The sequence below is a fragment of the Glycine soja genome, chromosome 18 (assembly GCF_004193775.1).
Source record: "Glycine soja cultivar W05 chromosome 18, ASM419377v2, whole genome shotgun sequence".
Taxonomy (NCBI): domain Eukaryota; kingdom Viridiplantae; phylum Streptophyta; class Magnoliopsida; order Fabales; family Fabaceae; genus Glycine; species Glycine soja.
In genome coordinates, this window is record NC_041019.1 from 38,320,898 (window position 1) to 38,462,121 (window position 141,224).

Consider the following 141,224-nt stretch of genomic DNA (forward strand, 5'->3'; position numbering starts at 1 on the left):
AACAAATATAAATTAAAAGTAAGATTTCTAATACAATAGTTATAGAAGAAAAAACATGAAACATATATAAAAGGCTTAATTTTTTTCTTACCTAGAATATAGGTCAATTTCAAAAAACTACCTCATTTATTTTTTCTCCCCAAATATCTAAAAAAAAATTATGTTTCATTTTAATACCCATCGTCAAACGACATACGTTAAGTGATAATGTAACCAACGGAGTTATCATGTTATCACCTTATTCCTTTTCTCCAACCACACCACCACCACCACCAACTACTCCGTAGCACCACCCTGTCGTCCAACCCCTTCTTCCTCTCATGGGTAACCACCACAACATGATGAGGCATGTGCTTATGTGATTAGTGATTAGACAGCATGATGTGATAATTTGTCTGTCATGTCACCACTTAAGTTTGATGGAGGAAGAAGATTCATTATTATTAAAAGCTTTAAATAATAGTAAATTTTTGTTCCTAACCAAGTACAAAAAAATTAATATATATATTATTTTAAAGCATATAATATTATAAATATTTTTAACTATTTTTGTAAAATATATACTTCATTGTACCTTATTTAAAAAAAAAATTAAGCATAGTCAAATATTATTTAATTTACTATTCATGTAAAAATTATTATTTAAAATAGTATCAAAATTATATAATTAGGGTTAATATAATTAAATGACTTTGGATGAACTTAGATGAAAATTATATTTCACAAATAAGTTAACTTAGAGTTCAAATTTATTTATTTATTTATTTTACATAAAATTTAATCTTAAAACTCATCCATATATATATAAAAGTTTTTTATTAATCTTGTTTAATATGACTTAATAGTATTTTAATTCATGTAATCATTAAATCTTATTATTATTTATTGTGTAACTTCAATATGATATTAAAATAATCTAAAATATAATTATTCTTTTTATCATGAACATAAAGGTTTTTTAAAAAACATAATTTAAAATTAAGAAATATATATGATTAACTTTATCATACGATAAATTTTATAACATAAAAGTGAAGCCAATAATATTTCTTATTTAATTAATACATTTATAGTTTTTTTTTAAAAAAATAGTTTATAAAAAAATTTAATATAAAAATTCTTATATTTATTTGAACTATCGGTCTTCTTTCATTCATTTACATTTATCTAATTAATTCTAATTCAAATAATTAACATTGAATATAACTATTAATAATTTTATTTTTAAATTTATATATATATATATATATAAATCTAGCTTTTATACTTTTTTCTTATTTTCATATTATATTATATTATTTCATAACTTTAAAGTCATGAATTTAATTTTTATTTTTTCAGAAATATATTTTAAAATAACTAATTACATAAATAAATAAATTTGTTCATAAATAGTAACATTAAATTAATATAAATTTTACATTTATTTTATTTAATAATTTTTCCTTTATGTCAATTCAATATGTGAAATTAAATATTACAAAATAATTTAAATTAATATTAATGTGAAAATTTATTGATTTTATTAAGATATATCAATGGCACAAAATTAGTATAGTGACATAAAATGTAGAATGTTCTTTTTCCTCTAAATCAAACTAATTTTGCTGATGTGACAACATGATATTGAGAAACTCTCCTCCCTTCAAATCACTAATCTTATTGACATGATATTAAAAACTTGCTTTTATATATTATAAATAGATTATTTGTATTAGTAAGGAGCTACTTTAGCTATATATGCACAAAAAGATAGCAACTGAGCTAGAGGCATTTTGATTCAAACTTGCAGGCTGCATGATTTGAAAAAGAAAAACAAATTCAAAAGGAAAAATGAATATATTCACAGGAGCCAACCAGACACACTATTTTAAGATGCATCTTCATCAAACCAGCTTTCATGATCCTTTTTTATCTTTTAAATATCAACAGCTTGTTTAGGCCGCTTTCAGCAATGCAAGGGAGGAGACAGGATTGAAAATGGTAATAAAAGCACCAAAAGGATTTTTTAAAAATTACAGGCAAAGCTTGATCAAGTCCAAAGTATAAACAATTAAACAATTAAACAATTAAAACATAAGCCTACTAATGTGTTACATAAGTAGTTATAAAAAGGGTACAGTGATACAAGACCAAAATGTCATCCTTTTGACTCTAAGGCTAAAAGTATCTTCTTTCTTGGTCCCTGAAATCAACAAAGCAAAATCAAAATCGAATTGGTAAATGCAGAAGGTACTAATAATTACTGTATCAAAACAAGAGCAGGATTGACTGAAGATAACTAATTAGGGATTATGAGAGTGAGGAATCCGCACTCCTTGCTGATACGTACCATTGGTATACCCATGGCCTTGAGATCCTCATCAGTCATATGATTGAGAGCAGTCATATCAACCTGAGCAAATAGCTTTCAGTCATAAATATTAAAACTCTTTAGGGTGCAATTAAAATTCAGTTATAGTATTGAATTTTGGTCTAACTCTAAGGGGTTAAATAGAGGTATGACATACTTCTTCAGCCTGAAAACTTAAGAGATACTTTTCGAGACCCAATGACTGCAAAAAATCATCCAGTGAAGCGTCAGCCTGTCAAACAAGAACCAGAATTTATACTGAATTAGTTTTCCTCAAAAAAAGAAAAAGTATTGCATAGCAAGGAAATTTGGAAGACAAAAACAACAGTACATTTCACAGAACTTATTTTGCATATATGAAAGTGGGACAGTTTCATCTATTTAAAGAGAAGATGTATAATCAAAATAGAGATTAAAAAAAAAAAGACTAGGAAAAGTTTAAAGGATTAAATACATTGAAAGAGACTTATATCCAGGATTATTACAATCCTGGTTTCCTCCATTGTTTTTATCTCATTCTCATTAATCAACCAGCTTGTTTGGATCACATACAAAATGCGGCGTCAAATTTCACTCAGTATCAAATACTCCGTATCATAATAGCAAATATTGAGCCAACTGACTTCTAGGAATCTGATCCCACAAGACTAGTGGAACATGTTCTAAGAGCAGTTTTATGGTAACTATAAATGGTGAGGACAAACTCCCACTTGGGTAACAGAGGACTCCCTTTGTCTAACTACATACCTAGGAGAAAGATGGATGGACAGTTTTTCCATATACCACCTTAGAAGATTATCAAGCGAGAGGTCATTTACGTGAGAACAACATCTATATGAATCATGATAGTAAACCTGTATATAAATACTAGCTGCAGATATATATAACCATCACTGGGTCACTACCTGCAGCAAACAGTTTAACAGTTGGCCTTTGAGATGGTAAAGTGCACATTTGCATCATTTGCACTTCATAACCAAAGCACTCTTGCATAAGGCATGTTAGATGTAAAACCATTCCTAGGCATACCTAACAAGTTAAGCTTCCAGGGTAGTTAGTCTTCGACAATTTCCAAAACTTAAGTCTTCATTCTATTTATTTATAGTCTATTTATTGAGTATTCATCTTATTTAGGACATATAGGTCAATCAATCATGATTCATAATTAAATGATGGATTACTGCTTAGGCCATTGTAGTCGAGTAATGTTCATCCTACTTCACACTAATAAACAGTAGTAAAATCTACAACAGCCAAAACAGCAACCCAATATTTAATTATATTTAACAACCTTTGTTCTGCATTTCATCCTTATGCTTAAGATTTGAATTTCTAACGCTTCTTCACAAATTCATCCTATTAAGAATTTAAGTTAACTACGTATAACCCCCCCAAAAAAAATTGTGCGCTTATCAGTTTGCAATATTACAAAAATTTTCAACCTTACATAAATTCTATGATACAATCATTTCCTTCCCATTTATCTTTACAGCTTGCTTTTGTTTTTTATGATAAGCATAAAGCAACAGAATTTTGCAAATGATCAGTATAAAATAATAGTAGGCTTAAATATGTTTTTGGTCCATTTAAGTTAGCGCTTTTTCATGTTCGGTCCCAGTATGTTCATTTTTTCTAATTTAGTCCTTGTAAGTTTACACGTTTTCAATTCTGGTCCCTATAAGATATTTTGTTCATTTTTAGTCCCTATAAGTTTGTGTTTTTCCAATTCCGATCCTTGTAAGATATTTTGCTCATTTTTAGTCCCTATAAGTTTGTATTTTTCCAATTCTGATCCCTGTAAGCACGAACTTATGGGAACTATAAATGAAAAAATTATAATTTTACAGGGACCAAAATTGGAAAGCACCAACTTACATGGACTAAAATTAAAAAAATACAGGGACCAAAAATTAAAAAGAACTAACTTCCAGTGACCAAAAACATATTTAAGCCATAAGAGTATTACTAACATCAAACATGTAAGAGTAAGACTAAATTCTAGTCCCTACTAACTAACTTCAAGTATGATGCAACTTTTCTGTTTGAAAAAGGTAAATTCAGCATACAAGACTCAGGCAGAGAATCCCATATCCATTTTTGCTACTGTTACGCTAGACAAAGCAAGAAAGTGGCTAACATAATATCAGTCTGGTGAAATTACATGAACAGCTCTTATGACCACAAATACAGTTCTTGGTCCTCACCCTCTCAAAACACCTCAAAGATTCAAGTCAATGCAATGCTGAATGTGGAGGAAAACATGGCAACAGAACATGACAAACACTACAATCGACATCCCTGCTAAACAATTCTAGAAAATCATGATCAGTCAATAATAAAAAATATGTCAACTATAATACCTTCCGGGACAACTTTTTAGGAGTTGGGTTAGCTGATCTGTTGATATGTACTGCAGGAGTCTCAACATGAATACTTTTACTGCTAGGTTTAGCGGCCACTTTAGGCTTTGGCGGGTCATAGTTTTTAGGTTGTTGAGTCATTGTCCCTGATAGCCTTTCACGGAGATCCCGCTCACCATGAACAGAACTTTTTCCAGTTTGACCTCCAGGATGAAGACCTTTCCTTTGAAGCTTCAGACGAAGATCTTGAGCAGTGACCTTGCGATCTTCACAAGTCATTAACACACAGTCAAAACCCATAAAATGAACTATCGGCATCCAACAAGAGCAGCAACTTATACTTGCATATGAGAATAACTTAATCAATCCATACTAGAGAGCTGGGGTTCATCATCCTCATAGAGATCATGTTTCCACTTGTCATCTTCCCTCTGCCTGAAAAAATAATGATTTGGAATACATCACCATGCTCTTAGTTTACATAAGCATTTAATTTTACATGAACTTGCAACATAGGAGGTTCACAATGGTAAGCAATCAAGTAGAGCATAGTAAATACAATTAAAACAGAAATAACCCATCCAATGAATGAGCATTGCTACAACAAGGTTTTTCTCCTGATCAAGATTGCCAGGTTGGGGGGCTAAGCAGGGTTCAACATGATTGTAGCATCCCAAAGATTCTACATACTGAAACGTAATCCAAGAACAATCCATGAAGAAACATATTTGCTAATCGAGCAAGATCACTCCACCCTTTTCACCTCATGAAATCAAACAATGTAATGAGTAAGGTCGCAATTTTGACAGACACTCATTGCAGTGTACCAGTAAAGAAAACCCAAAAATTACAACCTCCCCCCCAACCCTGGCTCCCTCCAGCATACTATAAACAATTTAATTTACAGTTTCATGGTACAAACTATCTACACACACCATCACCAAAACTCCCCGTACAAAGTATACAATCACATGGCACAACAAGTAACCGCTAAATGGACAATTCCAATCAAATATCCTCACTGGTTAAATAGTCAAAGGCTCCAAGCCACTCAGACAATGTGAATCCAATAATCCTCTGATTGAACTACTGAAATCAATCCTCAATATCAGCCACTACATCATCATAAATTCCCACCCGAGCCAGGTATTTACCCACAATTTCACCTATCAAGGCATCCTCCCAGGTCCAGGCCAAGGCAATTCCACAATTGCTCAATTGTACACTAGAATATCACAGACAAACAAATCCACCAAACACCATCATTAACCTAACTCATGAACCCTTATCACCACAATTGCCAACTACCACTAGGCAGGGCTATTCAAAAAGATAAACAGAAACCTCACAACAATCACAGCAAGATCAAGAGACCACTAGCACAAAAGCTACCACACACCATCTGAAAAATCAAGAATGAAACTCAACACACCACCAAATCCACCAATATTAAGCACACCAACAATCCACAATTCATATTTTTTTTCCAGTGAAAATAATTCACATGCAGTAACATAATAATACAAAAACCTCTTTCTGGTGATTTTGTGTTGGCAAGTAGAATCAGTGAGAAAATTCCCATCAAGATGTTCCTTCACTGTTCTCCAAGTTCCACCCTCCAATCGATCAGCATACATTCTTTGTGTGAATTCGAAATGAAAACCTAAACACAAACACTTATTTGGTTGCAGAGGAGAGGAGATTGGAGGTGCAGGAACCCAAATTGTAAAAACAGTTGCAGAGAATCAAAACCCTAACTCAGTTCGATCGAATTGAGTATCAAGTTTGATGGGAAGAGAATCAGTGGATGCGGTTTCTGGGAGATCGTAAATACCACCCCAAAAAGAAAACAAATAAATGGAGAGAAATAGAGAGAAGAAATTTGGCATCGGGAATTGGGAAGTGTGAAAATATATCAGGTCTCCATGCTGCCACAGTCAGAAGAAAAGAGAGTGAGTGGTGTTGTTCGTCACAGGAACCAATCAGGTCGTGTTTGATTTGGATGCGTTTATACCGAATGTTGAATTTAGGTGATGTTGGGGAATAAACAATTATTCATTCTCAATTAACTTATTTTTCTGAAGATGAAATTATTAAGAATAGAATTTTTTTAAGAAATTATAAAGACTTGAATCCACTTTTGGTCCCCGTAGTTTAGCGATCATGCAATTTTGGTCTCCCAAAATTTTGCATTGCACATTTGGTTCCCATGTCTTTAAAATTAGGAATTTGGTCTACCATTAAATCTACCATCCAATTTTTAACAAAAATGGCTAACGTGACTCTGACATGGTGATGCGGAAGACAACGTAGCAGATGACACATGTGCCGGCGGCGTGTGGCACTAGCTCTCCAATATTGCACAACGGTGATGCTTTGGAGTTTAGACAATGGTGATTCTTTAGGTTTTTTTGGGACCAAAATTACACAAATGTAGTACTTTAAAGCTAAAATGGCACATTTAACTTTGCCTAAATTTTTTATTTTTGCTTATTTTGATTTTATTTTCTTTATCTTATTAAATTTTTTAAATTGTCAAATTTAAACGGATCCCCCCAAAACTATCCTAGGAAGATCAACAGACCACTAGCATAAAAGGCTAAATGCTAGCCCACACCACACCATCTGAAAATCAAGAATGTGACTAAACACAACACCAAATCCACCAATATTAAGCACACCCACAACAAAAAATTCATAATTTTTTTTCACAGTGAAAACAATTGACATGCAATAATAATAACACTAACAACGATAATAATACAAGAACCTCTTTCCGGTGATTCTGTGTTGGCGAGTAGAACCAGTGCTAAAATTCCCATCAAGGCGTTCCTTCACTGATCTCCGAGTTCCACCATCCACCCGATCAGCATACATCCTTTGCGTTAGTCCCAAATGAAACCAAAACCCAAATCAAAACCTAAACACGAACACTTATTCGATTGCAGAGGAGAGAGGATTGAAGGTGCGGGAACCTAAATTGTGCGAAAGGTTGAAGAGAATCAAAACCCTAACTCCGTTTGATCGAATTGAGTATCGAATCTGATGGGAAGAGAATCAGTAGGTAGGGTTTCTGGAAGATTGCAAATTCTACCCGAAAAGGAAAACGAAAAGAAATGAAGAGAAATAGAGAGAGGAAATTTAGCGTTGTGAGAGAGTTGGGAAATGTGAGAGTTTATCAGGTCTGCATGTGGTCGCAGTTATAAGAAAAGAGTGAGTGGCGGTGTTGTCACAGGAACCAACTAGGTCGCGTTAGGAAATGCTGCGGAATAAACGATTATTCATCCTCAATTAACTTAATTTTCTGAAAATGAAATTATTAAGAATAGAATTTTTTTTAAAAAAACCTTCAAAGTCATTAAGGTCCCTTTGATACAATAAGCATGCTGTAATCTATTATTTAGTTCATAGTTTCACAATTATATATTTTTGTTTGTGTCGTCACCATCATTGTAAATCTACTTTTAGTTCATAGTTTCACAATTATATATTTTTTGGTTTTTTTTTAAAATAAAATATTGTATATTTAATTCTTATGTTTTTTAAATTGAGCACTTTTTTTCATCAATACTAAATTAAGCAATATGATCTATGTTAAGTTATTGGACAAATTGCCCTAAAAGGGTTACTTTTTTAAACTTATTCCTAAAATGAGACTATTTTTAAACATATTTCAGCATGGGTCTGTTTTCTACGTAAAATGCATGTAGGGAAGAAGGAAACCGTCAGCCCCATTGGCGAGTTTGGGCTGGCATCGACACGTGGCACGGAGTGCAGTGGTCTCGCCACTCGTATTGGCAATTTGACCATGCAGGGGAGTAGCTAGTTTGACTGGCAATTTCCACAGCTAGGGCATCGACTTTTTTAGCTTTTGGCAGCGCTTTTTTAGGGTTCAGAGGCAGCTTTTTCAGCCCGGGTTTAGAGACAACTTTTTCAAACGGGATATAGCCAGTGTGACTAGCAAGATGACAAAGATATAGCCAGTGCTACTGGCGAGATCACTGATATAGCTAGTGGTGCTGGCGAGATCAATATGCTTTAAAATTACTTCAGTTTTTAAAATTGTTTGCTCTCCGTTTTTGAAAATTGCTCAACCTTTCCTTCTTCAAATTTAAAGTTTCTCAGCCTTAAAGGTTTGAAGTTTGCAATCAAATGTGTGTGGATGAAATTTACTTTTTGAAGTAATTTTTTTAGGCTGGAATAAAGTTTGAATGTGAAGTTTTTATTATAATTTGTTTTAATTAAATTAGTTTTGTATTTGATGTTTTTTTAGTGTTAAAAATTTGTGAGGGTTGAAGTAAAAGTCTCTTAAAGAAAAAAAAATTGTGTCATCATATTTTTTTGAAGAAAATATTTAGAGTCGGGAAATTATTTTGAATATGAAGTTTTCTAGTAATTTTTTAATTACATTAGGTTGGTGTTGATGTTCTGATAGTGTGTTAAAAATTTATGAGCGTTGTACTTTCAAGTGTGTTTAAAATCAAAAAATTTTGTGGCATCATATTTATTTGAAGTAAGTATTTTGAGTGTTGAAATTTTTTTTAATATGAAGCTGTAGTATTTTTTTAATTAGATTAGGTTGGTGTTCATGGTTTGTTCGTGTGTGTTAAAAATTTATGAGCCTTCAACTTCAACCGTGTTTAAAATCAAAATTTTATTTGGCATCATATTTATTTGAAGTAAGTATTTTGAGTGCGGAAAAAAATTTCAATATGAAGTGTGTAGTATTTTTTTAATTAGATTAGCTTGATGTTGATGTTTTGTTCGTGTGCCTTTATAATAATAACTTGGTTGATGTTTTGTAATGTAATTAAAATGTCTACTTTGAAAGCGTTCCTTTATTCTGCCTTTTTAAATTTTTACTTTTTACTTTTAAGTTTCTAGCATCATATTTAATTAATGACCTTTATTTATTTTTAAATTATTATTGTTAAGATTAATTACTACCTTTTGCTTCATTCATGGTTTATTTTGCCTTTAAAATTACTACCTTGAAATCGTTCAACTTTTTTAAGTCTCTGTCATTATATTTAGTTGAAGTTAATACTTTTTTTTTTAGAATAAAGTTTTAATGTGAAGTTCCAGTAAAAAGGCTTTTTGTGATTATATTTTTTTTATTTTGAATTTATTATTATTATGATTAATTATTTTAAAATATTGTTTTTGTAGGTACATCATGAATTCGATTATAATAGTGTTGTATTTCAATGGAAGGATATATGAAGAGAATGATGGTGTAATATTTGAAGGTAGTAAAAAAACGATTCAGATTAAACATGGAATTAGTTTCAATGCTTTGAAAAAAAATTAGAGATAAAGTAAAGTTAGGAAATAATAAAATTATTTCTGCTATCACTTGTAGATTTTTAGTGTCTGGAAAATATGTTGTCTTGCAAATTTGTGATAACAAAGATGTTGAAACCATGCTCGAAAGTTTTCAACAACAAGATCAAATGTCAGTTATGGAATTGTACATAAAAAAGGATGTGGCTGGTGGTTCTATGTTTCATTCTACAAATTCTCTTACATCATGTGGAAATAATTTATCTAATAATAAGGCGCAACCGCCAAGAAATGTGAGCAATTTACATGGTGATGAAGATGATGATGATGATGATTATTATTATCTTGTGTCTAACTCATACGTTGAAGAGTCTTTAGACGAAGATGATAGTGTTGATAGTATATCTGATATAGACGATGAAGTCACCGACATGATTCAACTAGTAAGAATTGTTCACCCAGCAGAAGGTATAATTTATTAAATAAAAAAATAGGTGAATACATTTATCATTTGATGACAATTGTATTTAATGCTAAATAAGTATGATTTGAAATTTTTTTGAACTATTAGGTGTAGAAGGAATTCAAAATCCATTTTGGAATGATGCTTTGCATTATAATAATATCAACTGGAGTCATCCTGATGAGGAGGACATTTGCAGTTTGGAGATGCCATCTAGTTTTAATGTTGGATAAGAATTATATGTTGGCATGGATTTTGACAGTAAAGATGTGGTCAAAAATACACTCAAACAATATGTTATGAAGGTGCATCAAAGTTTCAAAGTTGTTGAAAGCCAATCGAACAAGTATGTCAGTTGTTGCTTGAATAAAAGTGTAGAGTGTTCTTGCCCTTTCTATATGAGGGTAATTTTATCTAAAAAAACTGATTCATGGAAAGTCACACAATGGGGTGGACCACACACATGTCTCAATATGACCATGACACAAGATCACGAGAAGCTTGATTCAGATTTAATTGTCACTTGTGTAGTAGGTACGTATTTTATGTTCATATTATGCTACTTTTGCGGTAATTGTCATTTAAATTTTTTATTTTATTGACAGGCATGATCAGAGAAGATCCATCAATAAAAGTTTCTTTGATTCAAGAGAGGATTAACAGTGAATTTGCCTACAAGGTGTCGTACAAAAAAGCTTGGTTGGCGAAACAAAACGTCATTGCAATTGAATATGACGATTAGGAAGAGTCATATGCGAAACTTTCATCGTGGCTAACACACATGCAAAATCATTCTCCTGGATCATATTTTCAAATACTACATGACGATTTTATTATTGGGAATACGGTTTGTCGCGAACACTGTCAGTTTCATAAAGTGTTTTGGACTTTTGGTTAATGTAAAGAGGCTTTCAAGTATTGTAAGCCAATCATACAAGTTGACGACACACATTTGTACGGAAAATACTGTGGGACCCTCTTAATGGCCACATCACAAGATAGAAATGGTGGTGTCCTTCCTCTAGCATTCGTCGTGGTCGAAGGTGAGACGTTAACAACGTGGTCATAGTTTTTGGCACACTTGCGTGAACACGTCACAGATAAAAATGGTGTTTGTCTCATATCTGATCGTCACACGAGTATAAAGTCTGTTGTGGCTAACGAAGCACTTGGTTGACAACCTCCCTACGGTTATCATGTTTACTACGTCCGACACATAACAAGCAATTTCAATTGCAAATTCAATAATGCCAAACTAAAAGAAATGTTGAAGAAATTGGGTAAGATTTCATTTATCATGGTCACGTTAATTTAAGTTTCATATATACTTAAAATTGTTGTTGCTAACTAATTTCATGTAGGCTACACTCCTTGCAAGCATATTTTTTTATCAAAATTTAGAAAAATTCCGTCAACTTAGTCCAGCCATAGCAACATGGATTGATCGCATTTCAAAGGAAAAATTGACCATGGCTTATGATAGAGAAGGACGTCGATATGGCCACATGACAACCAACCTCTCAAAATGTATAAATAAGGTTTTGAAGGATTGTCGCAACATACCGATAACAGCGTTGGTCAAATCAACATATAGTAGGTGTCGAAAGTACTTTGTTGATCGTGGCTACCAAGCCCAAAGACAGTTAAATGAAGGACAAGTATATTGTTCTAAGCTTGTTAAAGAACTTAGAAAAAATCAAGAACAAGCTTGTTCGCACATTGTTCGCGTGTATGATATCCACTCGACAAGGTTTGAAGTAGAGGAGACCTTCAATCCTATAACGCAATGTGGCGGACAAAAGTGAGCAGTTAACTTGAATGACCATTATTGTCAATGCAGAAAATATTTTGCGCTTCACTATCCATGTTCACACATTATTGCAATTTATGGTTACGTGAGCATGAACTACTACCAATATATAGATGTTGTTTACACAAATGAGCACATCTTAAAAGCTTACTCCGCACAATGGTGACCTCTTGGGAATGAAGCGACAATTCCTCCTTCTGATGACGCATGGGCACTTATCCCTGATCCAACTACAATTCGTGCGAAAAGTCGGCCAAAATCAACAAGGATAAGGAATGACATGGATTGGCTCGAACCATCTGAGCACCGACAAAAATGTAGTAGATGTGGAGTAAAAGGGCACAATAGGCGTCGATGTCCAATGCAATCTAACTGTGGGAGTTGTTCATTTAATTGATTTATGTATGTTAGACGAGTGACTTGTATTGGTTTAAGTTCTCTTGAATGTATTTAGTCTGTGGTCTTCAATGAAATTGTTAGTTAGTAACATTACTTATTTTGGTTTGTGTAGTTTAGTTTTTTTTTAACATTAGTTATTTTGGAATGTAGCAGTCTCTTAATGGCTTGCGACATATTGGCTTGTTTGATTTTTTTACGTCTGCATAAGATGGACCTTAAAACTGGTTTGCAACAACCTATAGCTTTGATTGATGAGGCAGGGTGTTGTTTTTCCCCTGAAATCTATGCTGCTTCTGATGAAGAACCTTATAATTTGAGCAAACAGGTAGGTGGAAAAAGTTCAGACTGATGCATTTAATGAAATAAAATCACATTTAGAAGTTGAAATAAATGGAGTAGATCAATCCAGGTTGAGTGAGTGGGGAGTCCAATGGACTATCTGGATCAAAGTGCACATATGACATTGGTGTTCATCGTTAGTTAGTAACATTAGTTATTTTCGTTTGTCTACTTTAGTTTTCTTTTTAACTTTATTTATTATTATAGTTTGATGCGCGACATAAACTGTATTCATTAGTAAGCCTTAATAAACTGCATACGATATATTAAGTGTCAAATTCAAATGAGAAACATACAACAACAAATTTAAACAGAGACATGAAAATCATTCATTATGATGTCCGTGATGACGTGAGGATGTGCCACATGGTCGATCCCATCTTCGCCCTTGACGATCAGGATTTCTTCTGCCTCGATGTCTCTCCACTTCTACTTGGTCAACCTCAGCAGAAACTTGGTGATGCAAATCAACACCTAATAAGTCACCCATATCAGGTATTGCTCTGGGTACATTCCATTGCGTGCCTAATGGGGCGTTAGGTGTTGCAATTGGGGCATCGTGTTGCTATGAAGGGGTCATAGTCGACCATGAAAAATGAGGATGTGTTTCCAAAAACCACCAAACGAATGTTCGCTTGGAGAAGTATCAGTGTGATGACCTTTGAAAGGATACTGATACATCTGTGAATGATACTGAGAAAATGTTGGTGGCGTGTAATACATTCTACGATCATGCTCCACCATTTGTTGGGAATATTCTTTCGCTTCAACAGCCTCCCTTCGTCTGCCTATGCCCTGAGTTTCAACACTTGACTGAAGAATGTGAAACTCTTGTGTTGGAAATTGACGCTCTGATGCTGGACCATGTGACACAGGCTCAGTGATTCTCTCTTGCTCTTCGGATAAAATCATTATCTTCTCTACATAAGGCACGAGATCATCAACTGTCCATGTGTTCCTCCCTTGTGGTGACACCATATACTGTAATGTCTCCGCAACTTCAACCTACAATTATTAGGGTGAGGAAATTAATGCCGATGCTTTAAAAAATAATTTGGACTTAAATATTCAAAAACAAATAAATACCAATGTAGTTGTGTTTGCATTGTTTGGGTCAACAAACATCTTCGTTTTTCGCCTATACCAGACCATGTAGTCGGAGTTAAAACTCAATAGGCCCTTTTGTCGAGGATAAACGTCGACCCTAAACTCAGCTCGATTGTTCCATTGACTGATCATTGGGGCGAACAATTGTCCCCAATTTTCATCTTGTTTGCCTTTCAGCGTTATGTCATGGATATTCAGGGGTTGCGAAGGACACCCGGGAATAGGTTGTTGCATTCCAAATTGTCGCAAAACTCTATCGGGTTGGTGCCACTCAACAACATGGAAACAAATGAGTGGCACCACCGCGTACCACGCAACACTTCCAACCAAACAAATTGGAGGCAACGTTGACATAATAGTTGTTGTGTAAGGCTCTCACAGAAACTGCATACAACAACACAGTTGTTAATTTTCACTGAAACATGACATATTATTTATTATTTAACCAATACATTACGATCTTCTTACCTCATGTCGTTTCATGATATCCAATTTGCGACGAAAAACTATCAGATCATCATTGCCAATATGTTGATTTCCACGCCCGAGCCACCTACAAAAAAAATATGAAATCATCATTGCCGACACGTTACATTATTAATTATTTTCAAATGAAATTTAATTTTTTTAAACGACTAACCTGTGTCCGAGTGATTTATTTTCTATTACGGGAGGAGTCCTCTTTGGAGCCAAAGTCGTGCATCGTTTCCATGTCCACATTTGTATTAAGATGCACATACCTCCGATTGATTTAGTTTTGTAATCGGTGGCGCTGCACATATCTCTATATAAATAAGCAAGCATGACAGGTCCCCATGCATACGTGCTACACTGTCCCAAGTCACGTAAAAATTGCAGGTACCTTAGGAAAACTTTGCTACTGCCTTTACCAATAAATAGGACACCTCCTATGAATCTAAGGATCCATGCACGGGTAAACCTTTCTAGTTGTTGTACGTTACCGTCATGGTTATTTAATTGTGGAAAATGATGAGCCAACCAACTTAATTTAACCACACTGCCTTGAAATTCACCTTCCTGTGGTCTGACTCCTAACAATTTTTCACATAAATCAACCCAAACAAGATTTGTTGGACCAATTAATGGTGCCCATCAACACGGAGACCTAATAAAACAGAGACATCTTGAAGAGTAGTCGTACACTCTCCGCATCTCATGTGAAACGTATGTGTTTTGGGCCTCCATCTTTCAATCAAGGCAGTAATTAACGCCGCATTTATGTTTAGGTATCCCATCTTCATTATCTAGTAAAAAACCAGATTGTCGAAGTAGAAGAATAATTTCCTCTGGTATTTCTTCTTAACCTTAATACGTGGGGACAACTCGTCTGATGTGTAACTTTTTGTCTTTTTCCCCATTCCAAACATGTTCTAAAACATGCTTAACTTGCATCCATAAAACATCACCATCAATTGGACCAGACTTAATTTGTATATTTGATGAACATGACGAGGAAGATGTCATTGATACTGCAAAATAAAATATAATACAATAAATTGACAATTAAATTTATACATTAAAAAAATTAAGTACACTTACAAAAAATTAATTAAATATACATACCAAATGATTAAAATTTGAATAAATAACAGAATACATATATTTGAATAACAAAATATATGATACAAATAATAAAATTTAAATATACTCTCCAAATAAATTAAAATACATGCAAAACTTAAAATACTCTACAAATAACAAAATTTAAATTTAAAATACATAGATAAATTTAAATAAATGACCAAATTTTTTTTCAATTAAGAAAATTTAAATTAAATAACACATATTATACAAATAAATTAAAATAAATCGAAATATTACTATGGAAACAAAAATTTAAACAATATATATATATATATATATATATAATTAATAGCGTATCATATATTTTCAATAAAAAATGAAAATAAGTAAACTAAATAATATTAACATTCTAACTAAACCTAACATACCATATATATAACACAAATAATACTATACAAACTTAACCTAAAAAATCTAAACCAAATAATAATAACATACCAACTAAAATTAACGTAACATATATATAACACAAATAATAACATACAAATTTAAAAAATCTCAACAAAATCATATTAACAAATCAACTAAAACTAATGTACCATATAGCACAAATAATAAAATACCAACTAAAATTATAATATATACATATAACACAAATAATATTAATATTTGAAGGTACTACTTAAAATTTAAAAATACCACCTAAGCTAAACAAACGTAGCATATACATATAAAAAAAAATAATGCCATACTAATTTACAAAATCTAAACAAAATAATATTATCAAATCAACTAAAACTAACCTAGCATATGTATATAACACAACTAATAGCATACAACTTAAAAACCTAACCTAAATAATATTAATATATCAACTAAAATTAACTTAACATATATATATATATATATATATATATATATATATATATATATATATATATATATAACACAAAAAATATTTAAAGTTACCAGTTAAGAGACACTTACCAAGAAGAGAAAGCACGTAGTAGGAAGAGGAAGGAAACAATGTACTGCAACTTGAGGGTAGAAAACCTAACCTAAATAATATTAATATATCAACTAAAATTAACTTAACATATATATATATATAACACAAAAAATATTTAAAGTTACCAATTAAGAAACACTTACCAAGAAGAGAAAGCACGTAGTAGGAAGAGTAGGAAGCAATGTACTACAAAGAGGGACCAACAACAAGGGAGGGAGGAACGAAGAGGGAGCAGCTGGAGTGATGCAGCTTTTATAATGGAACAATTTTTTTTAAAAGCAACTCGCCAGTTGGAATGGCGAGTCTTCTCTGCAACGCACCAGTCGCAATGGCGACTTCCTGCACCTGCAGCTCTGCAACCCTGCAAACCTCCCCCCTAGCCTGTGCTTGGAACTTGCCAGTCAAACTGACTACTCCCCCTTGCATGGCCAAATCGCCAATGGGGCTAGTGACACCAGTGGAACTCACCAGTGGCAGTGGCGTATTCGCCACGTGTCACAACCATAGCAAACTCGTCAATGGGGTTGACAGTTTGCATGTGTTTACATGCATTTTATGTAGGAAAACAGACCCATCATGGAATTAGTTTCAAAACTGTCCTATTTGGGAAATAACTTTGTAAAAGTGTCCCCTTTAGGGTAATTTGCCTAAGTTATTGCACAATTTTTAACAAAAATGATTAACATGACACTCACATGGTAATGCGGTGGATGACTTGAGTCACGTGACAAATAACGCATGCACTGGTATATGACAGTGTCATATCAAAATTATACCCTTATACTATAGAAATAGAAATTAAAATCAAACAATTATATAAGGAGTAAAATTACATACTTAATTTTATCTTAGTTTTTATATTTGTTTATTTTTTATTTTATTCATGTTTTTAAATTTTTAAATTAAAATTTAAAATAATTTTCATAAATAAATAATGAAAAATATAAACACAAAGAAGAAAAACAAAACAAAAACAAATGAAAAATATTAAAAAATTATTCAAAAATATATAAAAAAACATAAATAGATTATCCATGAACCACTAAATAAAAAAATCCTCATACATGTATTGTATTTGTGCCTTTGTATTTTTTATATTTTCTTCTTTTAGCTTTTTTTTAATATTTTTTCTTTTTTCTTTTTGTTTGCTCCCTTTTTCTGCATTTTTCGTTATTTATATTTTAAAACTATTTTAAAATTTGAAGTTTTTAATTTTATAATTATAAAAATGAATAAAAAATTAATAAAATAAAACAAAATAGAAAAACCAAGACAAAGGGAAGTGTGCAATTTTAATCATAAAATATCACGATTATGCAATTCTGATCCTAAAACATCATGATTGTGCATTTTTTATCCCCTATGTCTCATAAGCACATGTGTCATTTGTCATGTCATCTAATCAACGTTACCTCTTTATTAACATGTCATTTCAACATTTTTTATATTAAAAAATACCTTATTTTAATAATAAAATAACATTTCTCAATTTAAAAACCATTGAAATCAAATATGCAATAAAAATTTTGGAAGACTAAAATAACATAATCACAAAACTATAGAAACTAAAAATAAAATTTAAGCCAAATATAAAATGTATTCAATTACTATAATTATTTATTTATAGTTTTTCACCATTTAAGGTTTGTTTTTTTATAAAAATAAAAAAAAATATTTTATTTATTGATAAATTAATATTTTCTTAAATTTTTTATCATTGAAATCTTTATTCTCTTCTATCAAATATAAATAATATATACTTTTTCATATATCACTTTTTTCCACTTTCTCCATTCTTTTTGGTAGAGAGAGGAAAATAAAAACCAAAAGGACTAGCCAAGACTAGCTAGATCACGTAGGAAAGTATCTAAAACAAAAGAGGGGGAATAGCATATTGATTCCTTGGTTTGCATGCAAGCTCCCAAATTCACAAACCTAACTGCCACTAAATTAGAGTTGTCATGAATAAGAGAAAGGGTCACCTCTCAAGGACATTGAATAATAAGCCCCTTGATTTCATAAACAATAATACCCCCGGTGTAAGTGCATGGTAACTTTCCAATTCATAGTGTTATTGACCATATCAAACACTTCCTTCCAATCTTCCTAACAAATGATGTACTTATAGCCCAACGACCAAGCATGAAGAAATGCCATCTTTCAATTCCAAAAATTTTGCAAGCAGAAGATTTCCATAGCCATAAAAATTAGAAAATCCAAAGAGCCACGTATAACACCTCCCCAACTCATAGCATTATGAGATAACTAAGATCCATCCATATTCACCCATAGTTTTAAAACTGGTACCAACTTGGCCTGTCTGACCAATTCAATTGTAACATGGTGTTTTATTAATTGATTGTTCTAGCAATTTAATTAAATTTAAGTTAAGTGGTTGAATTAATTAATTAATTGATGAGTTAGTAATGTTGAGTATGTGTTTTATGTGTATTAGTGAGTTTTTAGAGTGTTTGGGCCTAGAACGATTAGCTTTTGAATTATGATAGAGGGGTAAGTGTGCTTAGTAGAAGCTAAGGTGTACATAGAGAGAAATAGAAGAGTAAAAAATCTCTCAAAACCTTCATTTTTTAGAAACTTTTCTCAAAAGAAACCTTTCATTCCATTCACTTCTTCTTCTCCAAGAACCCACTATTGGAGAAACCTTTAGCTTTGTTGCTATGCAAAAAGGGAGCTTTTTTCTCCTCTCTTTAGTGTTTGTTGGTTGTCCCTAGGTGAGTTAATCTCCCCCTCTTTCTCTCTTTAAGTTCATTTTTATTTTTCTCCGTGGACACTCTTCAAAACTTCATAAAAGTGTTTATTTTCAAGGTTTTAATGTGTTTTTTGTTGGTTTTAGGGTTTGAGGAGGTGTGGATGATGTAGAACTATTGTAGGAGTGAGAGAAAGGTTTCATCTTGGACCCAAAGTCTCCTTTATTCCTTTTATTCATCTCAAGGCTAACTCATTGAGTTTGATAGGTAATGGAAGCTTAAACCATCTTTAATCCTATGTTTTATGCGTGTTGAATTGTTGTTTTTGGTTCCTTAAATGTGTTTTAATTCAAAGTTCATGTTTGGAAATGAAAATAGGAATCAAGAAATTTTCAATAACTCATGCACTCCTATAATCAACTAATTGAGTTACACTTTTCTGATTACGTTTGCGTGTAAGTTTAACGTCTTTTGTAATTTTATTTATAGAAAATGTTACAAGCTATTATTGACAGATTAGATTAGACCAAATATATTTAACTCTTTAAGAAAAGAGAATATTTTTAGTGTAATCTGAACACGTGTTAAATTAGAATAAAGAAGAAATAGAAGCCAATGTGATATATATAAGCAAACTTAACTTCATTCTATAAAATAGAACCAAACTTATTTTAAAATAGAAGCAAACAAGTAAATAAATAAAATAGACTTACCTTCATTCTCTTCACATTGTCCTGTGCTGGCTCAGCCAAGTGGCAATCATCACTATGAAGCGCCAAAGCATGACCAATGAAGTCTATAGTGTTATCATCAAGACTGTATTTTCTGTCACAGATCAATAAAAAAAGAATGACAATCACACTATGCATTAAAGTGTGAGTAGCATTTAATTTTACAAAGTAAGAAGCAAGACTCCATTCAAAACTTGTATCTATTTGATTTGTTTGATAAAACCTTTCATTTATCTTTGATGGCAATATGAGAGTTTTTTTAATTTTGGTTTGGTCTTGTTCTCTTGGTCTCTGTCAGTATGTGATGGTTTAGAGTCTTGATGGGCTAGAGCCTAGGGTATGACACTACAAGTCACAGCTATAGACATTGTTGGCAAGAACAAGTATGGAATGTTGTTCAAGAGATCAAAATAAATATCATGTTGTGCTTGGAATAGTAAAATTTGAAAAGAACAAAAAAAATTACCATAAAAGAAAGCAAATTTCCAATTTCTTCCATTTCATTTGAAAAATAGAAAATAAAGAATATATTAAGGGACATAAACGTCTTTAGAAAATATTAACTTCTTTACTTTTTTTTTATAAAATTAAATAACTTAAAGAAAAAAATATTTTGACTCGTCAAAGCGCTCTCTTACTTTCTTAAATCAGCCAAAGTGTGAAAAAATTGAACATGCAAGAAGTACACCATTATTAATTAGTACATTTACACATACCATATCCATCCCCCGCCAGACTGAAGAAACCGTGAATCAATTTTAATACTAAGCATTAAATTAAGTGAGCTTTCAAATGCTTGCAACCCTCTTTTCAGCATTACCGTCAGTGTCCCTATTTATTTCTTTTTGTATTTTACTCATTTACTCTTACTTATCATTTTCTTATTTTCAAAGTTCAAATTAATTCATCTACTAAAAAAACACGTAGAGAGAAAAAATAAATAAACCTTGATTAAAATCTAATTTTTCAATGCTCAAGAACCATAATTATCAATCAATTTCTAATCCAAGATAAAAGAGAAAGCTAATTTATAGATATATCAATCTAAGAAGCTAATTAAAAAGGAATAGTATTATGATGAATCTAAGAAATAGAGATTGAGCAGACATTGAGGTCTCTCTTTCATTCCAAGAAGCTAATTAAAAAGGAATAGTATTATGATCACAATTCAGAATGGACTATTCCATTTGCCAACAAAACATGAACAAAATAAGATTACTCCACAACAACTTAAATAGCTAAAATTTTAAAAATGTATTAAAGAGATTAGGACCACAATCTGCATGTGGGATGTGTTCCCCACAAACAACTCCTACTCTATCCCCAACTACTCTCAAGTCTCTAAAAAATAATTCAAACTATTTGCAAAGTTGCAATTATTACCATGAATGTGTACAAAATACCACCACTCGTATTCTTAGACTATGGATGCAGGAGTTACCACAGCCCAATTATTCCATCAACTTGAAAGTAAAAAATAAAGAAAAATATTGATAAAGTAACTGAACTTTTTCCACATACCGGCCAGATTTAACTCGATCCCTATCCTGCAGCTCTGCTTCAAGAAAGCGATAACCACGCATGAACTTTTCACTCTGATAAGAATCCCACATTCCTAAAAGAGGCAACAACAAAATTACTTATACACTGTTACTCTCATATTATGTACTATTAGCACTGAAGTGAAATATGGATAAATACCGGTGCGGAAAAGAAATGGTGACAATCCCATCTTTTTCATATGTATCATCATCACGGAAATGAAGGCCAACTAAAAGACTGTAATCCATAATTCCCTCAGCCTCCAAGAACTCACAATCCCACTCAATTTGTCTGCACATAATAACAAGAGAAGATTAAAATAAACAAATATGCTTGCATTTCATTGCTAAGTAGCAGCCATGAAAGTGTTAAAAGTTAAATAAGACACACTAAACAACATACTTGATGAAATCCTGGAACCAATTATTTTGTAGACGAAACACAAAGTTGAGATCCAGGTCCTTGAGGGTGGTAGTTTCATCAATCTCCTTGGTCTTATATGTTGTCTGGCCATGTGAAGATCCCTTCAAGTCAAATCGTCTACGGATTTGATATTCAGAGCAGAAAAGATTGCCCATCACAATAAAGTGCGTCTGGATTTCAATAACAACAAATTATCAGGTACTGAGGAACATAGGACAATTGCTTAAAACAGCAGATAACATATGTTTGAAGATATACCTTTTGGCCTCCAATTGGATTGACAGAGTGTACTCCATAAAATTTTGTCACAACAGAATTCTCATATTTCGAAACATGTTGGTAATAGCTTCTGTTGTTTTTTGTTAATAACAGCAGGCAGAAATAGCATAAAAATCTTATCTACTATAGTTTGTTAGACAGTTTCAACAGTCACATCTTAACACTCCTCCTTGACTTTGAAACTGCAAACTCCAAGCTTTTGTCTCAAGTATTCAAATTTGGCTTTTGGAAGTGCCTTGGTCAGAATGTCAGCACCTTGATTCTCTGTACAGTAACTTCACTTCTCCTTCCCTTTGAACTTCTCTTAGAAGAAAAAGCTTTATCTTGAAATGCTTAGTTTTGCCATGAAACACCGGATCATTAGCAATTGAGATTGCAACCTGGTTGTCCACAAAAATCTGTGCGCTTTCTTCTTGTTTCATATGCAAATTTGTCATAATTTTCCTGATCCAAAGAGCTTGATTCACTGCAGCAACAACAGCTACATACTCTGTTTTTGCAATTGATTGAGCTACAACTTCTTGCTTTTTAGAACACCAAGAAAAGACTCCAAAACCAAAGGAAAAACAGTAACCAGAGGTGCTTCTCATGTCATCAATACAACCTGCCTAGTCACTATCAGAATACCCATGGAGCTTAAAATTATGAGAATGAGAGTACATTATACCATAGTCTAAAGTGCCTTTAACATATCTAATAACTCGTTTGGCAGCTTGAAGATGAACTTCACTAGCACAATGCATGAACCTTGAAAGTATATTTACTGCAAACAAAATGTCAGGTCTGGTTGCAGTAAGATATATTAAGCAACCAATCAAGCTTCTGTAATGCATTTCGTCAACTTTATCAGCTCCATCATCCTTGCTAAATTTCTCCTTTTGGTTCATTGGAGATGTAGTGCTTTTGCAGTCCTCCATATGAAACTTCTTGAGTATTTCCCTTACGTACTTCTTTTGGTGTATGAGGATTCCATCATGATCTTGTTTCACCTCCATTCCCAAAAAGAAACTCATCAAGCCAAGATCTGTCATTTCAAATGCTTTAAGCATTTCAGCTTTAAACTCCTTTATGAGTTTCTCATCACTTCCTGTCACAAGTAAATCATCAACATAGAAAGCAATAATGATTAAATTTGCATCTACCAATTTCTCATATAATGCAGCCTCACTCGGACTTTTGACAAATCCAAGATCTTGAAGATGATCATCTATCCTGTTGTACCAGGTCCTAGGAGCCTGTTTAAGACCATATAATGCCTTTTTCAACTTGTAAACTTTCTGCTCCTCTCCTTTGATTTGAAACCCCTCAGGTTGTTCTACATAAATCTCCTCCTGCAAGTAACCATTTAGAAAGGCAGATTTTACATCTAAATGATAAACTTTCCACCTTTTATGTGCAATTAAGGCAAGTAGCATTCTAATTGTATCAAGGCGTGCAACTAGAGCAAAGGTTTCTAAAAAATCCACTCCAAACATTTGAGCATAGCCTTTCACCACCAACCTGGCCTTGTATTTATTTATAGAACCATCTGGATTAAGTTTGGTTATATAAACCCATTTTACCCTTATAGGTTGTTTGTGTTGAGGTCTGTCCACTAGCTCTCACGTGTCATTTTTTTCGATCATTTTCAACTCTTCCTTCATAGCATTTATCCACTTGTCATCCTTTTTAGCTTCTTCAAATTCTGCAGGTTCTAGGACAACTACATTACTCTTTTGATGAATCTTAGATAAAGATCTTGTACCTCTGACAGGAATGTCATCTACATCATCATCAAGGAACTGTGGGATTTCAGGCAGCTGCTTCCTTATTGGTTCATCCCAACTCCATTGTTGATCTTCCATAAATTTGACATCTCTACTCACCAGAATTTTCCCATTTTGAGGTTGGAAAATTCTGTAAGCTTTGGAGGTGTTGTTGTATCCAATGAAACTCCGGGTTCTGCCTTCTTATCAAGTTTGTCCCTTTTAACCTGTGGAACATAAGAGAAACAAACACAACCAAAGATTTTTAGATTTTGTAAATCTGGTTTGTAACCAAACCAACCTTCAAATGGAGTTTTTTTGTGCAAAACTCTTGTAGGTAGTCTATTCAGCAAAAATATTGCAATGTTTAAAACCTCCGCCCATAGCTCCTTTGGCAACTCCTTTTCATGCAGCATACACCTTGTCATCTCCATGATACTTCTATTTTTTCTCTCACTCACACCATTTTGTTGTGGGGTGTAAGGTACGGTGAGTTGGTGCTCAATGCCAGCTTCTTCACAAAATTTATCAAAAACATCATTTTTGTATTCCTTCCCGTTGTCAGACCTTATTGTTTGTAACCTGCAATCACTTTGTTTCTCCACCAATGCTTTAAATTTCCAGAAAATATTAGCAACCTCAGTCTTGGATTTAAAGAAATAAATCCAACAAAATCTAGTATAATCATTCATAAATGTAATATAGTATTTATTACCATTTAAAGATGATAATCTCTGAGGTCTCCCAACATCTGTGTGAACTAATTCTAGCTTTTGAGTTGCTCTCCAAGTTGATTGAGGAAATGATTTTTTGACTAGCTTATCATATTGGCAAGTCATGCAATCGGCTAACTTGTCTTCAAGCATTGACACACCTTTCACCAAGGCATGTTTTTGCATGTATAAAAGTCCAGCAAGATGGAAGTGTCCGAGCCTTTTGTGCCATAGTTCAACATTGGTGGTCATGCTTGAAAAAGCTATTTTCTTCTCCTCCATTAGATTTAGAGCATAGCTTTTAGCCCTCATTTTCACCCTGAATACGTCTTTTCCTTTTGCATCTTTGATCAAGCACCAATTTTCTTCAAATATAACTTTGAAGCCTTTCTCTACAAGCTGAGCAACACTAAGTAGATTTTGATCAATGTCAGGCACATATAAGGCATCAGAGATATATTTCAAACCTGTCAAGCTTTCAATAGCAACAGTCCCTTTTCCCTTGACTGAGATGAAATCACCATTTCCAATTTTTACTTTGGAAACAATGGTTTTGTCAAGTTCTTTAAAGAGGTTCAGGTCATTGGTCATATGGTTTGTGCAGCCGCTGTCTATTAACCATGAATCACTGGAACTATTGCTTATGGCAAAGCATGTTGCGACAAAGAGTTGCTCATCTTCTCGTTCCTTCGCAACCACCTTTGCTTCCTCTGATTTGGACTTACATATTTGCTCTACATGTCCCATATTGTCATAATTTCTGCACTTGACATTTGGCCTCCACCAACATTTTCTTTCAGGATGATTTGTCTTTTTGCAATACGGACAAGGAGGAAAGGTCTCACCTTGCTGCTTGTTGGAGCCTTCTGGTTTTTTGTTCCTCCATTTGTTGTTCTTCTTGTCTTTGCCACCTCTTGAATTTTGTGCTTTCGTATGAAACGCACCTTGTACCACCTCCTCTTGTTTCATCATTCTTCTCTACTCCTCGGCTTGTAGAGCATTTATGAGTTCTCCCAAGGTGATGGTTGATAGGTCTTTAGACTCCTCCAATGCTTATATCTTTGATTCATACTTCTTGGGTATAGTGACCAGGATTTTTTGCACTATTCTTTCATCAGGAAAGTCCTTCCCAAGAAGCCTCACTCTATTTGCTATGCCTAACAGTTGGTCAGCGTAGCCTTTAATTGTTTCAGTCACTTTCATGCTCTGCATCTCGAATTCTCTGCCCAAGTTGAGTACTTGCAAGCCTTTGGTTCTTTCACAACCTTGATATTCTGATCTGAGATAATCCCAAATCTGTTTGGCAGACTTGAAGTTCATAATTCTTGTAAAAATAATTTTTGACACAGCAGAGAAAAGGCAATTTTTAGCCTTAGCCTTTTTGGTCTTCCTTTCTCTATGATTCTTCATCTGAGCCACCGTTGGATTTAAAGGTAGTTCAGGAACATCATAGTTTTCTTCTACTGCCTCCCAAAGATCCAAAGCTTCAAGATGAGTGATCATCCTTGTAGTCCATAATTCGTACTCCTCACCATCAAAAATTGGTGGTAAACTTGTTGTGTATGATGTTTCTCCCTCCATTACGATTTCTCTCAACTCACAGATCCCTTAAAGATAAGAGCTCTAGATACCAATTTGTTGTTTTTTGTTAATAACAACAGGCAGGAATATTAAAGAATGAAAGGGAGCATAAAGAAAGAAATTGAGACTGCAAAGGCTTGTTTTATTCTAATATGAAGCAACATATTTAAAAATATGGAAAAGAAAGTAACTACTAACAGAAAGATAACACCACTAACAGATCATGCCTAGAGAATAGGATCAAAACTGCTTTATCTATCGGTCAACATGACTTTTATTTTTCCTAAAAAATAGCATAAAAATCTTATCTACTATATTTTGTTAGACAGTTCCAACAGCCACATCTTAACAGCTTCGAAGCATCCGAAGAAACACTTGAAAGTCAATTGCCAAAGTTATGCATCAATAAGGATGTCCGCCACCAAGCCAAACTATTTGAACAAACTTGATAGAAGGCAAAAAAGAAAAGAAAAAAATTGATCAGCATAAATTTCTACGGTAAAAAAGTGGACCTATCTCCACACAAAAAAATCGCCATCTATGTGTGTGATATAAGGAATTTAACTACCTACTGCATTGGAGCAGAAACTAGGGCTCACTAAAATAAAAACACATCCATTCATTGTACATGGAAAGAAATTTTCAAATTTAACGAGGATCTATAACAGTAACACATGTATGAATTGAAGGCAAAGGCTACGGTGGATCACTTGAAAGGAGATCTATTATGGAAAATAATTTCCAGCCGTTAGATTAAATGATTATTATAGATCAACACACACGGGATCCCGTAATCTCTCTTAGTAATTTCTTCAGTAGCTTACCATTCTCTGCCTTTTCCCCCTCCTCCCTCCGGCGGCAACGTTCAATTAACTCAATCCCTTTGACCACGGTCCACTGCAATGTTCCTTATCATGAAACGCCTTTGTACCTTGCTGTCCGACCTCAGTGACGTCTTCGCTGCTAGCGTCCTTAAACAGTCGTCACCAACGCAGACCAACATCATCCCCCTCCGCACCTCCATCTCTGACCACCCTTCCCTCCACCGTCCCCCGCAATGGCAGCTGGGAATGGACCTCCCGGACTAGTTGGACCTCTTCTTTGGGTTCCAAACCACAACGTCTACAACCAGCGCGAGCACCTTGCCAACACCCAGATGTGCCTCTCGGATCCAATGAACGTTCCGAAGCCATCCATTCGACCCGATTTGAATTTGCACTCGTAGGTCACTCCAGAAGGCCACCAGAATTTTCCTCGTAGCCTCATCGATTATTGGATGCAGGACACCCTTAGGGAAATCGAGGAGGCCAAGCTCGCCGGAGACACGCCGCTGCCGTTAGTGAGGTGGTAAGGTCGTGGAGTGAGGCTTGTGGTCCCTAATAGAGAAACGGTGCTGGTCTTTGAATTTAGGGTTTTAATTTGCAAAACAAATCAATAGAATTTTAAAATAAGGGTACCCTAGACTGAGAGAGGCAGTTCACATTCCCTCTCGCATTCTACATCGGTTCTACAAGAACCGATGTCGTAATGCATTTTCAAAGACGGGTTTATCAAAACCGTCTTAAAAATTTTCCAATTATTTACAAAAATACCACCGCTTTACTTACGACATCGGTTTTTATACAACCGATGTAAAACCTACATCGTAAAATATCATTTTTGTGATAGTGAATTCATATGTAATCAGATGTCTATTCTATGTTAGCATTCATTGTAATTGTAACTACTCAACATTTTTCTGTTTCTTTGAAGTTTATGAACATTATTAACGTTTTTTAGTATAAATATAATGACTCTTAAACACTGGGTCGCAACCTACCGTACGACGGGCGTACGGGCAAAAAGCAAACAGGTACGTCTTCTAAAAAGAAAACTCGTGGGAGTCGCCACCAATATTTATTTAAGGAAAATGTTACAAAAACCAAAAAGAGGTCTGTATTTTGAAAATAAGGATTCGGGAGTTGTTTACACATAGGGAAGTTATTAGCACCCCAAGCGCCCATCATAAGGGATGACAACCTTTAATCGAGTGTGCACAACGTGACTTCAAAATTATTTACTTTTCCCTTTTTATATTTTTTTATTTTTTTGGGGTCGATAAGGGGTTGCCCTTGCTCCTACATATCCTTAGGTGCGATGAGGAATTCAGACCTACGTAGTTCTTTAAAGTGAGAAAATTTGTGTGTTGAGTTGGTTTTATGCTTTTGAAAGATTCATTTTTTATTACAAACAAGAATGTCGTTAAGGCGTTGGACCTTGAAATGATCTCAAGTGATTTTTTTGATGGAGAGAAGTTTAGTTATGAGTTGGTTTTATTTTGGTTTTGTTTATCAACTTTTAATTTCTTTAAAGACAATTTTACGGCACTAGTGATCGGTTAGGATTAAACTTTACAAAAAAATGAGTTTACTGATGATAAATGGAGAAGATGAATACACATAATAACAGAGGGAACCCCTAAGGATACATAGATTATATTCAACTCTTTATAACAAAACTAACCGATTATTGTACGAGGAACACAGAACAAGAAAACGATGTAGGGAATGATCACGGTCGTGATTCGGTAGCGCCTCGACTTCACTTTTCTTCCTTCTTCCTCTTTTTTCTCTCTTTCTCTTTCTTTTTCTCTCAACTCCTGAACCTTGGTACCCCTTAACCCCCCCCCCCCCTCATCATGGCTATTTATAGGGAAAAAGCCATTTTGGGGTAGTTGAAGCTCGCCCAGACGAATTGATGCTTAGCTCTAAAGGAATGAGCTCGCCCAGGTGAGCTAGGCTCTAGAAAAATAAAAATAAAAAACCCTTTTGCCCTCTTCCTTGGTATCCTTTTGTTTTCTTGATCAAAACACTGAGTGATTCCTTGCTTCGTGTTGTAACAGGTGTCAAACACCATAATTCGACTAGCAAAAATTAAAATATCAGCGAACTATAATCCCCAGACGAAATTAAGATCTGACAACTGACAATTGAAAAAAAAGCATCCTCTACCAAGACATCTTGATTACCTTGATGATATTGACAAGAAAATAGATTAATCATATTTTAGGAGCAAAAATAAGGCAGTAAATCTTCATTGAAGTTAGTAACAAGCTTTTGAAATCATCATAAAGTCTATGAAAAGTGTACCAGCTGAAGAATCAAATATTCCAATAGATGCACATTACTTTGAGCAAATTTAGAAACTAAAGATAAGGACAAAAAAACATTTTTATATCAATTCATCAGGCAAAGTGATTATATACCACCAACTGAATTATATTGATCCAACAAAAATGTAAACCATTGTTTCCTGGCCGAAATCTGAAATTAAATACACTATTTTACCTAAAATGAATTGAAACATGCACTAAAGCCAATAGTTTAGCACCCTATCAGCTAATAGCATAAGATGGACATTATAAATAGTAGGGTCTAACATAGTCTAATAAACAACATTGAAGAAGCATTTAGTCCAACAAATCACTTATTTTCCATTCTCATCCATGATTATCAATCCTTGGCAATGATTGTACCTGCATGGAACAAAAGTTTGACAATATTTCAGTAAACAATAGCAAGTTGAAACAGCCAGATGAAAAAACTTAATTAATTGACATGCATACCAATCTAGAAAGTGATCCAAGCGTTGTAGAACATGAAAGAAGATTAAAGCATATATGCTTCCATGACAAAACATCCAGCTCCCTACACAATTTCCCACAAAAATAATTCCAAAGTGATTTAATGCACCATTCCTTTCCAATTTTAAAAATTATACATGTTATTGTTGGGTTAGTAATTAGATCCCGACAATTTCAATTAGATCTAATTATTACAGTAGCAAAAACCTTTTCACTTAAAAAATTAGACTTATTTTGAAAATAAATATTATACATTATCCAAATAACAAAAAATGGGCAAGAAATATTCCTTATACCTCATCAACGAGAATCTTAACAAAGTTGAATTATTTCATCTGAAACATTGTCCATTGTCAGATACTTTGACTTCAGCATTTCCTCATTTTTAACTAAATATAAGTAAAAAAAATAAAAAAAATAAGAAGCGAGGTTGAAAAGCTACATCTATCATTTAAGCATTAACCAGTATATGATAAAATCTCTAATAATGATCGTGAAACCACTACTAAAAAAAAGACTTTTTACGACGGTTAATAAGTACATTTAACGACGGTTATCAACCGTCATTGTTTAAAACAACGTTAAAACGAAATCAGTTTTTACGACGGTTATTATAATAACCGTCTTTGAATGTAAGAACCTTTCAAAGACGGTTATTATCTAATAACCGTCTTTGTATGCTATGTTAAAGTTTACATTTAAAGATGGTTATTTGCTAATAACCGTCTTTGAACTGTGTGTCAGAATAGGCATTCAAAGACGATTATTAGCTAATAACCGTCTTTGAATGTTGTATCAAAGTTTACATTCAAAGATGGTTATTTGTTAATAATCGTCTTTGAATTATGTGTCAGAATAGGTATTCAAAGACAGTCATTAGTTAATAACCATCTTTGAAAGGTATGTCAGACTTTACAATCAAAGACGGTTATTAACAAATTACCGTCTTTGAAAGCTGTGTCAAAATAGGCATTTAAAGACGGTTATTTGCTAATAACCGTCTTTAAATGCTGTGTCTTTCAAAGACGATTAATTGTTATTAACCATCTTTGAATGTTGTACCAAATTTTAGATAGAGCAGTACAATAAATAGGTTTACCACAAATAACCATATATGCTGAATCATTGTCAACCAGTTTCAACTATTAGTTTGTGTTTAATAATCATAATTATCTTAAAAATTCATATGAACTGAATCAAGGGACTGAACATGGAAAGCAGTGGACTCCGATAATAGCTCAGCTTTAACCATAACATCCAAAAAGGGTTCAGTCTCAGAAATCTAATCATTGCAACCTACAAAAAGCTAAAAATACAGCTACAGATGCTAATTACATTGAAATGTTGTGTATATTTATATTTATATGTTTAATTAGCATAAAATATTTGATGTTGCTTATTACAGTGGTGTGCAGATTCCTAACAGAGAAAATGAAAGTTGTTATTTAGATATGAATGCATCACAAAAAAAAATCTTGAAAGTACAAAAAATTATTATCTGAAAATGAACTAATTAAAGACGTTTATTAGGTATCTACTTATGTCAAAAAAACATAAAAAAAAAGGTGTTCCACTCTTTGAAAAGAAAGAAAATAAAACGAAATCTTTAGTCAATTGTTTGTCATCCTAAGCTACTTACTTTCACTAGCATGCACACATATTCGATGGACACAAATTCTAAGCATGTCTTTGATCCTTATACTATGTACTTTTTCTCTCACCCTTGCAAATAATCTCAATTCTTATACACGTAGTATTTTTTTTTCTCACAATTTTTTTTAATGACAATTATGTTCAAGTTACAATTAAGCACTAAATTAAATATGAATTTTTTTTAAAAAATAATTTAAATCTTAATTGATCATATTATAAAAGACTTTTGTCTCCTACTTTGCACATAATCTCTATTATTCCTATATACCTTTTCTCAACTCCGACCTAGTTGATCATGTTATTTATTTTAGATATAATTTTGTGCGAAATACTATTTAACACTAAATATAAACATCTTTTTTAAAAAAACTTAAGCCTTAATTTACCACCTTATAAAAAGATTAAATTAATTCTGAATCCCTATACACTACTAGTATAGTATAGTCTCACACACGCAAGTCGGAATAATTGACAAAATTATCTCCTAAAATTATGAAAAAAGTGTTTAAAATTATTAAAATATTATCTTAATTAGTTCTTAATTAAAATCAACAAAGAATAGTCATTTCAGTCCAAAAATATTTATCATATTATTCTTTAAAGTTACATATATAAAATAATAAATTTCAACATATTAAGTTGCAAAGAATCATTTTTTGGTTCCCTTGATCATCTTAGACCATCAAAATGAGATGCAAAGAAACACGTGAAATACACTAATATACAAAACATGAAGAGAGACATAGAGAGTAGTGAGGCAGAAACATAACACACAAGACTGCAACGGCAGCCAAAGGCACTATTGATTCTAACATTTGTTGGTGCCAACACTCTACACGATAAAAGCTTCCAATCTCTTACCATTTTTAATCCTTGTTTTTCTCTTTCCCTTCTTAATCCTTTACCAATTTCTACATATTGCACCAAATTGCTATATATGCACCAAATTGCTATCCGCATTTGAGACTGGAAAAGTCAAGCTTTTTTGTAAAACAAAACTTCAAGCGGAAATTTAAGATTGTACGAGTATATATAGAAGTGGATGGATTATGAAGGTAGCTGAATCAAATGCTTTAGCTCTATCAATTTTTTTAAAGGAAAGTGAGCATTGGCTAGAAGGGAAAGACTAGAGAGCAAAGAAGGATCAGGAAGGCCCCTTATAGGGATAGCTTCATTTTATTTTAATGGTTATCAGATCCAGAGTTGTAGTTGCACTATCTATATGCTATGGGAACTAAAATCAATATATAAGAAACCATATAGAGCACTAAGTCACAGCTAGATTCCATCTATGTTGTCCAAATATCTATCAATTTTCTAAATGTTCCCATGTTCAATAGAAAAAAATTGGAATGTTGTACCTCTGAGAAAAAATAATCCAAACTCAGCTTATAAGAAAAAAAATAATGTTGTATCTATCAATTTTCTATCAATTGGAATGTTGCTTCCCTCTGGCTTTCAGAGCAGTAGGAATTGTTAAATGAAACATCATAATACATTAATTGAAATATACCTTTCTTGGAATATATCTCATAGAATATTATTGCCAGAAACAAAAATGGGCATATTATAATTATAATAGCAAAACAAATTCAGGGTGGGGAGGGAAGGGGCATTGCAGTTTATCAGGGTCCATAACTGAGAATATACCTAAGTAATCCAATAACCGGTTGTAAAGCTCCAACGAGAATAACTTCTTTCTTTATATTAAGTTCATTCACCAACCACAAACTTATTGTATTTTTTCAAAAAAAAAATATTGAACTAGAAAAGCTTAAAATACAATTAGCAAAGCAATGAGCCAATGATGACGTACCTCAAGATCACAATAACTCGGCTAACGTCACAGCTGCGTCAATGCATACATATATTAATCAATTGTCATTTATAAATGCACATGATCCAAATAATACCATCAAGACATATGAATTGCCAGCTACTATATAATTTAGTAGTAGTATTTTTTAAATCGGAATATCATCACACTTGCAAGTAAGATCAAAGACAATTGGAAAAGTTATTTATAGTCAATTGCTATATTATCTTATTTTTTTTTAAAAAAAATACAATAAACTCTAGTTTAGTCAATGTATATATTGACAATTGACTATCAAAAGGACCTAGCTTGCTCTAGATATATATATTGACAATTTGGCTTATATAGCCTAATTAATATCATTTATATTACTATAAATTTTTATATATTATTTTGGATAGCAGATGCTTATGATTAGAAATATGCATGCATATACTTTATGCTTAATACTGGATGAGTAATTTATTTGACATGTGGATATTTTAATTGGAATCACGAATCGGCAATATAGTAGCATTATTATCATATTTTATTTTGTTGCTAATGCATAAGAATATAAAGAAGAATCACAATTATTTTACTGATTTATACCTAAGTAAATTATTTTACTGATTCAAATCTCTTGACTAAACAGAGGGATTATATCAAATTCAACAAGTATAATTCAAAACCAAATATGTAGGCAAAAAAATAAAATTTATAAGGCCTTCTTTTGTTTTGCTAGAAAACTCAGCTTAAGAACATAGCAATAGTATTCCCCTCTGTAGCTTGTTATGTTATATTATGTGAGAGTTGAAGAGGTTCAGCATAGCAGTGCATAATATGAATTCACTCAAGCAGTCCAATTTGTACAAATGATTCATTCAAGTAGTTGTTGGTGCAATAAAGTTTCATTCAGTCATTTTATCAAGCAATTTGCAAACAGTAACCCTGTCCGTGATACCAAAAAATAGCTCTAACAGCTTTGAAACCAAGTTAGTTCAAACATAAAAGCAACAAAAAATAATTATAATATGAAATGAAGCATACAATACAACAACAACATCAAAGTAGCAAAGACGCAAAACCAACAATATAGTTAAGCCCAAGTGATTCATACCCACAAAAAGAGACGTGTTGATGTTTGTGGAGCTTTCCTTGCACGCAACATGCCACGGTAATTGACCATGTTCAGTCTTGCTAAATAATGAGTAGCATAAAAAGGAGAAACACAGTCATTAATAATTCATTTCTTCAACATTATAGAGTACAATATACGCATTTTCAATTTTTTACTCATCATTCCAAATCTTGTACACGACTACCCGAGCACAAAATTATCAATCTAGAAATGAGGAAAAAGGCTTGGTGTTGCCCTGCATTGCTGAAAATATAAATATACATATAAACGAGAATGTTAAACATCTTTCTAAAGTAGAAAAAAAATAGTGAATGTAAGATGGTATACCAAGAAGGCGCGGAGCTTGGACTCATCCAGATCGCACTGATTGGAACCTTTGACACTGCTGGTGACGTCGAGGAGGCGGTGGCCGCCCTCGGGGATGAAGGCATTGGCGTAGAGGGAGAGCCCGCAGAGGCAGAAGGCGGCGGAGAGCGTGACGTCAACAGGGAACAACCGGGGGAGCGTCGCGAGAAGGAGGCAGAGGAGGGTGGAGAGTTGGGAGAGCGAGGCGGAGACGGAGAGGCATTTGGCCTTTGGAGCGAGGAGCGAGACGCGGGCGAAGCCTCTAGAGGGATTGGGGGTTAGGGTTCCTGGCTGCGCTGCGCATGGACCACTCTCACATATATATCTAAGTCTTTTGTTTTAATTGAGATAACGACGGTCTTTTATTAAGACTTGTTGTTATTGTTATCAGTAACACACATTCTAAGGCGGTTTTTTTAATAACCGTCTTAGAATGTGTCCTTTTTGTAAAATAATTACAAAAATGCCACCGATTAATTTTTTAAGGCGGTTCCAAAATAATCGTCATAGATCCGTTGTCGTAAAATCCCACATTTTTAGTAGTGAACAGTACATGAGAATATCTACGTAAACTTTTTCACATTATAGGAAAAAAAACTTTTCACATAACCTTGATGAAAGTAGAAAAGGAATAAAAAACCACTAACAATGCATTAAAAAACTTAGAATTAATTTGATAGGGGTCGCGCGAACGCAAGCCCCCACTACCACAAATTATGATATAGGGTCTCCTACTTGAGGATACCTTAGATAGACACCCCTCCAAAGTGCAATGGATGTCATCAATCTAGGCCTTGAATGTTCCTGATCATCCATTGACCCTAACCAGGTAAGTTTAAATGTCATAATCAAGATTAATTTATAAGCTTTCCTCTAATGACATCCTTCATTTAAACAAGATGCGAGACTCAACCACAGTACAAAGTTAGCACCTTATGATGGTTTGAGCTATTCATCTTATTATTACTTCTCTTTTATTTGTACCACATCACATTTGTTGATGATTTGGTTATTATTCACAACCTGATGCATTGCAACTATGCATCAGATTAAAAATGTATTAATAGTTTTTCTTTTAAAAAAAAGTTGCTTCTACTAATTAAAAATAAATAAATAACAATATTTACAATGTGCCTCTTATTCAGGAATAGAGATAGGAATGTTGTTTTCACTCATACGGTCATACCCTCAGGGAAAGAAACAACTGTGTTGATTGGTTAGCCGAAATCGGTTTTGATTTGGATACTATTTTTGGTCCAATTGCACGGCTACAACTTCTTTTAGTTGCGGATGTTATAAGCATATTTTTTGTTAGTGGTTCTTGGTTTTCCTGCTTTTGGATTTCTCTTGTATTCCCGCCGATAATAAAAAGATGAAGCATATCTACTAATTCAAATTGTGTAAACTTCACTGCTGGATTTGGATTAGTTTAATTTTTCACAAAAATAACTTTGACGCATTAATCTTGCTCCATATATTTTAACTATAAGTTTTTCTAAATAAAATATGTGATATAATTTCTTGAATGTGAATCTGATGAATAAATAAGTTATATAGACAAAAATATATAACAGTCTAAATTGACATATTGTTGTACTAACTGCTCTCATAAATTCTAACAACTATTTAGCTAACAAATGGATTTTATGGATTTCTCATCGGACAGGCAATAGGTGTAGGTATTAGAGCCAACAACATTACTCCTTAATAAAGTTGTGATTCAATAAACCCTTTTCTAATTCTTGAGAAGTACTTGTCCCACTAATAATCCTTCAAGGCTTAAAATAAAACATATTCATCCAAACAATAAATAAAGGGGTAAAGCGAAAAACTAGATGGGGAAATTGTAAAGCAATGATCTAATAACAAAATTGTAAACAAACTGAAATAGAACAGCAAAAATTATAAACTTGACCAAAGAGCAATTTTGGAAAATCTTGAATCTTCAAAAAGGAGCAGAAAGTGTGACACCCTCTACCTTGATATACATATAAATAAGAAAAACATATAAAAATACGGAATTTAATTAAACCAACTTTATCAGATCGTGCACACAAACTCATGTGATAAAGGGTCACATTCGCTTCACTATTACCAAATAAGCTTTATTAAAAACATATTCGACTCAGAACAAGGCCGTCAAAGTTTACAAAAGAAATCTTGTTAAACAATGAAAAAATAAAGTAATATAACATCATGCAATTGAAATAAAAAGGCATGCCCCAATGTCACATCCTATCTGAGCATTGTATCTCAGCGTCCTCTAGCACAAGGTTATTTAAAGTCATCTACTCCCACAAACACAAGGTTCGAGATCATCACAGGGTCCAAACACAAATAACACGCAAGGAGTGAGTTATCACATTTCTAAATAAAATACAGATAAACAAATACATAATCAATATAAATTATAGAAGTATTTATAACATAGCTCAACTTAATACAATCTACATTACTTCACCACTTTATCATTTAAAATTCATTTTTAATCACCAATCACGTTACACATGAATCACACACTCGAGTTAAGACGTAACAACACTCATCAATTTCATGATAAATAATTCACAGGCGTTATGCAACATTTATACTAAGACTTAAACTTATATGCAATGTGATACCATGTCAGAAAAAAACCACACTGGGACGCTTAGGAATACATAACAAGACACACCACACAATGGGTATGTCAGGTCATTCTCACTAAGTAAACTCATAAGGTAACTAGTCAGGATCAGTCTGTTTTGCGAGAATGCTCAAACCATATGGGATCAACATAAGTTTAAAGGAGCACTTAAACCAAGTGTCTTTACCCTCAAGACCTAGATTCTGAAGAATCCGTTAGGACCTTATCTTCCTGATTCAGGTCCAACCCCTAAAACAATTTTTGCACGCAGACACTGCTCATGAATTATACAATTCCCATGACCCCACACTCGTGTTTCAAACATGTTTAACACATTGTGCTACAATTTAACACTTTAGGTTCCTAACTAGGAATCCTACACTTTCCCTTTAACACGACACCTAAACACTTTTCTCATAGTAAACACCAGTCGGGTTATTGTATAATTCACAGCTCACAACACAAGTATTGTCACATCAAGTTTTAACCACACACTTATTCACAACCAAGTTTCATGTCCACAATTTTAACATCTCACAATCCACCATCACATGTTTACGTGTATCGCACAAATCAACGCATGTTCAAATTTTCACTTACTCAATCCCAATAACAATGTTGTGATCTCAAAGCAACATGTTATCTCAATATTCATCACATATTCAATTTATCACTTACACATATTTTTAATCACAATTTCATGATCTCAATATTATAATCATACATGAAGAATTACAATATAATAAACATCCCAAAATAAACCCTAATTTGATCCCCTAAGGATCCCTACACATGTTTATTTTAACCCCAATTGCAATAAATTCATCTCTTACCTCTAAGCGGGCTCACGTGTGTAGTCCGTTAGTGATAGTAGCATCTCTAGCGGTTCCCCAAGTTTGCTCTTTTTTTTTGTTTGTTTGTTCTGTTAGAATTTTCAAGCGTTAGAGAGAAAGAGAAGGGATTGAAACCTCCAATTCACTGTCTGCATGTGATGAGACATTTTCCCTCCACAGACATTACTTTTTAAATCCCAACAGTGAATATGTATGGATTTTCATTTCAAACATGGTGTCCAACTTTGACAATGATCCAATAGTTAACGCGTCCAAAATTGTAGTTTTATTGGGATAGTTTTGGTTGTATGCGGGAAAAACAAAGAGTTATGTACAAGGGACATTCCCCTCATCATAGATATTTTTTCGAAAATCCCAAGGGCTATATGAAAAAATAAGTTATGAACATGGTGTTGAAATTTCATGATAATCCAATGATTAACAAGTCCAGGATCGACATTTTACTCAAACAGGTTTAGGTGTATACGGGGAATAAGAGTTATAACTACGGAACTCAGGGCCTATTATTTACTCTACTTTTCTTTATTTTATCATTTTATAAAAAGAAACTTTCTTTTAATCCTTATCAAATGAATAAATAAAACATTTTTTAAGGATATATATTTATTTTATTTACCTTAAAACTATTATTTTATTTAATAAAATTATTTCTCCTTATATATTTAATTATAAAAACTTTATTTTTTTTCTAAAACTCTATTTATTTTTAAATAAAATCTTTTTAAATTTATTTTACGAAAAATTGAATGTTACAGAAACTAACCTTTTCCCAAAATTAAGATGATTTTGCAACAAAACTAGGAAGGGTCCTTGATGAGATCTCACCCCGAAACTTTGTCTATCAACACATATCACTCTTTCATCAACTCTTATCCTAATGTTTGAGCATGAAGGTTTTGTTTGTCTTTTGTAATAGATCTACAGGTTGCTTTTGGAGGTAAGCAACATTTATTTATGCATTCTCCACTCTCTTATCCTTCTCTTCAGATTCTAATTTTGGCTTATCCAAAGTTTCTGACAAAATTAAGTCTTCCCTTTTAGTTGTTTTATCTCCATCCAAGCTTTCTCATCTTTTTTCTTTAAAGTTGGACACTTCCTCTTTTGAAACTTCCCCATTACACCTTAAATTAATAACTTTATGAAGCTGGTTACTCAAATCATGGAGAATGTAATTGATGTTAGCAAGAATTTATACGTTCATAAGCTTTCTTTTTGGGTGGAAAAAAAAATCAGCAGACCTTAGAATTTTATAAGCCTTTTTCCACTTAGTTACCAAGACATTAATATTTTGATAGTATCAATAAGTTGTTGTCCCCCTTGACCCTCCATGAGCAAAAAATTTAAAAGGGAGGTCATCAAAGTTTCGATCCTATTACAAGAACTAAAATCTTTTCTGTTATATAAAGCTTTTCCAACAACATATGACCAAAACAGACTGAAAAGCTCCTTAAGAAAATTGTGTTGTTCAACAGTCACTTCCATTAGATAATCAAAAAAAACTTTAAACAATATTTAACTAAATTAAAGGGGGTTGCGCGAACACAAGCCCACACTGCCATACATTATGATGTAGGCTTTCCTACTTGAGGAGACCTTAGATTGACACCCCTCCAAAGTGCAATGGAGGTCATTAGTCTAGGCCATGGACCTTCATGGTCATCCATTGACCCCATCCAGGTAAGTATGATTTAATGTAGCTAGTCAAGTTTAATTTATAAACTCTCATCTATCAACGACCTTCATTTACATATGATGTCGGACTGAACCAACCACACTAAAATTTGCTATATCTTAATCTTGCTACTATAAAATTTGAACTTAGTTTACTACTTTTTTCTTATTTTCTCTACATTGCACTACATATCAAGACATTTTACTTTTTTCATCATGTGGGAATTAGTTAATTCCCCTTTATCTACTTTTATCTATGCGGGTGGAAAAAACGTTTAATCATTTTTTTATATAGAAGAAGTGTGTTTTTTTGGAATTGTCATATGATTAGTATAGTTTTAAGCAAATTTGGATTTCTATATACCCACTTGTGTGATATGTGACACCCTCTACCCCATACATATATGTACTAATAAAAGGAAAAGAAAATCATAATTAATCAAAAAAATTAAAACATATTTAAAAAAATCCTTTCAATAGGGTAAAAGGCTCACATTCCCTTTCTTTTACATCATATTCAAACTTGTCCAAATAAATAATAAAGTCATCTTGACTCAAACAAGATCGTCTAAGACTTCATACAATTAATATAGAAACCTATACCCCAATATCACATCCTATCAGAACATTGTGTCATGACATCCTTCAACACAAGGTTCCTTAAAGTAATTCACCTAGTCATCTGCTCCCCCAAACACAAAGTTCAAGATCATCACAGGATCCAAACACAAACAACACACAGGGAGTAAGTTATCACATTCCTAACTAATGGAGAGAAACAAGATAACATGTAGGTATAAATATCATACAAACAAAATAAAACTTACTTAAATATAGCTCACGTCATTTCATCATTTTGTCACCCAACATCACATCACAACACAACATATCTCATTCATTTTCACAACATTCACGTACTCAAGGGTCAAAACACAATATCACCAAGTCAATCAACATCGATCAATGCAAAAACGTTATGTAACATCTACACTAAGACTCAATCCTATATGCAATGTGGTACCATGTCAGTGAAAATCCTCATCGGGCGCCTAGGAGTACATGACAAGACAAACCACACACTAGCAAGTTAAGTCACTCTCACTGGGTAAAATCATAGGGAAACCAGTTAGGGTCACGTTGTTTTGCGAGAATGCTCCAACCATATGGGATCAACATAGGCTTAAAGGAGCACTCAAACCGGGTGTATTTACCCTCAAGGCCTACACTCCGAAGAGTCCATCAGGGCCTCTCCCTCCTAATTTAGGTCCAACACAGAAAACATTTTTGCACACAGACTCTATCTATGAACTGTACAAAACACACGACTCCTCAATTGTTCTCAAAATAGTTTTAACTTGTTGCCCTTTTTTATCAACCAATTTGCATCAAAACATCAATATTGTATTTATAAACATAAAGGAAAAAATTATAATTCAATAAAGATCCCAAAATAAATCCCAATTTAATCTTCTAAGGATCCCTACACATGTTCATTCTAATCCCAATTGCAATAAACGCATCTCTTACTTCTAAACGGGCTCACGTGTGCATTGTGACAACAATAGCGAAATCTTTAACGGTTTCCTGAGATTCCTCAAGTTTTTCCTCTGATTACTCTGATAGGGTTCCTAAATGTCAGAGAGAAGAAGGGTGATGCAATCCTACCCCCCAAGGGCATTGGATAGAAGACTCCAAAAAGATTGGGCCAAAGATGCAAGAGAAGGCCCTAGGATTCTCATGAGCCTTAGGGTAAATTTTGGGCCCATGGGCTAAGTATGAACCTACTTATCTTTGTACATATTAGATGAAGGTTTCATTAATTTTGGGTCTTTTATTTAGGGCTCGATAATGTAGGTAGGATACCCTAGAAATATAGGATTTTTCAGCCCTTGTATTTTAGGGCACCTAGACTAGTTTTTGTATTAGGGGTAGTTTTGTAATTTCACATGCACTAAGTGAATATTTGATGTGTGTGGTTGGAAATAAATTTAATTGAATTGGTAGAAGCCCAATCCAATTAAATTTTAGAGGGGGAGGTGAGCATTTGCTTACTACACCCCATTGCCACATCATATAGTCACACTTTGTGCATGTCCTTCATGCTTTACATTCCTCATGACACCTAAGCACACTTAGTGGAGAATCTTGGAATTGATCTTGGATTAGTGGTTTGAACCATAACTAAAATTCACTAGTCATAATTAGTGAAATTTTGGCTCCAAAGTTTGGCTCCACAAATTCAATTTCAAATTCAAGTAAAATTTGAATTGAAATTCAAATTTCCCTCCAATTTTGTGTGACACTTAGGCTATAAATAGAGGTCATGTGTGTGCATTTTTTTAACTTTGATCATTTGAAAATTAAACTTCAGATTTCAGAGCTCTATTAGAGCACAAAATTTCATGCTCTTCTCTCCCTCTCCCTTCATTCATCTTCTTCTTCCTCCAAGCTCTTATCCATGACCTCCTATGGTGGTGAGCTTCTTCTAGACTCATCTTCTCCTTGAAGTGGCGTCTCCTCTCTCTCTTCCTTCTCCATTCCGCTGCCATTCATCTTCCAAGAAGCAAAGGAATCCATTGATGAAGAAGATCCTAGGAAAACAAGCTCCAATGGAGCTTACATCAAAGGGATTGAGGCCTCCATTTTGTATTGCTTCATGAGATTCATTTTTCTCTCTCCATGAACATTATTTTGCAAATCCCAATGGTCAAGGTGTGCGTAATTGAATTGCGAACCACATATCAAAATTTCACGACAATCCAACGATCAACGAGTCTGGGATCGTAGTTTTACTAAGACAGATTTTTGTCTCTGCGGGAAGAGAAAAAGTTGCGATAAAAAGGGTTTTTCTCTTAGTGAGAATGCTCGGAATTGAGTTGCGAACTTGGTGCTCAAATTTCACGATGATCCAATGGTGAATGAGTCTGAGATCGGCATTTTTCTGAAACAGGTTTGGTGGTATGCGGGAAAATGAGAGTGTTTTGAGAGGAGGAGAAGGGAAAACGAAAGTAAGAGAAAGAGGAGGCATAAAGAGTATCATTAGTCTCAAAACTGACCTAAGATGTCCCTATTTATAACTAAGGTACTCATAGTCTATTATTTAGTTTTTTTATTATATTATAAAAAGGATCTCTATTTTATTTTCTATCAAATGAATAAATCAAATATTTTTTTTCTTCAAACCATTATTTTAATATAGTTATTTCTCTTTATTTATTTAATTATAAAAACCTCATCATTTTCTAAAACTTTATTTATTTATTTACTTTTACTAAAAATCCTTTTTAATTTATTTACAAAAAATGGGATGTTACATGATACTTCATTTTGTGATATATATATATATATATATATATATATATATATATATATATATATATATATCCAGAAAGTCATATGCTTTGTAAGAAACTTGTCTAGTTTGGGAAGAGTTTTTGATTGATAAAAAAGAAGAATCAAGTACATATTAATCAATATTAGATTGATTGGTCTAAAGTTATCGACCAAAAAGAGTTGCTTTTATTTACAAGTAGGCACAATGATGCATGTAATCATACAAATACAAACATTAGCAATGATTAAAAAAATAGTTTTGTTTGCTCACAATGGAAAGCTCTTTCAATGATGTAGAAATGGGTATGCTTATGAAGTTTACATTCTATAATGGGTGAGTTTGGTTAAACTCTTTTTTAGATAAAAAGCACTTATTTTATATAAAAAAGTGTTTATTATAAAATTTTAGATGTTTGTATAAATTTATTTAAAAAAGTAGAAGCTAAAAATAAGCTTGTGTGAAAGCAGGAATTGGAAAAACACGAAGGTGGGTTAATGAAAATTTGGATGGGACTACCCCTGAACAAAATGCAATTTGACTGTGACCTACCTCTTCTCCTTCATCACCGCGTGACCTTCATTTTCACCTAGAGCCAAAAACACCTTTCTTTGCGAAGGTGGGTTAATGAAAATTTGGATGGGACTACCCCTGAACAAAATGCAATTTGACTGTGACCTACCTCTTCTCCTTCATCACAGTGTGACCTTCATTTTCACCTAGAGCCAGAAACACCTTTCTTTGCGATGCAAATGCAAGAAGCAAAGCTTTGAGTTCAGTGAGTAAGAAAATAAGTAAGCAACACTGATTTGATTTTCGTTGTTTTGCTTGCAGTACTTCAATCGCTTCTTCTACGAATGTTAATGAACTTACTTTCTGTGTTTTCATAGTTGCAAAAATATGGATATATTTAATTGTTTGTTAATATGATGATTTTGGGTTATTCCTTATTTTCACTTGCTCTCTATTTATTTTCTAACTGCCCACGACTAGGAACATACTTGTGTTTGAAGATCTGACTTTTATTTATGTATTTTTCCTAGTATGATACTTTGTTTGCCCATTCCATTATGCTTCAAATTTTGTTGCATTTTGTTTTTGCGATGTATTTGATTTTGTACACATGTTAGCACTTTTGGGTCATACATATATATCACATAAATTGAATGAGTTAGGACCATTATATAATTAGCCAAAATATTAAAGTGGTCTAATCAATATAAAAGTATGACTAAGGGCATATATGCCATGAAAGACTGATTGTGTAGATACCATCAGTGATATTATAATTTGATGAGAGGCCAAATTATAATTATCAAATTTGGGGTAACTGATGTCAGTTACCAATATAAGAGGTTATGGTTCCCATGTGTAGAGAGCAATGCGTACAATTTCGCTTTTCTCTTTATCCCGTCAGAAGAAAAAAATTCAGAGAAGAAAAAATGGCTCTCTACATTTGGAAGATCACACAACCAGTCTTCTCATCAACCTTCATCATCATTCCATTATGGCTAATCTAAGTACGCTTCCGCATTTAGTTTTTTATCATGATTTTGAGTATGGGAACACAAATGGGTTCTATTCATCTTTGTATAGTAATTTCTCTCTATATGAATAGAAAGCATGTGATTAGGATTGATAATTTTCTGTTAGAATCAAATTAGGCTAATTGATTGATTTCCAACAACACAAACTGTTTGATGTGTGTTCTGAAACACATGGAAAGGGAACGACAAACAAATTGTGATTTATGGGGTCCAATATTCAATTTTATTAATGGAAATGTTCGCAACAAATTCTTTTGTTATACCCCTTTCTTTCATTCTCACTTGTTTATCAGGCCACATATGATATGAGTATGACACAATATATCTTTGATATGCATTGTGACAATACTCACAGAGCAAGGAATCTGAAAAACATGCTAGCTATAGCTACATATTCAAGCTCTAAGTTAATGATTTCTTGTAGAATGATCATAGCATCTTTCTAAGTATTTTCCACTATTCAGTTGTTAATGGGATGACATCAAATTTGAATTATCTATGCTAGCCTTCTAGCAATTAAATAACTTTTTTCACAACTCAATTTCTGAAAGGTATTGTTGCTCACAATTGTTAGTGTCTCAAAGTAAAAATTCCTACCATAACATGAATTATAGTAAAAGATACATTTCCACATTAGTAGAAACATAGAAATAACAATAAAAAAATATATATTTTCCATGGAAGCAACCTCCTCTGAAGTTCAAACAATAAAAAATAACATTTTGCACTAGACCAATAACATTTTGTTTTTGTTGCTTTTGGGTTTGTAGATAATTGCTTCATATGACACTGGAAAGACACTTGTTTTTTATGCACATTTTTCATGCTCTATTCCTATGGTTGATGATAGCGTGCCCTGTAGGTGGGCCATGTCCCTTGCACTAAATTGAGATGCTTAGATTTTTTTTTCAATAACTTAGTATATTAATTGTCCCTTATTTTTTAAAATGATTCCAGATCAATGATGGATTGTTATTATTTTATAATATGATTATGTTTTTATCATATAAACATGTGTCGATCCCACATGGTTGAAGCATTCTCGCAAAACAGCGTGACCCTGACTGGTCTCCCTATGATTTTACCTAGTGAGAGTGACTTGACTTACTAGTGTATGGTTTGTCTTGTCATGTACTCCTAGGTGCACGATGAGGTTTTTCACTGACATGGTACCACATTGCATATAGGATTGAGTCTTAGTGTATATGTTGCATAACGCTTGTGTATTGATCAATATTAATTGATTTAGTGATATTGTGTTTTGATTCTTGAGTGTGTGAATGATGTGAAAATGAATGAGACATGTTGTGTTATGCTGTGATGTGATGTTACATGACAAAGTGGTGGAATGACGTGAGTTATGTTTAAGTTGTATTTCGTTTATATTATTTGTATATCTACATGCTGTCTTGTTTCTCTCTATTAGTTAGGAATGTGATAACTCACTCCCCGTGTGTGTTTGTGCTTGGATCTTGTGATGATCTCAAACTTTGTGTTCGTGACAGCAGATGACTGGGTGAATTACTTTAAGGAACCTTGTGATGAAAGACGTTGGGGCACAATGCTCTTATAGGATGTGACATTGGGGCATGAGTTTTGTTGAATTACATGATGTTTTGAGCCAAAAATGTTTCTGACAAGTTTTATTTGATAATAATGAAGTGAATGTAAGCCTTTTACCCTTTTGAAATGCTTTTATTTAAATGTGTTTTAAAAACTTTTAATTAATTATGATTTTTTATTCTTTTTATTATTAGTACATATATGTGTGGAGTAGAGGGTGTCACATCTACCGATATGTGAAACACCTAATGTTGATGATGAGGATAATGCAATGCATGGAGAAACTCAATTTCATGAAGGTGGTGTTGGTAATATTACATCATCTTTGATGTAATTAACTATGCATGTTGATGCTTCTGATTACATCAAAGATGATGATCGTTATTGGCCTTCCTTTAAAGATTGCATAGGGGCCATAGATGGAACTCATATTGCTTTACATCTTCCTACATATAAGCAATTGCCATTTTTTAATACAAAAGGATATACAAGCACAAATGTCATAACTGTATGTGATTTTAAAATGTGTTTTACATTTGCATCGTATGGTTGGGAAGGATCTGTTCATAATATTTTCACGGATACTCTTCGAAAGCAAGATCTAAGATTTTGTTATCCTCCTGAAGGTAATTTTATACAACTTTAATTATTTTATTTTAATTGATGGTTATTTTTTTACAATATCCCTAAGACATATTTATGTATTTATAGGTAAATATTACCTTGTTGACCCGAGATATCCATCATTCAAAGGTTTCTTAGGATCTTATAGAAATACAAGGAATCATCTTCAACGTTTTAGATTGGCTCCAAATTTCAGATCTAAGATGAAATATTTAATTTTCATCATTCTAGTTTGAGAAGTTTTATTGAAAGAACTTTTGGTGTTTGTAAAGCAAGATGGAGAATATTGCAACACATGATCAGTTTTAAACTTGAAACTCAAATCTCTATCATATGAGCATGTTTTGCACTCCATAATTATGTTAGAAGGATAGATTCAATAGATTTAGATATTCTTGAAAACTTAGAGAATGTTGAAGCATTACAAGCTACAAAGCAAAATTTTAACGATGAAGATCATAATGACATTCGTCATGAAGAATGGCAATAACCATTTCAAGCAGATGTAAGATACATGGAAGAAATAAGAAATGTTATTAGAGATCAATTGTCAAGATGACTATGACATTAGTTTCTTTTAGGTATTGATTTTTCTATGAGGTAATTTTTAAAATAAAAATATAACAACAATATTATTAATAAACTCTAGTGTAAGTTCATGCGTAGAATCAATAAAAAGCACGAAAATTTGGAAACATTTCATTAATAAAATATTGTAATAACATAGTTGTTACGCTAAAAAAATAATGTTTGGAGTTTTCATTTATCTATTATTCATATTTGAATGTCTTTTTTAATTAAAAAAAATGGACATATAACGCATGTATAAAAAAAATGATTTTTGCTAAACAAATTATTTCGTAAGTGCTTATAAGGTCTTTTATGTAATTTTGGAATAAGAAACACTTCTCCACTTGTCATATCCAAACAAGTTAATAATCACTTTTAATTAAAAAAAGTAATTTTTTTTATAATTGTAACCAAACATAAATACACATTATGCTTTTGTAAAATCACGTATACATAAATCACTTGTTTTAAAAGAACTTATTTTAAGTTTAAACAAACTCCCTCAATATTCGGATTAAATGAAAATTTCCATGGTTTGCACGTATTTGCTTTTTTTCTTCTTCATTGAATGGAACTAACATGGCAATATGGCATGGAGACTGATGTGTTCATTGAGATTCCATGAAATTAGTAGCTTCTAAAACTAAGCAGTTTATAGCATATTGTGTATACCAACACTGCTATGTACCCCTTTGGCGTTCTCACTCTTAGAAGCTCATGAAAGTTGAAGTACCTTGTGTCACACAAACCCTCTTCCTTGCAAAACACAACATTTTGCTCACTAGAACTACACTGGAATACAGAAGATTTAAAAACTCTTCGATTTGAACACTGAATGACGATTGAAAACCAATATGTATCTCTAGAAAGTATTCTCTGCAGACTCTCTTCCCTCATCTGGTTCATGTGTTAAAAATAATTTTCTTGCTCGTCCTCCTGCTCTTGTTCACGTAATATGATATATTCTGTCTGGGTTTTGTGTTAGATTCCTACATTTGCTCTAAAATTCGTCTGTAATTATATTCTTGTTCCGTATTAGCGTTCATTGTAATTGTAACCTCTGGACATTTTTCTATTTCTTTAAAGTTTATGCACATTATTAGCATATTTTTTTTATACAAATATCATGACTCTAACGCCAGCGACTTTCCTTCATTTGATTGATTTAATGGAAGAATCCGTAATTAATAAGAATTCCGAATTGAAAATAATAATAGTTATTGAACTCTACGAATTACTTCGAGATTTCTTTTTAGGTCTTTAATTGTGTTCATACAATTTTGTAACCCCGTGTTCATAAGAAAATTTAACACTTTAAGTTAGAGTGTGTAACTAATTTTTGGCATGTCAAAATTGAAACATCCAATCGATTTCCATTGTTGTAGGAATTAAGAAAAAATAAACAAATAGAGAAAACATAGCCAATTAGTTGGCATTCTCTCCACATTTATCAGTCTTCTAGTGATTTATCAATGGCATCAGTTCAGAGCAACGTTGTATTCTCAGATATATGCAGTTCCTAAAAAAATGCAATAGATAAGATTTCCTCATATTTCTCCATATTTTCTGCTCCCCCAAGGATCTACTGGTTCAGTGAGGAGAGGTGAGAAAAATAAGAATTACAATGGATGTAAATATCAAATATTACATTAAGAAATCACATACAATGATAAACACAATTCAACAAAATCTAGTCAATGGCGTTGCTTTCATTCACAATATCATTTCAGTGCACAGTAGCATGAAGATACTCGATTGATACATTTCACAGATTAGTAATGAGATTTTTCAACAACTCGGGTATGAAATTTTAGTAAAGTGCATCTTTTACCCTCAATCTACTCATAACTACGGTACAGCCAAAAGCCGCCATGCCAACATTGCCGTGCTCCAATTATATCACATGCCCCGTAAGGATCGTGTCAACATTGTCATTTTCATCACAATTCACAATGCGGCAGGTCTTGAGAAGAGAGAGGAAGAAGGCTTTACTACTTAGTTTGAAGTGCTTCACCAAACGCTAGGCCCCAACCACCAGCAAAGTTGCTTCATCTTGTCATCACTGCTCAACAGGATTATGAAACTTTTACTTTGGCCTTCGATGCTAAGTACTTCCTATTTTCTTGCTTGTACCTTTTCCATTCTCGTAAAGCAGCAAGGAGGACATGCATAGTAACTGGCAGAAAAAATGGCTGCAGGGATAGAAGGAAAAAAGAATCATGACAATCAATTGCAGCTTAAAATTGTGTCTCAACTTAAGTTCCATGAACTGTTCATTGACCTCATTTTAACAGCAAGAGACAGTAACAACAAAAATTATGATGTTGGTGAAGAAACAGAAAGAATTTAGATTTACATAAAGAACAAAGTAAAGCAACTTTCAAATAAAGGCTAAAGAGAACATTCAATTCAAGCTTCTGTAAACGACATCTTTTTATTGATACCATGGTTCTTCCAATATCTTAATATTTAGATTTACATAAAGAACAAAGTAAAGCAACTTTCAAATAAAGGCTAAAGAGAACATTCAATTCAAGCTTCCATAAATGAAATCTTTTCATGGATACCATGGTTCTTCCAATCTCTTAATATTTACTTCTTACATGTATGATAAAAATCTTGTCAAATTAAACAAGAATCATGTCAGATGCATAATCCGCATTCCTAATAAAGCATGCCAAAATGTAAAGATGACCATGAATATGGAGTAATCATCTATAGGTCAAGTGTATCAATCCAAAGAAGCCGTCCTATATAACCTATAAGGTATAGAGAAGAGTTCAAGGACAAACCGAATAGATGGCAAAGCAGTGCTCAAATGAATAATAGCTTATGGACATAATTGAAGGATGAAAAAAGGCATCCTCTGCCAGAGATCTTGATTGTCTTGATGATACTGACAAGAGATTAATCATATTTTAGCAGTAGAAATCAGGCAGTAATCATCACCAAAGTTGGTAACAAGCTTTTGAAATTAACGCAAAGTCTATGAAAAGTGTACCAGCTGAAGCATTATATATTCCAATAGATGCATTACTTTGAGCAAATTTTGCAGCCTCAAGAGAAAACTTAACCTGCTCGAAGACCATCAGAAAATATTGAGAAGAAAAGGTATTCCACAACATCATTTAGAAACTAAAGATTAGACAAAACATTTTTGTATCAATTCATCAGGAAAAGTGATTATATACAACCGACTGAATTATATTAATACAGCTGAAATTCAGAGTACCATGTTTTTTTACCAAAATCTGAAATTATATATCATAGACTTAAAGATTTTTGCAACTAAAGGCAAAGGAAAAAAACACTATTTTACCTAAAATGAATACTAACACATACACTAAATCCATAAGTTCAACACCCTATCACCTAATAATAGCATATGATGGACATCATAAATAGTATCATCCAACATAAGTCTAAGAATCAAGAAGTGTTGAGTCTAACAAATCACCTGTTTTCCAATCTCATCCATGATAATCATCCTTGGCAATGATTGTACCTGCATGGAATGAAAGTTTGACAATATTTGAATAAACAGTAGCCAGCTAAAGTTTGACAATATTTGAATAAACAGTAGCCAGCTGAAACAGACTGATGGAGAAACTTAATTGGCAAACATACCAATCTAGAAAGTGATCCAAGCGTAGTAGCACATGAATGAAGATTAAAGCATATATGCTTCCGTGACAAAACATCCAACTCCCTACACACAAGTCCCCACAAGAATCACCACAGAGTGATTTAATACTTACACAAAAAGAAAAGAAAATAATCATATACACATGCACACAACAGAAATGTAAGGAATTGTTGGACAAATGGTCTCAATAACTTAAGATGGAGGTGAATTAAGTTTTAAAATTTTTCCACTAATAAACTTTAACCTCATTTTTAAATGATAGACTTCGAATGCAGAAGAAGAAGAAGAAGAAGAAAAAGCAATCAATTTAACAATGTTCTTTTAAACATGCAAGACAAAACTAATTGCAATAACATAAATGAGATAAAGGAAGAGAGAAATGCAAACTCAATTTATACTGGTTCGACCACTTCCCGTGCCTACGTCCAGTCTCAAGCAACCCACTTGAGATTTTCACTAATTTTGTAAAACTCCTTTTTACAACTTCTGAACACCCAAGGAATCCATTTCCCTTGTGTTCAGGAAACTAACAATTCAAGAGACAACCATTCTTTTGATTACAACTAATTTTCTGAGATAAACAGAAAGATTTCTCTCTTTTAGATTGAATGATACAAATTGAAGTTCTTGAATAAACTCTCAATAGATTTGCAAGTGTTTGCTCAAGAGTTGTTGAGAGAGCATTTGGCAATGAAGTTCTCTTAGAATATCTCTTGCTTTTTGAAGTCAGACACACACATATCTGTAGGCCCTTCGTGCCTTTTCAAAAATGATTTGAAGAGATGTGTCTTTTCAAAAAGTTTTTTCTAAAATTCTTCACTGGTAATCGATTACAAGTTTCTAGTAATCAATTACACAGTTATATTTTGAAGGGTCATGACTTTTCAATTTGAATTTCAAGAGTTTCATTACTGGTAATCGATTACACATCAATGATAATCGATTAAACATTCAAAATTCAAATTACAAACCCTTTTAAAAAACTGATTTGCAAACTTGTCTTCTGGTAATCAATTACACTGCTTGGTAATCGATTACCAGAGCCTTGGATGTCTTGGAAACACTTTGTTTTGAGGCAAGACTTGATCTTGAGTTAATCTTAAAGCAAGACTTTGTTTGTTGAAGCAACCTTGCATTAATCTTGAAGCAATGCTTATCCTTTGAAGTAACCTTGTTTGATTATTCTTTGACATCATCAAAATCATGTATTCATACATTCACAGGAATTTCCAATTATGCCACCATTCCAAGCTAAATGTGTAGCTTTAATGGCATCAAACAATACCATGTGGTCTAGCGTCAATCTATTAATTGACAACTACAAGGCTATCAAGTCACGATTCATAACGTAAATCATCAAGATAACTTTTTAATCATGATACATATAATGAGTCTTAAGATTCAGAGACACGTAAAAAAGAAAGCATAAAACATATATAAATTATGTATAGTGCTCAATGGGGTGATTTTAAACTAGAATTCTGACAAACAGAGAAATATCTCACCATATGTCCATATGCCATGTCATAAGTTAGAAGGAGAACAAAGCATTTATATAGCCAAATAAAGTGCGCATAAAGCGAACAAGTGACCAAGTTAAGCCCTCATTTTAGAAGAATGAAAATAGAGCAACACAACCAACCTAAAGGATACAGAGAATGAGTGAGTGACTATGTAAAGTCCCTATTGTATAAGAAAGAAAGAAAAATAGCAATAGAATAATCAAAGAGGGGTGCATGTTGGACTCAATAAATACACTGAATTCCTAATAAATTATAGAAATAATCTGGTGTTTTAAGCCAGATATGAGTACAAACTTCAACAAATACAAGGTTTCCCCCCAACAAGAAGTTTCCTCCCTCAAAACACTAGAAATAACAATGTGACACCTTGTCTTATTATAGTATGTGACACCACCTATATATCATTATAACTGTCAAACTAGCATAGAACTGACTAATAAAAAATTAGTACAAAAATAACTGCTTAATTCAGGGCTTCCTATCAATGCCTCCCAAGTACAGAAGCAGCTGAAATAAGGAAACTGTACCTTTCATATCAACATTTGAATTTGGTTCCATCAATTTAACCCTTTCAAATTCTCCTTCTCCCCCTTCATTTCCCCCCAAAATAAACACTCTTAACTTCCTTTCAGGACACCTATGGAGTGGCCCAAATTGTTGGCTACATGGAAAACAGCAATCTTCGTCTCTTCTTCTGACACAATCTTGATATGGCAAATATATATCAATTTCTTACAGCTAATAGTAGTATCCAACTAATGCTTTATATACCACAATTCTTCTGAGTCAGACTTAATCATACTTTTTTTTATTTACAATCCATTCAATTTGGAACTTAAGGGAGTACATAATCAATTACAAAAGTATTCAGTTCAATAAGATTTTCCCCTTCAGGACATATGCTCACCACAGGAACTTGTGAAAATAAATAAAGTTGAAATATAACACTCATCCAGCACTTCCATTATTGAGTTAAACACAAGTAGCCAGTATCAAGCTTTCAATATATCTTAGTAGAACAAAACAAAGAAAAAGGACTATTATTCTTACCAGTACTTCATAAAATATGTAGTTAATAATTTCTGTAAAGGGTAGAAAAAGGACTATTATTCTTACCATTCTGTGAAACCTCTTTCACTGCCTAGGAGAATAGATGTGCCTGACTCACCAACATAAAGGTTATCTGACTTCAGACCAAGGAGTTGCCGCAACTGCCCCATGAGAACCTCAAAAAGCTTCAGGAGATCCTGTTTTAGAATAGGTATGCTTCAATGTTTGGCAAGAGAATTTATGATAATCTACATGACTGTGACTATATGTGCATGCCTAGATTAGCTTAATATGGAGAAATAATGCCATTTTTTTCCCAGCTTTCTGAGAAGCAATTATCGTCAAACATAGAGTGCCAACTAATGAGTCAAAGGCAAACCTGGGGAGAAATCGTATGCCTAACTGGATCCATACTTTCAAAATCTTTTATACAGCTTTGGGGATTCCAGACAACAACACCTCCCCACATCTGCAACATTCCAGAATAGGTGCTCCATAATGTTAACAGACTTGGTAATTATAAGATTATAATACAAAAAAGTGCATAAGGAAATTTTGGAGGTAAGATGAATAACTGGAGATATAAAGCCGTTAGTTTTAGAGATCTCCCCATTTGGAAGCTCCAGTTGAAGTGGACACTCCTTTGCAGATGGTATATACCTGACATAAAGAGGAAGCTTAAAATGTAAGCCTGTCTTACAGCATAACATAATAAACAAGCTGGAATCAGACACTTGAGAATATGTGTATCAGTAAGAGAATGAGTCAGAAGTAATTTCATTTTCCCCCCATTTAACACAAAGACTATATACAGTATAATGAATAAAACAAATTCTATGTTCAGGTTTGTGGCAAACAAAAAGTAAATAAATGTAGGATCAAGTTAAAGTAATATACACCACGAGTTGCAATACTTTTGACCTTCCTCCTGCTGCAACAGAAGTATCCAAGTGCCACTCATTTGAATTCACCTGTTTCAGATACAAACATTCATGTCATAAATATACTATTATAATATCTCACCAGATAGGAGAAACATTGAAAAAATAGGACAAGGAAAATAAATAAAAAAATAAAAAAAAGACAGCAGAGCAGGTTTCCCATAATAAAGTATATAACTTGAACCAAATCTAAAATTAAAAAGAACTCAGACATAACTTAAAAGATAAAGAAAGCCCTGGATGATCAATATACCACCATTTTATAAGCTAGACATCATGCTAATATGTCATGTGCTTGTGCGGAAACTTACACCATTTATCCAATTGATAAGTTTGCAAAGTTACAATTTAGACGTAAATACATGATAGTTGTATCCAAATAAACTGAATATTATAAATGATAATTCAAAGCCTTAGATAGAACATACGAAGAAAGGAAGATCCTCGGTTCTAAACATGTGGCTTCCATGCTTATCATCCCAGTAAGAAAATGAAGACTTTGGTGTATGGTACAAAACCTGCCAAATAGGAAGAACAATAAAGCATTCAATCTATGGTATCCAATGACTCTTGTAACTGTTCATTTACGAGATTTCACCTGGCTTTCAACAGTGATGTTTGCTATAGGTTGTAAAGCCTCAATCACTGGTCGTAACAAAGTCTCATCAATTTCACGAAAATTCCTACAAGATGATCGTCACAAAAACTTCAAATTGATACTATTCAAAAGATACATAAGAAAATATTCCTGACCTGACAAGCAAAGATGGACCTACATTATATAACAGGTTGATTGAATATTTAACATCAGCATGATTAATCTTTGCCTTTAACCCACCATAAAATCACCAACATCAGCATGATTGAATATTCAAGAGTCATTGGTATATTTAACATTTACATTCTCTATCTGCCCCAATTTTCAGAAGTACATATTTTACAATTACACTACAGTTGCTTTATTGGTTCATGAAAATGCACATCTATGTACCTAATCTTCAGAAGTGTCAACATGCTAACAAGTTTTCCTACTAAGTCATTAACTTTGCAAATATTTCGTCCCTCCAATAACTAATTTGCATAAATGAAAACTTGTTTCAAGCACCAGTGGAACACAAGCAGCACCTTTTACAAATCAAATCATATACCAACTCTTTATATAACACAAACAAAACCTCAATCATTCCATTTCACAATTCATACCAATCATATATCCAATCTCGAGGGTCTGCATTGAGTAAACTGAAAGAGAGAACAATCCTCCCATCAGCACCAACAGGCATAAACTCGCTGCGAACTGAACCCTCCACGTCCCCGCCATTAACAAAAACCTTAACAAAAACCTCAGCCACATGCAACACTGCCTCCTCCTCCTCAACCCGCCCCACGATCCACGCATGCCTATACTTCCCCACCACACTCCTCACCTCCCCCTCTTCATTCACCACCACAACGCTATACGCATTCCCTCCTCCATACTCACTCACCACACTCTTCACCAATTCATCAGCATCCTCGTCACTACCTCTCAGCTTCTCGCCAAAATCAAACGCATTAATGTCTCCCCTGTCCACCGCCACGGCAACAGAGTAATTACCACCACATCCGCCGCAACCGCCGCCGTGACTTAGGTCCGACATTTTCCTCGCGATCGTGGCTCCTACATCGCCGTGCGAAACCTTGAAATCGAAATCGAAACCGATGAAAATGGCTTGAAAGTGGCATGGGAAGGACAAGGGTTTCGATTCGATTTGGGAGGAGAAGGCGTCGATTCGATCGAACGGGAGCGGCGCGCGGTAGATTTCGATGGATTTCCACAGAAGAGGAAAACCTGCAAACACCAAAAATAAATAAATAAACAAATAAATAAGCAAAATAGTTGAAGATGAGAAAAGAGTGTGTGAGAGAAGAAGGAACCTAGGATGAAAGAGAAGAGCACAGTGACGCTGATGATGAGGCGTTTGACGCCGGGTTTTGTGTTTCGCGTGGTTTTCAGGTCAAATTCTGGCGTTTGAGTTTGGGTGTTTTCTTCGGCGGATTTTGAAGTTGATGGCGAATCGGAGATTTCCGCCATTGTTGATCCCAGGTTTTGCTAATTCGAATTCGTAGGAGCTTCAAGAGCACATGTCGAGTGGTGGAGGTCACTCTATATTAGAATACAAAACTTATATAAACTAAAGGTTGTGATTTATTAATGCACTAGCCGTCTTAGCTCAGCTGGTAGAGCGCGTGGCTTTTAACCACGTGGTCGTGGGTTCGATTCCCACAGACGGCGATAGTTTATATTTTTTTTCTGGAAGTCATTGTAAATTAATAAACATGAATTATTTTAATTTATTTATATTTATTTTGTAATCAAATTGTATGAATTCTCTTCAAAATCATTATATAATTTAGAAGTGATTAATTTTCGTTAAGAAAATGTATAAGTGGTTAATGAAACTAAGTTTTTAAAATTAAAAACATGCAACTGAATTTATATGAACTTGTATAATTTAGTGCACTTTTCTTTTTACTCTCCATGTTATTTGATATTAAAATTTGAATTTAAAATTAAAATTATTTTTAATTAGTATATTAATATGAAGGAAACATTATTTGAAATATATATATAACATAGTTTGTAATCACGAATTTTGTAATTAGCTTAGTTAGTTAGCTAATTAGTTTTATCTTTTACAAATAAATACAGCTTATAAATGCAATTGTGGTATCTTTTCTTCTGATCTCTATATCTTGTTGAATCTTAAAGTTTTATGAACAAATTTAAATTTAGTCATTGTGAGGAAATAAATTTAATTTTGTATCAATTGTAAAAACTTCTTACAATGGGTTACCCCATAATAATCGAGACCACCCATTTAAATAACTATGTATCCAACAATTAGGGTGAGTTTTTCACCACGAGAGACTTAGTTAGGTCTCCCACACTAGCAAGAGTCCATGAATATTATGATAAAGTGTATAATTTATCTTCGCTTTTGGTACTTTCTTTGATAGCAAGTAGAAGTTTCCGACTTAGTGCTTTAGGTACGTTGACTTTATCTGCAACATTGTCTTGTCTACTTTATTTTTGTACCAATATGGTCTTTTAACATATGAGAATTTGTAAACATTTTTTTTTTTGTCTTTCCTTACTTAGACAAAGACTCGAGTTTGTAGTATATGCCATTTTGTCTTTAAATCTTTGAAATGCTTCTAGTTCTTGTTGATTTTCTTATTAGATGTAAATTTCAGACGAAGCTTGAGAATGTGTTGACAAAAGAAACGGGTTTCAGAAATACCAAGTTACTTAATGAAATGTTAGGACCATATGTAGTTTGGACAAATCATTAAACTTTATCATATACTAATTAGTCTTTTGCCTTATTTGTTATCATTATAACTAAGGGTTAGATTGTCTTAGACTAGTAGACTAATTTTTAGTCCTTATAAATAGTCTTCTTTTATTCTGTAGAACAAGACTAAATTCTGAATTATTACTAACATTTATCCCCAATCATGTAGAGCAAATTAAAAATGTCTAATTTCATTACGAATACTTTGCGAGTTCTTTTTTTTTCTAAACATTGTCTCCATTTATTGTAATTGTGCTTATATAAACAATAATCCATTTTTACTCTTCCTTTCAAGCACTTGTGTTAAAGTGTTGAGTTTGAAGAAATTTGTTTAAAGAATTTTTTGGTTAAAGTGTCTAGAAAAGTAAAGTTAAACAAGAATTGCGCATTGACCGACATGATTCATTATAATTGTGTTGCTTGTCAATAAAAGTCTTGGTTGAACGCTAAGGAATGAACATAGTATCTTGATGAGACCAATAAGTATAAATATTTATTGTATTCCTTTTTCTTTCTCTTACTCTTTTATATACCCTGTTAGATTTTGATTGGTGAGGGGTTAAAAATTTAAGATTTTAGATAAAACCATTTATATGTGCTATAGTTTATATATAATTGTTATTTTAATATATTCAAGTGAGACGATAATAAATAAAATATGAATATTTTTTACTTAAAAGACAATTTTAGACACTAATTTTGCGTGAAAAAATAATAGTGATCATGTTGATTTTTATTTATGTAGTCATTGTGTTGATATTTGATATTTTATGTAATTAAACATATATATATATATATATATATATTAATTATGTAAAATAAATATTAAATTGGACAAAAAAAATTATTCTTATAAATTCAATTTAATTTTTTATTTTTTTATAAACAAATGTTCTCCTTGTATGTTATATTTTATATAGTTTATATGGTAAGTTAAGTTTAAAATAATCTTTATATTTTTCATGTAAAATATTCATCCTCATTTGTTATTTATTTTTATACTTTCTATGATCATAAAATAAAAAATTCAAAAAATTATTTAAATTAGGAAAGAGACAACTATAAAAAATTACATTCAAATTTTATTTATTATAATGAAAAATATAAATTAACCACAATAATTTGAATATTAATGTAACTTTAGGTAAATTGTTCATCCCGTGAATTAAATATAACATTTTTACTTGCTATTATAAAAAATAAAATAAAAAAATAAAAACTTGCTAAGTTTGGTCTGTCCAATGGAGAGGAGTGTAAAAAAATTTATTTTGTTCCAGATTTTATTTCTCTTAAAGTTATTGCTGATGTAGCGTCGATTTCGTTCTCTCGTGATAATAATATCTCTTTGTTGGAGATTTAGGCCCTCCTCTTCACAAAAAAAAAAAAAAATCATCTTTTACTTTATGTAAAAAATTTATTTTAATATATTGACATATGCATATTATAAAATAAAATTAAAAATTGTCCAGTTAGAAGAAAATTATGAATAATTTATATAAGTTAAAATTAATAAATAAATAATAAATAATTATTTGTTTAAAAATTAGTTTTAGACACTAATTTTGTGTGAAAAAAAATAAAAGTGATTATATTGATATTTGATTTTTGTTATTCAATTAAATAAATATTAATTGTTTAAAATAAATTTTAACTTTGATTGGACAAAAATATTTAGTAAAAAACTTTATCAATATGAAATTAGACTAAATTTTCAACTTTTTTTATAAAAATATTTATACCCGTATGTTATATTTTATATGGTAATTTAAGTCTAAATTTTTATTTACAATTTTAATTAAAATAATCATCCATATTTTTTATACTTTCCATGTTTGTAAAATAAAATATTCAATAAAATATTTAAATCAAGAAAGAGATAGCCATAAAAAAAATATATTGAAATTAAAATTATAATAAAAAAATATAGTTTTACCATAATAGTTTAGATATTAATGTAACTTTAAATAAATTATTCATCCTCGTGAATTAACTAAAAAATTTTACTTGTATATTTTTAACTATCGTACTAAGACAATAAAAATTAATGATAAATAAAAAGATAATAAAAATTTGAAAAATGATATTCTTCTACAATATTTTTAAAGGAGTGAATACGCATTTTGATCTTACATTTATTTTAGTAGTTTCTATCTTTTTTAAAATGTAAAAAAATAATTTATCTTTATATTTGTCTGTTGTTCCAATAAATCTTTAATGTTAAAATTCAATTTTTACCGTGGCACGTTAAATTAAATGTGAATAAATTAATCTAAATACGCATCAAATCAAATGCATAATTGCATTCCTTAGGATTGAAAAAAGAAAAGTGAGGAATATAATAATAATTTATATAAACAGCACGCAAGGTTGATTAAGGAGACGAAAGGAAGTGAAGTGCAGTGATCATTTTGTTGTTGGGTGCTCATCAATGCCAGCGTTCACCAATTAGTCCCTTCGGCGAGACCCCCCAGTCCCCCACGCGCCTCCGTCCCCATCTCCGTCTTCGTCTCCGCTGCCCCTTCCCCCTTCATCTCTTCCAACCTCCCTCCGCCCCCTCCCCTCCCCAAATCCTCCATCTCCGCCTCGCCCCGGCATCGCCACCTCCGGGTTTGGTCCCGCCCCCAACACGCTCACCGAGCCCGTCTGGGACTGCTATTCTGCTTGGGACCCTTCTCAGTTTTGGGCAGCCAAATGCCTATTCACTCTGTGACAATATCATTCTTTTTCGGGGTGTGGGAGGCTTTAACTCTCGACCTCAGGATAACTCAAGCTATGAGACCTATGCGATAGCCAACTGCACCACCACTACACTTTTGATAAGTTAGTTTTCGTAACTTATATAATATTAAATCAAAGCACAAAGGTACACTTTTTAACCTTCGAACAAGAGAATGACGAGCCATGTCAGCTTACTTTCCCAGCACAAGTTAACATGAACAGATATATTTTTAATCAATTTAAACGCGGTTAAATTTAGTTTTTTTTTTAATTTTTTTAATTTTTAGTTTTAATTTATAGATTTTTTAAAAAGTTTCTTTCTGCATTTAATAATGATGACATATGTTATGAATGATCAAAGTTCTTAGACTTCGAGGACTAGACCTCCCAAGCACAAATTAAAAGATAAGTATTGAGATTGAAATTCTTGTTGCCTTCTTTCATTAGATGGGTATTTATAGTGGATTTACAATAACAGAATTTGTATTTTAGTGTGGGTAGGTCCTAACAGAAAGGGAATATTTCTAGTAATGGCAGACAAGATCAAGGGCTATTCCCTTGATATCCAACTCAGCAATTTCCAACTCAGCAGGTGACAACAACAATCATCAACAAACACTAACGGCTACTGAAATCCTTAAGGTAGGTTGGTGCTCTGCTCTTCCTCCTTGGTCTTGCTCCTATGTTGCTATCATTCCTCGCCACTTTTGAAAGCACCTTATCCTCAAGGTGATAATCTGCTTGCAGCTGGTCCCATTTCTCCCAAGTCATATCTTCCGGCGAGAGTCCTTGCCACTACACAAGTACCTCTTGTTCAAAATCTTTATTGCGGCGGGTATTTAATATGGCCAAAGGTTGGATCAGCAGGTGGTCATCCTTTGAAAGCACTAGTAAAGTGGTGGAGTGTGGGCTGGTATCGAACTCAGTGGAGTAATATGACTTTAAGAGGGAGCAATGGAAAACCGGATGTATTCGGGCTTCCTCTGGCAACTGCAATTTGTAAGTTGTGGATCCAATTCGTTCAACGACCCGGAAAGGCCCATAGAATCTTTTAGCAAGCTTGGAGTGACCACTGGATTGACCCGAGACCGAAATTTGTCTGTGTGGGCGAAGTTTGACCAAAACCATATCACCAACTTGGTATTCAGCTTCACGGCGCTTTTTATCTGCTAAATACTCCATGCGATTTTGAGCTTTCTCCAATTTTTTCTTGATTTCTGTGAAAATAGCCTCACGATCAGTGAGCATGACATTAACAGCATCAATGTTAGAGTTCTCTGCCAAATATTGTGAAAAGTTGAAAGGCTTCTTCCCAAATGTGATTTCGTACGGGGAAAGACCTGAGCTTGAGTTCCAAGAGGTGTTGTAAGACCACTCCACCCAACCCAGTAGCTTGCCCCATGAGGAAGGCTTCTTATGAACGAATGCCCGAAGGTATTGTTCAATCACCCGATTTAGGACTTCCGTTTGACCGTCCGATTGAGGATGATAAGCATAGCTTAATTGTAACTTGGTACCACCACTCAGGCAAAAAAGTTCCTGCCAGAATTTGCTGAGAAACAGAGGATCGCAGTCTGAAACTAAGCTTCGTGGCATGCCATGGAGTTTTCCGACAAGGTCCATGAAGAGGATGGCCACCGTGTACGCCGTATGATGAGTAGGAAGCATGCCTAGGTGGATTCCTTTCAAAAAAACGTTCTACAATGACCAAGATGGTAGTATTACCGCGGAATGCCGGCAGCCTGGTGATGAAATCCAGGGATAAGTCCTCCCATGGCCGACAAGGTACCGGTAGTGGGCACAACAGTCCTGCCGGTCTTCGGGTCTCATATTTCGTGTGTTGACAATCTATACAAGAAGCAACAAATGTTTCCACATCCTTGCGAATGCCCTACCAATAAAAATTCTCGGTCAGATGAGCCAATGTCTTCGCGACTCCCATATGGCCACCTGTGGGTGTACAATGGTATTCCTGTAACAAAGTGTGCAAGAATGGTAAGTTTGAAGGAAGCCATATACGGCCTTTATGAAGAATGAAGTCCTTGGTAATTGAAAACTCAGGATTTTGGTCAGGGTGGTCCACAATGCTTTGTCGAAGCTGGATGTAGTCCAGAAATTGATCCAGTTGAGCCTTGAACTCCTGCAAAAATGTTAAACATGGGACTGATAAAAGCAACAATGTTTCAGGAGTTGGTTATGACAATCTTGATAATGCGTCAGAAACAACATTGGAATTGCCAGAGTGATATTGAATGTTGTAGTCGTAAACCATAAGGCGCGCAAGGTACTTTTGTTACTCAGGTGTTTGAATCACCTGGGTAAGTAACTCTTTCAAACTGCAATGATCAGTGAGGATGTTGAAGCGCTGGCCAAGGAGGTACTGGCGCCATTTCTTGACGGCGGTCGTAATTGCGAATAATTCACGAACGTATGTGGAAGCACCAAGTAGCTTTGGTGGAAAATTTTTGCTGAAGTAAGCAATTGGGTGGCCCTGTTGTGATAACACTGCACCCATGCCCGTGCCGGACGCGTCCGTCTCCACCGTGAAAGGAAGGGTGAAGTCCGGCAACCGAAGAACAGGGGTTGAGGTTAGCATCTGTTTAAGAGTAGCAAAAGCTGCACGAGCATCTTGGGTCCACTAAAAAGGTTCCAATGTGAGAAGCTTGGTGAGAGGTGCAACAATTGTCGCGTAGCCACAGATGAATTTTCTGTAGAATCCCGCGAGTCCCAAAAAGCTGCGAAGTGCACGCGCCGATCGAGGCTTCGGCCACTATTGAATAGCCTAAAGCTTGGCTAGCACTGGCTCGACCGTGCGAGAAGAAACCACATGCCCTAGGTACTTGACCTGAGGTTGGGCAAATATGCATTTGGCTAACTTCAAGACGAACTGCTCCTGTAACAACACCTGAAAAGCTTGCTCTAAATGAAAAACATGATCTTCCAGTGTAGCACTATAAATAAGGATATCATCAAAAAATACAATAATGAATTGACGAAGGAAGGGGCAAAAGATGGTGTTCATTGTGGCTTGAAAAGAGGAAAGGGTGTTGCAAAGCCCGAAAGGCATCACCGTAAATTCAAAGTGCCTATGGTGTGTGCGAAAAGCTGTTTTGCTTATATCCTCTTTGGACATCAGGATTTGGTGGTATCCCTGTAATAAGTCCAACTTTGAAAACTTGGATGCACCCCCTAATTCGTCTAACAATTCATCAATTGTAGGTATCGAAAAATGATCCTTGATCGTTAGAGCATTCAATGCTCTGTAATCAACGCAAAACCTCCAGGTACCATCATGCTTGCGTACTAACAACACAGGGGAAGAAAATGGGCTCGTGCTAGGCCTAATGATTCCTTTCTGCAACATTGAGCTAACTTGAGATTCAATTTCAGCTTTCTGATAGTATGGATACCTATATGGGCAAACATTAACGGGTTCAGAGTTAGGAGCCAAGTGGATATGGTGGTCTGTGGGATGTGATGGCGGGAGGGCTTGTGGGGATTGGAATAAGGAGGCAAATTTGTTCAATAAAGAATGAATTTTTGGAGGGTAGGTGGATGGAGATGTGGTGGCAGATGGTGGTTCTAATGGTGTAACAGAAAGAAGAAAACAAGCACTGGCCCCGGCGGTTCGAACTAGGCATCGAACTTGATTGACAGAGAAGGGTTGGAGCGTAGAGGTGTCTTCACCTTTGAATCCGATGGTACGGCCCTGGTGCATGAATTTCATTAATAGAGTGGTGTAATCTGTTAAGATGGGTCCTAATGATCGTAGGAACTGCACCCCTAGCACTATGTTCGCACCACACAATGGTAATACATGGAGGTCAATGATGAATTCAACGCCCTGAATGACTATCGGAACTGCGGTGCAGATTTGGTTGCAATGGAGGTATTGTCCATTACCAACCATGACCTTGAGAGGGGTGGTGTCACAAGGAGAAAGGCCCAGTTCCGCAAGCATGGCATCTTGGATGAAGTTATGGGTACTACCCCCATCCACCAAGATCAATACCTGTTTGGAAGCCACGAAGCCTGAAAAACAAGATGTTTCTGGAGCTAACGGACCCGTGAGAGAGTGTAAATTAACTTGGGCTTCATTCGGATCAGTTGGGTCAAGCGGGTCGGGTGATAGGCCCAAAGACACAGCATCTTCAGTGGACCGCTCCTCATCATCTACAATAAGGAGGTTTACCCTAGCCTGGCAACGATGGCCGCGATGATATCGTTCATTGCATTTGAAGCAAAGTCCTCGCTCCCTGCGGGATGCAAGCTCTTCTGGTGTCAGGCGTTTCAACGGTACCAACGAAAGTAGTTGCGCAGGAAGGCCTCTCGGTGAGGGAGGGAGCGAAATCTGGGTGTGCGTTTGTGGCACGGTCGAAGTGGAAAAAGAAGGCACGCGACTGCGTAAGGCGCGTCTTGTCTCTGCGAGCTTCTTCTCCTGTAAGCGCACAAGACCTGCCGCCTGGACCAGCGTCAACGGTTGCAACGCCTGGACCTCGCAGCGAATGTCGGGATTCAACCTCGAAACGAAGCAGCTAAGAAGGAAATGTGGAGGAAGGCCCACCACGCGATTTGCAACATCCGCAAACTCTGAAAGATAAGCTTGAACTGTGGTTCGCTGTGTCAATTTGAACAGGGTGCCGGTGGGATCCTCATATTGTGAGGACGCGAACCTGGTTTGTAGGGCATGGAGGCAACCTGCCCAGGAAGAGAGTTGGCCATTGTCGGCCATCCATTGGTACCAGACCAAGGCACAACCATCCATGTAGAAGGAGGCGATAGTGAGCCATTCATGGTCAGGGGTGTGATGATATTAAAAAAATTGTGTAATTTTGAATATCCATCCTAAGGGGTCCGAGCCATCAAATCTAGGGACATCAAGCTTTACACGGGGAGGTTGCGAAGAAGGCAAAGATGATGGAATATGGGGAGAAGAGGTGGGGGAAGAATCAAGGGATTTAGAGGTGGAAAGGGTAGTGATAAGGGTGTCCAATTTGGGGGTCATGTTCTGGAGACATTTGTTGAGGCTCATCTGGTGTGTTGTAAGCTTGGCTATGGCATCTTCCAATTTGTCCGAGGAAGATTTTGAATGATTGTCTGCCATGAGCATGAAGCGAGAGCACCAAAATGTTATGAATGATCAAAGTTTTGGACTTCGAGGGCCAGACCTCTCAAGCACAAATTAAAAGATAAGTATTGAGATTGAAATTCTTGCTGCCTTCTTTCATTAGATGGGTATTTATAATGGATTTACAATAACAGAATTTGTATTTTAGTGTGGACAGGTCCTAACAGAAAGGGAATATTCCTAGTAATGGCAAACAAGATCAAGGGCTATTCCCTTGATATCCAGTTCAGCAATTTCCAACTCAGCAGGTGACAACAACAATCATCAACAGACACTAACGGCTAGTGAAATCCTTAAGGTAGGTTGGTGCTCTGCTCTTCCTCCTTGGTCTTGCTCCTGTGCTGCTATCAACATACATGTGGACAATTTGTATAACAATTTTAGAATAAAAAAAATACTGTATAACAATTTTAACATGTCTAGATGTATATCACAATTATTTTAAAAAAATCAAATAATTTCAAAACTAGTGAAAACCTATTAAACAGGTGGAAATCGGTTACAAAAATGGTGTGAGAAACTATATTTTTCAATTTTTTATTTGTTAAATTAAATCTGAAATATTTTTATTTTTATGAGAAGGAAAATTTGTACGAGTGTGCAAATAAATTCGCTTGATAATGACTATAAGAAAATAAGTCTAATTTTTTATCTAGCAATTCATTTATGCATATAAAAAGGCAAAAAAAAAAATGTCAGGACAATAGCATTTGGAAGAGATATGTGTATTGTCAAATATCGTTAGAGACAAGTCCTTCAATAATGTATATATAGCTATTACTCATGAGGTACAGATCTTGCCACAAAGGTGACCCAATTCAAAAACCATTCTAACTTAACAAGAATGCTCTTTGCATCCCGAATACCGGCCATTCGTCTCACTTTTCTCAAATGAAGAAAGATGGAATGCAGTTGTACCATCACAGAAAAGTCTTCCTTAGTTTACACAATAACCCTTTAGCATTATGCAGTAGGGCTTAACAACAGACCCAAAAATTGATGTCACAATAACCCCTGCTGCTTCTGAGAACTTTGAGAAAAGTGATGATGACAGTGTCGAATCAGACGATGATAGTGAAAACCACGGTGATGCAGACGATGATGGTATTGACGAGCCTGATGATGAAGAGGAAGAAGAAGCGGCAGGTGGCAAAGAGGAGGATGAAGAACACAACAGTCTACATGGCACTAAAATTACTAACAATGCACCTCACTAACGACGTTACTTCCAAATTTAACAGCAAGGACTATTTTGCAACACTTATGCAAAGATGGAAACTATTTTTTACATTTCAATAGGATAAGGACTAATTTGCAAAATGACTACAAAGACAGGAACCAAAATGCCTATTCACTCGTTCTTAAAGGTACAATTCTCATTGATAAGTGAGATGATTATTTATCTCTTAATCTCAATACATTTTATGGTAGATATATTTGTGTATAAAATATGTTTATCTCTTACATTAAATGAGATTTTAAAAGTGAGTGTATAAAATATGTTTATCTCTTGCATTAAATGAGATTTTAGAAGTGAGTTTAACAAAAACAATTTGTTTATCAATACATTAAGTTTTTAGGTGAAAAAATAAGTATAGTTTGAAGAAAAAAATGTCACATTATTAAATTAACAAATTAATAAATTAATATATTTGATCAACAAAATCAAAATCTTAACATAATTTATCTAATCACCAAAACACGACCCACGAATAAAAAAAGTCATCAAACAAAGTAATAGTAAACCCAAGATCTTTAGCATTTGTGAATTCCAAATAAGCCTACCAAGAATGTTTGCCCTGTAAATTCATTATGATATGGAAAGAATCCTCTAGCAACACAAAAACCTTAAACAACCAAACTAATTACATAAGTCAATCAAAAAAATTCATCCAGATAGGTATTATTATTTTCTTATGTTACATAGCAACAGTCTTGCATTTTCATTAAAAATAACTTTTTGAACTTTTATTCTTCAACATGTTTTAAAAGAAACTAACAAAGTTTTGTGCATAGAAATTCATTGATCAAATAGTCCTTGCTACCAAGATAGTGATTGTGTCAAGGAAGAAGTGTAAATATTTTCATGGTTTAAACCATTCATTTAGTTATATAGATATCCTTTTATTGTTGTAAAGTTCATCCAAAACAAACTATGCTGGCAGATAACGGATTAAAAAGTTACTTTTATGCATCTTTGTAGCCTTTTATTACCACGTTAAAAAATTCCACCGACAGATGACTCCAATTCATACATCATGCATCAAAACTTCTTCCCAAAGAAACATTCAATGACAAACAAAAATCCTTCTCCAAGATACAAATATCACCAACACCATCTCAAAGGAGAAAAATGACTGCACCACCATCCAATTCTGCATTATCCACTATTGCATACAAACTTTCTTTGCACCAGAAACAAAAATAATATTGTATGCACTGTATAATCTTGTTTGATCTCCAAGACATGCTAATGGGCTCATCATCCAACAACCCACGGAATGTACAAATCCTTTAGACCTTGTCCTAAACCATTTCCAAGCAATAATTTTAGCTTCCTCAAAAATATCCTGAACTTGTAACACCTTATTTGTGAAGATCATTTTATTCCTCCATAGCCATATATAGCCACATAAGATCAAGACAAATTTAAAAGCAAACAAATCTCAAGTGTAGTGCGACTTCCACATGGAAACATTAGCGCACACTCAACAAATGCAACATCATTACTTCATTGAATTGCTCACTTTATGACTACGAACTTGTGTGGTCACTACTAGAAAAAAAAAGGCTTCTACGAAGGTCCTTTGAAGCCTTCCATGATGGTTGTCAACCGTCTTTGAAAGTGTTGACTTTCCATGATAGTCCCCTCATAACCGACTTTGAATAGCAGCAATTCTAAGACAGTTGTTATGTGAAAACTGTATTAGATTGGTCGCATTCAAAGACGGTTTTCAGTTAAACACCTTCTTCGAATGCGACCATTCTAAGACGGTTTTCACATAACGACCGTTGTAGAATGGTCTCATTCACATAACGACAGTCGTTACTTTTGGGGTTTAGTTAAGTCCAATTCATTTCTAATAAAATCATCTAACAAATGGAAGCATCATTTTTTAGCAGCACACGATAATTAGTTATCTCTCTAATTTAGTAAAGTGTCTTGTGTAACATCCCATTTTTTTCATAAATAAATTTAAATTTTTTTTAGTAAAAATAATAAAAATAAATAAATAGAGTAAATAATAGTTCGTAAATGCCCCTAGCAATAAATAGCAACATGCTAGGTTTTTCAGACTGACTCCTCAGCCTCCTCTGCCTCTCATTTTCGTTTTTCCCCTTCTCCTCTCAAAACCCTTTCTTTTTCCTGCAGCTCATTAAACCTGTCTCAGAAAAACGACGATCTCAGACTTATTTACCGTTGGATCGTCGTGAAATTTAAACACCAGGTTCACAACCCAATTCTGAGCATTCTCACCGTTGGGGAATTTCAAAATCATTTCTAAACTTATAGGAAAACCCTTTGCATTGTAGCCTTTTAATTTCCCGCAGAAACCCAAAACTGTCTCGGTAAAACTATGATCCCGATTTCGTTAACTGTTGGATTTTCATGAAATTTGGATATGTTGTTCGAAATTCAATTGTTCACACTTGCACCGTTGGGATTTGTAAGATAATATTCGTGGAGGGAGAAAAAGGAATCGCATGAAGACAGTACAAGTGGAGGTTTCAATCTCTTCTTCGTCTCTCTGACGTTTGGGAATTCTATCGAAGCAGTCGGAGGAATAACTGAAGGAATCTCAGGGAACCGCTAGAGATGCTGGTATTGCTGGCTGAAGACACGTGAGTCCACTCAGAGGTAATGGATGAGTTATTCACAATTGGGGATTAGTGAGAACATGTGTAGGGATCCTTAGAGATATCAATTGGAATGAGTTTTGGGGTGTTTTTGCAATTTTCATTTTATCCTTATAATTATTACAGTGAATTATATATGTTTGACAGACCAATTGTTGTGAAATTGATATGCTATTGTGTTGAGCGTGAACCCTATAAATCGAACATTTTTCTAATTAATATGAATTGATGAAATAAAGTAAGGAAAAATTTAGAGAGAGATATTGATTTTGTATTTTCTCTTTTTCTTGCTTTTTTTTAGGTTTTTATATATAATTTAAAAAATTAATATCATAATTGAAATTGACCAAAGTGTTCATTTAGAATTTGTGCATTGAAAGCTTACTTTGATATTTGTGATTCAATATGATGTATGCTAGCTTATATATATAGAGGTAGTTATTTATATTAATAATTTATGTGAATAATATTGTAGAGTGTTATAGTATGATTTAAAAATTATTAAGTGTTGGAGTTTGAGAATATTATGGTTAAATTTGATGAACATGTGTGTGTTGTACCTTATGAATATCATTAGGAATGTTATGAGATGTTAAAGTGTGGACATGATATTTGATTGTGAATAAGTGGATGTGTTTAACACTTGATGTTACATTAATTATATTGTGAGCTATGAATTATAAAATAACCCGACCAATGTTTATGCGCAATGTTAAAGAGAAAGTGTAGGTTCCTAGTTAGGAACCAATGTTAAATTTTAGCGTAATTGTGTTGAACATGTTTGAAACATGAGTGTGAGGTCGTGGTATTGTATAATTCATGAGCAGTGTTTATAAATGAAATATGTGATGAATTATGGAATAATATGTTGCCTTGAGATTATAATATTGGTATTGAGATTGAGTAAAAGTGTAAAGTAGAACATGTGTTGAATTGTGAGATACGTGAAAACATGTGATGATGGATTGTGACATTATGAGATGTGAAATTGTGAATGAGTTTTGGTTGTAAATAAGTGTGTGATTAACTCTTGATGTGACATTATTTGTGTTGTAAGCTGTGAATTGTACAATAACCCGACCAATGTTATCTTGAGAAAAGTGTAAATGCACAGTGTTAAAGAGAAAGTGTAGGTTTCCTATTTAGGAACCAATGTTAAAGAGAAAATGTAGGTTTCCTATTTAGGAACCAGTGTTAAATTGTAGCGTAATATGTTGTACGTGTTTAACGCCCGAGTGTGAGGTCATGGGTATTGTATAATTCACGAGCAGTGTCTATGTGCTAAAATGATTTTAGGGGTTGGACCTGAATCAGGAGGGAGAGGCCCTGACGAACTCTTCGGAGTGTAGGCCTTGGGGGTCACCGGGTTTGAGTGCTTCTTTAAGCCTATGCTGATCCCATATGGTTAGAGCATTCTCGCAAAACATCATGACCCTGACTGGTCTCCCTATGATCTTACTTAGTGAGAGTGACCTGACAAACCCATTGTGTGGTGTGTCTTGTTATGTACTCCTGAGCGCCCAGGGTGGTTTTTCACTGACATGGTACCACATAGCATATAGGCTTGAGTCTTAGCATAACTGTCTCATGCGCTTGCTAATTGTTTATTATGAAATTGATGTGTTATTATGTCTTGATCAGAGCGTGTGATTCTTGTATAATGTGATTGATGATTGAAAAGTGAACTTTGAATGACAAAGTGGTGGAATTACGTGAATTATGTGTAACTAAGTTTTATTTGGTTTATATGATATGTATATCTAGTTGTCTTGTTTCTCTATTAGTTAGGAATGTGATAACTCACTCCCCGTGTGTTGTTTGTGTTTCGATCTTGTGATGATCTTGAACTTTGTGTTCAGAGGAGCAGATGACTAGGTGAATTGCTTTAAGGAACCATGTGCTGAAGGACGTCGGGACACAACGCTCTGATAGGATGTGGCATTGGGGTATAGGGTTTTATAGACGACCATGTTTGAGCCGAAGTGGATTTATTATTTATTTAGAAAAATTTTATGATGATGTTAGAAAGGTGAATGTGAGCCTGCTACCCTCTTGAAAGGCTTGTATTTAAATATGTTTTAAAAACTTGAATTAAGTTTAATTTTTTTTAATTATTTCTTTTATTATTAGTACATATATGTGTGGGGTAGAGGGTGTCACATCTTGTCAAGAACTAACTCTCCCAAAAGTTGAAGTTTTTAGGTGGGTTTCACCATCGCATAAGAGTCATTTCCTTTAGGCTTGAAGCATGGATGTCAGTCTAGTGCTAAAGTTCAACTTTATTTAGGAGAATGAGGTGACAATAACCAAACTACAAAACACCACTTGATTATATAGGTTGTGATACCATGTGAGAGAAGTTCAAGATTTTAAGGGGACTTAGCGGTGGAATAGTACCAAGATGAGGTCATATAATATGGAAACACTCTAATACCATGACAAGCACCAATTTTCCCAAAAACTAGCTGAATTGTGGAGGCTTGTAAATGACTTTACATCCCTAACATTTCCTCACTTCACTTCCACTTTGATCAATTCCATGAAACACGAAATTTTAAATTAAGTGTTTGAAAGAAACTCTAGAAATAAATAGGTTCTACTTTGCCAATTATCATTCCTCTATTCATAATTTTCCCAACTTGACTCCTGTGCTAATGATCAATTCCATGTTAAAAAGCATTTCAATTGACATTTAACAATAGGAAAGAAAAGCCAAAAAATGAACAGGACATAAAAAGCTTAACTTAAGAAGTACATGCAAGAAAATCCAACTGAATCAAGTATAGAGGCACAAATATACTTTCAAGTTTCAACCATCACCAAACCTAAAAACCATTAAATAAATGGATCAAATATATACTAAAATATCATTTGGGAAATGGATCAACAATCAAACATATACTAAACATAATATCCTTTCAGAAAATAACATTCTTTGTATGATATTCTACATAATCAAACTATGCTACCAAATATGCATAAAATAGATACACAATTAGAAATGAAATCCAATTTTACAATACAAGAAGCATGCAAGAAAACAGTATGAAGGAGGGGGAGTGCAAGATACGGATTTTCCAAATTTGAAACATAACATATTATATGGATGGTTCAAAATTTAATTTGAATAGTAGCAATAAAATCAATGTAAACCTCTTGAGTAGATTGACAAGTTGGAGCAGGATGTAATGTAATATTGCCATTGTACTTAGTGTTAGCCCCACGAGAAGAAAAAGGTGAAAGGCGACCGTCACTATCACCACCTATGCGGTAAAACTGGGCATAGTAACTAGTCAGATCCAATTGTTTATGAACCTATAGTAAGATAACAATCAAACTTTTAAGCAACAAAAAAAGCATAATGAATTAAACAATGAACTAACAATAAAAAATATAGGTAGCAGGCTCACAATAAAACTTGGAAGTTGGGAAGCATCATGTGTTTGATACTCAAACTGTGTTAGCTGAGTACCCAACATTGGGGGCACGAATCCAAAACTATAGTTTGGAGAAGTAAGTACCCATGAGTGTTGATGACCTCCAGATGGCAAAGCATCGTCTTGCTTGGACTCGTTATTCTCTTGAATAGCACTAGATGAGCCATCAACCTCACTTGATGACAAATTCTTAACTCCATTAGTGGGTGATTGTGGATGGTTAGGAAAATCTCCAACCTCAGAAGTAATCGCAACATTTTGAGTGTTGGTTTAAAGAAAAATTGTCAAAAAACAAAATGGAAAAATATTGAAAATTAAGTTAAAATGTTTTCCTCAAATACTTGTTGCAGCAAAAAAAAAACTACAAAAAGGGTTAAAGTAATATCTAGGCTCTTATAAATAGCATTATAACACCAGAAGTGGATGGGAAAAATATATTTAGGCCGGTTAGTAGTAGGTACCTTGAATCCTACTCCTCCACAATTTCTTCAATAGTTTGAGATGTTTCAGAAACAAGTGTAGAACTCTTTTCGCTCACTGGGCAACTTACATAGCTTGTATTAACTCCCAAAGCAACTCCCAAACTTCCAATGCTAAACTTGTTCTATTCAGAATCAAGCATAATGATATGGTTTGGAAGTATAACATGTTGACACCGTGGAAGATGAAAATCCTCCAACTTCCTCTATAGTTTTGAAGTAGCTTCTCCAAAGTTAAGAGCACTAGATGCAGATTGTAACTACCCAGTTGGGTCAACTAAAACAAGAACCTCAGATGCAGTAGCTGGTCCAGAACCCTAATTAATCATATTTGTTGGATTTGGTTTCCACTCCTTATTAGAACCAGCTGTTGGAAACAGAAACTAATTATAAATGTAGTGCAAGTCAACCTAACAACATCTAATAAATAAGAAATCCCTACCAACTGGGATCAACTACATGGAGTACTTGGTACCAATGGGAGACAAAGTCAATCATTAATCAATCATCATAAATGGCTACACTTGGGAAAAATTTATAAGTACATACACCATTACTAACATATCCATGCAAATATATACAAATATGCACCTACCAATCTTAAAATTAAAACCACACATTCAACAGTTAAAGACACTAGAATAGGGTTATTAACTGGGTAATGAATAATGACAGAATCTTTACAATCACATAACAACTTGCATAACAAGATACACAAAACAATATGCATCATAATACCTACAAGGCATGGGATGTTTTTCTACATAAATGTAGTCATGCTATGATAATATCATGATAAAATTTCTACAAGACTAAAACATGGATATACTTTATTCTTTCTGTCAAGGGAGTATAAGGTTTTCTGATTTTGCAGGGGATAATAGAGGATCCTAGGCAGTTAAACTCTACTGATACAACTAGCTTAAAAGTTTCTACTTTTAGAGATATTTTGTAAAAGAAATATTGTCTGATAATTCAAACTTCAACCCCAAAACATCCATGGAAACATCACAAACTGGAATTAAAAGATCTTCAAAATAGCTAATCGAGTAATAACAACTGGAATCACAACAAAAGTCAACAACAGACACCACACACATAATTTGCTTCATGCTCAAATCTTCTTTCATTTGTTAATACAAATTACACAAGTGAATGAAGACTTAACATCAGCCTAACTCCCATTAAAAGCTCTCTTTAATCGCCCAAAGACAGTTGTGATGACGTTCACCCGATCATAAACTTCTTTTCCAGCAAATGGTTTTGGCACACTTTCATTTTCCTAACTCCCATTAAAAGCTTTCTTTAATCACCGATATGGGTGATATGGTTTGAGAAATCTTCGGTGCCTCGTATATATTATCTTCATATAGGACATGCGTGATGTCCTTTTACACTATATCCACTCAAATTTTCATATGCTGGAAAGTCATTAATGGTACAAAAAACCATAGCATGCAAGGTGAACGTCTGCTGCAGATTCGCATCCCACACATCAACCCTGTCTTTCCACAATTTTCTCAAGTCTTCAATCAAGGGAGCAAGATAGACATTGATATCATTCTCTGGCTGCGTTGGACCAGTTATCATCATATAAAGCATAATGTACTTTCACTTGATGCGCAACCAATGAAAGAGGTTTTAAATCATTAGCAAAACAGACCATGAACTGTGGTTAGTGCTTAAGCTACCAAAAGGATTGATTCCATCCGAAGGAAGACCAAGCCTAAGGTTTCTTGGCTCACCACCAAAATCAGCATACAAATGATCGATTGTCTCCCATTACATAGAATCAGCTAGATGTCGGAGCATTCCATTAGTTTTTTTATGATAGTAAGGTTTTTTGCGTCATTTGCATTAACAAACAATCGCTTAAACCTTGGTATTATTGGAAGATACCAGCAGACCTTTGCCATATGACTAATGTTTGTGGTTGCTTCATCACTGCATTCATCATCCTTAACTTTATACTATGATACCCCACATATGGGTCACTTATGCATTTCTGCAAATTCATTTCTATACAAAATGCAATCATTAGGGCATGCATGTATTTTTTGGTACTCCATTCCAACTATACATAAAATCTTTTTCGCTTCGTAGTGATTCTTCGACAATGTGCTATCTTCAGGAAGCATCTTTTTCAATAACACAAGAAATTCAATGAAGCTCTTGTCACTCCACCCAAATCAGGCCTTCAAGTTCATCAAAGCTAACACCGATGACAACCTTGTGAAAGTTGTGCACCTCGAATACAAAGGCTTGTTTGAATCATTTTGTATTTTTTCATACAAAGGTACATGTGCTTATTAAAAATTGTGTTGCCCAAGATCGTGAATCATGTCTTCTATACCATGTCTCATGTCTATATTAACCGGCTCAGCGTTAGAGACTGTTGGCATGTCTGGCAGTTCCCCATGCCATATCCATTTTGTGTAATTCAGAATGATACTCTCACATATAAGGTGGGTTCTTATGTCATTTACTGATTGTCGTCTCCCATTTCCATATTTAACACATGGACAAAAAGATTTCCCATGCAATGATTGGGCATTACATTCAGTAAATTGCAGGAATTCTTCAACACCATTCTCATACTCTTGAGTAATGGGTGATCCTTTCATCCAAGTTTGATCCATGTTTTCCCTTTGCTGTGACACTTCATTAAGTTATATGGCATGCATGAAAACCTCACTTTTTTTACTTAAGGTGTGGCCCTATCCCATTCAAGAATACATTTTTATTATAGTTGATTAATACATATGGGGTTTTTTGTCTTTTGTTAAATTTGATGAAATTTTGGTAGCATTTCGCATTGGTGCCATGTCATCATCCACCACATTCAAGTATGCACTCAAAGAACAAATTGAAATGCAATATACCGAAATTTTGTCAAATTTTACAAAACACAATTAACCCATATGTATGAATCACCTATAAAAAAATGAGTCTTCCCAAACTGTCCAAACGGACAATTCAAGATTCAATGCATCGATTAATGCAAATTGTCTGTATTAATCATTGTATTAAATCTCAAACGGGAAACTAAGGTTCACTCGCAATACACCTTGATAACTAGTTATATAAAACAATAGGTATATATGAACAAGCATGTATTGATCACAAGTGTGGGACATACAAATGCATACCTATAAAGATATTGACAAACAACAACAAGGAGTGTGATTAGGGCAGTATTCTTTGTACACAAAACTATCCACTGAAGTACACTAGTTATCCACTGAAGTACACTAGTTGTTAATGAAGACTTAACTTCCTAAGTCAGAGTTTCAAAACTTGGACCTGCAACCAAAACCAATTGTTAAAAATTGAATACTAAAATTAAGGCAAAAATGTGTAAACCTCAAAGTGTGTGACAGTGTGGTTTGTAAAATAGTATGGTGTCTAATTGAGATGTTTCCACTAATGAGGAATGACGTGACATTCAATAATTGACTAGTGGAGGGTGTTCGAAAATCCCAGTTTCCAACTCACAAAGGTAATAAGAATGCACTACTACGTAATAGCAAGAAATAAATTATTATTATACATACATTGTTAGAGTTATTCATACTTCCTCTGCAATTATTGGGCCAATGATGATAATGTTAAGAGTGCATTGCATATTCGTAAGTTATACTTGATACAAGTGATTGTAATTTTCTCAAAAAGTTAGCATTGCAATACAACTGTATATTATAAGATAAAGCTTGGCATCATGTGCTGTAGGGAAGTATGGAAAAATGGCATCATTGTACCTTTGATATACCTAACAATGAGGATATCTCAATCAGCTATGAGTTTGATGTAAATGTCAGTAGAAAAGGCTATCGTTCATTGATATACAGGTCAATATTCTTTCTCTGTTCATATATTGAAAAAGGTAACAGAGAAGAATCGATTTGAATTTGTCATTCAAATAACCATTGTATATTGATAACAATGGCGATCATCACATGAGAGTACCTTTCTTGGTGACTTAACCATGGATAAGATCTTTAAACTACTCCATTGTGGACGATTGGAGACAATGCTATACAAATGGCCAAGTTGTAGGGTATTCCCCTAACTGTAGTTAGACTTAATTTATCTAAAAGGTTAATTCAATTTTGTGCTTAATATTTGTTTTTCTGTAGTTTGATATACAAGGACTCACTCCAATCGTATGACATTTGCAACTGTGAAGGCAAGTGTCCTGTTCTCCTTGTTGCACTTGTGTTGTGTGTGACATATAGATTCCACTTCATGAGTATATTGTTCAAGATTGGTGAATTAGGCCTTATTAGATTATTGCATCTTATTTGCACAAATTAATTATGAACCACGTATAATTTTGTCTATAAATTTAGTAATAAGCACTAGCTCATGGAATTCTTTGTTTTAAAACTGTAACAATCATGCATTGAGAATGAGGTATATGCCAATCTTTGCCAGTTCTTTATTCTATTATTTTTCACTGATCTATTTTCAGGGAGGAGGCCACATAGCTCTGGAGTACAAGCCTGAAAAATGCTTTGCCATGTTCAATAGATGGATATCTAACAAGGCTTTGTAGGAATAACTAATAAAACTCATGTTCTCTCTTGGCAAGGACTAAACTTGGCATCCTTTGTATAATAAAGCCATAAGGTACAATATTCTCTAATAAAAAATAAATTTGTGTGTCTTTGTCAACCAAAAATACAAAACTGTATAAATGGGATTTGTTCTAATGAAAGCATCGATCCTTAATGGGATTTGTTCCAAGTAGATTTTAAAATATTCAACTATGTAATGCTTTGGTGTTGGGATTTGCCTCACTGCCTAAACTAAAATCAACTACTGTATTTTAAATATTTGATTCCAACTATTAAGTAGTTTAAGGACAACACTAATTTAACAATCAGATTCATTTATGGTATAGGTTCTAGAGGTAAAGTACTTTCCAAGAGGACATCCCCTAGAGGCTAAGAGGGGCTATAACACAAGTTTTACATAACTGTTAGATTTTGGCACAAGCTACTTATTCCACGTCTTTACTTCTTACTGGTAGGAGTTCTAACAAGGTGGCACACACTTTGGCTTGTCTTGCTTTTAATTGTAATTATGAGAAAATTTGGATTGACAAATCCCCTGATGAAATTACTTCTCTATTATTAGTGGATGTACATCAAGTGTCTTTCAATGTTAACACACCATGTTAGATTTTTTGTCCAATAACATTGTGAGGTAGGGAATGATTTGTGATACTATTGGTCCCACACTTATCTTCTTCATATAGTTATCCTTTTTGTGATTGTGATTACTTGCTGATTCCAATTGCAATGCCACGAGGGATACTTGTATTTTTGTTGCTTGTGTGGCCTGAACGAATCCGAATAAGTGGATTTTGCGGCTAAGGTTGGGAGGGGGTTTTAATCAAATTATATTTTTTTTCAAAACTGGTGCAGTGAACCTGGAACTTGAGTCATGGGTTCAGCCGAGTACGATGTTGAGAAATGCAGTGGTCAAAATGACTTTAGTCTATGACAAATGAAGGAGAGGCTAAGGTTGAAAAACCGATGGCTGACAAGGATAAGAAATCAATGCTTGAGAAAGCTTACAGTGCGATTATGTTGAGTGTCGGTGATAAAGTACTCAAATAAGTCTCCAAATCGATTATGACCAGATCTCTAGTAAATCATCTCTATCAACAAGCTTTATATTCTTTCAAGATGAATCAAGATAAATGTATACAAGAACGGTTAGATATGTTTAACAAATGAATTCTTGATTTGGAAAGCATTGGTGTTATTATAGATAATGAGGATCAAGCCTTGTTATTCTTATGTTCTTTACCTAAAACCCATGCACATTATAAGGAAACCTTACTTTTTGGAAGAGCCTCTTTATTTCTTGATGAAGTACATGCTGCTTCAAATTCAAATTAATTGAATGAAAGAAAGAAGAGTCCTCTGCTATTGGTGAAGAATTGACTGCTAGGGGTAGATCATGAAAGAAAACCAATAATCATGATAAAAAAAAGAATCTAAGCCACAACAAAAGATTGGTGGAGGTTATGTTCCTAACATTAGATGCCATCACTGTAAAAAGGAAGGACACACTAGGAAGCACTGCCTCGAGAGATACAAGGACAGTATTGAAAGTATGTTAGTCTATAATATATAACAATAGATAATAAAGTTGTTTCTTGGTTTCTCTTTTTACAAGATATATATGCTTATTTATAATTATCTTCATAAATAAATTCATGTTCTTTGTTAAAGGATAACATGAAAAAAGTAATGTATACACAAAGTGAATCTGATACAATAATTGATTTTTTGATTTATTAACCTTCACTTTCTCGTAATTTTTCACTTTAATTGCCCAGTCCCTTTTTCCTTACTAGAGAAGACACAAATACACCATCTCTGCAAACCTAACTACACAAACTACCGTTACTCAAACTTTTGCTTGTTTCGCGACACCTATTCAATTCAACTTAAAGTTTTCTTCTTTTCTGATCCATTATTATCTTCTTTTTTTATATTATTTTAGTGTTGCTACATTCTCTATTCTTGCTCCAATTTGGACCTTTTGCTGTATGGGTTTTAGGTTTAGGAGATTTTCCTTCGCAGATCTTTGCTCCTATTGTTTTGTGCTTTACTTGTGATTAGTGTGGCAGGCTGTAGCATCATCAGGTAATGCTCTTTTTTTAATGTGTTATTATTTCCCTTCATTTTTTCTCTATAGCGTGGTTAGTAAGATTATCTGTAAAAGCAATCTAGACAAATTATTGTCTTAGTTAATTTGGATGGCTATATGTTGCAAATGGATCGAGAAAAGCAACAATTATGTGTTACAGTATAAGATCATTGCATTTGTGGGTCTAGGCATTTGTAAGTATTGATTTTCTACTAGTCAACATGTTTTTGGGGGAGAGTAATATAGAAAGGTGTCAATTGGGGATAAAGATTGATAGGATATTTTCCTTCATTCCATTCTTGATTCTTTCATTATTTATTTTCCCATGTTTACTATCTTCTTTCTTACTTATTTTTTTCTCTATGTTTCATTGTCTTTTATTTATTAAAGAAAAACCCTCTCTATAAACTGTACGTGTGGATGTTTCAAAGCCCTCTACATACTAGGCAATTGGTATTTTAGGTTCATCGATTCTTCGACTTCTATAAACTATGTGTGGCTTTGTTGTTAACTTGTACTTAACTTTTATGTATAAGTTCAGTGCCTAATGTTATACACAAGTGTGTGTATTTTATATGTTTTAATTTTTCTTTGCCTTTTCTCTCTATCTTTTTTATGTAGAAAATATCATCTCTTTAGATTTGTTATTTTTTTACAAATATAAAGTCCCCATTCTATCTATTTTTACTATTTTCTTTCTTTCTTTCTTTTCTAAAAAATCGTACATTGTGTGTCATGCAAGAGACAACATCATTATTGCAACTGGCTTCAATACATTCGCATCAATGGGTTAATTCCAGCTCACCTTTTGTCATTCTTGTTGCACCAGAAAAGGGTGATAATGTGATATTTTTTCTCCAACCTAACATGACATAGGGAGTGCATGTGGCTGATGTTTGTTGGTGGATGAGAGAGAAGGACAAACGGAGGAAGAACCGGAAGTATGATTCCTCCAAAGAAAGGAAAATTCAAATATTTATTTCTTTTATGTTTGCATCTCAAATCATTATATATTAATTTATTTTATATGTTTAATTAAATTTGTAGAGTTATTTGAATTCTCAAGTTTATCAATACATGTTGTATCAAGGTGTTTTTCATTTCTTCCTAACTTTTTAGTAATTATACTAGTTATCGAATTTTGAGGAACATAAGCGAATTTGGTTTATGCTGCTGGAATGAGAGACTTAGAATCCGCCGAATGGTTTGAGAAGTTAAATTGTAGATGGTGCTTGGATGACCAATGTTAAGAACGTATTTTGACATGCCAAGTTACAGTGCACTTGAAGTCAAAGGTGTTTGAGAGAACAAGCATGATGAGCTAACCCACATCAGCTGCACATTTCTTTTCCCTGTAGACATGATGGATGTTATATGTTTAATATATTGTAATAGTTTGATTGACATCACTACTAGGAACGAGAGTTTTTACGACAGTCATTCTACAACGATTCTTTTAGAACCGCCTTAGAAAACAAACTGGTGGCATTTTTGTAATTATTTACTGAAAACAGCCTTGTAGACACACATTCTAAGACGATTATTGAAAACCGTCTTAGAATGTGTGTTGGTCATAAAAATTACAACGAGTTTTATTAAAACACCATCGTTATCTCACTGGTCTCCACAAAAGGTTGTGGTGTCCCTTGGCATTCAAAAGCGCCGAAAGAAAAAAAAACTAACAAAGCCATAGTGTTCTCTAACCCATTGTCCCTCGACCTTCGCACAACCCCAGCACCAAGGGGTTGTGCCTGTCGTCGTCTTCAATACCCATGTCGGAACCCGACACCCACGCGCCGCCGCCTCCGTTCCTGCTCTAGTGCCCACCACTTCTGTTGTTGGCGTCACTGCTCTTCAAGCAGCGGTCGTGGTCGCTGGACGCCTTCCGCAACGAGGCGTGGCTCCGCCGCAAGGGGAACTGGAAGAACCGCCACAGTAAAAGCGTCACCGATGAGGACGTGGATGAGCTCAAGGCCTGCCTACATCGAATTAGGCTTTGGATTCGATATTCCTCCCCCAAGGTTGAGCGCGATCAACACCTCTCCGATACTCTACCCGCTCTCGGCCTCTACTACACCGTCAACAAATGCTACAACGACTCCCTTATCATACATTAATATTATTGAGACAAGACTCTAATTCTAACAAGTCAAAATTTAAATTTTGTTCTTCAATTTATTTATGAGTTATTTAATTTATGTGTTAATTATGATAAAATTGGATTAAGATCTCGTTTATTTTTGTTGTTGTTGATTTGATTGGTTTGTTGGTGTGAACTATTATGAAGGTGATAACCCTCAGACGGTGAATACGAGGCTGAGGCAGTGGGCTCAGGTATACAACTTGCTTTCTAGCTAACATGGTAAGCAGGTGTTCCGAGGAGATCTCACACCAAGGTGATAACTCTCACACCAAGCATCAAAATTATTTGCAATTATAAATTGTTTGTTAGTTGTTACTAATGTCAATGGTAAGCAGGCGTTTCAAGGATCTCCTTCGTTTACTTTTGGGCTCCATATCTTCCAAATGATTAATGATATTGTCACTATAGATCAATTTTCACTTTAAAACTGAATAATTCTGATTAAACAATTAATTCAAATTAAGTAACTGATTGAATTTAAAATTATATGGAAAACAAAGAAATAGATTATGAATGAGTTGTCGCTTTGCTTGTTGTTATTGTTAAGTGAATTTGGGTTCATTGATTTCAATGGCGCTGGAATCAAATTTGTAAGTGAATTTGGAGAGGTTCTTGGATAAATCAAATTTTTAAGTGAATTTGGGTTCATTGATTTCAATTAAAACTTCACACAAATTTCATAACTTCACACAGATTGCCAATTTTATGTACATTCTCTTGATAAATCTTATTTACATTCTCTTGCCTTATTTGCCTAACTGTGCAGTACATGACTCTGTGCAATACATCCTCTCTTAAAATATTTGATTTCTTGTAAGATTAGTTTTTTGGGAGTGGATGTTCTCAAAACATCAACAATTCTTTTAAGAAAATTAAAGAAAAATTGGAACTTGAATCATAATGCTATCCAAGAATTTCAATCTTTTCTCAGTGCAACTACAAGACTAATTAGTTTTTGAAGATGTTTCTAATTTAGTGCATGTTATAAAGCTGAGGTTTACTTGAGATTCTAAGATGCACTCAATTAGCAAGGTCTGATTGATTCTATTTCACTATACTAATTTGTTCTTAAGTAACTTTGAACTTGAACTTGAACTCTTAGCAAAATAATTTTGTTTCTTACTTCACTGCAAAATAGTGATCTATCCCTTGGTTGTGTAATTTATTTTTGTTCTCTGTTTTTACCGTTTCAGAAATATTCTCTTTTCCTTGTATATTGTAAAACATTGATGTGTGCGTTTATATTGTTCTAGTGATTTTCATATAACTTTTATATTTAAAAACATTAATTTGTTAGGTTTATAAAATGATGTTTTTTTATGGTGTTTAATACTTTGATTATCTTTCCACAGTTATTGTATTTCGATCAAGAAGACAACAGTGGTTTAAGTCTTGCACTCCAAGTATTATACATTTTCTCCTGTATATGTGTGAACACAATGATTTTCTTTTTCCCAGAGGAATTAATTTTTTATTTAGTGTTTATTCATTGGATGTTAATGGCTCTCTGGTACTTTAATATATAGCTATGTTGCTCTTTTCCTCAGACCAGTTATAGAATTGTAAGTTAACTTAAATTTGTTTTTGAATATATAATAGAGAAAGTAATTACTCTAGAAACTGATGAATATTGTTCTTGAATTGTAAGTTATTGGCTTAATAAAGTTGTACTCATGCTTGGAGTTGAGTACTTACCTGCTTCTTTTAGTCTCATGTCTTATACTTAGCCTCACAAAGGATTTTTGGCTTTTGGCAGGAAATTCATCAAGTCCTTTCTACAAGATTTGCTTCCTGGTTTGGCCCTTAAAATATTTTTCTACATTCTACCCACAGTTCTAATGATCATGTCAAAAATTGAGGGATATATTGCATTGTCAACACTTGAGCGGAAGACAGCAGCAAAATATTATTATTTTATGCTGGTGAATGTTTTCTTGGGAAGCATAGTGACTGGGACTGCATTTCAGCAACTGCATGCTTTCCTTCACCAGTCACCTACTCAGTATGTCTTTAATTAAGAAGTTCTGAGTTAGTGACTGACTGGCTATATATTGTGTTTAGATTTGCTCTATTCTTGAATCAACCTTGCAGTTTCATATATTTAATGCAATAAATACTATAACCTTTTTGCGACTTTATTGAATTTTACACTGTATTTGGTAAATCTTTTCTGTTCTTTTTCATTGTCTCAGGATTTTTTTTCTCTCCAGTTAAAAAACTCATTTTTACTTTCCACTTGATTGGTCTTTGTGAATTTTATTATTGGCTATAGGATTCTTAGAACGATTGGAGTTTCCATTCCAATGAAGGCTACCTTCTTTATGACATACATAATGGTTGATGGATGGGCTGGAATTGCTGGTGAGATTCTCAGGTTAAAGCCATTGGTTATATACCATCTCAAAAACATGTTATCAAGTAAGTTCAATTTCTTAATTTGCTTCGCTATTTTCTTAATCTATATATAATTATAGAAAAGTGTGTTAGTATCAGTACGCGTGGTGTACACAGGGTAGAGTATCAACTTCCAAATCTTTTTGTTGGGGCTATTACAAAAGAAAGCTTGTATAGTGCTTTTGAAAATGGCATTACAGCAGAGCAGGTAAGTATTAGAAAATATAAATTTTAGTGTGTAATATCTGCTTTTATAATATGATACTTGGTTTTTGCAGATAGATGGTAATGATTTATTTCTTGCTATGCTTTTGCTAGGAATAAGGGGCCTAGTACTAAACTGAATTCTAGAAGGAATAGGAAGATAACAAACCGACTGATCCACAGGTCAATAAGTTTAGTGGTCACACACATGGGCACAATAAGTTTAGGTAAAAAAAAAAAAATCAATTTTTTAGGTAAAAGAAATCGAGTTTTTAGACAAAAACAGAAACGATTTTCTTGGGCACAAAAAGTATTATTTCTATTTTATTTTAAAAAAACCAAACAACAAAACATATAACTTCATTTTTATTTTATCTCTCTTTAATTTTTATCTATTCTATTTTTTCTTTTAAATCAGACACACCCTAATACACCAAATGTTATTACACACCTAGAGAGATAAAGAAAGAGAAATTTAAATACTTCAATGATTGTTGTATGCAAAAGCTATAAAATTTAGTACTCTTCTATCTCCTTACTTAAAAAAGGAGTTGTTCATACAAAATTGTATATGAATTCAAATCATATCTAAACTAAATATATTATAATTGCTTTTGATTTTCAGCATAATAATAATCAAAACACTAATCACATTCTTAATTATAGACCATTCTAATTACTTAAATTGATAATAACTAATATAATTTATTTAACAAATATTTTATTATTATAATTATCGGAGAAACGAGATTTAACATTAAGTAAATTTTACAGATAAAAATCTTGATAAGTTAAAGTGAATGTAAATCAACAACCTCTTTAAAGAGATTTTGTGTCACTGGTAATTTGATAATTGATAATATTAGATATATTACTCCTGTCATATATGTTTCCTATTGGCGTAATCTTAATTACTACTATAAATACTACTCCTGTCATATATGTTTCCTATTGGCGTAATCTTAATTACTACTATAAATACTACTCCTTGTTAGGTTTTAAATTTCAAGTAAAGCAACCATATCTATCTATTTAATTAGCTTTATTTGATTTGGGTGCACTATTTAATTAGATTTTGTTGGCATTGACGGTCTATTATTGTTCTTCTTGCATGTAAATGTATATTAAAATTAAAATATGCTATATTCCAATTAGTGCGCAACCGCAACCTCAGTGGCTGCCACTCCTTTCTAAAACTATTAAGTACACTTTTTTTAATCCTTTATACATATATATATATATATATATACAATTTTATTTTGTAATAAAAGGACTTATAATGATCTTCAAGCCGTCATGCAGCCCACCCAACTCTAACCAGCGGATCATCATATGGTTCATCTTTTCATACACCTTAAAGACACATTGGGCTGGAGTTCAATATGAATGTATTTTTTTTTTTTTATAAATTATAAGAACTAAAGGTAAAGGTAAGGTGAGTATAATAAATTTATAATAATTTATCCACTAAAAGTGACTGCATTTTGTGTGCCATGAAATTTTCTACTATGTAGTTGTGCAATGATGAATATGAGGTTTCTATTTTTGTTGGCTTTTGATATTAATCTTCACAATTATTTTTCATAGTAGTCACATGCCGTGGGCATGACAGTCTTGTTGTTTAAAGGTGTTTTTTTTATATAGGGTTAACCATATCTTGAATTGAAATTTAAATTCCATTCTCACTTTCGAGGCACTTAAAAACTGGAATATGCCCTTCTTGGAGCAAACCTTAATTTGTTAATATGTTATTTCATTTTAACAGCTGCTTGTGCCAGTTTGGCTTTATATAATATTATTTCTTTTGCTTTTCAAAACAAAATGTTATTTCATTTTGTTTCTGATCCTTATTCATGTTTTAGTCTAAAATAAATAGATATCATTAATTGTTGTTGCAGTGACAGGAGATATAGGAGAAAACAGGATTATTGGCCAAAGTGATGTTTCTGGAAATTTGAAAGTCTCGGATAGAGTTCAAGATCGACTTAAAGAAGGAAAATTGCTTTCCTCTGGTTCTAGGAATAATCTTGAGGAGAAGGCTTGGAAATTCTGTAAAATATTTCTTTCACAAATATGTGTTGTAGAAGTAAAGATATTTTGATGTTTTGATGATGCCAAAGGATCACGCACTTCTCAAGTTTTATTCAGGACAAGAATTCAAGAAATTCAAGATATATGATCAAGATAATCTCTAGAGTCTTAGGAAGAAAATTCCAAGTTGAAACAACAAGAGGTTTGACCAAAGAATTGAAGTTAAAATGTTTTTAAAAGAGATTTATTCTCTGGTAATCGATTACCAGAAGATGTAATGTACCAGTGGCCAAAAATGCTTCCTGAAATGTTTTTAAAATGTTTTTAAATGTTTTTGAAAACATGTAATCGATTACACAAGTCTTGTAATCGATTACCAGCAGTTGAAATTATTTATAACAGCTATTAGAAATTTGAATTCAAATTTTACACTCTGTAATCGATTACACTTGGATGGTAATCGATTACCAGCAGTTATTGAATGTTTTAATTCAAATTTTAAAGCTTGTAATCGATTACACAAGTATTGTAATCGATTACCAGAGGAGATTTTCAAATAATAATTTTCAAGAGTCACATCTGTTCAAATTGTTTTTTGAATGACCATCAAAGGTCTATTTATATATGACTTGGAACACGAATTTGCTTAGAGTTTTTCTGAACAAAAAGTCTTATCTTCTCAAAAACAAAATTGTCTTATCCTCTAAAACATTCCTTGGCCAAAACACTTGCAATTCAATAAGGAATTATTTGAGTGCTTCATTGTACAATCTATCTCTTTCAAGAGAGATTTCTTCTTCTCTTCTTCATACTTCTGAAAAGGGATTAAGAGATCGAAGATCTCTTGTTGTAAAGAAATCTGAACACAAAGGAAGGGTTGTCCTTGTGTGTTTCAGAAGTTGTAAAGGATTTGCAAGATAGTGGTACTCCCAAGAGGGTTGCTGGGGGCTGGACGTAGGCAACGGACTTTGCCGAACCAGTATAAAAATTGTGTTTGCACTTTCTCTTCCCTAAACTCTTTTATTTATTGTTGCTTTACATTTACATTCAGATTGTTTAATTTGAATCATCATTTAGAAATTCATCTTTAAGGAAACTAGGAACTTGCATTAAAATCAAAGTAGAATTTTAATTGGGGAAATAGTTTGTAATATCTTAATTCAACCCCCCTTCTTAAGATATCTGAGGCCACTTGTCTAACATGTGTAAAATTTCCTTTTCTGTTATGTAAAATTGCATGTTTGTTTTTATACATGGAAATGTGTGCATCTGAAGAAAGTAGATTCAGATATCAGCACTCTTCAGAATCGAAAATTCCAGCTAGAGGTTAGTTTTTTTATCTCTTATATTTGCATTTTTCAGGTTATCCTTGTGTTTTGTCTTTGTTAGTATGTCTGTTAAAAATATTGGTTATCTAATGTTTAACACCTAGTTTTTTCATAAGTTTATTGTGGACTTTCAAATCATTTACTGAAGGGTTTTTACTGAAACTTATGCTTTGATTTTGTTGCATAATGAATTATGATGCTTCCTGCCTTTTTAAGGAATTGACTAGGTTTTAGTTTTTAATTTATTGAGATTTGTATGTTATCTTCACTAGCCATCTCAGCTTGTTATTCCTTGGTGCCAATAACTATCACTTGCTAACTAATGATCTTAGAGTAGCTTTTGATATATCCTCTATCACTCACTCTATTTATCATGTTTTAAGAATTAATATATATTTTTCTCTTAACCCTTGGAGTGTAAAATGTAAATGTATGTGCTGACAGTAGGCCCTTCATTGTGGGTTGCATTAGGCTGCATCGTGTGTTTTTTCTCTTTCTTTGTTGTGTGTTTTTTCTCTCTGCAGAATTTCCCAAAATTGTTTCCCTTTATCATGGGTTTTTTATATGGAGAAAATATATTGTATAAGGATTTTGCTATACACTAATGGTATCTTTTGATCCATGTGCTACCTCACCAGGTGGGAAAACTTGGTTGTTGTAATATAAATTTTTGTTGTACTTTTTTGGATTATAAATGATATGCCAACTTTTTGTACTGGAAGGCAAAATTCACTTTTTTGGATTATAAATGATATGCCAACTTTTTATACACTAATGACACTCTTTATAGCAATTTTATATGTGTTGATCTTCCCATTATAACACGCTTTCTTTTCAGTACTCAGATACAAGCATCAATAGAAACATAATAGTAGTAGTAGTATCTTTGTTTAATTATAAGGTTTATCATTTCCTTCATATATTATTCAGGAGATTTTTGCAAAGCTTACCCAAGTACAAAAAATATTTTTTAAAAAATATATTCTAAGACGGTTGTCTCCACGACTGACTTAGAATGTAACACATTCTACATCGGTCTTATTCATGCAACTGTCTTAGAATGTGTTATATTCTAAGACGGTCCTCACGACGACTGTCTTAGTATGTAACACATTCTAAGACGGTTGTGTGGGACCGAGGTAGAATGTGTTACATTCTAAGATGGTCGTAGAGACAACCGTCTTAGAATGTTCGCACATTCTAATACGACGTTTGTTATGACGACGGTCAATAACCGACGTTGTATGTAGCAAATAATCGATGTAGAATGACGTTTTTGCAATAATGCATGTATATTAATTTTGATCTATTAATTTATATTTCACTTAATATATGATATTTATATTTTTTTTGTTATATGTTATTCTTAATTTAATAATTTATTTATTTTTCTCAATACCTATATTTAAAAAAATATTAAATTAAAAGTAATATAAATGTTACAATATATCAAATTTAGTGCAAAAAAAAAAGTCTACATTTGTATGTAGAGAATGAGCAAGGCAAGGGATAAAATAAACCTAAAATTAAAGGAAGCACAGTCTCTATTCAATGGAAGGTCACATTGTAATTGGTTTAGTAGCCTCTGTATCAGAGAAGGTGGTGTATAAGACTAAGCCATGGTACATAAGGTTGGGCCATATGAGTGAAAAGGGTCTGATTGAGCTGCAAAAATAGAATTTGCTATGTGGAGACAAAGTGGAAAAGCTGACATTCTGTGAAGACTATGTCTACAGGAAAGCCCACAAAGTAAAGTTCAATGTTGGTTAATAGAGAACAAAAGGAACACTTGACTATGTTGATGTTGATCTCTGGACCATCTAGAACACCCTCTCACTGTTGTGCATGGTATTTGATGCTTTAGCTAGTAAAAAGAAGGACAAGTGAAAAACTACAATGGATGAAGACACTAAGTCTTTGTATGACAAAAATACATGGGATTTGATGAAAAAAAAAGGCCCACTAGTTCAAGGGTGGGTAGTTGTAAATGGATTTTCAAAAAGAAAGAAGGTATAAAAGGTGTGAACATGACAGATTTAAAGCGAGAATTGTTTCCCGAGGCTTTACTCAAAAGGAGGGAATTGACTTCAATGAGGTATTCTCACTTATTGTCAAACTAAATTTGATGTTCAACTTGAAGAAATGGATGTAAATACAATATTCTTGTATGGAGAGTTAGATGAAACTATTATGATGAAACAACCTAAGGGATTTGAAATTGGAGGCAAGGAGGAATATGTTTGAAAGCTTAAAAGGTCCCTCTATGGCTTGAAATAGTCTCCTAGACAATGGAATAGAAGGTTTGATGAATTCATGACTCATACAGTTCCAAAGGAGTCAATATACAATTAATTTTAGTCAGTATGTGCATTGTGGAAGGAGTCAGTATGTACATACATATATGCATATGTGCTTAATTTTAGTCAGAGAAATAACAATAACAATGAAAATTTGTGGACTCTATCAGTACTAACTATTATTTTCAAAGTCCATTGTGGAAGGACAATGCTTATGTATCATAATGTAATTGGTTTGTCTTATAGATTGGCATATCAAAGTGGAATGGAAATATGGGGAACTGGGATCTTGTTCTAAGAGTTCATCCTCCGTTGGGCACCCTTCCTTCTCCATTCAGATAAATACTGGCATTGAGTTTTGATAGCATTCTAGAGTTAGGTATAATCAGTTCTATAATTTGCATGAAAGTGTACATATAGGTTTGTTTCCTTGACAGTACTAGCAAGAAATCCCAAAAAAAGAAAAAAGAAAAAACCCTCCTATTTTGGCAATGTATTAGTTTTGTCATATAGCTATTATTTTTCTTACATTAGTATTAATATTAATATTCTAATAGTAATTAATTGGGGAGGATCTTTCCTTTGTAAGTGAACTGCAACTTCTCAAGCAATTTTTCCTTGAAATGGGAAAATTAGATGTGAATTTTGGTATAAGACCCTTTGATCTGACTCAGTGTTGTTGTGATCATAGCTTCTAAATCAGACCTTAAAAAGAGCCACTCAATTCAATCATGATTTACAAAGACATAATAGAATCCAAAAATCTTTGAAAACAACTAGAATCTGTTTTGCAGAAACTATCTAAGATACTAAGGAAGTCAAAATACAACTTTTCCGCCACCTAGGCTGAAGTTGCTTGCCATACAATGAAATTATCAATAAGGGATTGTTGATTCAAAGAACTTCCCAATCAGCTGCCTCAACAACAATGGGTACTCAAAGACGAATTTGACCCATCAAGCAAGAAGAACAGAGTATAAACCAAGCACAACAACAGGAACAAGAACACAGTGCTATCCAAAATCATAATGTTACCTATCCAGGGAGCAGTAGGAGCTCCAACTAACTGAACAATCCATCGTAACACCAACTGCATGTTTTGTAGACCTAGGGCTGAAATACCATGAATAAGTTCAAAATACGAAATGGGAGTACATTAAAGAAGTCCATTCAAATGGTGTATTCAACCCCTAGCAATTCATAACCCATAGAACCCCATAAAGCTTTAAACTTACAGCCGATAAAGAGATCCTAAAAACAAACCTTCAACAGTCATGCTGAACCAAATGGCGGCACAGAACGTTGTTCCACAGACCGATTTTGGAAGAAAGGTATACGATAGACAGTGAGTGCTGGAGACGTGAGGTCAGTTTCGGGAAGGAATGATAGTTTGTGAATGTCTTAGCTACGTCGCGGCAACAGGGACGTTCTCTGACTGACTTGAAGCACGATTTCATTTAATTGACTTTGAAGTCCACGACAGTGTTAGTAGAAAACGTCGTGGATATATCATTTCTATGACAGTGATACTAAGAGTCGTCATTGTATGATCCATTTCAAGAAGGGTTTTGTTCCACCATCGTTGTTTACAAAATGATAATTACAAAAATGTCACTGTCTATTATTCTAAGACGGTTTCTAGCGACCGACGTAGTATGTGCGTCATAGAAGCCTCTTTTTCTAATAGTGGGTTATACTTTTAATCTCCAAAGTCTTCTATTGACCATTTTTCTCAACCACCAAAATTCCAAAACTCTTGCTAAGTTCTTGGTCACCTTGAAAAAACACAAATCTAAAATTATTTTATGGCACAGTTGTGCAGTTCATATAAGATCATAAACTTTAGTTTATTTGCATAGAACAAATGCTTCTTGATCAATGAATAACAAAAAATTCACAAAAGTGAAAGAACACATGATTTCTCTAATAAACAGATAATTCTATACTTTAAAATTATTCCCTTTGCATACATTTGGATGAAAACATGATTTTGATGATGCCAAAGAAGAATCAAACAAGGTTGTTTCAAAGGATAAGCATTGCTTCAAGATTAATACAAGGTTGCTTCAACAAACAAAGCCTTGCTTCAGGATTAACTCAAGATCAAGTCTTGCCTCAAATTAAAGTGTTTCCAAGACATCCAAGGCTCTAGTAATCGATTACCAGGCAGTGTAATCGATTACCAAAAGACAATTTTAAAAAAAAAAACTTTTAAAAAGGGTTATGAATTTGAATTTTGAACCTGTAATCGATTACCAGATGTTTGTAATAGATTACTAGTAATGAAACTCTAGAAATTCAAATTCAAAAGTCATGACCCTTCAAAATATAACTGTATAATCGATTAACAGAAACCTGTAAAAATTTAGAAAAAGCTTTTTGAAAAGACACATCTCTTCAAACCATTTTGAAAAGGCACGAAGGGCCTATATATGTGTGTGTCTGATTTCAAAAAGCAAGAAAGAGATATTCCAAGAGAACTTCATTGTAAAATGTTCTCTCAACAACTCTTGGACGAACACTTGCAAATTTATTGAGAGTTCATCCAGGAACTTTGAATTGTATTATCCACTCTAAAGGAGAGAAATCTTTTTGTTCTTCTCAGAAAGTCAATTGTAATCAAGAGACTGGTTGTCTCTTGAATTGTGAGTTTCCTTAACACAAGGGAAAGAGATTCCTTGGGTGTTCAGAAGTTGTAAAAAGAATTTTTATAAAGATAGTGGAAAATCTCAAGTGGGTTACTTGAGGACTGGACGTAAGCACAGGGCGTGGCCGAACCAGTATAAATCGAGTTTGCATAACTCTCTTTTCTTATCTCATTTGTGTTATTGCAATCAATTTTATCTTATGCATTTAAAAGAACATTATTAAATTGATTGCTTCTTCTTCTTCTTCTTCTTCTTCTTCTGCATTCTAAGTATATCATTTAAAAGGGGGGTTAAAGCTTGTTAGTGGGAAAATTGTGAAACTTAATTCACCTTCCTCTTAAGTTATTGAGACCACTTGTCCAACAAAGAGAAGCACCACATGAATTATTTTCTGATATCAACAGATCTTGCAGGTAATAAGATCAAAATAAATTTTTATTTTGTAAAAAAATCAATTGATTAAAGAGATATAAAGAAATTTAAAGAAGAGTTTTCAACCATTCTAACATTGTATCAATAAGCAAGATACAAAGGAGATGCATTTTGTATCAGTAACCAAACACATTAAATAGAGCAAAAATATTCCCTTTCAAATTCAATACCATATATCATTGCCCATCTTTTTAGATAAAACATCATCTGGTAAAAAGAGCAAATTGTTGAACCAATGCAAAGTAATGAATGCAGAAAAACAAATGGATGAAAAATTAATTATGAGCAAGATAAATTCTAAGAGACATTCAAAAAAAATTGGGAAAATGTAGAAGAAAGGATAAGAAACATTTTAACCGATTAATTTTTCAAAATCACAGTCTAAAGAGATTGAGATCATCATCAACATGCATATTCTTTCTAGTGATGTCGAACATTGATCTAGTTTTTTTTAGATGATGATAAGGAATGAGGAGTCCATCTTATTGTTTGGTGAAATCTATTGTGATGATCATAATACTTACAAAGATACTTCAACACTTAAGTAGGCAAGACTCTAAGAATAATGATGGGTCAGTGAGACATTTTTAAATAGTCAACAATATCTCTTTTATATAGCACAATAATTGCTTGGTAATAATTTTATTTTATTTTATTTCTTGAGATAGATCTCTAGATTACTTTAAATGATGTGCAAAGTTATATGAAAAGCACGAGATCTAAGATCGTTCATCAATGTCAAGATCTTTATGATAGTGGTGGCTTTATAAACTAAGATACTCATGATTGAGATAAGTATGTTAGCCCAAGATGAAGGTGTAGCAATTGATGAATTTGTATTTCACTTCTCGTACATAACAATATTTCTTCTTGTTACTAATTCAACATTTGCAACATTTTAGTTCCTTGTTTGAATATTCTTATGAATCTTGTGTTTTAAAAATAATTTTTATAATTATGAAACTAACGAATATCATGCAAGATTTGTCTCCAATAAAGTGAGGAGATGCACTGTAGAGGAAAGTGCAGTTATAACTTTTGATTAAAAAAATCAAGCATTGAGATTATGATAAAATACTTGTAGATGAGGAAATTTTGACGGATCAATCAGGTGGATGACGAATCACCAACATTCAATTCACTTTTTGACAATTAGTTTAAGGAAGAGACTTTATTCCTTAATTAAGTTCCTAACCTATATTAAAAATTACAAAACAATAGACAAGTTATGCTTATTGATCAATATTATGATTATTATTATGTTTGTTTTAACTCATGCTTATTTTTTTCTTTAAGTATTGATTGTAATATTATGTTTGTAACGATTAAAAGGGAAAAAGATCAATATTAAATTATATTTTGAGTAAATAATCATTTTCGTCCTTCAATGTGTCAGGTAGACTCTTTTATTAATAGTAACAAAAGTTAACAAATGGATAGATTTATCGCACTTTTTTCACTTTCGGAAACTAAAATTTAAATTTTCATCTTTTGGGAATGAATTTATCAGCGCTCTACACATTCATGAATGAAAATGACTATTTACCCATTTTCTTAGTATTGTTCAATTGTCCAATTCTATTAAATAAAAATAAATACATTTAAGATAAATTTGTAACATAAGTTAGATGCAATAATAATCAAGTTAAAGTTGTCATATTCTTTGATAGATGTATGTACTCTTTGCCAATTGGTAAAAAAAAATATTTTTTAATAAAAGAAGTAATTCTTGTTACAAGAAAACTGTAACTCCTCTAATCAATGTTGAAACTCACTTTCCCATATGGTAGACCCAAGTAGAAAAAATTGTAAAAAAAAAAAGATCATGTAGAAAAAAAAGTCAGAAAATGATTAGTTATTTAGTGGAGTAACAGGAAGATTTGCACTACACCATGCCACTTACTAACTTGTTTAAGAGTTCAAAAACAAATTGAATGCATACAAAACCAAACAATATAGACCTTACACCTTTTAAAATACTCTCCTGTACTCAGCATATGAATTTCTACCCACGTCGATTTACTAGCACTTCAAATACTCCATAGCTACATTTTACATTTTTTTTACTTTTAAGATTTTATACTAAATTCAAACGAGACTATCATCATGATAATTAGATAAATTACAATATTTTTATAATCAAATAAATATTATTTATGTGAGTACAACTTCTCACCAACCCACCATTTGTCTCTAAATTCATCAGCCCTTCTATAACATTGTATTATGTCTATAATGAATCCTGTCCTTTTTATACCCTCCAATATCTTAAGATTTATAGTATTTCATAATAATCTTAAACTAATTTTAAGTTATATTACAATCATTTCATATCATATAAGTTTTAAAATGTGTATTTCCGTATGTCATATACTTGCCTAGGTCTATCGGTGCTTTCTAGCTGTAATGCCACACACGACTCAAAGTCTCACACACTTCGTCTTCAAATATCTCTGCCATTCATTCATTCACACATTCAAACATAAACACCGTTCTCTCACTATTTTATAAAGCATTTCAATACATGAAAAATCTAGTTACAGCATCTCCCTTTCTTCATCCTCACCTCTTACTCACCTCTTACTACGGGAGTCTTTCATCCTTTTTATCTTTATTAGTGACCACCCCAAAACAGAAAGGTAATAGTCATGAGCATAACACATAAAGTCCAAAACTAAGGGTAATGGATGAATTCAAAACATAAATATGTTGGAAATAAATTAAAATAAAATGAAAGAAATAAATAAGAAGAAGATGCATAGTCTTAAATTAAATAACAAAATAATAGTAGCGAAATAATTTGATAAACACCACATAAATCAACAATGTAATATATATCATACAATAAGAACAATGAAAATAAATTAGGGGAAGAAAGATATAGTCTGAGTTGAAACGCGTAAACGCTATCCTTGGAGAGAAAACGCCTCACTACACTGGTAGGAAAATTTGATTGCGCTTCTCTCCCAAGATACGACAACCCGTTGGTTCCGATTGTGTGCAGCGAAAGGATCCCCGAACCTTCTAAACACCAATGCTCTTGCTCTAAAAAATAAGTTTTTATAGAAAAAGAAAGAGAAGATGTTTGGGAGAAAGGAACGAAGTTATCTGCTTGTGTTGTTCTTTTCTAGAAAAGAAAAAAGAGATATATATAGGCACAGATCACCTTGTGTAGCAAACAAAAACATGATCGTTGCAAATATGACTATTGAAAACCAACCTATAGTTGTTGAAACAAACGTAATAAACTAGTTGACTCATTAAAACAAAATCTTAAGAAAATTTAAAATAAATAGTTTATTTTATAAAATAGAATTAATATAATTAATATATATTTATAAATTTTAAATTAAAACACAAATATTTACCAACATTCCCCCACATAATTTAAAATTTTAAAATATATTTTCTAAAAGATAATTTGTATAGAAACATAAGAGAAAGAGCATGCGATATTGTATTTCAGTATAACGAACCTTCCGAGTTTGAACATTATACCTAGTGTTTATGAACTTCCACCCGAGAAAAATGTAGTGACGTAATTGTTTTGAACTACACATTCTTTAACCGGATTTTAGTAGACAACCCCTACAATATTGACGTTCAATTAGGTTCTAATCAGTGGTAGCACGTTACATGACTCTATGCTTGTATCTTGTTTTGTGAGTGTCACTTAGAGATTAACCCATATCTCACAGTGGTGGCCCCACCACCACACTCACTAGGTGAATCCTCAAAGAGTGGTTTGTGACCCCCACCCCTACAATAATTGTCATCGGATTCATTAAGAGGTTTTTTTTTATACCAAAAAATACACCTATATAAATACCTCAACCTTAATATTGCCACAATTTATAATACACCTCGTCATAGGAATGAGAAACAAAACAACTCCGCCAAATTTTATTTTGGTGTACTTTAGTCAACAAACAATTTTGTTGCTACCCGTTGAACTCCATTCATGGGATCACCAATCACACGGAGACAGGTGTCCATTGTTGTAACTAAATAATGGGCTTTAGTCTCATTCCTCTCGATGACTCAAGTACTTGTTGATGCGTCAACCCTTTTGTAAGCAGATCCGTAATATTATTTTCTGACCTGACAAAGTCAAGAGAAATGACACCATGATAAATCAAATTTCTTATAGACTTATGTCTCACTCTTAAGTGTCTTCTTTTTTCATTAAAACTTTGCTAGTCACTTTAGATATAGCAATTTGACTATCACAATGCAATGGAATTGGAGGTATACGCTTATTCAACAATGACAAATCGCATAATACATTTTTAAGAAATTCAGTCTCACTAGTAGAAGTATTTAAAGCAATAATTTTTGCTTTCATGTGAAATAATAATTTGTCTAGTAGATTTTCATGATACTACACAACCAGCTAAAGCAAAGACATAACTGCATGTGCAATATCAGACAGGCCTAGAGAAGTTTGTCAAATGCAACAAAGAATCGATACTTTGAGAATATTTATGTGAAGAAATTCCTTTACTCGAATTTTTCTTTAACTTGATGGATGAGTCATAAGGAGTAAAAGCATGTTTCGCATCAAAATAATTAAACTTCTTCAATAGCTTTTCAACATAATAAGATTGGATAAAAGTCATGCCATCATTTTTCTTTATAAGCTTAATTCCCAAAATCACATCTACTTGACCAAGGTCTTTTATGTCAAAGTTTCTAAACAATAAGGACTTCACATCATTTATGAAATGCATATTACTACCAAATATCAATATGTTATCCAGATACAAACATAAAATGACACATCCATTATCATCAAATTGTTTCACATATACACATTTATCACTATCATTAATTTGAAAATCATACAAAAGAATAACTTAATCAAACTTTTGTGTCATTGCTTTGGAGCTTGTTTCAAACCATATAAAGATTTAACGATTTATTTTTTAAGGAAACAGATTTTCAAAGAAAATGACATCTTTAGATTGCATAATAGTAACATTAGAAATTTTAGTCACTTCTGAATTAACAACTAAGAATCTATAAGAAGTATTATGTAAAAAATTTCCAACAAAATACAATTAAGATTTTTTTTTCAATTTTCCTTTTCTTATTAATAGGGATATTAACCTTTAATAGACACCCCCACACTTTAAGGTATTTCATATTTGGTTCTCTTTTTCTCCATAGCTCATAAAGATGTTTTTTAAATTTTTTTTATAAGGTACTCTATTAAGAATACCACATGCAGAATGTAAAGCTTCACCAAAGTGTTTATTTTATTGTTTTTGTGTGTTATATTTTCACATGCTTATCTTTTATCAATGAGTTATATATAAAGAGACAATAAGTCAACATGTAGCAACAAAATATTTGTAGTAATAATAATAATGTTAAACAATAGAAATTAAAAAACGAAACAACAAACGTCGTGATTTTAAAGACTTGTGTTCATAGGATCATTTGACCAAGTAAAAGATAACTTTATAAGGCAAGAATGAAAGTAGTGAGATGTTTTTAGTTTTTCACATAAACTAATTCTAAAAGCATTTTACCTTAAACAAAAATACAATTGACAAAGAAAATATTTTTCAACAATCTCATACTAATTTAAAATTTCAGGAAATAAAATAATATAATAAAAACATTTTTAATGAAACATAATGCATTGCATTTTCACCCGTAATTTTTTTCTTGGCTAATCAGAAAATGACAAAATCATATTCATGATAAACATTTTGATAAGATAGAATGCTACAGCAGAAAAGACTATGCAAGAAGAAAGTGAAATAACTTTTCTCTCTATGATTGTTGGGAACAAATTAAAATAAAATGAAAGAAATAAATAAGAAGAAGATGCATAGTCTTGAATTAAATAACAAAATAACAGTAGCGAAATAATTTGATTGACACCACATAAATCAACAATGCAATATATATCATACAATAAGAACAATGAAAATAAATTAGGGGAAGAAAAATATAGTCTGGGTTGAAGCGCGTAAATGTTATCCTTAAAGGGAAAACGCCTCACTGCCCTCATAGAAAAATTCGATTGTGCTCCTCTCCCAAGATACGACAACTCATTGGTTTCGATCGTGTGCAGCGAAGAGATCCCCGAACCTTCTGAACACCAATGCTCTTACTCTAAAAAATAAGTTTTTATAGGAAAAGAAAGAGAAGATATTTGGGAGAAAGGAACGAAGTTATCTACTTGTGTTGTTCTTTTTTAAAAAAGAAAATAGAGATATATATAGGCATGGATCACCTTGTGCAACAAACAAAAATATAAAACAAGCGTAACAAACTAGTTGACTCATTAAAACAAAATCTTAAGAAAATCTAAAATAAATAGTTTATTTTATAAAATAGAATTAATATATATTTATAAATTTTAAATTAAAACACAAATATCTAGCAACACAAGGTAATAGTCATGAGCATAACACATAAAATCCAGAACTAAGGGTAATGGATGAATTCAAAACACAAATACACTATCATGGAGAATGTTGGCGTGAATTTCTACTTTCATTACCCATTTTTACCTTTTGCTTAAGCCGATTAATAAGTGTCTAGAGAACTGTCCCCTTGATCCACCCTAAAACAATTTAAAAAGGTCGTCATCGCTGTCATGCCCTTCCCCTGCTTTCTTGTGAAGTTTTTTTTTTTTATCCACAAAAAATTATCTTTGATTTCCACAAATAATAAAAAAAAGAGGAAAAAAAAAACACTTCACAAGAAAGCTTGAGAAGCAGTTCATAAATTCTTGGACTGCATAACCTTATTGACAATACAAGCAAGATGCACACTGCATATAACAACAGTCCTCTAGTCAAAAAAGCAAATTAAGGACAATACCTATCCCTAGCCATATGAATATTCACTAATTTACTAACAATTCTATAAACAAAAATTCATTATTTAGTTGTATTGTAGGGAGCCGTACGAACACAAACTCCCACTGTCTAAAAATATGACATAGGATCTCCTTCTAGAGGAAGGAGACCTTAGACCAGCACCCTTCCAAGTGCAATGAAGGTCACCTGTCTAGGTCACGGACCTTCTTGTTAGCCCATTGGCCCGGTCCAGGTATGTATGCTTCAATGCTGCTAATCAGGCTTGTTTTGTATACTTGCTTCTATAAACATCTCTCAGCTTCTTTCCATGTGGGACTCATCTACATATACTTTTAACATATACATACTCAGCAGCCGCGTTCATCATGGGACTCAGCTGCTACACATCACTTTACAATGAAACATATCTTTTCAAATTGGGTAAACTTCATTCCAGGCTTAGATTAGTTGAATTTCAAAACAAAAATTTGCAGCATAAAGCTCTCCAATTATTTTAAATGTAAGCTTTTCAGATAAAATATATAATCTAGTCTCTTACACGTGAATCTGAACTGATGCATATATAAATCATAGACACAAACATATAACAGTTTGAAACAACATACTGCACCTAACTGTTATCTATGTCTCATATTTGTATGTATACTTGTTTAGCTAACAAATGCATTATATGCATTTTTTGACCTGAGAAGCAATGGGTGCAGATAGCAGCAGAACCAACAATATTACTCCGAAGTCCTAACAAGTGTGCTTAATGTTTATGCACAAAATGGAATGGCCAGATGCACCCCAGGGCACAGTTATCATGTTGAAATTCAACAAATCCTTTCCTAATTCTTGAGAAGTATCTGTCCTGCCAATAACCCTTCAATATATTCATCCAAACAATAAAAGGAGGGGGTAAAAACAAAAACTAGATGGAGCAATTGTAAAACGATGATCTAAGAAGAAAATTGTGTACAAACTAAAAATGAACTGTAAGACTTATAAACTTAAGCAGAGAGCACTCTTGGTCAATGTTGCATTCTCAAAAAGGACCAAACAAGTACTTTTTTTCCAAAATAAAGATTTAGCAACAAAACTAGGGATGGTCCTAATGAAGTCTCACCCCCAAAACTTTGTTTATCAATGCATCTCAGTCATTCCTCAACTCTTGTGTCCCAGTGTTTGAGCCTGAAGGTTTTGGTTGTCTTCTAAGAGTCTATCATATTCAAGCAGTAGATCTGCAGCTTGCTTTTGGAGGGAAGCAACATGTGCTTCGGCGGTCTCAACTTTCTTATCCTTCTCTTCAGATTCCAATTTTATCTTTTCCAAACTTTTGGACAGATGTGAAAGTTCTTCCTTTAGCTGTTTAATCTCCTTGGATGCTTTCTCATCCTTTTCTTTAAGTTGGACAGTTTCTTTTTTAAGGTTTTCCAATTCTTCTTTTGAAGCTCCCGCATTACTCCTTAAATTAATAAGCTTTTGAAGATAATGGTGGGTACGATCAATTAGGAATCCAAGGAATAATGTAAAACCTGCAAGACCATATTAATTCATGTAAGACAAGATAATCTAGTTTAAGATGTATGCTTATTCTAAGGGCCTGTTTGGTCTCAGGAAATGTTTTTATCTCATTTTCTGTTTTCACAAATAACTACAAGTGTCACTTTATTTTCACTTTATTTCCTGTTTTTTGTAATTAATTACTAATGAAAACAAAATCATTTCCTTAAACTAAACAGGCCCTAAGAAACATACAAGAAAATTGGTGTCCAGTGTCCTCACAGCATCAAACTGAACAAGGCCTAGAAATAAAAGTATAAGATTGTACAGGCATCAAGCTTATTATAAACTCAAGTACAGAATAAACTTGAACAATAGAATACATATGCCAACGTGGCAATTGGGAAACTAAAACACCATATCTCTACCAAAAAATAAGTACATAAAACATCATAACAGCAGATGCAGATACTTCCAATACTTATCCTATAATATTTGGTCTATACTTCAAATTCTACAAGTGTCAGAACCTTAGTTATGAAAGTCAATGGAGGAAAACCCACCTAATAGTATATACTTTATCCATATTTTAAGAAGTGTAACACAAGACCGAAAAAATCCCTGATCAGAACTTCTGAAATTTCTACAAACAACTCTAACTAAAAACACAGTACAAAAACCAATAGAATAAAACCCATATAATAGTATTTACCATGCATTTGGCACACATTAAGAAGCATTAATTGGTATTATTACATCATCCTAATTATGTTTTGACCTGCATGGGTATTTCTCCAACCCGATGATCGTGAAGCATGAGACGAATAATACCAGTAAATGATGTTTTATATTACCATTCAACCAAAAGCCCATATCAGCTTATTCAATTTTATACACTGCTTAATCAGCTGTTTTCAATACTGCCACCAAAAGTCAAAATCATGGTCTTTAATGTAACATTGCAGTTTTACAATTTTCTGAAGGCTGGGCAATCCTGATTTCATGTTGCAGCTCATTTTGTGGGAACTTTGGAATCAAATGAACTTACATGTAAGATCACTTAAAACACCCGATCTTAACGTGCTTCATGAAACCCTTTTTTTCATTAAAAAAAGTCTACCCTCTAGTTTTTTTTAACCCATCAAATGTAAATTCTAAGGCAGCACAATCTGCCTCATTTGTCTTCATTTTCTGCCTCTTTTTCATTTCATCTTTTCTCTCCAAAAATTCTGGTCTACGGGTTTGTCTTCATTGTCTCACTCTCTTCGTTTTGTCTTGTTTGGTTCTGAGTTCATCTAGGTTCCTCTCTGACTGGCCGCTTCTTCAAAAGTTCTGTTCTGGACTTGGGTTCGTGTTCTTCTGTTCAGAGTTCACCAGCACAAATGTGACATGGACACTCCAACACCTAATGTCCAAAGTATAGCACACACCAAGACCCCCCCCACATTGCATATTCACCTTTTTTCCATGATAATGAGACCCTCGTAAGTTGCCTTTTCTAAGATGAATGCTTTCTTTTAGTACCAAAGTATGGCCACCTATATGGAGGTGTTGGCTCAACTAAAGCCAACAAAAAATAATTTTTTAAATGTACACCTATTAATTAAGGGTTAAATTTCATCGTAATTAAAACCAATAGCCCAAGAACAACCACCTCCACAAATGTCTACCAGAATAGGCGGTGATTCATGAAGATGGGCTACAGGCTTTGATACCTTGTTAGCTTTAATCTTAAAACAAATTGACATTAAGTGAAGTTGTCCAACAAATATATAAGCTACACTCCAAGAATTGAGGCAGGCGATGTGGGACTTCCCAACGATAATGGTGCCCAACATGTGTTGGACAGGTGTTGGGAAAGTGTCGATGTTGGACACATGTCTGAAATTCCAACACTTCGAACAAGAGAAATGCCAATGCTTTGTACGCTCTGGTTCATAGTGAACTCACTATTCTGTTCTGATCTGTTCACCGTGCTACTGCTGCAGACTGGTTGGAAATGTCTTCCAGTGGGAAATATTTGACAACTTCATATATACACGATTTTGTTCTTTGTTCTTTTTGTTTACAACTATCATTTTTCCAATCTTATGTTTTTATATTTGGAATTGTTAGGTTGTGATTTATGAGTTTTATGCATTTTCAATTTAAGTTTACTTTTATTAGTGATTTTAAGGTTATTTGCGGTATATGTTACTTTTATGCATATATTTTTTTAATATAATTTTGCATTTTAGGTAAGATCATATGATCCATGCTATAATCCTATGATTTACGATATTTCATCCCCCTACTAATCTTGAGTAGGATCTAAATTCTGCTACATTGACTTTCGCATTATGCTTGCTATTACTATCCTTGGGGGGAAATTAATTTATTTCTTAAAACATAGCAACACTATATAGTGTATAGTATGTACATATATTGAAATCACGATTCCCACATTTTAAGAAGTCTAAATTGACATATGGGAGTAGGTCAAATATCAGTTGGGTCTGAGACATGGAAATTCCCACATAGAGGCTCTCCTATTAATAATCTACCTTTTAGGAATTAGCTATCCTCTACATCAAGTGGTGTCAAAACCCAGTTTATCCACCCTGTGGAGTCAGGACTGGGTTCACTGCACTTTACAAATTGGCAGGATTGATGTAGTAGTTGAGTCCCATATCGGTTTAATGTTGAGGAACTCCCATTTACATAGGACCTCCTCGCCCCTAACAACATTACTCTTAAGAATGGGCTCTCATCTACTGAAGTTCTATGTGATATTAATATTCAGTACTCGTTTTATGTGCACCACAAAGTTATCAGGGAAGAAAGATCAATAAACAAATAAATTAAAGAATAAATCCAAAATCCGTGAGTTACGATTAATTTATACAAACATGTGTGTGATGTTACAGAAGTGATTTTAATCAGAATCAACTAAATATTCAATCACAAAATCTGGCAGATTTAAAATTACGAACTATTACTTCTATACATGTATAATGCATATGTGTAAGGTCCGGATCAGAATTTAGGAACAAAAAAGGTACTTTATATCGAAAAATGAAGAACATGAGAGCTAATCCATTTATAATGAGAATTCTCGAGCCCACAACCATCCTCTTCTAACACCCCCCCCCCCCCCCCCCCTCCTCCAATTTTATTCTCCTATTACAAATCTACAATTCCCTACTCCTGTGTATGGAACACCATGACTCATGAGCACCAAATAAGACACGGTTAAATTCAGGAAGAATAAGAATCAGAACTATGCGGAGTAATAATGAGACAAAAAGAATTTTTATATGTCAATTTTCTAATAGCAACTTAATAATGACCAATATTCCTTCAGTTTCTTTGTAAATTGAAGAGATTATAAATATATATTTTCTAAAACAAGTTCAATGACAGAGCTCAAATCAAACAGTTATACAGAGATATTAATAAATCAACCATATTTGGTGAACCTGACACAACAATTTAGAGAAAAATACCACAACCACAAAAACCATACGCAGAAGAATGTTCTTCTACTATCCATACACACACATTCATTGCATGAGAAAAACTATTAAAAGAAAACCATGGACCTGCAACACCCTGGCACATTATTTTGTTATCTGTCATGAAAGGTTTTAAATTACCAGCCAACCACATAACCAGATGTGGTCACGGTATCACCACATCAACCTACAACAGCTGCAACGCAACTACAGGCACAAGACAACCAGAATTTAAAACATTGCTTTTAGGAACTAGCATGTGCATCAACACTAATCCTTGTAGTTTAGAACTGACATAAATGGCAAGCAGTGAAGCAAAATAATAAACAGGGATGCAAATGACACAGATGAAAGGAGTATGAACACACCCATCAGTGAAGCCTCGAGCAAATGAGTTCTCCACAGAACTTGATCCATGGGCGACATAGTACCAAGTTTAGCACCTTTGTTCTGGATCTTGACAATGCTCATGAGACTTGAAAGGAGAATCACCGACATGGTACCAGCAATGGTTTTCACTGTAGCTGGACCCTTCCCCATCTTCAACTGATCCAGGCTCTTTATCACAAGATCTCTCAAAGGTCCTATCTTAACCAACAAAAGAAATGCCAGAACCCCCTCGACAAAAATCACCATGAACAACAACTGAATCATCCTTTTGCGTTCTCCAAAAAACAAAAATCCTCACTTTTGCCAAATGGGGTGCTATCACTTAAGGTTTGAAAATCAAAATCTACCCCACAAGGTAGTTCATGCCTCAAAATGAAAAAAAAAAAAAAAAAAAAAAAAACACACACACACTCACACGCACAACGCAGCTACCTTTGCACTTAATAAAAAGAAGAACCCTCCTCAAGTCAAACAAACACAGACCCTTTTGCCACTTTGCTGAAACTAATAGAAGCACGCAATGACCCACATGAATGTGCTAACGAAAAACCAATATGCATCATCAAAGCTTTAGTCTTTACATGCATTGATTTCAAGGGAAAGGCTCAAAATTCCACCATCGCTGGTTGAGGCAGAGAAGAGATGGCTGAAGTAGAAAGAGACAAAGTTAGGTAAAGGAAAGGTCTTTAAACCCTTTTGAGAGAAAAAAACTTTTCGCGTAGAGGGTTTGTGTTGTGTGTGTAAGTGTAGGCTCAAAAAAAGAGTTTCGTATTCCAAGGATCCATTCGATAAAATGAGAAGAAATAGAAAAAAAAAAAAAGTGAATTGATATAAAAAATTTAAATTAAAATAAAATATAAAAGTGATGTAAATCTCATATTATTAAGAATGTATTCGTTCGTAAGAAAGAAAATGAAATAAATAAATTGTAAAATAATATGAAATCAGAGTATCATGGGACCCAGAGTCTCAGTCAAGCATGTCAACAGTACCGCCTATGTGAACGCGATGTCTTCTGTTTGTGTCTTCAGTCAATTTTTCTTTTCTAGTAAAATGCAAAAATCACTTCGTTTACGAGTCAAGATCTCCACATTTCCGAACGACTAGTAAACAAAACAAATCGTAATTAATACCTTACTTCAGTAAACCACCTTAAAGAGATATTTGAAATTAAGGAAATTTTAAATAATATTTTAAAAGTTTAATATGTGTGAACTACTGTATTAGTTTAAAATTTTAAAAAATTATATGTAATTTTTGTGTTACCTAAAAATTGAATTCAAGTCCTAAGATGTTTAAAAAAAAATTACTTATGTTATTAAATCATCTGAGGTAGACTTTCTTGATAAATAATATATTTTAAATGTTAATATTAGCCTATGTTAAACTAAAATGACAATAAATAAATAAAAATAGAAATTTAAATGAAATAATTTAAACTTGCATTTAGAAATTTATGTACGCACTTGTTTTAGATTTATTCAATGAGATTATCTCATTCTCGTTAAACTTGCATTTTGGACGTTGCTAGCTAAACTTGCTTTTCTTGCAATTTGGCCTAATGTTATTTCAAATTATGTCTGGGTACCGATTTTCAACTTAAAATTTGATTCTTGAATATTCAACTTAATTTTATTTCAGATTTGTAAATTAATTCGACTGGTTAGTTACCATTATTATAGCACCTTTTAATACTCTGTTGGTTATTTATCCATTACACCAAAAATATATGTATATCTTATCTTAGCTCTCAAATCCTAAATTTATGCTATAAAAGATCATGACATGTGATGATAAGATTTTTAAATATTTTACGTATTTATAACATTTTTTCGGATTTGAAGTAATTATCATGTTTGTTTAATTAAATGACATGGTTATTTAGAGAAGTAAATATTTAATTTGTATTTTTAAATTAGTTATTCATCCATTAGATAAAAATATATCTCTATCTTCACTCTCAATTCCTTAACTATTGCATTATAAGTTTTTACTTTAACAATGACTCGTGTTGTACTCTGATAAATAAACTAATCGTAAGTACAATTTATTACAGGAGCAAAGAGCCTCCAACACTAATGACGACTCATACTGATATTAAAATGGTCTCGGAATCTTCAAAATAAAATTGTCTCAATATCTTCAAAATTAAAATTGTCGCAACATCTTAAAATTGAAATTGTCCCGGAATCTTCAAAATTGAAATCGATTCAGTAACATCAAAATTGAAATCAACATTGACACAAATAGTCAGATTAAATCGACTAGATATCTTCATAACTGAAATCATCAAAATTCGTCGGTCCAAATCTATCTTAGAATACGAAATCGGTTCAAGAGTGGTTAACGTAGATTTTTCATCATCAAATTTGAATATGATGAGCCTACGAAATTAGTTATGAATTCCATTTTTAAATGAAGTTGTAGTGAGCAACATCCCATAGGTAGGTAAGACTGTGTGTTTTCTGGTGGAGGTCATGTACTTTGCAATTAGATAGGTCAAGTCGAGCTTCTTCTGTTTTTCCATCACCAGAAAGTACAAAACCAAAAGATTTTGATCTGTTACTTTTACAACAGTCCCTCCTCCTCTGGGCATAATGACAAGGCAACACGTTATAAATAAATCTAACCATAGGAGGAAGATCTTTGGACTTAACATCCACATTGTTCTTCCCAATGAAGTGAGTTACAACATCTTTTCGAGAGGTTCCAACCAACTCAAAAGAGTTGTTATGAAACAGCTGTAATCCTTCATTGGGAAGATTCAGATACACTGCCAATCCTTCAAGGTTTACTAACACATCAGTGGTAAGAAATTGCCCCTTAAGGGGTCATGCATCATTCTCACCCTTGGCTTGATATGATGAGGCATAGACAACTCTCACAAGCCTTGGATACATTGGTTCTCGAATGTTGAACAAACTCATCCTCTCTTCATTGATAATGAGACTCTTAACTGGTCATCCTTCATCTTCAACCTCATTGAGGTTGTAGTATTTGCCACCCATTACACCTATGTTCTTCCATTCTTGAAAAGCAACCCACATGCTCTTCTTCTTAAGATATCTCCATTTTTTGCATCAAAATCTACTTCTTCCTCTTGTTCTTCATTCCCTTTTACATATGTCTTCTCTTCTTTCCTCTTGATTTTCTACTCCATACTTCTTCTATTAGGAATAAACTTCCTTCTGCTCCTAGACACACCAACCTCTTCTTTAGCAGCCAATGATCCTTCAGTAGAAGACACTCTTGGTTGAGATTCTTGAAGGAATAGTAGGAGAATCACACAAATAGGCTAAGGGTTTAGAATAAATGCATCATCTATAGGTGTTCTATAAGAAGATTCTTGGGAGGAAGATGAGGTAGTTGATATGCTTGAGAGTTTAGGTGATGGAACATGAGGCTTTTCACTATTATGAGATGAATTTGAGGAGCTTGTGTTTGTGAATTTTCTCGTTGTTGATCTAATTCTCATGAACTAATTGAGATGAAGATTTGGAAATGTTGTGGCTAATAAGATTATTTGTTTATGATGTATAAGAGATATATATAAAATAGTCATTAGGGATAGAAGAAGATATGAATCTCGAGAAGATATTAGAGAGAGAGAGAGACAGAGACAGAGAGAGAACATACAAGGTTTTAAACGGTAAAAATTTACTGTTGGATTTCCCCTGCAGTTACTTTTTGGTCCACTTTTTCTTTGTACAAATATGTTTAAGGGAAATCCGGTATGCCGAAAAACGCACCAGATCGTCAAGTATTTAAAATTAAAACGGATGAATCAGAGTATCGAACTCAGGGAACTAGTCTAAGACAGGGTTAAATTCATAAACAAAGCATTGTTGAAAGAAACATTGATAATTGATGGTTTAAAATAGAATTAAAATAAGTCTAGGTTAAAAACAATAAAAATGCAAGTAAGTAAAATTGACATCAGTAGGTAGAAGTGTTGGGTCTTTCTAACAGACCACTTGAATCAATCCAAGCTTCGCCCTCAGATCCCTCTTGTTGGACTAGGCTTAATTTAGACAGCCCTCCTAGGTTTAGACTAACTTAAACTAAGCTTCATCCTCAAATCTCTCTTGTTGGACTAGACTTAGCTTAAATAGCTTACGAAAGTTTAGACTAATTTAGCCTAAGCTTTGTCCTCAGATCCCTCTTGTTGGACTAGACTTAGACCAAACAGCATTATTGTAACAACATACTTAAAACCAAAACTTAATTCGCAGATCCCTCTTGTAAGACTAAGTTTCAATTCTGCTTCATTCAAGTTCTAAGGCAACAATACATTTTTCAATGTTAAAATCACCTAACTAGGCACACAAATGGATGATCAGACCAAGAGCATACAGAATTTAAGTACTGAAAGAAGCATTGAACACAAGAAACACAATCAATTAGATATGAAAATAATTACATCAGTTGTTCAGTAGAAATCCCCAACAAGGGTGTTTAGCCAGCTATTACAGAAGAAACCCTAACAATAATAAGCTTACAAAACCTAGGTATCTCTGCAAAAGTTGCTCCTCTTGCTGCCTCCAGAGCTCTTTTCCCGAAATAGGCACTGTGGTGTGTTGTGGAATTTTTTGCCCTGGGCATTGTATCCTAATTTGCACAAAACATGCTTTAAATAGGCTCTGAATTCCCGATGTTGCGCTTAGTGTCAGTCGTGCGCTAAGCCTGGCTGAAGACAACTGCTGCGCTTAGCGCACTGATCTCGCACTTAGCGCGCGGCCTTGATGATGATGCCCTACCAGATTCTTCTGTCGCGCTAAGCGCGCTGAAGCTGTGCTTAGCAGTGGATGCGCGCTTAGTCCACTGATGAGCTAAGCTCAACTGTCACTTTTAGCACTTCATGACTTAGCCTCATTTTCACCTGAAATTGCACGTATTTCATCATTAAATCCAATGGACATATTCTAGAGACAGCTTTAGCCATAAAACAAGATTTATTTACAAAAATCACTACAAAATAACCATAAATTGGGGAACTATACAAGTTTTGGAAAATGTTTTTTATTCAAAAGTTAGTCGTATAAGACGACTAACATTTACTCATACATTTTTTACCATTTTGAGTTTTTGACCTGAAATGAGAGAAATATGATAACTTTTTTATCTTATTAAAAGTTAGCTCTTGGAGAAAATGCAAGTTTTCTAAAGAGGGTTGTTTTAACAAGTACTATAGAGAAAAATACTTTTTCAGGCTTAATGGTCAAAACTCGGGTTACCATTCTCTATGACGACTAAGAGAGTGAGATAGACGCGTTAATAAGATTTCTTCTAACTTTAGAAGTATCTTTTGTGCTTCTGATGGTTTTGTTTCTTCAAAACCTATATAAAAGGTTTATGCTTATCTTATGATATTTCTAGTTGGTCTCTTGGACGTTAGAAGCTTTATTTTGCTTTTGATATAGACATGGGCTAGACTTCCAACTCAAAGTTCAATTTTTTTTCCTTCTTGGAAGATTTTTGTGGTCATCTGAGTTTGCCTTTTTGTCCATATGGATAAGAACTTATCTGGTTTTGTCCTTTATCAAGGGCTTGCTTCCTCTTAACAGAATATAGGTTCCTTTTGAAGGCTTTTCCTTATCCTTTCAAACCTTAATCTGAAAGAGTGTCTCACCTTTTCAATCCCTCTACCATTAGATTGATAGTTGTCACTCTGGTGACAACCTCTCTTCATTCTTTTGCTTCAACTAAAGAGGGGAAACTTCCCTCTCTTCTTATTTAGTTGTCTTCCTTTTGAATCAGCCTTTTCATCCTTTTCTCCATAGTAGGATGTTGCAAAAGAAGAAGGATTCTTAGGTACCCTTTCAACATAGGGATCTTTAACAAGTTCTTTCTTTGGAACTATGTTCCTAGAGTAACATTTGATGGCTCTATAGTCCTCCTTGTTACAATAGGTATGTTTTTCAGCCTTTCTTCTAGGAGGTTTTAAAATACAAAAAATATAAGAGTGTTGATTCTTAGGTAAAATGCATTTTTGACTGATAATGTAATAGACTGTGAAAACATTATCAAATGCACACCTTAGATTCTTATGTTTACTACTACTAGGAAGTTCAAAAGCACTAACTTTATATTCTGAAGCTTTTGATCTTTTAGCCATAAGGTAGAAATTAGCCTGCATCTCTTCATTTGATGACTCCTTATTATCATCCCAAGTAAGGTTGGCAAAATGGACCTGGCCCGATTGGTCGGCCCACAATTAGGGCCAAATTGGGCTTAAAAAAAGTAGTCCAAATAGAAACGAGCCTATTTGGCCTAACCTGTATAACCCAATGAGCCAAATGGACTTAGGTCGAGTTGGCTTGGTTAATATATAATAAATATTAAATAAAATAGGCTAAAATGTAATTTTCATCCCCTTATTTTCCCAAATCCACGATTTTAGTCCCCCATTTTTTAATTGAAACATTTCATTACCCATTTTCAAAAAGTTCGTGATTTTAGTCTCCTATCTTTTAATTGAAACGTTTCATCCTCCACTTTTGAAAAACTCATAACTTTATTCCCTTGGCCAATTTTAGATGTTGATCTATGTACTATGTAAATGTTGATGGACACGTGTTTGTTCATTATCCACATGACAAATAATTTTTCTAAAAATTATTTAATTTCTAACAAGTTTAACTATTTAAAAAAAGAATTAAAAAATACACAGTCAAGTCTGAAATTGAACAAGGGGATTAAAATTACAGATTTTTTAAAAGTGGAGAATAAAATATCTTAATTAAAAAAAATAGGGAACAAAAATCATGAATTTTTTTAAAGTGGGGGACAAAATGACTCATTTAAAAAATAAAGGGACTAAAATCGCGGATTTGAAAAAATAGGGGAACTAAAATTGCAAGGTTGGGTTGGCCCGTTTTCACTTTTTGGCCCGATGGACCAAGTCGGGCTAGGCTGACTCGTCCATTTTGCCAACCCTAATTCCTAGATGCCATCATAGCCTTCTTCTTTCCTTGACTCCTTTTTGAGCTGTGGACACTCTCATCTGCAATGTCCTAGTTTATTGGATTCGTAGTAAGTGACGTGGTTTTTCTCCCCTACTTTTGAGAATCCTTTGGGTTATGGAAGATACCCTTTCCTTTATTCATCCTTGTGAATCTCATTCTCTAGATTCTCCTTAAGATGAAAGCTAGTTCGTCCTCCTCTCCAAAAGTAGTACCTTTTCTTCTTTAGAGGTTGTGGTCGTATAGTCTTTTGTGAAGAGGTACTTGCCTTAAGGGCATTTTCTAGATAAATTCCATTCATGATTTCTTGCTCATGAACTTTTAGAGATCCTAGAAATTCATCTAGCTTTATTCTTGCTAGATCTTTTGCTTCTTTGATGGTTGTAACCTTAGGTCTCCATGCCTTAGGTAAGCTCTTTAGGATCTTTCTTATATGATCTTGGATACTATACAGCTTCCTCAATAATTTCAAATCATTTACGATGACTAAAACCTACTGAACATCTCGTCAATAGATTCGGTTTCTTCCATCTTGAACAACTCATATTAGTGTGTCAAGATGTTTATTTTAGACTTCTTCATGGTTAGTCCTTTCATGGACTACTTGTAATGAATCACATATTTGCTTGGTTGTCTCACAACCAACGACTTTATCATACTCACTTCGGGTGACTGCACACAAAAGGAAGTATTTGGCTCTAGAGCTTAGAAGATATCTTTGATTCTCATCTAGACTCCATTCAACCTTGGGTTTGTTTTACAATATCACCTTTGCATTCCTCTTCTTGGGAATATATGGACCTTTTGGGACAATGTCATGTGTTTATGTCTCGAGACTTCATGAAGAACTTCATTTTGTCCTTCCAAAAATAGTAGTCTCTCCCATTGAAGCTTGGTGGTCTATCTATGGATGCTCCTACTGGTATGAATAAGAAAGAAACATTTTTAGGAAAAGAAAATAAGAAGAAAAAATGATGATGACGATGATGATGAAACTTCACTTTCATTTTCCTCTTCACTATTGTCTTCTATTAAGTTTGGCTGCATCCAAGTCATATTGGACCGTACCAAATCATTAAGTCCCTAAGGTTTTTATGTTAACTGATGTAAGCTCTATTGGAGCTTGTAGGCCTAGGATCTTCTTCATCAATGGATTTCTTTGCTTCTTGGAAGATAAATGGCAGCGGGATGGAGAAGGAAGAGAGAGAGGAGACGCCACTTCAAGGAGAAGATGAGTCTAGAAGAAGCTCATCACCATAAGAGGCCATGCATAAGAGCTCGGAGGAAGAAGGAGATGAATGAAGAGAGAGGGAGAGAAGAGCACAAAATTTTGTGCTCTTAATGAGCTCTGAAATCTGAAGTTAATATTCAAATGATCAAAGTTTAAAAAAAATGCACACACATGACCTCTATTTATAGCCTAAGTGTTACACAAAATTGGAGGGAAATTTGAATTTCAATTCAAATTTCACTTGAATTTGAAATTGAATTTGTGGAGCCAAACTTTGGAGCCAAAATTTCACTAATTATGATTAGTAAATTTTAGTTATGGTTCAGCCCACTAATTCAAGATCAATTCTAAGATTCTCCACTAAGTGTGCTTAGGTGTCATGAGGCATGTAAAGCATGAAGGACATGCACAAAGTGTGACTATATGATGTGGCAATGGCGTGTAGTAAGCAAATGCTCACCTCCACCTCTAAAATTTAATTGGATTGGGCTTCTACCAATTCAATTAATTTTATTTCCCAACACACATCAAATATTCACTTAGTGCATGTGAAATTACAAAACTACCCCTAATACAAAAACTAGTATAGGTGCCCTAAAATACAAGGGTTGAAAAATCCTATATTTCTAGGGTACCCTACCTACATTATGGATCCCTAAATACAAGGCCCAAAAATAATGAAACTTTAATCTAATATTTACAAAGATAAGTGGGCTCGTACTTAGCCCATGGGCCTGAAATCTACCCTAAGGCTCATAAGAAGCCTAGGGCCTTCTCTTGCATCTCTGGCCCAATCTACTTGGAGTTTTCTATCCAATGCCCTTGCGAGGTAGGATTGCATCATTCTCTCCCCCTTGAAAAGGATTTGACCTCAAATCCCGAGGTTCTTGAAACTCTGGGCTTTTTTCCTCAACACCTGTAACAAAAACATATGTATTAGTGGTGTTTAGTATGTTGAAGTAAGTTAAGGTCTGAAAACTCATTTCTTGGGCATCTTCCCATGAAGGAACATGGTTCCTCACCAACTCAATGAGTGGTGCTACAAGTATAGAAAAATATGGGGCAAACCTTTTGTAAAAGTTTGTTAAGTCATGGAAGCCCCAAATTTTTTCTTACACTTGGTGGAGCGGGCCACTCAGGAATGAACTTTATTCTCTTAGGGTTCATGGGAACCCCTTGATCACAATTTAAAAAATTAAGAAAAGTAAAGCAATAGAACATACCTTTTTCTGTATTTTCATGTTGATTATTCCTATAAAATAGTATGACAAACCTAAGGTGTCCCATATGAGTACCTAAGTTTGTATTGAAACTAAAAATAAAAACAAACCTACCTAATGAGTCCCTATGTACACAAATCATGAAGATGTTGGGTGCACGAGTGATTTTAGAAAAGAGTGTTGCACCACCCAAAGCATTCATCATACCACCTATTTTAGGGATTTGGTACCTAATAATACCTATTTTGGGCACCAACAAAGCACAAGGATTTTAGCTCTTGCGAACCAAACCCTCATCCAACAACTCCTTTACTTGAGGAATAAACTCAAGCCTAAGAGGTGTGGCAATGCTAACAAGTGTCTTTTTATAAAGGAGAAAATGTGGAGGTTGTTTAAGAGGGGAAATTTCTTTAATATTTGTCTTTATTTCAAAATGTCTTTCCTTCTTAGCTAACCTCTTGGAGGAGACACTTACCTTCTTACACTCCTCCTTAACCATTAAAGGTTTTCCTTCTTCTTGGGGGTAGATTTCTTCACTAGATTCTTCCCCTTTTGCTTCTTCACTTTCACTAGAGGAAGGTGAAGTAGTAGCCTCATCTTGGCTACTATAAATGTCTTGGCTCCTCATAATCATGGTTTTCTTGGTGGAGCATTGAGAAGTAATGTGTCCTCTTCCAAGACATTTAAAGCACTTTATGGAGCTAGTCTTTTCTTGCATACTAGCCTTAGGGGGTTGCTTTTCTATTGTCTTCCCCTTATCATCATTGGGCTTAGAAGGTGCTACCCCTAAGATGCCTAGACCTTGGTCTTTCTTTGGATAAGAATGATAGCCATAAGATTTTAAAGTAGGCTTTCTTTTAAGTTTTTGCTCTACCCTTATTTCCCAATCTAAGTAAGCCTCTACATTGTCCTTCCCATGGAAGTATGGGAGTTTAATGTTAACCTCTTGAGGCTTTCTTTCATTTTCTCTCCTATGGGAGTGAGGTCTAAGATGTGACCTATGCCTTCCTTCATAATAGTCACGAAGTTCTTCACTTAGGCTTTTGCAAGAGTTATGACTACTATAGGAGGCATGTTTTTCTCTTTTCATTTCTTTCCTTATTTTTCTTCTTTCCTCCTCTCTTATTTTCTCTCTTTCATCTTGACTTATTTCTTCCACTCTTTTTTTTCCTTTTTCTTTTCTCTCTTGTTTTTCTTTCCACAACATAAGGGATCTCAACTCATCTAATATCTTATATAAGGGGTCCTTAGGAGTAGAACCCTCACCATTAACACTAGATGAAGAATGAAGACTCATGTTGGTTCCCAAGTTATGTTTCTTTCTTGTTGGGGGTTTGAAAAAAAGGTAAAAGAAATTATGGTTGAAACTAGCCAAAATAAACACTAAAAGAGGTGTGAAAGATAAGGTAAAAACTAATTGGTAAAAGGCAAGCTATCTAGGCGGTTTGACAATGGAGGGTAAAGGAAATAAGCTATGAAAATAAGCAAGAAATTAAAGTGCAAGAAATTCAAACTAGGCGGATCCTAAGAGTGTTTGGATGACCTCATTTAAGGTTCCCAACAAAACACTCACTATCCTAAGGGGAAATTGCCTAAAATTATTACACACAAATGGAAGTAGGGTGACCTAGCGGAGGCTCCCAACTTACTTCCAATGAAAGGCCTTTTTGTTACAAAATTTGAAAGCAAAGAAGATTGCCAATTACAAAATTACAAAGAAAAAAGTCCTCAATTGTGGTGGCTATTCTCTCTTTAGTGTTTCACTCAATTTGGAGTGCTTCTTAGTCCAATAGCTCTTAAGGTGGTTGGCCCCTTGCTTCTTGACTCAAATTCTTCAAGATATGGCACCAATCCTCCTTTCCAATTCCCTATATGGCAACTCACAAGCAAGGAAACAAAGAGACAAGCAATAACCAAAGACAAAAAAAAATGAAATGAAAGCTAAACCAATAGAGTTTTAACAAGACAAATTTCCAAGGATTATTCAACAACTAAAGCAATGAAAAGCACAAAAAAGCAAGCTAGGACTCAAAGAGAAACCTAGAATGGCTCTAGAGTAGAGTAGAAAAACTATAAAAAAAAGACTCAAGAAACCTCTAGTTTTGGCACTTGTTTTCACAATAATTTTAAATTGAAATTTCAGAACTAGGATTGGTATAAAATAGGCACCAATTATAGAACAAATTTTGAGCCAAAACAACAAGCACACTTTCCTTTCAATTTTTTTTCCTGGACACTGATTTTTCTTCCAACTTGTGCGATTTTTCTTATTTTTTCCTTTAATCCAAATCGCTTGGTTCTTTTTTTATAATTTTGGTCCAAATATCTAGAAAATTCAGTAAAACTTTCAGCTCAAAAAACGTAGTGACCAATTCCCAGTAATTTATACAAGTTTGTATATTCAAGCTGCCAACACCAGCGATTTCAACCTAGAAATCAAGAGTAATGTTTATGTTGCTTAAGGCTTGGATAGTTACAATTTGTGTTTGCTTATGCTCAATTATCTTGAATAACAAAATTCAAGAGAGCTTAAGACTTATTTTGATTCACAAATCCAGCCACAACTCAGCACCACAACTCAACTTCATCATAGGCATCATGTAGGAAACTTAGAAAACAAAAAAAAGTTCAAGAACAAGACTACTTCTAGGAATTGATTTAGAACATGTTATGAACTAAATAACATGCATGAATTAGACTCAAAATTCAAAAGATAGGCTAAGAATGACAAGAATACATGAACAAATGTATCTAGAATTCAATCAACAAAATAAAAATTCAACACAAACTTAGAACATAATGTGACAATTACTATGACTAAACATGACTCTAAGACAACATGGATTAAGTGATTTACACTTAGATTTTTGTGTTTTTTTTCTAATCAATATTTTGGAAGAAAATTTATATCTAAAGGTTCAGCACAAGAATATTATGAATGAAAAATGATAGAACCTAAAATCAACACAAAAAACATGATTCAAGAGTAGATCTACAAAATTTGAACCATAGAAATGCAAGAACAAGTGTAGATCTAAGATTTAATCGGTTTATTTTTTGAATCTACTCTAAACAGCACCAAACCACAAGACAATGGAGGATATACAAGGAGAATAAGATGAAGAAAAAGGAATTAAAGAGAATTCACCGAACAAAAAGATAGAGGAAGCAAAAGAACATCACCTAGATGAAGATGCTCTTGATACCACATGATGTAAGCTCCATTGGAGCTTGTAGGCCTAGGATCTTCTACATCAATGGATTCCTTTGCTTCTTGGAAGATAAATGGAAGCGGAATGGAGAAGGAAGAGAGAGAGAGGAGACGCCACTTCAAGGAGAAGATGAGTCTAGAAGAAGCTCACCACCATAGGAGGCCATGGATAAAAGCTTGGATGAAGAAGGAGATGAATGAAGGGAGAGGGAGAGAAGAGCACGAAATTTTGTGCTCTAAATGAGCTCTGAAATCTGAAGTTAATATTCAAATTATCAAAGTTTTAAAAAAATGCACACACATGACCTCTATTTATAGCCTAAGTGTCACACAAAATTGGAGGGAAATTTGAATTTCAATTCAAATTTCACTTGAATTTGAAATTGAATTTGTGGAGCCAAACTTTGGAGTCAAAATTTCACTAATTATGATTAGTGAATTTTAGTTATGGTTCAGCCCACTAATCCAAGATCAATTCCAAGATTCTCCACTAAGTGTGCTTAGGTGTCATGAGGCATGTAAAGCATGAAGGACATGCACAAAGTGTGACTATATGATGTGGCAATGGGGTGTAGTAAGCAAATGCTCACCTCCCCCTCTAAAATTTAATTGGATTGGGCTTCTTCCAATTCAATTAAATTTATTTCCCAACACACATCAAATATTCACTTAGTGCATGTGAAATTACAAAACTACCCCTAATACAAAAACTAGTCTAGGTGCTCTAAAATACAAGGGCTGAAAAATCCTATATTTCTAGGGTACCCTACCTACATTATGGAGCCCTAAATATAAGGCCCAAAAATAATGAAACCTTAATCTAATATTTACAAAGATAAGTGGGCTCGTACTTAGCCCATGGGCCTGAAATCTACCCTAAGGCTCATAAGAAGCCTAGGGCCTTCTCTTGCATCTCTGGCCCAATCTACTTGGAGTTTTCTAAATTTTATGTGTCAACATTTCATGCTTAAGCTACAGGTTTATCTGTCTCTATGAGATACAAACAGAAAGCATGGGGAGAAAGGCTCTGGACGATAGCTGAAGTATCATTCAGTAGACGATGCTGCCTCAACATCTAGTCCCAAGAAGACAAGTGCTTTAGCACTTGGCTCATAGTCCATAGGCAATGGAACTGTTACTCGATTCTTAAGAACTGATAGTTATCATCAGAAATTAATGTCTATGGTTTAGTAAGCAATACATGCCATCACACATAAGAGAAAAGTTTTGAATTGTCTTGTCTTGACATACTTTATTCCTTTTGTCCAGAAGTAGCCTATATAGTACTTATTGTAGCCAGAAGTGACATAGAGAATACTTGGTTGTAATCAAAATTTTGATTAGTGAAACCCTTCAAGTTTTTAAGGAGAACTGGATGTAGCTCAAGAGTTGGGGGTAAACCAATATAAAACCTCTGTAACTGCTTCTATATAACTAGTTCCTTTCTAGATTTTACTTCTACATTATTGTGTCCAAGTTTTGTGAAATGATTTTTTAAACACAAAGTGATTTTGACCCCCTTAGACGAAACCCATCATCCATTGATATTTGTTTAAGAAAAGCTTTCAAAGTTTTTGGAAGGCAAAATTTTTATCCATCACACTATTCAACCTCCCCCCTTTAGTGTGTTTCAGGTACTTCAGTTGGTATTAGAACTCAGTTTTTAGGTTGAGCTCTTGACAAAGCAAAGGAAAGGAAATTCTTGAAATGATGGAAGAGGAATTTGTGTGAACAAGCCTCCCATGTTCAAGGGAGTCAAATATGACTACTAGAAGGAAATGATGATTGTCTTATTCAAATCCACTCACATTGATATGTGGAATGTCGTAGAAAAGGACAATCACATTCCTCTAGACGATGTGAAGAAGGCGATCCCAATGGACAAATGGACGGATGATCAGAAATCCAAATTTTGTCTCAACTCATGCACTAGAAATGCCTTACTATGCGCTCTATCAGAAGAAGAATATTCCAAGGTTCACAACTTTAGAAGTGCCAAGTAGATGTGGGACTTCTTGGCTATTACCTATGAAGGGTCCTCTAAGGTAAAACGTAACAAGTTAAGCCTTTTAACACGTATGCATGAACTTTTCAATATGGAAGTGGAAGAAGATCTCTAAACCATTCTGAATGAGCTCCACTCTCTAGTAGACATCAAGATAATTATGATCATATTGATAAAATCTTATGAAGTTTGTTTAGAAAGTAGAGACCACGGGTTACAACTTTAAGAGCCATAAAGAATCTTAATACAATGTCTCTTCAAGAACTCGTTGGAATTCTTAAGGTCCACAAGCAAGAGCTTGCTCAAGATGAAGGAACAAAGAAAGGGAAGTCACTAGCCCTTCAACTCAAAGACCAAAACATAATTTTACGTCCAAAGAATCATTATGCAAAGCCCTTGTTGTGAATGATACTTCAGAGGAAGAACCTAATGATGATGACTCCGATGAAGGAGATGACAAGCTAAGTTTGATCACTAGAATGATGTGGAAAATCAAGCACTCCTCCAGGTTCAACAGTTCATCCAAGAGATCCTTCCACAAGAAGGAGAAAAGTCCAATCATATGCTATCAGTGCAAGAAGCTAGGACACTTAAAGTCAGAATGTCCTGACCTTGAAAAGTCAAAGGATAAGAAGAAGAAATTCTTCAAGTCCAAAAAGAAGAGCCTCGTGAGCACTTGGGAGGACCCGAATGATTCATCATCTGATGAAGACAATGAGGAAGAGGCCAACCAGTGTTTAATGGTTGATGCGTCCACCAGTAAAGCAGAACCAACTCTAGATGCAATTTCAAATGATAAGGATCCTGAGCCTAATGACATTGTCAACTCTTATGGTGAAAAGGTAATATTCGAATCTCGAGAAGATTTAATTAAAGGGTACAATCAACTTCTTTCTGCCTCTGCTCGTGTCTCTAAAGCTTATAGAAAAATAAACAAACATTTTCAACATCTTGAAAGAGAGCATGAGGATCTTAAGAAAACTCATCAAGCTCGTTTAGTTGATTTTGTCCTGGAAACCACTTCACCTAGTGATGTACAAGACACGTCTGTTTGTGAGAAGGTCAAGGATTAATGGACAAAAAGGTATCTATTGGACAAGAGATTCTTCTTAAGGATTTTCAAGATTTGGAAGAAAGGGTAAAATCCTTAACCACAACTCTTGAAGATTCAGAAGAAGAACACAAGGAAATGCTTAAACAAAAGCTTTTACTGCAAAAAAAAATGTGCCCTTTCTAATAGAGTTCGATAAGTTGAAAAAAAAACTCAGATCTTTGGAGGAAATGTCAACATTATAAAAAGGTTTCTTCTAATTTAAACTATAAGCTTAGAGGACGTGAGGGACTACCTCTATGAGGAGATTGGAATCTTGAGGGATAACCTAGGCAAATTTGTTGGTGGCCATGAAGCCATTAACAAAATCATTAAGGTGTAAAGAAATCCCACAAATAAATCTGGCCATGGTTACAAAGGCAAAAAGGTTGTGCATGGTGAAGAAGTTACTGTTTGTTATTTTTGTGGAAAGGCGAATTAAGAGACTCATTAGTGCAAGGACCTCCCTAAAAAGGGTAACCTATGAAAGGGTTCGCCCAGTGCTTACTAGCACCCCCAAGCTAAGAAGGAAAAAGGACCCAAAAAGATTTAGGCACCTAAGAGTAAAATAATCTTTGTTGCATAAATCCTTAATAGGAGGAAGAAACACCAATCATGTTACCTAGATAGTGGCTGCTCACGACACATGACAAATGAAAAGTCTATGTTCCAATCCCTAAACCCTATGACTGGTGGGGTGGTCACCTTCGGAGGGAATAAAAAAGGTTAGATATCTGGTGTAGGTAAAATCCGTATTCCTCCATATCCTCCTATTGATAATGTTTTTCTTGTTAAAGGGTTAAAGCATAATCTGCAGAGCACAAGTCAATCATGTGATAGTGGATATAATGTCACCTTTAACAAGGATATGTGTATTATCCAGAACAAGGACAATTCTTCACTCTTTTTGCTAAGAGACAAGGAAATCTTTATAAGATTAAACTTGGTGATTTGTCCAGTCAAAAGGTGTCGTGCTTACTCTCAGTCAAAGAGAATCAATGGGTATGGCATAAGAAGCTTGGTCATGCTAGCTTGAGGTTAATCTCATAGCTTCAAAAGCATAGCCTCGTAAGATGACTTCTAAAGCTGTCATATCAAGATGATTCACTTTGTGAAGCTTGCCAAAAAGGGAAACAAGTAAAAAGTTCTTTCAAAGCCAAAAATTTTGTTTCCACTTCTAGACCTTTAGAGCTCCTATTCCATGACCTATTTGGACCAACTGTATCTCTCTCTGGACACAAATATGGTCTGGTCATAGTGGACGATTACACTAGATGGACATGGGTCAGGTTCCTAACTCACAAGGATGAGTCTTTTGATATGTTCTATAAATTCTGTAAAAGGATTCAAAATGAAAAAGGTATTTGTATTTCTTCAATCAAAAGTGATCATGGGGGAGAGTTTGAAAATGATCTCTTTGAAAAATTCTATGAAGAGAATGGTATTCACCATAATTTTCCCACTCCAAGAACACCACAACAGAATAGAGTTGTTGAGAGAAAAAATAGATCTCTTCAAGAAATGGCTAGGACTATGCTTAACGATCACTCAACCCCTAAATACTTCTAGGCTAAGGCAGTAAACATTGTCTGTTATTTTCAAAACATAATTTATATTAGGCCAATCTTAAAGAAGACTCCCTATGATTATGGAAGGGACGAAAGCCCAACATTTCTTATTTTCACCCATTTGGATGTTAGTGTTTCATTCTAAACACCAAGGATAACCTTGGAAAGTTTGACTCCACATGTGATTTTGGAATCTTACTTGGATACTTTGAAGTCCTAGGCATATAGAGTGTATAACTCCAAAAACTTTGTGGAAGAGACCATTCATGTGAAATTTAATGACAATAAGCCTAACAATAAAATGTCAGAGTTAGATGAGTCCTTTGCAAAAATGAAGATAGAAGATATAATTAAGTTTGTTGTTGCATCCGGTCAAAACCAAACTGCGCCCAACCCACCAATGGAAAATCATCCAGAAAAGGTCAAAGAACCAATTAGAGGTTTGCTCAGGAAACATCATCCAAAGTCCCAAATCATTAGTGAGCCTAAGGACAAAGTCCAAAAAAAGAATTTTGTCAAGCACAAAGCCCAGCTTTCTGAGATCGAGCCAAAGCACATAGATGATGTTATGTCTGATGAACACTGTGTTAAAGAGATGCAAGAAAAGCTAGACCAATTTTAGAAGAAAAATGTTTGGAAGCCTTTAGAACTCCCAAAAGGCAAATTTGCTGTTAGAACAAAATGGGTGTTTAGAAACAAGCTGGATGAAACAAGGTTGTAAGGAACAAGGCTAGGCTTGTAGCCAAGTGTTACTCACAAAAAGAAGGTATAAATTATATTGAAACTTTTTCTCATGCTACTCGTTTAGAGGCAATACACATTTTACTATTGTCAAACCCTAATTTCGTTCGGGGACTATCATTCATGGATATTTTGATTCTCACTAGCCAAATTGAGTTGTTTGACACTAGTTACCGTGCAAGACAAAAGATCATTCGATGTTTTGGTCAAGGGTGCCAAAGATACTAAAAGGGAGGACAAAAGGGTCTTTTCAGGGTTTTTTTCTAGACCCCAGCTCGCCCATGCTAGCCTCTGGCTTGCCTGGGCCCCCAAATGGCTTAGGGCTGAAGTAATCAGCTCGCCTGAGCGAGCTGCAAGTCCACCAACTGCCCTTTTTTGCTATAAATAGACGTGAGGGAGGCTAAGTAAGGGGTTGGACATTCAGTATTAAGAGGACTTTGAGAGAAATTAGAGAGAAGAAGAAGAAAGAAGAGAAAAGCGAGGCTGAGGCGCTATTGATTGCAACCATAATCAACTTCTACATCGTTCTTCATTCAGTGTTCTTCATTCGTCATCCAGTTAGTTTTTGTTTTAAGGATTTGGATATGATCTATGAATCCTTAGTGGTCCTCTTTGTTTTGTGCATCTTTATCTCCTTCTTTTATCATCAGTAATCTCTTTTCTTCTTGTAAAGTAAATTTCAACTGATCATTAGTGCCTTAAATCATCTTTTAAAGAGATTGAAAGTTAATGAATAAAACCAAGATAAAATCAACATATAACTGAATTTCTTTTCATTAAAGTCACTTGAGAATGCTCAAGGTCCAATGCCTTAACGGCCTCTTTTTCTTGTTAGTTAAAAATGAATCTTTCAAAAGCCTAAAATCAACTCAACACACAACTATCTCGCTTTAAAAGAACTACGTAGGTCTGAATTTCTCATCGCACCTGAGGATATGTAGGAGCAAGGGTAACACCCTTGTCGACCCCGAAAAGTAAAAATATGTAAAAAAGGGAAAATAAATAATTTTGAAGTCACGTTGCGTACACTCAATTAAAGGCTACCGTCCCTTGTGATGGGCGTGTGCGGTGCTAATATCTTCCCCACACGTAAACAACTACCGAACCCTTATTTTCAAAATTCGCAAACCTTCTTTTTGGTTTTTTCTAACATTTTCCTAGAATAAACGTTGGTGGCGACTCCCGCGCGTTCTCTTTTTTTTGGAAGACGCACATTTTTATCTCATCTTGCCCACCTACCGAAGGGTAGGTTGCGACAGTTGGCGACTTCGCTGGGGACACCTTTTGTTAGAGAGTTAAGCCATTTAATCTGTGTGCAATGTTTATCGTGACCTTTTCTCTACTTAGTTTCCTTTTTTATTTTTATGTTCTTGTTTTGTCCACAATTACATAACCCTTTTTTCTATGCTTTTATGTTTGGTGTGTGGCAGTCTACCTATTACATGCATAATTAGATATTTGTTTGTTCTACGCACACATAACACCTACACCTTTGCACACACAGTGAGTTATTAGGCCCTATACCCGGGTCTGTGTGAGACGTAGGAAGTGGAGGTCGATCTGTGGTCATGTTGGGTCTCCGATTCGCTTGATAACAGTGAAGCCTCATCTAGAGTTTTCCTCTTTTGATGATACGTTGTTGCTAGTAGTTCCTACCGCCACAATGTTTGATATCAAAGAGGATGATATCTCTAGAAACCATTGAAATTTATGTACGACCACCCTTGGGAGTTGTCACTAAATAGCAAACTTTTAATCCCTTCCATTAGGTTCCTTAATTAGGGACGCAAAATAAACACACTATGTTTTGTTTCCTTGATCTAGCCATGCATATCTTTATGACTTCGTGATTGTGTACATCATTCCTATGTTTACCATGTTATTATGTTCACACATGGCATTTTGGCATTAAGTCATTGTGTTATCATGCTCATTTATTTAGCATTTTTTCTTTGTGCTACCAACCACATACTCTTTGTTGTCATTAGTCATTACTTTCACGCATGCATACTCATGTCGTGTCATTGCTCATGCCTTGCATTTTTTTTGTCATCTTCGTCACGATAATCCACTTCCCGTGCTTACGTCTAGTCCTCAAGCAACCCACTTGAGATTTTCCACTATCTCTGTAAATCCTTTACAGACTTTGAATACACCTTGGGATCCCTCACAACCTTGATCAACCACTTCCCGTGCCTACATCCAGTCCTCAAACAACCCACTTGAGATTTTCCACTATCTCTGTAAATCCTTTACAGACTTTGAATACACCTTGGGATCCCTCACCATTGTGTTCAAGATTCTCCAAGAGACAACCCGTCTGTTGATTACAATTCTCACAATCCAAGAGACAACCAGTCTCTTGATTACAACTGACTTTCGAAGATGAACAGAAAGATTTCTCTCCTTTAGAGTGGATGATACAAATTTAAGATCCTAGAGGAATTTCTCTCTTTTAGAGATGATAATACAATTTAAAGTTCCTAGATGAATTCTCAATAGATTTGCAAGTGTTTGCCCAAGAGTTGTTGAGAGAGCATTTGGCAATTAAGTTCTCTTAGAATATTTCTCTCTTTTACTTTTCAAAGTCAGACACACATATATATAGGCCCATCGTTCCTTTTCAAAATGGTTTGAAGAGATGTGTCCTTTCAAAAAGCTTTTTCTGAAATTCTTCACTGGTTATCGATTACAGGTTTCTGGTAATCGGTTACATAGTTATATTTTGAAGGGTCATGACTTTTCAAATTGAATTTCAGGAGTTCCATTACTAGTAATCGATTACACATCAATGGTAATCGATTATAACTTTTAAATTCAAATTTCAAAACCCTTCTTAAAGCTGATTTTCAAAATTGTCTTCTGGTAATCGATTACACTGCCTAGTAATCAATTACCAGAGCCTTGGATGTTGGAAACAAAGTGTTTTGAGGAAAAAGCTTGATCGACCAATGAGATTGTTTGAGGCCTTATCTTTTTCTTGATCTTGAATTAATCTTGAAGCAATGCTTAACCTCAAAATGTTAGTTGAAGCAACCTTGTTTGATTCTACTTTGGCATCATCAAAACCCTATATTCATACATTCACAACCTTGATGGTGACATAGGCGATTCTTGTTTAATGCATCCAGGGACATTGCACAATGTGGAGACATGTCCAATAGCGGAGGAGCTTCTACAAGGAATAATGAACAAGGGGCAGATTGAAGTCTGCAGTGTGAAGAAAGGGGAAGGAGATGTATGCATGCAGTCATATGACAGAAACCCGAGTAAGCCCAAGCCTTTGGTGATCCACTTCACCAGGGACGTCACTACTCAAAGGCCCCAAGGCTTCTAGCCCTTTATAGTTAAGACGCTTGTGCCCTTCCCTTATAAAAGTGATAAGGCGATGCCATGGAAATATGCCGCACAAGGGTCTGACGGAAGGAAGGACGCGTCCGTCATACGTGTTAACGAGGACCTGCCGTCCGCTAAAGTTACAAATATTTCCGGTACGAGTAGCATGACTCGTAGTGGATGGATCTTCGCTGCGCCCGAGCTACTGGTACGATCAAAGGACAAAAGGAAGGCGAAGGCGGATATAGATGAGAGAGATAAGGCGAGCCTGACCCCGAATGATGAGGTCTCGATTGAAAAGATCACAGAGGAAGAGGGCAACTTCAACAAGAAAGAGATATCAGCTGAGGAGGCGACCGAGTTCCTAAGGATCATACAACAAAGTGAGTTCAAGGTGATTGAACAATTAAACAAAGCTCCAGCTAGGATTTCTCTATTGGGCTGCTCATGAACTTCGAGCCTCATCAGGCATTGTTGGTCAAAATATTGAATGAAGCCCATGTAGCGCAAGACATATCAGTGGAGGGCTTCTGGGGCATAGTTAACAGCATCACTACCAATAATTACCTTACTTTTGCCGATGAGGAGATACCAGTCGAAGGAAAGGGACATAACAAAGCCTTGCACGTGTCCGTCAAATGCTTAGACCACATAGTGGCCAAAGTGCTCATTGACAATGACTCTTCCCTTAACATCATGACCAAAACTATGTTGGATAAGCTGCCTATTAACGCGTCGCACATGAGGCCGAGCTCCATGGTGGTGCAGGCTTTCGATGGTAGCCGCTGGGATGTAAGGGGAGAGATTGATCACCCAATTCAAATTGGGCGCCACGTATATCAGGTAATGTTCCAAATAATGGACATAAGCCCTACCTACAATTTCTTGTTAGGTCGGCCTTGGATCCATTCGGTTGGGGTGGTCCTATCAATGCTGCACCAGAAATTAAAGTTTATAGTGGAAGGGTAGCTGGTTATATTATCAGGGGAAGAAGACATACTGGTAAGTTGTTCATCTTCTATGCCTTATGTTGAGGCTGCAAAGGAGTCATTGGAAACATCATTCCAAGCACTAGAAATTGTGAGCAGTGCTTATGTGGAATCTCCTCTGGTGCAACCACGCTTATCTGGTGCCGCTTTGATGGTGGCTCGGGTTATGTTAAGGGGCAAATATGAGCCCGGAATGGGTTTAGGTCAAAACAGAGATGGCACGGCAAGCTTGGTGGAGTACTGAGAATCGTGGAAGGTTCAGGTTGGGTTACGAGTCTACACATGCCGACAAGAGGAGGGTCACCCTAGAAAGGAAGGAGAGAAGCCTGGCCCATCTACAAGGGCGAGGACTACAAGTGGAAAGGGTCCTCATTTGTCACATCAGTGAAAGCTTTGTCAGTGCAAGATGGATGTGCGAGGATCAAGTTGTGGTGATAGATGAAGAAACCCCTCAAGACCGACCAAATTGGGTTCAGCCATGTCCTCCAGACTTTGAATTGGGGAATTGGCAAATCGTCGAATGACCTGAGATTTTTGTGACAAATTCAATGTAATCCAATAGTTCCAACCCTATTGTTGGGCCTAGGCTTTAGGGTCTGCTTCTTTTGTTAGGCATACCTCTTTCTCTAATGTTCCCACAATTATAAATACACAACCCTTTTCATTTGATGTGTTCCCTCTCTCCCTTTCATCTATTTTAATTCTTCTACATATTTATTTTTGTTGTGATTAAATGATTTGCCGCAGATCCAATGTTGAGTCCTGTAAGAGTAACAATACCAAGGACCCGGACGTCGACTTTGAGTGGCTGATATGTCAAACGGAAGGGGAAGAGAATGAAGATTGGGGACTTCCCCCGAACTTAAGAAGAATGGTGGAGCAAGAAGAAAGGGCAGTGAAGCCACACCAAGAGGAAACAAAATTTGTGAACTTAGGCGTTGGCAGAGAAAGAAAAGAGGTCAAGGTCGGCACTTTCATGTCCGCAGACATTCAAGATGAGTTGGTGACTCTGTTGCGAGACTACCAAGACATCTTTGCTTAGTCCTATCAGGATATGCCTGGTTTGAGCTCGGATATCGTGCAGCACAAACTACCTCTGAATCCCGAGTGTTCCCCGGTAAAGCAAAAACTGAGGAGAATGAAGCCCGAGATGTCCCTGAAAATAAATAAGGAAGTGAAGAAGCAATTCGATGCTGGTTTCTTGGTCGTTGCTCGGTACCGGGAATGGGTCGCCAACATCGTGCCGGTCCCTAAAAAGGATGGGAAGGTGGGAATGTGCATGAACTATCGGGATTTAAACCGAGCCAGTCCAAAGAATAACTTTCCTTTACCGCACATCGATGTTCTCGTAGACAACACGACCAATTTTGTCGTGTTTTCTTTCATGGATGGGTTTTTGGGCTATAATCAGATAAAGATGGCACTGAAGGATATGGAAAAGACAACCTTCATCACCCTATGGGGAACTTTCTGCTACAAGGTGATGTCTTTTAGGCTGAAGAACGCTAGGGCAACGTACCAGCGAGCCATGGTGGCATTATTCCACGACATGATGCATAAAGAAATCGAGGTCTACGTGGATGACATGATCGCTAAATCAAGGACCGAGGAGGAAAACCTTGTCAATTTACGGAACATGTTCGAGCGACTGCGTAAATACAGGTTAAGGCTGAATCTCGCAAAGTGTACTTTTGGGGTTAAATCTGGAAAATTGCTCGGCTTTGTCATTAGTTAGAAAGGAATAGAGGTAGATCCAGACAAGGTAAAGGCGATCCTCGAAATGCCCGAGCCACGCACCGAGAAGTAGGTCCGAGGTTTCCTAGGAAGGTTGAACTACATAGCGAGAGTCATATCACAGCTGACCTCCACTTGCGAGCCTTTTTTCAAATTATTGCGTAAGAATCAGTCCATCCAATGGGACGATGATTGTCAAGTGGCATTTGAAAGGATTAAATGGTGTCTCATGAATCCTCCTGTGCTCGTACCATCGGTGCCCGGAAGACCTCTTATCCTATACATGACTGTATTAGATGAGTCAATGGGGTGTGTGGTGGGACAACATGATGAGTTCGGAAAAAGGGAACGGGCCGTCTATTACTTGAGCAAGAAGTTCACGGCATGCGATATGAACTACTCTTTGCTAGAGAGGATGTGTTGTGCCTTGGTATGGACAACTCACCGTCTGAGGCAGTATATGCTGAATTACACTACTTGGTTGGTGTCCAAAATGGATCCTGTCAAGTACATTTTCGAAAAGCCCGCTCTCACTGGATGGATAGCTCAATGGCAGGTTCTGTTGTCAGAATTCGATATTGTCTATGTCACTCAAAAGGCAATAAAGGGGAGTGCCTTGGCATATTACCTAGCTCAATATCCCATCAATGATTATCAGCCTATGCATCCAGAATTCCCTGAGAAGGATATCATGACCTTGTTTAAGGAGGAGGACCAGGATAAGTGGATCGTGTGGTTCGATGGTGCGTCTAATGCACTAGGCCATGGGGTCGGGGCAATATTGGTTTCCCCGGACAAACAATATATACCTTTCACGGCTAGATTGTGTTTCGATTGCACAAAAAATATAGTAGAGTACGAGGCATGTGCCCTGGGGATCTGAGTAGCAATCATCTTTAGGGTCAAGTTACTCAAGGTATATGGGGACTCGACATTGGTAAGTCATTAGTTGAAAGGTGAATGGGAGACCAGGGACCACAAATTGGTGCCTTATCAGGCTTACATCAGGAAGTTAATGGAATTCTTTGATGACATATCTTTTCATCACATTCCTAGAGAGGAAAATCGGATGGCCGACGCCATTGCCACTCTAGCGTCCATGTTCAAAGTGAGCCCGCACGGAGATTTTCCGTACAACGAATTTAGATGTCATAGTGAGCCTGCACATTGTTTTTTGATAGAAGAAGAGGAGGATGGTAAGCCTTGGTACTTCGACATCAAACGATACATTGAAGACAAGGAATACCCGCCTGAGGCCTCTGATAATGACAAGAGGACGTTATGAAGGTTGGTAGTCGGTTTCCTCCTGAGTGGAAATATCTTGTACAAGAGAAACCATGACATGGTGTTGCTCCGATGTGTGGATGCAAGAGAGGCTGAACAAATGCTGGTGGAGGTGCATGAGGGATCCTTTGGTACGCATGCCAATGGTCATGCCATGGCCTGAAAGATTCTGAGGGCGGGGTATTACTGGCTCACTATGGAGAACGATTTTTGCATTCATGTGAGGAAATGCCATAAGTGCCAAACTTTCACTGATAATGTTAATGCTCCACCTATACCATTGAACGTCTTGGCAGCACCTTGGTCATTTTCAATGTGGGGGCATAGACGTGATCGGGGCCATTGAACCCAAGGCTTCAAACGGGCATCACTTCATTTTAGTCGCCATTGACTACTTCACCAAATGGGTGGAAGCAGCTTCATATGCTAGTGTGACTAGAAATGTGGTTGTTAGATTCATTAAGGAGATAATCTGCAGATATGGGTTGCCCAGGAAGATCATCACCGATAATGCCGCCAATTTAAACAACAAGATGATGAAGGAAATATGTGAGGATTTCAAAATCCAACACCTTATCGGCCAAAGATGAATGGGCCAGTTGAGGCTGCCAATAAAAATATCAAGAAAATCATTCAAAAGATGGCTGTGTCATACAAGGATTGGCACGAGATGCTCCCATTTGCATTGCATGGTTATCAAACTTTTGTGTGCACATCTACTGGGTCAACCCCTTTCTCTTTGGGGTACGGGATGAAGGTTGTGCTCCCGTTTGAGGTGGAGGTTCCTTCTTTGAGAATCCTAGCAGAGTCAGGATTGGAAGAATCAGAGTGGGCCCAGGCACGCTTTGATCAATTAAATCTTATTGAAGGTAAGAGATTGACCGCCATGAGCCATGGGCGACTATATCAAAGCAGAGTTAAAAATGATTTCGACAAGAGGGTGCGCTCGCGTAAGTTTAGCAAGGGGGACCTTGTTCTAAATAAAGTGTCGCAGGTTCAAAAGGATCATAGAGGGAAATGGGCCCCGAACTATGAAGGGTCATTTGTTGTGAAGAAGGCTTTCTCGAGATGAGTGTTATTGCTTATGAACATGGATGACGAAGAGCTGCCTTCGCCTATGAATTCCGACATCGTCAAGCAATATTACGCGTGATGCTTAGGGCAATTCAAAGACTCAATTTTTGGGCCTCCTCAAGGACTCATTTGGATCTCTGAGTCTTAAATTTTTTGTAAACCATAAATCGCAACATTAATAAATACGGATTAATGATTCGCATCTCTCCCTCCAGTGTTGTGTCCTTTACATTTTATTATCTTTAAGAACATATGCTCTCGTTCTTGCTCACTCATTCCGGAGCCATTAGGCACGTTCAGCAGGGGTTTTGTAAGCGTTAAGTAAAATTGAACACGACAACACCTGTTTAATTATTACATTTAACGTTCGATCATAAACATGCATGCATCTGCATCTTATCATCAAGGGATCCTACAAATTGGAAATGAATAAATAGTCATTTTGGGTGATGGTCAGTACCACACCAACTTGGGTAAGCCTAGGGGCAAGTGGAAAGGTGACACAAGTATCTTGTCAAAGCATTAGGGCAGATACTAACAGGTGCTAGGCCCAGGATCAGATCGATCACCACCTAGCGTCCGACTAAAGACGTTAAAAAAACGTTCCTAGGAGGCAACTTAGTATCTCTAACTTTGCTCTTTAATTTCATGTTTCATACTTATTCATTTTTCTTGAATTATTTCATACATAATTAATGAGGTTTAAAAGGAGAATATATATAACAAAAACTTTGCAAAAAAAAATTTCAACTCGCCTGGGCGAGCATGGTCTGACGAAAAAAATAAAGGGGGAGGGGTGAAGCCAAATTTCACCCCATCTTCCCCCATTTTCTTCCAAACTCACCAAAGGCTCCCTAAGACCTACGAGAACCACCATTTTTGCACCAACTTCAAGCTTTTGTTGTGCATTTGTCTCAATTATTCTTGCTTTCCATTCATCCCACTCAAGCAAATGGCTCCAAAGAAGCTTCTTACTAAAAAGGCTAGAAGACCACCGCAGGGGAGGGATCCATTGTAGCCCCATAAGCGGAGATTGAATTTGATGGACATCATTTTTGAAGCAAGGAACATCAGCGCTGCTTTGAAGCGATCAAGGGTTTGTCTTTCCTCAAAGAGAGACGGGTCCAACTAAGAGAAGGGGAGTACACAGAATTCCAGGCGGAGGTTGCCAAGTGGCAATGGACCTAGCTGACAGAGCCCATGGCTAAGTACAACCCTGAGATAGTCATGGAATTCTATGCAGATGCCTGGCCCACTAAGAAGGAGTCATGGATAAGCGCTCCTGGGTGCAGGGCCAATGGATCCCCTATGATGAAGATGCTATCAAGCAGTTCCTTGGGCATCCGTTGGTCAAAGAGGAGGGGCAGCAATGTGAGTACAGCGAGAAAAGAAGATAGGTCTCAGGATTTGATGAGGAGGCTATTGGCCAGCTACTATGCTCCCTGGGACAAGACTTTGCACGAAGCGTGACAGGAAGGCAGGTGCGAATCATGCGCACTAGCATGACAACTTTGACACAGGTCTGGATGACGCTTCTCCTCAGCAACATCCTTCCCAGCGACCATAATTTTGATCTCCCATTGCCTAAATGCCAGCTGGTCTATGCTATCCAAACCCATATCAGTGTTCATGTAGCCTAACTTATCTTAGATGCCATTTACCAATTTGTAGGTATCACACCTCCAAGACACCCAGTGGACCCAGAAAAGTCCAACAGAGCACTGAGATTTTCAGCTCTGATCACAGGTCTATGCCAGTTCTATGGGGTGTCGATTATGCCCCCAAAGCTCATCGGACCTCCCATTAATAGGTCTTTCATTGAGAAGTACTGCATGCCAAGGCAGGCACAACAGCCGGGGCAGGACCAGTAACAGTAACAACAATCTTTTATGTTGAGTGTCCGCATGGGTATGTTTTGCGATTGATTTTGCATGAATTTCTAGTTATCATGATATGTGATTCATGGGGATGATCTGGGCATTCCTTTCTTTCTAAGCCATTGGCCAAACAACTATCCCAATATACATTATTTTCTGCCATTTGCAAGCCTTTTGAGCCAAGCATTGATTTTTGCCAGAACCCTAACCTAGGATAGAAGTTTCCAACCTTACCCTAGGATGAGAAAGAAGGCGTATCTTCCAAGGGGGATTTATATCATCTTTTGGTTAGTGATGTTCATCAAAACAAAAAGAAAAAAAAAACGCATATAAAGAACAAAAACCACAAAGAAAGAAAGAAAAAAGAAGAAAAAAAAAAGAAGAGAAAAAAATCAATCAATTAATGATAGAAAAGAGCAAAGGAAAATAAAAAAGGAAAACAAGTTCTTTGGACCAAACAATGGCTGAACTATTTTGAAAAGGCCCATATCTTTTCAACTTCCCCCCACGATCTTTTTCCCTCTCCTCACCCTAAACACTTAATTGTCACCATCACCCACCATTACATTTTTTCACGCTCAAACCTTCTACAATCCCTTCGCATTCTCTCTTAGAAACCTCTCCGCACCCTAACCTTTCTTTTTCTTAGATACCTAGAAATTTCTTAACCCTAAGTCAATGGCCAAGAACAGAACCAACCCTAAGCCGTCCAAGCCACACCAAACTTCAGGAATAATCCTCCATCTGCATCATCTGAAGAAGGTTCCCCTGTTCAGATTACCAGCACAACACCCGTTACCATTCTTGTTGTCGAAGTTATGACGAAAGACAAGGAACCAAGAGTCTGCGTCGGACATTTCTTTGATATCAACTCTCCGAAAAATGCCAACTATGTCATTAAAGCTCATCTTTTGCTTTGTGGCATCAACCACTTCTTTGAAGACCCTAAAGTGGTAGTTCATGAACTTAACTGTTAGTTTTGGATAACAACAAGAGTTTACAAAAATGAAGATGTTTGAGGCTATTTTGTTGGTAAAGTGCTTGGAATACAAGTGAAGCTCTCGATTGAAACTATTGTTCAAGCCATTGGCTACTAGAATTGAGGAACCAAGTTCATGAATAGTTGGGGAGATGAACTTGATGATAACATTGGGTACTCTTTATGGGGACTCAACTGGGCTAAGACTCCTAGATGCTATGGAACACTGTTGAGCAAGGCAAAAACTTCTAGCAGATAGTCAACAAAGCCATTATTTACAAGGAAGGATCAAAGGACTTCTTGTTCAATGCTCACAAGTTCATCCTGTATCATCTCATGAAGGGCATTTCCTTTGAATTGCCCCAAATTCTCTTCAATTGCTTTGGTACTAAAGTTATGAATGACAAGAGCATATGGAAGGATATATACCATAGTGTCATTCTCACTAAGGTATTTGGAATCCATGGAGTGATAAGAGAATTTTTGTATGAAACACCTGTAGATGTGCAAGACAAAATCTACCCAAGAGAACATCTCTAAGATGAGACTCCTTAATGATGAATCCTTGCAACAAGTTCCCAATGTGAATGACTCCATACTTGCTGAACTTCAACAAAAGTTTGGACTTAACACTGGACGAGACGATCAGTTGGACACAGTCTGGGAAAAGGCTACTAAAGAAGAGAGGATGGACAAAGAAGAAGAAGTTGCTCCAGCTAAGCAAAGGATGAAGAAAAGGATGGACGCAACTCCGTCCAAGGCTGCGCTTCCTCAACAACGTCCACCTCTTACTCTAGTTGCCCCCAAGGCAATAGGTGTAGTGGCAAATGTCTCCAAGAGGCCTGCAACTGAGAAGCAACAACAACCTTCTCCCTCTACCAAAGGAAAAGATTAGAAGCCATAACAAAAGCCTTCATCCACTACCCATCACCTAAGGGAACTCAATGAGACTGAGAGTGAGGATGATAGTCCCTTGATCTTTAGAAGGAGAAAAGTTGCACCACCTTCGGATAAGACCTTTGTGCCTTAAACAAAGAAGGTGAAACAAATTCAATAGGCTCCTTCTCTTTCTATTCACACTCATTCAAGCAAACATGAAAGAGAGAAGCTCAATGACCTAAGCATCCAGAGGGTGAACAATCCTTCGTTCAATATAATGTTGCTGATGACCCCTCCTCCAGCTGATGTTCAACTAGCTCGTCAACAAACTTCAACTATTCAATAATTTGAAAGAAGCCTTTGATGAACTAAGACAATCTGCCCCAAGAAGAAGAAATGAACTAAGTGCACTGTTGATATGGACAATGAAGTTCAACATGAAAATTTTGAAGCACCTCCATATCGTATCCACCTTGACCACTTTCAACATTAAGGACCTCCGACTAGAGACCTCAATCTCTCTGATGAAGACCTCGCAAGGTTGTGATTCCCTGTCGCCTTTCTGTCTGAGAATGCTTACAACATTCAAAGAAGAATGGAAGCACAATTCCAACCTCTGATTGATTGGACGATGTTCCCTCTTAAAGTCGAAGAAGAGGAAGTTACATGTCCCTCGTCCAAGAACCAATAGCCTTTATGTTGCGTCCAAGGCTTTTGAAAAGGATTCACCAAAAGGGATCAAAGTTCTTCCCCCTCCAAAGTGGAAGCGACTTCACCTTAAAGCATCCAATCCTTCATCTCTAGCGGCACAACACCAGAATGTCTACAAAATCAATTATGGAGCTTGCAGACAAAAGGTTAGCTATGACAAGAACACCATTAGTTGGATTTTCCAAATCGATTCTCAAGAGATTGATCCTTCTTCTGATGATTTCTTGTCTCCTTTCCTGAGTCCACAACATGTCCAACTCTTTACTCCAATGTCTAAGTTTGTTCCCTTAGATTTTGGACATCAAGCCCTCTCCCCGATGAAGGATGATGTACATTACATTAGTGTGATGATGATGCAATATGGATTGACAAATCAATGGCCAAGCTATTCTCCAGGTCTACATATCCAACAAATAACTTCTATCAAATTCATGTCTGATAAAATAGATCCAAGACTGCCACCCTTGGACCTACGAAAGAAGAAAAACAAAGTTCCTCCCCACAACAAGTCAATGCCTAATCCAGGCCTAAAAGACAACTCAGTTTTGCTTCTAATTCCTTATGATTTGAGTCAGCACTTGACAAAGGATGAAAATCAGAAACTTGTTGCATTAAATCTAGGAGTTAAGTTTGATCAGAATGATGCCATGCTCTTTTACTATAAATACATGTATAAGAACTCTCGCCTTGCATCCATCTCTGACTGTGATAAGGAAGACAACTCCTACCACAAGCGCATGGTACATATATTGTGTTCAACCAAGATATACTCCTTCGAAAATGGGCAGATGTGTTTCCTAAGGCAAGAAGGAGATAATGAGTTTTATCAATGTCTAATTCATGATACTCTTCACTCTCAATTTGTCTTCAACTTGCATAAGTATCCTGAAGATGCAATGAGAAAAGCCATCGTCACTGCCTGGGCAAGGTTTCTCGCGATCAAGGAGCTTCTATACTCTTCTAATCAGAATCCTTGGGTTCCAGGTCAAGGAATGACAGCTGAACTCCAAAGGAAACAAGACAAGTTGAATTGCAGTTAATGGAAATTCAGAAAGAAGTTGAAGCAAACAACAACAAGAGAAGCGTGAATTTGAAGATTTGTTCAACAATCTTCATGCACATCTTGGACCTTAAGTAGATGTTGTTGAACCTCATCTGTTTGAAGTTACTTCACAACCTCCACAAGTTGTTGAAGATACCTTAGCCACCGTTAGCATTTCTAGTACTCCTTTGACCACCATTGCTCTAAGTGATGTGTCTAAAGAAAGGATTCAAGAACTATTGTGCCTTCAGCAGGCCAACTTGGAAGAGACTATGGAAAAAAAATCATTGTTGAACGCATAGAGACCAACTTGTTGATCAAGAACGCTTTGAAGTCTTCACTCAAATCCTTTAACAATTTTGTTCTCTACAACATGAATTTGATGATGCAACAAAGGCTGCCTCCATTTGTTCAACACCAATATGCACCCATACCTCAACCACCTCCACCACCACCAACCACTATTGTGCAACTTCACCCTGAGGTTCTTACAACAATGGTTCCTGCTTTAGAGGCTGCCATACTTGATGATCCCATGCCTGCTTTAGAGTCTAGTTATGTCCAAGTCACATTGGACCGTACCAAATCGTTAAGTCCCTATGGTTTTGATGTTAACAATGTATAAATTTTATGTGTTAACCTTTCATTCTTAAGCTACAAGTTTGTTTATCTCTATGAGATACAAGCAAAAAGCATGAAGAGAAAGGCTTTGGACGATAGCCGAAGTATCAGTCATTAGACAATGTTGCCTCAACGTCCATCCCAAGAAGGCAAGTGCTTTAGCACTTGGCTCATAGTCCAAAGGCAATGAAACTGTTACTCAATCCTCAAGAATTGAGAGTTATCATTAGAAAGTAATATTCATGGTTCAGTAAGCAATACATGCCATATTGCACAGGAGGGAAGTTTTGAATTGTCTTGTCTTGACATTCTTTATTCCTTTTGTCTTGTGCTATTAACGTTGTATTTGAATTGTACACTAAAAGTCAGCTCCGAGCACAAGGCGACACTGACAAGATGTATTTCTCTGAAGATAAGTTGTAGAAGATGTTTGTGGTCCTCACACTCTCTCTCTGCATAGTAACATGCCACGTGTAAAGCGTCCAAGCTGTTAAGGCAACAACTAGTTGGGATCTCTCAACAAATTGAAGCTCTGGAGTCTATATAAAGCTTGAAGATGTCCGTAATGAAGTTGTAGAATCACTCAAGAATCATCTGAGTCAAAACAAACAAAGTGTTGCAACACTGTCAGTTTAGTTGGACAAAAGAAACTTGAGCAAATTGAGTGAACCTTAGCTCTACTAAGTTAGCAAGTTTCCATTGTATTTGAGCTTACTGTGTAAACACTCTTTGAGTGATTAGAATACATATTCTACCAAACATTTATTGTTTGTGAAAGTCAAGAGTGGCTTCGTGACAAAAAATACTTAGGTCTTAATCTTAGGGGGAGATTAAAGGTAGTGTCAGAAGTGGCCTAGAGAATACTTATTGTAGCTAGAAGTGGCATAGAGAATACTTGGTTGTCATCAAAGTTTTGATTAGTGAAACCCTTTAAGTTTTGAAGGAACTAGACATAGCCCAAGAGTTGGGGTGAATCAGTATAAAACCTCTGTGTTTTCTTTAGTGCTTCTATATAACTAGTTCCTTTTTAGAGTTTACCTCTACACTATTGTGTCCAAGTTTTGTGAACTAGTTTTTTAAACGCAAAGTGATTTTGAATCCCTTGGACGAAACCCACCGTCCATTGATATCTGTTTGGGAAAAGCTTTCAAACTTTTCGAAAGGCAAAGTTTTTATCCGTCACATTATTCAACCCCCCTTTAGTGTGTTTGAGGTACTTTATCTTCTCTGCCAAATCTTTTTTATTTTTTTTTATTTTCTCATATCTGATTTGAGCTTTTATTGTTAGATCTAGAAGCTGTTGACTAGTGACAATTGTAGCACCGAAAGATGATGATGTCGTATGAGATTGGGAAGCTGTTGTATGGCAACAACAATTCCACGACCTCGCGATGACAAAGACTTCACAATTGAACATGTTGCACCTCCTTTCATCACTTTCCCACAATAACATTTCTCATTGTGCGTTGTGGTCAAACTAGTCACATGAGACGAAATGGGAGGCATGTTGTGGCATTGTCGTCGTTGCGGCTCGCTATAGTAGCATGGGAGAGAGATCGATATCGAGAGAGATAGCGAGACATCAAAGGAGCGAAGTCAGAGAAGTCGTACACTGCGGAGAAGAAAGAGGTCACGAAGTGGATCTAGTTGTGCAGAAAGATGAGTGGATTTGGAAAGGTTAATGATAGGAGTGTAAGCGAGTGCAAGTCAACCGTGAATCCGGATTGACCTAAATCAATCAAGCGAACACAAGTTTGGGTTGAGTAATTTTTGTGTTTGGTTAAACCCAAACCGAACCAATCAAACTCATTGAGTTTTGGGTTGGGTCACGAGTTTTAATATTTGAACCCATTGACCCATTAACCCAACCCATTGACCCGTTAATTTCTATTAAATTATTATTATCATCATCAATATATGTAATATATAATATATTTTTTTAAATCAAATATTATTGACTATTAATTACATAGAATTATCAACCTGAATTGAGTAAGCATCAATGCATCTTTAACCTTTAGAATGAAAGCGACAATGATTTATTGATTGAAATCACTTCAAATGGTTTCTAAAAATATTTTGAATCTATTTACAAAGAGTAAGTCTCGTAATGTTTCATTAGTTTTAGTAGAAAAAGATGTTTGAAACCAAAATTTTTATTTTAATAAAAAACTAATAAGAAACAATATGTCTGATTTATTTAATAAAAAAATTAGCTTATAAAAAAATAGTGTTTTAAAAAGAACAAATAAAATTAAATATTTTAACCCGTTGAGCCAACCCAACCCAACCCGTTTAAAAACAAGTTGGTTTGGGTTGAGTTTCATTTTTTCTTAGAAAATCAATCCAAATAAATCCGTTCAAATTTGATGAGTAGAGTCATGGGTTTGATCAAATCCAGTCCAAATCGACTCGGTTACACCATTCCTTAATGACAAAAAAAAGAGGACTCAAATTAAAAAAATAAAT

General features: G+C 34.6%; 7 protein-coding genes, 4 non-coding genes and 1 pseudogene across 16 annotated transcripts; 4 read left to right on the top strand and 8 right to left on the bottom strand.

The window, feature by feature from the left end:
* Nucleotides 1-1,967: 1,967 nt before the first annotated feature.
* On the bottom strand, nt 1,968-7,971 carry LOC114396781 (ankyrin repeat and SAM domain-containing protein 6-like). Of its 3 annotated transcripts, XM_028358940.1 has the most exons (7): nt 7,689-7,971; nt 7,484-7,591; nt 5,087-5,148; nt 4,714-4,979; nt 2,511-2,585; nt 2,333-2,407; nt 1,968-2,185 (listed from the first exon to the last, which is right to left on the bottom strand). In XM_028358940.1, the coding sequence occupies exons 2-7, from the start codon at nt 7,588-7,590 to the stop codon at nt 2,141-2,143; spliced, it is 630 nt and encodes a 209-aa protein (XP_028214741.1). In that variant the 5' UTR covers nt 7,591; nt 7,689-7,971; the 3' UTR covers nt 1,968-2,140. The 3 variants fall into 3 exon arrangements, with proteins under 3 accessions (XP_028214741.1, XP_028214740.1, XP_028214742.1); XM_028358939.1 differs by having other exon boundaries at nt 7,484-7,970; XM_028358941.1 differs by having other exon boundaries at nt 2,333-2,395; nt 7,484-7,968.
* A 17,891-nt stretch (nt 7,972-25,862) lies between these two features.
* LOC114397222 lies at nt 25,863-26,390 on the bottom strand. Its single transcript, XM_028359318.1, has one exon. It carries the CDS (start codon nt 26,388-26,390, stop codon nt 25,863-25,865), a length of 528 nt encoding a protein of 175 aa, XP_028215119.1.
* A 9,232-nt stretch (nt 26,391-35,622) lies between these two features.
* On the bottom strand, nt 35,623-35,783 carry LOC114397861. Its single transcript, XR_003663477.1, has one exon. It is a non-coding gene; the product is annotated as a U1 spliceosomal RNA (small nuclear RNA).
* Nucleotides 35,784-39,950: 4,167 nt separating this feature from the next.
* On the bottom strand, nt 39,951-40,111 carry LOC114397849. Its single transcript, XR_003663466.1, has one exon. It is a non-coding gene; the product is annotated as a U1 spliceosomal RNA (small nuclear RNA).
* A 9,225-nt stretch (nt 40,112-49,336) lies between these two features.
* LOC114397674 (GPI transamidase component PIG-S-like) lies at nt 49,337-56,999 on the bottom strand. Its single transcript, XM_028359845.1, has 13 exons — nt 56,810-56,999; nt 56,096-56,723; nt 55,491-55,575; nt 55,321-55,410; nt 54,849-54,922; nt 54,527-54,611; nt 54,331-54,420; nt 54,018-54,148; nt 51,360-51,441; nt 51,190-51,237; nt 50,734-50,806; nt 50,525-50,628; nt 49,337-49,924 (listed from the first exon to the last, which is right to left on the bottom strand). Exons 1-13 carry the CDS (start codon nt 56,964-56,966, stop codon nt 49,808-49,810), a joined length of 1,764 nt encoding a protein of 587 aa, XP_028215646.1. The 5' UTR covers nt 56,967-56,999; the 3' UTR covers nt 49,337-49,807.
* Nucleotides 57,000-57,094: 95 nt separating this feature from the next.
* Nucleotides 57,095-57,167, top strand: TRNAK-UUU. Its single transcript has one exon. It is a non-coding gene; the product is annotated as a tRNA-Lys (tRNA).
* Nucleotides 57,168-63,730: 6,563 nt separating this feature from the next.
* On the bottom strand, nt 63,731-65,713 carry LOC114397223. The gene has a single exon (XM_028359319.1). It carries the CDS (start codon nt 65,711-65,713, stop codon nt 63,731-63,733), a length of 1,983 nt encoding a protein of 660 aa, XP_028215120.1.
* A 10,491-nt stretch (nt 65,714-76,204) lies between these two features.
* Nucleotides 76,205-78,405, top strand: LOC114397224 (annotated as a pseudogene).
* Nucleotides 78,406-82,134: 3,729 nt separating this feature from the next.
* LOC114394791 (CSC1-like protein At1g32090) lies at nt 82,135-87,445 on the top strand. 4 transcript variants are annotated; one of them, XR_003662842.1, is made up of 5 exons: nt 82,135-82,912; nt 84,416-84,661; nt 84,932-85,077; nt 85,171-85,261; nt 87,156-87,445. XR_003662842.1 is itself a non-coding variant. In XM_028356464.1 (5 exons), the coding sequence occupies exons 3-5, from the start codon at nt 84,498-84,500 to the stop codon at nt 87,356-87,358; spliced, it is 513 nt and encodes a 170-aa protein (XP_028212265.1). In that variant the 5' UTR covers nt 82,135-82,664; nt 82,804-82,912; nt 84,416-84,497; the 3' UTR covers nt 87,359-87,445. The 4 variants fall into 4 exon arrangements, 2 of the variants coding, with proteins under 2 accessions (XP_028212265.1, XP_028212264.1); XR_003662843.1 differs by lacking the exon at nt 87,156-87,445 and adding an exon at nt 85,372-87,149; XM_028356464.1 differs by lacking the exon at nt 85,171-85,261 and having other exon boundaries at nt 82,135-82,664; nt 82,804-82,912.
* Nucleotides 87,446-100,908: 13,463 nt separating this feature from the next.
* Nucleotides 100,909-101,072, bottom strand: LOC114397779. The gene has a single exon (XR_003663404.1). It is a non-coding gene; the product is annotated as a U1 spliceosomal RNA (small nuclear RNA).
* A 301-nt stretch (nt 101,073-101,373) lies between these two features.
* LOC114394858 lies at nt 101,374-106,953 on the bottom strand. Its single transcript, XM_028356526.1, has 2 exons — nt 106,180-106,953; nt 101,374-102,349 (listed from the first exon to the last, which is right to left on the bottom strand). Exons 1-2 carry the CDS (start codon nt 106,463-106,465, stop codon nt 101,979-101,981), a joined length of 657 nt encoding a protein of 218 aa, XP_028212327.1. The 5' UTR covers nt 106,466-106,953; the 3' UTR covers nt 101,374-101,978.
* A 23,564-nt stretch (nt 106,954-130,517) lies between these two features.
* Nucleotides 130,518-131,573, top strand: LOC114397226. The gene is made up of 2 exons (XM_028359320.1): nt 130,518-131,031; nt 131,470-131,573. Exons 1-2 carry the CDS (start codon nt 130,518-130,520, stop codon nt 131,571-131,573), a joined length of 618 nt encoding a protein of 205 aa, XP_028215121.1.
* Nucleotides 131,574-141,224: the final 9,651 nt, after the last annotated feature.

What these genes read in the sequence shown, in the direction of transcription:
- LOC114396781 (XM_028358940.1), bottom strand. Translation starts at nt 7,590, where the DNA reads ATGTATGCTGATCGGGTGGATGGTGGAACTCGGAGATCAGTGAAGGAA. An exon ending in CTAAAAAGTTGTCCCGGAAG is followed by an intron (nt 2,586 to 4,713) that starts GTATTATAGTTG and finishes CTTGTTTGACAG; the next exon opens with GCTGACGCTTCACTGGATGA. An exon ending in AGGCCATGGGTATACCAATG is followed by an intron (nt 2,186 to 2,332) that starts GTACGTATCAGC and finishes TGTTGATTTCAG; the next exon opens with GGACCAAGAAAGAAGATACT.
- LOC114397222 (XM_028359318.1), bottom strand. Translation starts at nt 26,390, where the DNA reads ATGGAGGGAGAAACATCATACACAACAAGTTTACCACCAATTTTTGAT.
- LOC114397674 (XM_028359845.1), bottom strand. Translation starts at nt 56,966, where the DNA reads ATGGCGGAAATCTCCGATTCGCCATCAACTTCAAAATCCGCCGAAGAA. An exon ending in CCGAGGATCTTCCTTTCTTC is followed by an intron (nt 54,923 to 55,320) that starts GTATGTTCTATC and finishes TATCTGAAACAG; the next exon opens with GTGAATTCAAATGAGTGGCA. An exon ending in GGCATACGATTTCTCCCCAG is followed by an intron (nt 54,149 to 54,330) that starts GTTTGCCTTTGA and finishes ATTCTAAAACAG; the next exon opens with GATCTCCTGAAGCTTTTTGA.
- LOC114397223 (XM_028359319.1), bottom strand. Translation starts at nt 65,713, where the DNA reads ATGGATGGTTGTGCCTTGGTCTGGTACCAATGGATGGCCGACAATGGC.
- LOC114394791 (XM_028356463.1), top strand. Translation starts at nt 84,498, where the DNA reads ATGATCATGTCAAAAATTGAGGGATATATTGCATTGTCAACACTTGAG. An exon ending in CTTCACCAGTCACCTACTCA is followed by an intron (nt 84,662 to 84,931) that starts GTATGTCTTTAA and finishes TATTGGCTATAG; the next exon opens with GATTCTTAGAACGATTGGAG. An exon ending in TCTCAAAAACATGTTATCAA is followed by an intron (nt 85,078 to 87,155) that starts GTAAGTTCAATT and finishes TTGTTGTTGCAG; the next exon opens with TGACAGGAGATATAGGAGAA.
- LOC114394858 (XM_028356526.1), bottom strand. Translation starts at nt 106,465, where the DNA reads ATGATTCAGTTGTTGTTCATGGTGATTTTTGTCGAGGGGGTTCTGGCA. An exon ending in GCTCGAGGCTTCACTGATGG is followed by an intron (nt 102,350 to 106,179) that starts GTGTGTTCATAC and finishes ATGGTCTTGCAG; the next exon opens with GTTTTACATTATTCCTTGGA.
- LOC114397226 (XM_028359320.1), top strand. Translation starts at nt 130,518, where the DNA reads ATGAATCCTCCTGTGCTCGTACCATCGGTGCCCGGAAGACCTCTTATC. An exon ending in GTGGATCGTGTGGTTCGATG is followed by an intron (nt 131,032 to 131,469) that starts GTGCGTCTAATG and finishes GTTTTTTGATAG; the next exon opens with AAGAAGAGGAGGATGGTAAG.